The 144,179-nt window shown below is 34.8% G+C and overlaps 3 protein-coding genes across 3 annotated transcripts; all 3 read left to right on the forward strand.

Annotated features, from left to right (window-relative positions):
* The first annotated feature begins 244 nt into the window (after positions 1–244).
* On the forward strand, positions 245–28,349 carry LOC124364580 (probable ATP-dependent RNA helicase kurz). Its single transcript, XM_046820142.1, is given in 20 exon segments — positions 245–499; positions 2,176–2,361; positions 3,666–3,902; positions 6,008–6,541; positions 6,543–6,625; positions 8,877–9,066; positions 9,680–9,742; positions 9,745–9,900; positions 12,586–12,721; positions 14,099–14,300; positions 15,263–15,422; positions 16,521–16,753; positions 19,364–19,578; positions 20,806–21,033; positions 22,590–22,804; positions 22,933–23,158; positions 24,381–24,518; positions 26,764–26,932; positions 27,972–28,069; positions 28,202–28,349. Coding segments are annotated over 20 exon segments (3,621 nt in total). The 5' UTR covers positions 245–424; the 3' UTR covers positions 28,279–28,349.
* Positions 28,350–35,395: 7,046 nt separating this feature from the next.
* On the forward strand, positions 35,396–113,315 carry LOC124364583 (leucine-rich repeat and calponin homology domain-containing protein). The gene is made up of 13 exons (XM_046820144.1): positions 35,396–35,951; positions 87,024–87,168; positions 89,817–90,049; positions 90,270–90,406; positions 90,546–90,764; positions 92,263–92,369; positions 94,164–94,301; positions 97,700–97,814; positions 98,747–98,863; positions 100,014–100,232; positions 102,516–102,653; positions 103,564–103,641; positions 110,038–113,315. Exons 1-13 carry the CDS (start codon positions 35,777–35,779, stop codon positions 110,224–110,226), a joined length of 2,010 nt encoding a protein of 669 aa, XP_046676100.1. The 5' UTR covers positions 35,396–35,776; the 3' UTR covers positions 110,227–113,315.
* Positions 113,316–126,825: 13,510 nt separating this feature from the next.
* LOC124364584 (60S ribosomal protein L35) lies at positions 126,826–129,782 on the forward strand. The gene is made up of 2 exons (XM_046820145.1): positions 126,826–126,957; positions 129,603–129,782. Exons 1-2 carry the CDS (start codon positions 126,841–126,843, stop codon positions 129,750–129,752), a joined length of 267 nt encoding a protein of 88 aa, XP_046676101.1. The 5' UTR covers positions 126,826–126,840; the 3' UTR covers positions 129,753–129,782.
* Positions 129,783–144,179: the final 14,397 nt, after the last annotated feature.

Here is a 144,179-nt window from a genome sequence, read left to right on the forward strand (position 1 = left end):
GAAAATAAATATATAAATGAAAACTTTTTAAAACTGAATGAATAATTTTGCAAACACAAAGTTTATTCATTGTCGCGATTATTTTAACTTCTTACGTTTAAGTTTGATATTCAATACTTCATTACATTTTAACACAATTACTACAACCACGCATGTTGGACTTTTGTAGATTGTGGGCAATGTTTAAGTTTTCTTTGGCAACACTGGATCCAGCCTCCGAACTCTAACCCACGTGTTAATATGTCAATATGTTGCTGTGATTGTGTTGTGTTGTATTTTAGGTTAGGGTAGTAGGTTATGGTTATGGTCTTAGTTGTCGCTGACAGAACTGCCTCTTCCAGTGTTGAAAAGAGTATTTACCTCCGTAAAATAATATTGTTTATATTACTGTTAATTTATTAATTTTATAAGTTGTTTTACAGAAATGGGAAAGACACGCTTTAACTGGAAAGCTCGCCAAGTGCTGGATACCGTGGTGGAGAATGATCGAAATTCAAAGGTAACCTTAAATTCCCTATGAAGAATTATTGGTTTGGAATATTTTTATATCTTCTGAAAAATGTCAACATTCTAATTATAGTTATTTACAATTAGCTTTTGCCTGCTATTTTTATTTAAGTAATGTCTGCAAGTCGCACAAAGGCAATGGGCTGGTACACTAAGCGGCCACCCTAACAATCAAATCAGCTAACCAAATTATCGATTAAAAATATCTAAAGTATTGAATAGAACATACAAACATACACAGAGAAAACAAGGGGGAGGCTTTAATAAGTGGCTAACACTTGTTATGCAATTGTTATTATCGAACAATTGGAAATATTATGAAACTTCGATATTGCATAATAATCTTACGTAACAGTAGTTATAATACATTAAAAACATGAATAATACATTAAAATTTTAATAACACAAATTTAACAATAACATTACAAAGTAACAAAACCTACTATGGCCTACATATCAGAAAAATGTTACAATACTTACAGCTTGCCCGGATAGAAGTGAGCAACCGTTTTTGTAAATGGAGGAAAGTATTCTCCTGATGGGTAATCAGGAACCTTACCCACATGTGTATATAGAAATATCTCAGATAATTTCCTCATATTGATCATCATTTATAAATTCTACAACAATTCATCACTTGCTGTTTGTTGCTTACATTTAAAATTAATATAACTAAGTTGAAATCATGTGTTTAAGAATTGTAATACTAAATTATTCATTCGGGTAAAAACAATCAATCCATTTGATAAAAACAACTGAATGAGTGCAGTATGACATATTTATTGTTATTGTCAATACTTTGTTATTTATGGTTATCTTCATTTTATTTTTATGCTATTTATTGACATTAATCTGTTTATTGTTATTTTTAATATCTGTATTTATTCTAAATTAAACTCTGTAAAATGTAGCTTTGCCATTGAATATAAATGAAGTGGAATGAATTCAGAAATATTAACTATTATATTATTAGATTGTCAAGGTGTTTGCTTAATATACTGCAGCTGATATAATTTTTTCCTTTTTCCATGTAAAATTACTGCCGAACACAGATATGATGGTCTTTTTAATTGCTTAAAATGAATTTCTGGATACTTTACAGTACTGGATAGAAGTTGGCTACAGCGTTTGTGAAATAGAGGAAAGAATTCTTCCAAGACAGACGCAATTACCTTCGGTTCAAAAAATCACAAAGATGATCTACTAAACAATCTGCTGGTGTTTCACTCCTCAACCTCTATGACTGGTCACCAAGAACTTTCAATCTCATATTCATAGCTATTTTCAAAGAATGGTTATGTAGGTTTTTAATGATTTTAACTCTCAAGCTTTCATGATCAACCTCTATAAATTTTATATTTTACTGATGTTTTATGTAGTTTTTATAAAAACTAAATATTTTTTTAATGAATGGCTGGAAAGCTATATGTGCGCATACCTAATTTTTTAAATATCCGTATAAATTATTTCAGATGGGAGTTGTATATGCCCCAGTGGTTTTAATTGGTTTTTACAGCAACGTACACCATTGTGTTTATTATTATTCTTTAAGTTTATTCTATAAATAGGTTTTTAAATATGGGAGTTAAACTCGATAGATAAAACCAGTGCATTTACCTGAACCATTTATGTATCTATTTTTCTAATTTACTGTGTTTGTATTTTCAGGTTCAGGTTGAGCTGTCATCTAAACAAAAACAAACCTACGATGATTGTAACTCATTGGTTTTACCATCAAAGAAGAGAAAAACCCTCGTTAAAAAAAGGAATACTCTAGTTGAAACTAAAATTTTGTCCAAAACTCAAAGAAAAAAATTGGAAAAAATTATCGAACGCAGGAACAAAAAAAAGAATGTAGGTATTGTTCAGTTGTAAGTTTATTTTTATCTTCACCAGTTATTTCATGCTTTATTTAGGTATTGGTTTGGTTTTTTTGTGTGTTGAAATAAAAACTAGAGTACATTTTGTAATTCAAGTTCTTAAAGATTGGTTCATATTTGGTTTTTCTATAAATCTGTGGTTATTTCCATCCCCTAGTTGGTGGGGACTGTCAGAATGTATTGTAAATTAATAATTGAAGGTAAAGTAGGCTGATGCAATAGGCTAATGCAGAAGGTTAATACAGAAGGTTGTTGAAGTAGGCTTATGCACTGGACTAATGCAGGTTGGGTTAGCAGGATGATCCATGTTTTTTTACCATTTAGCTCTACTATATTAAATAATTAACAATCCCAATGTGCCCTTAAAGAGATTTTGAATTTTTACATTGGTTGCTTTATTCGAAAATTCACCCATAAGTACCGGTAAATTGATTTCCAATAAATGAAAAATCATGGGTGGTTCTCTCCGTTAAAAAAAAAGGCTCCGTGGTCCAATGGTGGACCTGACAACCATTGCGATCATGGTAATATTTTTGTGGTTCTTCTTTATATTACTTTTAAATATAAAAATGCTTTTAATGAACTTAACAATTGCTCACACTGTTCATCACTAAGTAAGTTCTCATTTATTGAGATAAAGTAAATGAGAATTCACGTTCATGAAGGGTCTGGTCTCTCACGTGGTGTAATATGTTTGTGGTGGGAACCCTGACTTCTGATTGTTTCCGCAAATGTTATTCTCTTTAAAAGTGGAAGAGGTCAAACTGAATATGACAGTGTAGTTAAATGAAGATCCCGAAGGTGGGCTTTGGAATTTGTTTCTTGAAGTGGGATAGCCATTTTAAAAATCTTCGTGTCTATTGTAAAATACTATAAAAGACAAAATTTTTGTTGGGTCGGCAAGCTAGTTTTTCAATAATATAAACATATCAGGTACTTTCTGGAAAGCCCCTGTGTGTGTGTGTGTGTGTGTGTGTGTGTGTGTGTGTGTGTGTGTGTGTGTGTGCGTGTGCGTGTGCGTGTGCGTGTGCGTGTGCGTGTTCGTGTGCGCGTGCGCGTGCGCGTGTGCGTGTGTGTGTGTGTAATGAACGAATAATACTTTTTGTCCAGGGGAAGGAAAATATTGTGTATTAGTTAAGTTTTCAAGGAGAAACCATTACATTTTTGAAGAATCCAAATTTAATTTTAACTTAATTCTTAATATTTCATCTTGATTCGTTTCAGTTAAGCATAAAGTAATGAAAGTCATGTATTTATTATGTATGTGTTTGTTTTCAGCGATTTACGATCCTGGAGGCTCTTGCAAAAGTTCAGGCTCCTGAAGAACTGTTACAAAAACTAACTTCAGTATCAGGTGTACAAACAAAAGGGTTGAAACGTCATCACAGTGAGGAGAAAATGAGTGTCAATGCAATTAAAGGTGCTTACAAAAAGAGAATGAAGCTATTACAGAATAGCTTTACAGTTGAAGAACAGGTTAAGAAATGCCGTGATCCCAATATTGTAGGTTTTGAGGTGAGTTGAGTGGCACAAGTTTGCTAAGCATAAGAAATATTATAATAATAATTAATAATTGGTTCTTGAAATATTATTTTACTGGTAGGTCCATTTTATCGATATTGTGTCATTATATTATGAAATAATACGTCAATTTGTTTATAGAATATTAAATTTACAATTATGGTGTTATTAATACAAGTAACTAATACAAAAATCACTATTAATAATTAAAGTAAAAATTTTAAATCTACCTTTTGTGAAACAAAGTAATGTAGTGTTCCACTGATTGGGGCAAACAAGAGGAAGCACATTCTCAAAGATAAAGCCCATGACCATATCGGGAGTTATCTGCACATACGGCAAGTATCTGACGAGGATGAGAGTGGTTGGCTTGGAGGTGGTGTCGAGAAGTTTGCGTGACATCATAGACAAGGCAGCAACTACTTTACTGTAGTCCGTCTTATGATTATAATTTTCTTAAACTTATCAGCTGCCTTTTTTTAGATTTTTCACTTTCCATAGATAAATGTTTTTCAGATGTTTATGTGGTTATTGAGTTGCTTTGCTCTATTCTATAATTTCATAATTATGTTGAGATTTTAAACTTTTGAGATAGTACAAGAATATTTTTACCTAAGTATTGAGTGCTTTACATTTTAGGTTAGAAACTGATATATTGCAATATTAGTTCAATTGTTTGAAAAATAGTCGTCTGGCTGAGTTTCAAGGATACTTAAAACCTGTAAAATTTACTGGGTATCCGAAAAGCTAATCCCTTGTTTTGAATATTTATAGTAGAATGTACATATTTCTATACTAATACATAAAATAAAATATAAAAAGGGTTTTTTTTTAACTAGTGCTTGTCAGTCTGCGATCCACTTGTAGCCAACCGGTATTCTATCTACTTCCAGGTATTAGTAACGTTAGCATGTCAGGTTACGTGACACGTAAGATCCTCTGACAAAGGTGCTCAGTGTCATTTATGTTTTTTTGTGTACTGAGTTCTTGGCGTAATCTCATAAAAAAGTCCAGTGGAGTTAGGTCTGAATTTCTTCGTGGCCATGAGATAGGGCCAACTCTATCCATCCATTTTGCTGGAAAACGGGTGTCTAAGACTGAGCGCACTTGTTCTTTGTAGTGGGACAATACCTTACTTGTAGTACGTCGATATTGCCTTTTTTTGGGAGACAGAAAACAAGAACTGTTCGTTATAATGACATGTCATTTTCACAGTAAGTAAAATAAAGTTTTTTCTTTCAAATAATGTAGTTTTTTAGGTTCTCTGTAAGAAAGACTTCCAAATATAGTGGCCTCAGGATAATATCAAAGTATAATAAGCAAGTATTAGTGTACCATTCATTCAGCAGTAACAATGGTAACTTGTCATCCAGATGAAAAACGTAACCATTCTTTTTCCTAAACCTTCATCTATTGACATTGGTTGATGGACACTTTGTTATAGGATCAAACTAATGAAGCCAAGAATCACCTGTAACTATCTACCATCTGATAAGATTCACTAATGATAAATTTATTCATTATTTCCTGACCCCATTTTACACTCACTTTTTATGCTTCAGTCAAACCGTGTGACACCTACAGAGAAGACACTATACTTTCATCAAGGTTTTCATGAAGAATAGCGAAAACACTTGATTAACAAATCCTTAAGGTTACCTCATTATTGTGGTATTTTGGTTGTGGATCTTCTTCCATCACTTGTTCGTGTTTTCTCTAGTCTCACCAGTTAGTGGTCTTCATCTGAAAACGGAAATGTGCCATATTTAACTCCTGAAACCAACAGATCACAGTAGCATGCAGAGATGCAACTTTTTACGAAGCTCCTGACTACCTAACAAAGGAAATCTCTTTATTTAAAACTATGACACAAATTATGCTATTACCTTAAAGTTTCAATCAAAGCACATAATGTATCAGGTACAAGGCCTGCCATATTCTCACCTATGTGCAGTTTTAAATGTAGCTCAGTAGCTGTACCTCAAACTTATCTAGTGACCCTGGTAGCTCTATGTACAAGTATATATTCTCTAAGTATAAACCGTTGAGAGGTCATAAAAAAAGATGTGTATCCTACTTGTAGGTTGTATATGTTTCAGTCCTCTAGTGATTCGGATTCAAGTGATGGGGAAGAGGAAAATGATGAAGATGATGAGAAAGAAAGTGAAGTAAATGTTGAAAACAGTAGTACAGACAAAAGTTCCGATATTCCGAAAAATATTCCTAATAATGTACTCAGAAACAAAACCTGTGAAGAAGACAATACAGAGAAATGCAAAGATAGAACTGAATCTAAACCTGGCATCTCAGCTGGACTGAGTACCACAGCTGGACAGAGTACCACAGCTGGACAGAGTACTGCAGCTGGACTGAGTACTACAGCTGGACTGAGTACCCCAGCCGGACAGAGTACTGCAGCTGGACTGAGTACCACAGCCGGACAGAGTACCCCAGTCGGACAGAGTACTGCAGCTGGACTGAGTACCACAGCCGATCAAGGAAAAGTACATGAAGTGGAGAGAATCCCTTCTGTGTTTGTCCCAGTTTATAGAGATAAAAAAATTCAGGAGGCCCGACTCAAACTTCCCATACTAGGAGAGGAACAAAGGGTGATGGAAGCCATAAGAGAGAATCCCTATTGTCCTGATAACCGGAGCAACAGGAAGTGGGAAAACAACTCAAGTCCCTCAGTTCCTGTATGAAGCAGGCTATGGCAGGTAATGTGCAAAGTACATTATTTTTAGTTAAAGGGAGGTAGCAGTAGATTTGAAGAACAAAATTGATCTTTTGAGCTGAATAAATTGATGTATTCCATGTTTGTTCTGTACTTTTATAAATTATAATTGCTTACAAAATAAGTTTCATTTGGTACAATAAAATGTTATAATTCAGCAATTCAGAACTTCCGTATTATCAAACATTGTAGGTTACAGCATGAATAAATATTTGTTCGTAAAACAAACCTTACACGTTCCAATAAATTTAGTTCATTTTGTTTTACATTATACTATAATATTATATTATATTAATACTATCTGTTGATTGTATCTTATAATTGGTATCTGTTATTGTCAAAATATCAATATCTGTGATTAATCGTATAAAATGACATCACAACTGGCGAGAAAATTCTATGGTACTGGTTAGCTGAACATTTCTGGATGACTAAGACTGCTCGCTGAAACTACGACTTGTTAAGATAACCCAAGATTATTGAAAAATGTTTATAAAATATAATAGTTTGAAGAAGTGCTTTCTCACTTCTGGTTTTACTATACATATTCTCCCACCTGATCTAAAACTCTCCCCTCACCACTCTCTTTTCCAAGGGATCTTCAGACCCACAAATGAAATTCTCTAAAAAGCCTCAGAAATGAATTTATACTCTTCCTTCATTAAAAATGTATGGGTTTGCTGAAAGACCTTTTGCTTCCTCTCCTACAGCATAACAGTGACACTTAAAACCATTTTGTTGTACACTTGGACAGAAAGACGTATTTATACAGCTTGAATAGGTATTGTTTTGGGATTTACATCTCCCAAGGAACAGTTATCTCAGCAATAACCAAATGGTGGATCATAGAGTTAGCACTCAAGGTCAGGTTGGAGCCAAGTAACAGTCAAGACCATCTCCGGCATCGACAATCCAATCCAAATGGTCCAATCCAGTATAGCTCAATAATAATGGAACATTCTTTGTCTTGAATTTTTACTCTCTGTCCAGGTGTAACAAATACTATAAGCTGTGCTGTCTGTAAATTCAGTTTACTTTTAGCTTTAGTAATAAAAAGACTTTCAACTTTTCTGAGGAGTACAGGAACAAGATAATCAGCATTTTCACCAATACCATGTAGATTTGAAAGCTTTGGACTATTATTTTTGGCTCTAAATTTGGGATTGATTTCAGGTTAACAATGCCACCAAAAACAACTCTATTTAGTGATAGTCAAGGCCTCTGTTGGGTTTTCTCATTCGGATCAATAGCTTTAATGATTGTTAGTTCAGAAATATTGAGATCAATTCATATTGTTATTTGTTGGCGATATTGGCTCATTTCACTTCTATGTCTTGATATATTGCTTCACAATCAAATCTTCTTTAATCCTATTAGTAGATGGACATTCATATTGAGTATCATTTAATTTTTTTAGTATTAAAATAATTATTTTTACTTATAATGTGTTACATTAGTTTTCAATAATATTTGTTTACTTAATAAATAAGTAGCCATTTACAAAAATAAATTCATGTAATTGTGATATAATTAAATTGTACAGAGAGTTTTTGCTTGCCTTGGGAGTGTTAATTAATTACAGGATTTTGTTGGACATTTGCCATCATTGTGGTTACAAAAGGTGTAAATCAATGTTTCAAGGATTGGAATGTACCCTCTTTGTCAGGTGGGAGAGGTATTAGTACCAAAAGTTGCATAGAGTGTAGTCCAGGCGTTGTCACTGCAGAAAATAAAAGTTCCAAGCACGTCACTTTAATTGGTGTAATATAATAGAAACCTCAACCAACAAAATTCGTACACACAGCATGACACTAAGGTCTAGGACCAAAACAGGGTCAGAAGCAGCTTGCTTTTACCCCTTCCTCCTCCTAACCATCGCCTTAGTGTCCCATTGTTTCAGATGACACGATGCAGGGTCAAAGAAAGAGCCAACATCGATTTTCATGTTAGTATCCCACTTTCATCCATGCTGGTGTGATGTGTGATTATTTTTTGTACTTGTTATACACAGAATGTTGCATAGAAGCAGATGAAGCTGCGGATATGTGCTAGTTTTAATAATACAAAAAGAGGTATTAGAAGTTTAATTGTAATTCACTCACAAAAACTGGATTTATATTGTAAATTTCAAGCAGTAAATAACAACGCAAAAAATAAACATTCAGTAATATTAGTTTTTTAATACTTTATTTTTGGGCAAGGTCAGATATAAAAAATGTAAATTCTTGTTTCAGTGACGGCAAATTGATTGCTGTAACAGAACCGAGAAGGGTGGCAGCCATCTCCATGTCCAAGCGAGTGGCACAGGAGATGAACTTACCTCAGAGCAAAGTATCATACGTGATCAAGTTTGAGGGAAATGTGACGCCTGAAACTCAGATAAAGTTTATGACTGATGGTGTTCTGGTGAAGGAAATAAAAACGGTAACCCTTTCAGTGCCGCATTGTCATTATTATTAACATTAACATTAATATTAATGGCTGTAGTAGGATGGTCTTGGTTTTATCCTATAAGAACAATTTTAAGCTTCAAACAGTTTTACACCTTATTTTTGGTTGTAGGATTATGGAAGATGCGTAATTTTAAAGATATGAGTAATATGTATCCAAACAATTTTCATTTTTCGTCTCGTAAAAATGTTTGAATTTGAACATTGTTCTTATGGAGCTGAAATCGAGATGTAACTTAAATCTGGGGGTCACTAAGAAGGATACTTTGTGTTATGTTAATGAGTATAAGTGTATTAGTTTCTAAATAGCATAGTGTACTCCAAAAGTTTAAACTACAAATCTGTAGATTTTTCTGATTTGTTTCAAATGATATTTTATAACGTTTGAGTCAGCATTAATATGTGCTGTCAGTATCATAACAACATTTCACTTAGGTGCCAAAATTCTTAATTTATTTTTTATTTGTAACTACTTAAGAGTTATTAATATTTGAAGTAATGCAAAAATAGAGTGTAGTGGTTTGTTTCATTAGATTCGGAAAATGTGAAAGTTTTTGAGGAACTCACAGTAATCATTGTACTTCCAGGACCCACTGCTGAAGAAGTACTCTGTGATAATACTGGACGAGGCCCACGAGCGCAGCATGTACACACGGATATCATGATAGGATACCTGTCTAGGATAGTGCCTTATCGCAACAAGAATGGCGACCATCCACTCAAGCTGATCATCATGTCTGCCACCCTGAGGGTGGACGAGTTAATCAAGAACTCCAACCTTTTCAAAGAACCTCCACCAGTGATCCAGGTTTGAACAATTTGTTTCATATTTATTTACATGATGGATTCATTAAATAAATACCTGTGTCTTTTTCAAGTTTTATTTCATTAGAACTGTTTTTGATACAAATACCCTCATATTACCTTAAGGAAGTAAGATGATCACGATATCATACCCAACATACGAGGGGGTACACAAAAAAAAACCGGAATTGTATTGCTGGCAGCCGGCAGCGTGTAGTACACATTCCTGCCGCTAGGCGTGTGTCGCGCAACCCATTGCGAGCTCAGTGACCCCAGTTCCGTTGTCCTAGTGCATTCTGTTCGTTCGTAGTGACTGTTTTCACTAACCCTGTTTTGTTCTTGTTTCGTTTTTTGTCATGTCAAGTTTAAGTGAACAACGTGCAGCTGTGAAATTTTGTTTTTTACTTGGTAAAAATGCTGCAGAAACTATTTTAATGTTGAATACAGCTTACAAAGATGATGCTATGGGGAAAACTCAGGTCTACGAGTGGTTCGCTCGATTTAAAAATGGTGACATGTCGATTGAAGACAAACCTCGTTTTGGACGTCCATCAACCTCTCGAACGGACGAAAATGTAGAGAAAATTCGTGAACTTGTGCTCACCGACCGTCGACAGACAATTGAGGAACTATCAGAGAGTAGTGGGTTAACTTGGAGCTCGGTTCAGCGAATTTTAACAGGAGATTTAGGACTGAAAAGGGTTGCTGCCAAATTTGTTCCTCGACTTCTGACTGACCATCAAAAGGCGCATCGAGTTGAAACTTGCCGCCTTCTGAAAGAACATCTCGAAAATGATCCCGATTTTCTGGAAAAGGTAATTACTGGTGATGAGTCATGGTGCTATGGTTATGACCCAGAAACGAAGCAACAGTCAAGCCAATGGAAGTCGCCATCTTCACCTCGTCCAAAAAAATGTCGGCAAGTCAAATCAAACATCAAAACCATGTTGATTTGCTTTTTTGATGCTAAAGGCATTGTTCATTCTGAGTTTGTTCCTCCAGGTCAGACTGTCAACCAAACATTTTATTTGGAGATTTTAAGAAGATTGCGCAACAGTGTTCGCCAGAAAAGACCCGATTTGTGGCAGACTGGAGACTGGTTCTTCCACCACGACAACGCACCGGCACACACAGCCATCTCAGTTAGGCAGTTTTTAGCCAAAAACGGCATGGTTCCGCTGCCCCACGCACCTTACTCGCCTGACCTCGCTCCATGCGACTTTTTTTTATTTCCACACATGAAAAGAGGCTTGAAAGGTCAACGATTTGACAGCGTTGAAGAGGTTAAGAAAAAAACGAAGCTCGAGCTTGCAGCCATTTCTAAAGATGACTACAAAAAATGTTTTGATCAATGGAAATACCGTTTTGGGACAAGTGTATTAGTTGTAATGGAGATTATTTTGAAGGAGATAAGGTCGTATTGTAAAAAAATTGATAATATATAATTTTTATAAAATAATTCCGGTTTTTTTTGGGTACCCCCTCGTATGTTCAAAAATCTATACATATCTGCAATAGCTTAATTATGTGGTACAACAAAAGAGATTGCTGAAATCAAATCTTATCACCGACTTTTAACATTAACTTTTCACTCTATTATTTTTTTTTCTGTTTGCTTACAAATTTATGTATCCTGCTATTTTTTTTTGTTACCTTCATGGTTACCCATAAGAACAATGTAACAATACCATATGCTCAGCCAAATCCTGTGTAGTGACATGCACCATCATCAGACTCAGTGTTGTCTGTATAGAAATGAAGCATCTTGTGTATAGGTAAGTTTGTTTTGAGACGGAAATGAAAGTTTTCCGAAATGAAAGTTTTCCAGCCTGTCAAGTGATAGGTTTTGCTAACAATTTCAGAGGCTTTGGACACATAAAATTAATTAATCTTTTGAATCCCCGTGCAATATTTGTTACAAAATTGATGTAAACTATTAATTAATAGCAGTACTAGAAATAGCGTAGTAATGTTAGACAATTTGAACATTTGGCAGTGTTAAGATACCATCACCTAAGAGCCTGCTGTAAACAATGAAATTCTTAATTTTGTGGGTGTTTTGGATCCTGGTTGATACTCCAATTTTTACTTCGTTTATTGTAGTAAAAAATTCTCATTATTAAGCAATTTTTTTTTTTTTTTTTTGCTTAAAACTGCTGACATCCATTTTGTTTTAAAATCTGCCTGTCGAAAAAAAGAAACTTCAGAGGTGTACAAAAATACCACCTGCCCTCATTATACTCGTACTATAGTACAAGACTTAGTGCAAACCTTGGTTGTGGCAAATAAACTGTCGTTTAATGTATTTAGGCCTGTTTGAACTTCACACAATGTTCAATGAAGATTAGGTTCATGCGATAAAACTAGTATAACTATTATTAACTGTATCTCTTTAAATGATTAATAAATAATTAAGCGTAACGGCCATGCATCACCATTACTGAGCTTTGAACAAAGAAGAATCATTACTCATTTGATAACATCACGTTTTATGTTTGTGTTCCAAAGAAAATTATGAATTAATTTTTATTTTTGCTAAGTGTGCATATGTGGAGACAATTTGAATGTGACATCGAGGGTAAATTCGTACCCAGTAATGTGTTTATACATCTGTTAAGTAACACGTTATCAGATATAGGATTTACAATAGATATATTTTGTGTTAAAACCAAATGAAATGTGGATTTAGGTGGAGACTCGTCAGTTTGAGGTGGTGGCGCACTATAACAGGCAGACTGCTGAAGACTATGTGAGAGAAGCTTACCGCAAAGCCTGCAAGATCCACACCCAACTGCCAGAGGGGGGCATTCTAATATTCCTCACAGGTATCATCTAGACTTTGTCTCTTTTTAAATAGTAAAATACTGTATGCTCAAAAAACCAAAAAGTAACTAGTAGTAGATAAACAATTTAATAAAGTAAATCTGCCAATATAGGAATGATTGTATTTTTTCTTGTAGATATAGATGCTTTAATTATTCAACAATATAAGCATTATTGTAAAGAAGATGGTAATGTTTACTTTTTTTAAATAAATTTAAAAAAGAGCAACAGAAAATTTCTGTTTTATCTTTAAAACCGTTATATTTGTTTAAAACTGATTTATAAAAACAATTGCTCTTTTTAAAATTAAATATTATGCCAATTAATTACTTAAGCAAATTAACCATAGTTAAATTGTATTAAACAACATACATAATTGTATAAATACAAACTAATTATCTGTATTGTGAAGAAAACAGGATTTTTCTGGACATTCACACTGTTCAGTAAGCCAATACAAGCAGTAACTCAATGTTTTAAGATCTGCAATCTGAACTTTCCTTCAGGTAAATAACTAAACTAATGGGCTACGACCCTAGGTTAAAGTAAACAAAACATACCAGAGCATTGTGACACGCATAAGTCAGGAGCTACACCAGCCATGTTTTGTACGATCTATTCTATGTACACTAAATCTAAAACATGCCCTAACTAAACTCTAATTATTAAAACTGAATTACAGATTATAGGTCACAGTATGTTTGCACTCACCGGCCAACTAAATAGAACTGACTAGAGGGTCAATAGTAAAAGGCCATCGTCACGTCTCTTAAAACCATACTGTGACCCCACATTGGTTAATTACAAATTCCTAATCTGTTTGATACCTTTGGTTTTCAGTGTTAGTTCATTTTTCAGAATTGGTAACCAAAGCGGCCTAATTTCAACTGAGGGCTGAATAATTTGTTGGTTTGTCAGTTTAATGTATGAAGCCTCAATTAATTTCCTTTTTAAAAAAATGAGGTTTCAGATAATATGTTAGCTTCATCCCAATTCATGTGATTGTCTTTGGACCAACAATTATTTGCAATTTGGACTTTTCTGTTAGCCTTTTTTCGTGTTTTCTTTTACCTTTATTTTACCTGTATTTTATCTTTACGTTTAATGGTGTTTTTGTTTCGCCTATGGTACGTTTTGTTTACTTTAACCTAGGTTGTAGTCGTGCATTAGTTTAGTATTCACCAGAAGAAGAGATTAGATGCAGATCTTGTAATGTAGTGTTGATTGTATTGTCTCACTAAACGATGGCAAATGGCCGGGGAAAAAAATCCTGTTTCCTTAACAATCCTTCCATTGTCAAAAACAAACTTCAAACTAAGTATCTGTATTGTTTGTAATTGCTTCTTTAACTTTGTATTCTTTCTTTATTTATTTCTTAGGAGAGAGAGAAGTGAATTTGTTAGTAAAAAAATTAAGAGATGCCTTTCCCTGGCGACCAACTAAACAAAGTGAAACTGTGAAACATGAGAGCGAAAATGAAGAAGAAGAATTGGATGATGAATTAGCAGATGTAATAAAAAAAGTGAAGAAAAATCGCAAAGCGCAAGCCTCTGCCTCCATACCAACTATTAATTTGGATGAGTGAGTAATTTGGAAGATATGGTCCATTCTGTGTTAAAAATGTTTCTAATTATTATTATCTATAGGTCAATGTAATTTTTGTATATATAAGTACCAAAATAGTATTATTACTTGAAAAATAAAATCGTGAAAATTAAAGAGAATGTTAAACTAACTCACATGTAGAGCATTCAGACTGACATAGTATATTATGACTTACATTTAATACATTAAATTAAATTATGGTATGGAATCCCTTAACCCCCATCATATTAAAATTTTTTTCAAAATCATAATTTATTTCTCTCATAAATAAATACTATTCATTTTAATTATTTGTAAAATAAAACCACAAGTATCACTAGCTATTACTTGTGGCTTTATAGATTATTTCCAATTTCCTGTTGAATAATAGAGACATCATACATATATCCTTTCTAAATGGCATAGCACCTCTAATGTAAGTTATATATATATATATATATATATATATATATATATATATATATATATATATATATATATCTACTTTGTAATCAACTTTAGAATAATTAGGCTTCAGGTTTAAATTACAGTTTTTCGGGGCCTTTAGTGAAAGTGATATTTTTAGAAACACTTAATGTAATAACTCTTAAGTTTTGTACAACATTCCATGATATTTGATTGAATAGCTCTAAATATTTCAGTAGTTCTTTAGGCTAGTGAGAATAAATCCTAAAGGTGAGTTCTTACCAAGAGCACTTACAATGTAATATGATGGAGCCCCGTTATAATGGAAGTAGACATACCTGTGCTAAATGAATAAAATCTTTTTAATTAACATATGTTTTCAGTGTTTGTGCAAAATCTTACCATTGTTGTATGTAGAATCAATTATGGGACAGAATCACTGACCTACACTGACTTGAACCGATATCCAAAGTCTTGATCACAGTGTGTGTCACAGGCTCTGTACTCATTACTGCTCATTGTTGTGTTGACAGCTACCACCTGACACCGGACGATGACACGCAAGCTGATTTACTTGACTCTGAGTCCGAGGAGGAGTGGGTGGAGGAGGAGGAGAACGGTGCACACACAACATCTCAGCCAATGTGGGTACTCCCTCTCTATTCCGTGCTGCCCAGTAGCCAACAGGCCAAGGTAGGCAGATTTGAAACTATATCTAGATAATACCCCAAATTGGCAACTATTATGTACCCAGATCACCTAGATATAAAACAAAGAGGGCCGATTGTTGATTTAGGTTTCTCATTGATCTTAGTGTTGGAATTGACTATTCTGAATTTTTCTATTGCGTTTAATTGATTCTATATTAATCCTTCAATTAACCCCTTAACTGCTTTTAACAAGAATTCAGTAGGTGTATGAAAACACAAATTGAAGCGATTATGTAATGATTTTCAATCCACCAGTTCTCAACAATGTGAAATGAAGTCTGGACATGTCTTGATTAAGAAACGGTAATGAGATTGGGAACATAGTCACTATAATCTAGGAGTAGAGAGCCAATGTCCATTGTATAAACACACAACCTAGGTTTTCATGAAAACAAGAAAGGAATTTCCCTAAGATAGAAGTTGATCTTCGGCCGCGTTGGTCCTTCAATATTATTTACTGATTTTTTTATAATCTACAAATAAAAATTTGACTATGAAACATTTTTTGGATATTTTGAACCTAGTTTACCTATTTGATTCACCTAAAAAATTCAGTTTTTAAGTGTTAAAAGCTAGGTTTTAATTTAAAAAGCTTCTGGTGGATTATATTTTGTATATAGTGCAGTGTAGTGAGAACGATGGTTAACTCAAGATAACCGAATTAAGCAATGTCAAGAGTGGCTCTTGGCTTGGGTGGGTGACCACTGAGCGATCTTGTCCTTGCAAACAGCCCGCCTGCCCGGCAATTGGTTTAGTGGTGGTTCGGAAGTCAACTTTAAGCTGTTAATCCCAAAGTTAAGTGTTAGAGAGAGCTTCTAAGTAAACCTCGTAAATTAAGACATACTTTACTAATACTCCAGTAGTTAAAATGGCTTATAATGCACGTAAATAAAAATTATATTTAATTGTGTAGTAAAAATGGTTGAAATAATCAGTCCATACAGACCTTGTTTCTATCTCTGAACTTTACTCACGGTTAGGTTAAAATACAGTTTAAAGTATATAAAGGAAGAAATTTTGTACCACATTTTCCCCTTTGGCAAATCAAAAAAATTAAGATGTAACCCATTGTAATCTGTAGGTATTCAATCCTCCGCCACCAGGCTGTCGGCTGTGTGTGGTTTCGACAAATATTGCAGAGACATCACTGACAATACCCAACATCAAGTATGTCGTGGACAGTGGTAAGGTAAAGATTCCACGTTACGACAAGCGTACCGGCGTGTCCACCTTCGACATCGTCTGGATCAGCAAAGCCTCGGCCATCCAGAGAATGGGCAGAGCCGGGCGCACCAGCGCTGGACACTGCTACAGGTAAGCTGGTGTCATTGATATTAATCAGGTGAGATGTATAAATATTTGTGAAGGTCACGTTTGTACAGATGTACAACATTAACTTAGTATAGGATTGCGTGTGAAAATTAGCAATTGAAGAATAAGTTAATTCTCCATACTTTAGTCATCTTTAACCCTTTCCACTCGGATTTTTTTCACCAGTCTGCCCCCTCAGCTCGTATTTATTTTAGCATATTTTCAGTAAAAACTCATTTTTAGCAAACTGGAAGTCAATAAAGTATATACATTATTATATTGTATAATAATTTAATTTTTCTTTCTAATTTATAGTATAGAGATATAAAATTTGATACTTACACTAATAAGTTTTATATTTTAGCACGGTATGGTATCGTTCAAAAAACTCTGCAGGATGAAGACCAGGATTTTTTGAACAGGTTTTACAATAGTAAAGTGTTTCCTTTCTTCCTCCTGGCACCTTTCTATTGCTACAAACAGCACAGTCTTTAGTTTTTTGTTGTTCGATGAGCTGCAAGAAAGTGAGGGTGTTTGTTTAGCCTTTCTTCTTTTTCTACTGATGAAAGACGATCCCGCTTCAAACTCACAGGGTTACGGACACGGCCTACAAGTTCAGTGATGAGGATTTCTCTGAAATTCCTGTGTTAATTGTTTTTCTCCATGGTTTTGTTTATTCATGTTAAACAAGAGAAAGCTATTTACTATTGCCACTTCCAACATCCAGAAAAATAGCTTTCTCCACCACTTCAGAGATTTGCGGAAAAATTTGTAGGAAGCAATATATTGGTCTGCTTGGTCCACGCCACCCATATATTTGTTATACTGACAGATAACTGTTGGCTTTTGTATGTTTATTTGATGATCCTTGCTTCTTCTTGAGATGGTGTCAGCATCATTGTTGTAGAAATTACTCAACATTACTACATCACGCTTATCCCGCCAAGCTAAAACTAAAGTGTTTGTTTGTTTGACGATAGGTCTTAGTTTCATATTTTTTCAATTTTAGTTTGCCGACCAATCGTAGTTCAGCTGTCATTTATTAGTTCCTGAGAATGCCATGCGATCGCAGCACCAATCGGAAACATCATAGGCCGGCTAAAAATAAAGTAAAGCTGACGTCATTGCAATGTCGGATGGCGTCCAACATACGAGTGGAATGGTATAATAGCAATGTCGGACAACGTCCGACTCACGAGTGGAAAGGGTTAAGTCTTCTTGTAAAAGACATGACTGGTAAACTTCACTAAATGTATTTTCAGTTAAAGAACAATATAAAATTACTGGAATATTCATACACCTATTAAAGGCTTTTGATAGTATTTCTCATGAAAAATTGCTCAATAAATTAGTCTCTAAGTATAAAACAGAATTATCTCAGTTGGTTCAGATCTTATCTTTGTAACAGACATCAATATATTGAAATTTCTAATAACAAACTTACAAAATATGCATCAAAGACAAAACAATAAAAAATTGGAGTTACACAAGGATCTATTTTGGGTCCCTTGCTGTTCACAGCTGTTTATATGCAATTGTCAAGTATTCTACAGTATATGTGCTTTTCAACAAAACAGAAATACTTCAACCTCATATTTTATAAATAACTATTTTTGAGAAACTAGAGAATACAAAACTTTTGGGTTTAAACCTCGACGTTAACCTTAGTCGGTTGACCAAATAATATGTAAAATTAATTCTGGGCTATATGCTCTAAGACATGTCATATTTTTGTGACATACCTGTTATAAAAATTATTTTTTTATGCTCATATTCAATCTCATATCTCTTATGGTGTATGTGTCTATGGAGCTACTTCTTCTCAAAATCTTAATAGGATTCTCATTTTACAAAAAAAAGCCATGAGAATAATGTTAAATTTAAAACAGGGCTCTGTAAAACAGCATTTTACAAACCACCAAATTTTTACAATTGATGGTCTATATATTTTTAAAAGTATTCTGTATGTTAAACAACAATACAGTATTTTCCAAATTATATGATAAGCCACATCCATACAATACAAGGAATAAAAATTACACAGTATTGCCTTTGACACAAACTGGAATCAGCTTTTAAGAAAAAGACCACATACCCAGGAGTAAATTTTTAAAACATATCACTACAAATATTATTGACATACAAGATAAAACAGATATAAAAAAGTTTTGAAGGACTATGTTGTTGGCAAGGCTCTGTATTCCTTGAATGAACTTTCCTATCAGTAATATTTTAGTATTTTATCTTGATGTATTTTTTATTGAGTTTTACAATTTTAATAGTTAATTACCTAAGTCAATCAATTAACACTATTCAATGTACAGAATGTGCAAACATGACTAGAGATTGTTGTCTATTGTCTATGATGTTCGTCATAGACAAATTACACTAATTACAGTGGCATATATGTGAATAAGTAATAAGAGATCTGACTGGCCAATGGAGCTAAGTAGTATTGTATCGTTTTGTGTTAATCAGCTTCTAAATGTGTCTTGCTAATAAACAATAACTTATATAATAGTTAATTCGATACTGCAGCAGCCAGTGGTTGTCGTGATATTGTACATCATGTGTATCACATGTCATCGTGATTGATATTCCATGTATTTGTAGACTCTACTCGTCGGCAGTATACAATGATTTTGTGGAGTGGTCAGAACCTTCGATACTGCAGCAGCCAGTGGATGGTTTGATATTATACTTGATGTCACTGGATCTGAAGAAAGTGACTAACTTCCCCTTCCCAACTCCTCCAGACCAGGTGCAGCTGGAGACTGCAGAGCGGAGACTCACGCTACTAGGTGCTCTCACACCCGTTAAGAAAGGAGGTACGATATTCAATATTTTCTTATTTCTATATGTGAAACTGTAGCTCATCAAGCAAAAAAAACTGTGATGTAAGAATACAAAAATATGTTTCAGACAGAAATGATTTATTTTTCTATAGAACTCATCACATAAGCAATCTTTTAAGTCTATTTAGTCCTAGTCGTATTAGTTAATTATGGGCACCACATATTTTATTAATTTTTCAAAATTAAATCAAAAAAAGGATAATTATATTTTTTAGCTAATGTAATGTAATGTATTGTAATGTAAGCTCAGAGAGTACAAATATAAAATGTGTATTTTTATAATTGAAAATGCATGATGTTATGTATACATTAATTGAAATACCCATTGTTCAAATTTTAAACTATTTTGGCCTTGCTTAGAAGAGGCATCTTAAGTCAAGTGATGAGTCCTCTTAGTTTTGATGTGACATTTGTTGCCTCTCCACAGCTATGCTGGAATATTTTAAGATTTGAATTATATCAGCAATGTTCAACACAGTTTGAACCGTAAAAGCTTGATAATAACACTTGTGTGTGTTAAGAAAGTAACGTGATTATATCATGGATGTATGATGTATGTAGAATTAACTGTGAACAAAAGCTTGTTTAAAAACCATGTTGACATCTTCAGCGTATTAATTAACTTTAGTTTTAGGTGACCATATAAACTGTGTACAGCAGTGACCATTATTGTTACCTTCTGGCTTGAAATGGTTAATCTTACTTTTATTTCAACAATCAAATTCTGCAACTTCAGAATTTTCCCCCACACATTCTTCCCTTCCTCTCAACAGTGACGGATTACTTTCTTGACATAAAATCTAAATATTTGTTGAACTAATTTCCTATGGCAAAGTTTTCAGAGAGTACATTTTTTTAACAGAATACATAGATTTTCTTAGTAAAATATATACTTATAAAATTGAGCTTGTGGTTTTGAATTTCCAAAATGTGGAGTAAAGGAACTCCTTTGAAGATATTATATAATACATTACTGTAGTTTTAAAAAACACTAATATCGATTGCTCTTTATATCTATTTACCCACATCTGTCAACGGCATAATCATAAAACCCTATGTCCAATGTGGATCTCTATTTTAGGGATGTCCCCTAAAATGGCTACATCCATAAAAGCAATGACCTTTCCCAGGTAAGTTGAATTATCAGTCACTCGATTGACAATTTTAACCATCTGAGAGTGGTTTGTAACTGTGTTTCAGTGAAAGGCGGTTTGGAGTTGACACCACTCGGACAGAGGATGTCCCACTACCCGGTCGCGCCGCGGTTCGCCAAGATGTTGTGTCTCAGCATTAACAACAGTCTGATCGAGTACACAATCGCTCTTGTAGCGGCTCTCTCTATGCAGGAGCCGCTGCTCATAAACGACAAGAAGTTCATCCATAAACGTAGAACAAGCTTTGTTGAGCCGGGCAACTCCTTGTTACTGGGTAAGCCATTATGTTTGTATATTTCGATTGTGAGGGGTCAGTTGTATATTTTGTACAGGATAGTATTACAGATGGGGCAAGGGATCTGCACACGCAGGCTGGCCAGCCGACCTGATGGGTGGACGTCTTTTCCAAGAACATTGGACTTTCTCTTAGAGCCCATCCTCTAGTATTCATGTGGCCCAAGAGACAAGAACTGGAATCTTTTTCTGATTTATTCAGTTGTCTTGTGGTTATATTCAAATAAGAGGTGTTCCGATAGTATAGTTCTTTTAAATCAATCATAGAATGAAAGCTCGTAGGTGAGTCAATGTTTCATGGATGGCTAGTAGAGCCTCGGCCATGCATTCCGATTCCCTGACCCATTTGTACACGTTACGGAAACCCTGTAATCAACTTTGAAATAGTGTGTGGATTATATTTTATAATCCAAGGCTGTATTTTTTTTTCTTCTTCTTTCCCTTGGGGCGGCCTACTGCCATGCACTTAAAAGGCTGTATTAGAAATATTACTATAAATTTCTTTTGATTTTTTTCTTTTAAAATGTAATGAATCATATATCTATCAATAATTTTTTTTGTGAACAGTGTTTGAATTAATGCAATATAAATATGTTTAATTAGTTAAGATTTTAATCTTGTAAATTATTTTAATATTTTCTTTTTTTTTAGTGTTGCACGTTATTTTAATATTTTATGTAGAATTCACTGAGGTGCCCTTGTTCAAAACTTTATTTTAGTTTGAGGATTACATTTAAAATTAGATATTTAAATAATTAGCAGATAAAGCAATAAACAGACAACTAAAAATTAGCAAACCTCTGTTTGTTTACAGCTGAGAAGTAGACGCCTGTGCATAAACACAACAAACGTTCAATGCATGAATATTGTGTATACATAGAAAATACAAACTTCAAGCAAAACATTATTTATAAAACTATGGTAATTTGTTTATCTATTTACATTTTTTCATATTCAAAGTACTAGAATAACACTTGAACGACCAGTACTGCTGATCAGCTGTTGTCCAAAAATAGACTTTACTAGAGTCAGTGGATTTGAGATTCAGCTTTTACACATCATTAGTTGTGATATTGTGAAATCGTTACCTTCAAGCACTTCTGTTTATTTTATTCATTAATTTATAATAATTTTAGTTGTAGTTGTGGCAAACGAGTGCTACCCATTTCGTAATTTCATCTTTCTTACATTGTTGATCTCACTCACTATACAATAATTCATTGTAAACACACGTATGACGTGAACAAATTAAAAACAATGTCAAGTAATGGGGTATTAGATGTCAGTCATGACAGAAAGTGAGCATTACTGAATGCCATAAAAGCGAACAGTTCCAAGAGTGAATTCCAATTATTTTTTCTTAAACTACTGTGGATTGAATCATTCATTACTGTATTAAAAGACGTATAACTATATAAAAATTATTAGTAGAGTTGAGGTAAAAATTTCCCTGGACAAAAGTGAAATAGTAACTTTTTATGTCTTAAAACTCAAAGTATGGTTATGTCATAACCTTGTTCGTTTGTTATCGTGCAGGAGACGTTATGGTGTTGCTGAGTGCAGTCGGAGGCTCTGAGGTTGCGAACGCCAACGGTGACCAGGAGAAGTTCTGCAGGAATTATGGGTTACGACTCAAGGCTGTGTTGGAATGTCGCAAGTTGCGTCGCCAACTCACTTCCAAGCTCAATGGAGAAGTGCCGGGGCTGGATGTGAAACTCGACCCCAGGATGCCTCGTCCTTCCGACCTACAGGTTAGCACTGGAATTTAATTTTTTATTTCAAACCCATGCAGACAGATTTGTAGATGAGTTTGATAACCACTTAATAAGAATTAACTCATTTCAAGATGTATGTTGTGTAACTTACATTCCTGTTGCAGGCTAAACAGTTAAGGCAGATTCTGTTGGCCGGAATGGTGGACAAGGTGGCAAGGAAGCAGGAAAACAAAGAATCGCGGGCCCAAGGACACAACAGACCTATCTACCGCACTCCTGAAATGGAGGAGGGGGTCTATCTGTCCAACAACTCAGTACTGTACCAGTCGGCCCCAGACTGGATCGTGTATCAGGAGATCTACCAGGCTGGCAAGACGATGTACTTCAGAGGTTTGTGCCTTAATAAATGTGATTAATTCAATTTTGTTGATTATTCATTGTATATGAGAATATGTAAAGTGCCGTACGCAGGTTTCATACAATCTATAGAAACTAATTTTGACTAGCATTTATTTCTTTATATTGAAGTAATTTTATTTTGTGATTATGAAAGTAACAATAAACACATGTTGCGTTCTTTAATTAGTGTCTGCAAGAACGTAGCCGGGAAAAACTTTTGGGGAGGTCAAGACAACTGATATTTTCCTGTAGTGGACAGAAAGTATTGAAATTTCAGTGAACCACTCATTTCATATTTTGTTCCGTAACAGGCTCTTGACTCATAATAATGTTAAGAACGATATTTCAGAAGTACATGTCAATAATACTGAATTATTTAAATAATGATAATAATAACCGTTTGTTAAAAACAGTAATTTAGAACAATGAAAATTTGGGGAATCCGGACCCCTTAGATCCTCTTGCTGACTGCATCCTTGAGTGTCTGGTCAAGTTTCATTAGCACCAAGTAAGCTAAGGTTTTAATCATGTCAGGTCAAATTTCAGTTTCAGTAATGTCAGTATTTGTTTACACAGCATGTTTAATTCATGCATTATTTGCCATACTGTTGGCTGTTTCTGTACCCAAGTATTCAATACAGAAGTAATGACTAACTGATGGTAAATATTAAATGCTAAATGTCAACTATAGGTCGGTAATTCGTGATGCTAGTACTTGAATCAGCAAGTTGAATTATTGGAACTACTTGACTTAGTTTCAACACCAATATCACTTGAAAATACTCGAAAGTTTTTGTGAAAATGTTAAGTAAGATCATTAAAAAAATTATTTTTCTACTTGAATACAGATTTTGTTAAATAAATGAAATACAATAATTCTAAGTAATAATAATGGTTAAAGGAAGGATATAAATCAAACAATGTTATATGTTGTATTTGAGATGTTTCAACAGTATCCAAAAATTAGTTTTAAAAATATTGGATTTGTTAATAAACGTTCAGAGATGGACTAGAATCTATCCCATTTAACACCTTCATTGCTGACGATAAGTAATCTCATAAGACAGTAATTGCACTCGTGTATCTGCCGCAGTCCACACATAACTCGGTTTACACATAATTCTGGTATTAAGGCGCTACGTTTAGTCTAGTGAAGTTGACCAGAAATGTTTGAAGGAGTTTAATTGGAACATTGTGTTGTTTGATGGTACAGATGTGACAGCGATAGAGCCAGAGTGGTTACCCAAATATGCACCGGCTCTTTGTAATCTATCCAACCCTCTGACGGAGCCACCGCCCCGGTACGACTCTGAAGTGGGTGCTCCTTTCTGTCACTTCTCTGGGACATTTGGTATGTACTTAACCTTTTCGGGACTCATTAATAAGTGCTAATTTGTCTATCTGGTTGCATTTAAATGTTCAGTTAAAGTACACTGTTGTATTTTTTAAACTAAACATTTTTTATTTTTAAAGAATACGGTAATGCATGATTTCTTTATGATTAGGCTTTAAATGTAGAGTAAAACAAGGTATTAAACATTGGTTTTTGTTGCACCATTATATTGTTATTTTATTATTTAATACTTATATATATATATATATATATATACAGGGTCTGTATAATAAGTAACCGGACTGAGCCTGCCCCGCTCCGTCAAAGCGTCTGCTAACCGGTATCTGGTGCTGTAGTGGTGGTGGGGGGTCTAGTGAAAGGGAACCGGGCTGCAGCAGTTGCCTCCAAGCGCTTGGAGAGTTAGTATCGAGCGAGAGCGGAGTGCATGTTCAGTTACCCCGTCGGAGTGAAAATGGAGAGTACGATCGAGCAACGTTTCAGCATTAAATTTTGTGTCAAACTCAAGAAAACGGCCACGGAAACTCTTCAAATGATTCAAGAGGCTTACGGTGAGGATGCTCTGTCCAGAACTCAGGTGTTGCAGTGGCACAAAAATTTCCGGGAGGGCCGCGATGACGGCCATAACAAACACCGGCGTCACCACGACCGAAAAAAGCGTGCATGAGCAAATCGAAGGTGAAGTCGATGCTCATTGCTTTCTTTGACGTGAAAGGCATTGTTCACAAAGAGTTTGTGCCACCCGGTCAAACTGTAAACGGCCAGTACTACAGAGAGGTGCTCCGTTGACTAACCGCCCGGGTTCACCGAGTCCGTCCGGAGATTGCCGATTCGTGGATTCTCCATCACGACAATGCACCGTTGCACACCTGCCTGCTCGTCACCGAACAGTTGGCAAAACAGTCGAGGGCAACATTGCCACAGCCTCCTTACAGCCCAGATATGGTACCACCGGACTTCTTTCTGTTCCCCAAGATCAAGAGACACCTTAAGGGGACGCGGTTCGGGACTCTGGAAAACGTTCAACGTGCTACGACAAGGGCTCTAGACAACATCGAGGTTGCCGACTTCCAGGGAGCGTTCAGGGATTGGAAAATACGGTATCAGCGTGTTATCGACTCCAATGGGGACTACTTTGAAGATTTCTAAAGAAAAATTGTACATATTTTGACAATAAAAAATTTCCTGAAGTCAGTCCGGTTACTTATTATACAGACCCTGTATATATATAAAAGTATATATTATATAAGTATTAAATATATACTTATATAATTTATAAGTATATATTTAATAATAGATATTTTGTAGATATTTATTAAGTAAATATTTTGTTGTTGTTATTAAACCAAAATCCCAAGTTAAATGTGTATTTTAAACCTGTTGGTTCAATATTTGTTTTATTGAATATGTGTATCTAAACTTATTTGTTTTGTTTTGTATTGTTATTTCTACTTCAATAAACTATAATAAATAAAATTTATACAAATCACTATTGTTAGGGCTATCTAGGCCTAGATCAGATGGAGGAGGCAAATCGGTCTCTTCATCACTGGATGTTAAATCGTCATCTAGTATATTACTAATGTTATTAATTTGTAATATACTAGATGTAATATACTAGATTTGTAATATCAACTTAAACTTGCAGCCATCAGAAAAATAAATAGTACTAAATGAATAATTTGCTCATAAGTTACTTATTTTCACATGAAAATGAGGTCTAAAACGGATTACATTATTTAATTACACTTTACTCTCATATTTACAATAGAGCAAACTTGTATTGGTTGTCCTGCTGTGTTAGGAATATTTGTAAGCGGTTAGCTTGTGATTGTAACGTGTACATGTTAACAAGCCAAGAAAACTTTAGACAAGTAATGTTTCCTGGCTGGTATTTTAAAATTTAACAGGTATAATTGTAAACAAGTTTTTGGAGGTTACTTTGCAAGACCATCTGCATCACAAAACTTTACCTTGGAATCTCTAAGAAAAATTATGTTTTTCTTGGTGTAAGAAAGTATTTCTTTTTCTCACATTATAATATATACATGCTAATGCAATCAACAAATAATGTAGCTATGGTGGGAAGGGTTTGATTCATTGTAAACCATTGACTGAGTTTTTTTATCGAGTTATTTGTGGATTGTTTATATGGCCATTCAGTAAAAAAGGAAATGTTTAAGCTCTAATTGTCAATTTTACATGTACTTTTGTATAAAAATGTGGTCACGTTTCAATGTCACAGGTCGCAGTGGGTGGCCTCTGCCCGTGACCGAGATGGAGTTCCCAAGAGGTCTGGAACGCTACAAGTGGTTCGCTGTATTCTTCCTGGATGGTTCTGTATGTCCTAAGCTCAAGAAGTATGTCAAGGTGTTGATGTCCACACCTCAAACAATGGTGAAGTCCTGGGCAGGGTAAGTATTTTATAGATATTACTGTGCAAAATTATTTTCACTGCTTTGCATTAAAAACTACAGATAACAGAGTTGAGCCTAATTAATAATTAACTTAACGAGCTATAACAACAATAACTGCATTTTATATAAAATTTGGTATCAAATTACCTAACTGTTTTTCTTTTGAGTAGGTATTAGTATAACAATGCACAATTAGTTGTGTTGTGAAGTTTTTATAATAATTAGTTTTACAAATTTTAGGAATTAAAATAAAAACCGTTTAATTTCTAGTACAAGTTAATTTACTAGTAATTTATTTTCAGGCTTATAATGTACTATAACTAACACCTGATTAGCTGAGCACAAAACCGCTCATTTAATAGCGGAGTGCTATTATGACAATAATACGAAATTTGCTTATAGTTTGGTGTGAGTTTTATAAACCTTTAAATTAACTCATGGTCAAACAGTTTCCATTGTGGTTTACAGAAGCTGCATGTAATCAGGCTATTACAGGGAAGCTCAATCCACAACCAGTAACAATTTGTGACCCTCAGTCTAAAGTTATATTTGAGTTTATACTTTGATTGTAACTCAATAATTCAAACTAACCCCTTCCATTCCCATTTTGTGAAATCTGTTTTGCCTTTAAGGTCCATTTAATATTGAGGAAATACAGCATGTTATACTTGTTTTCTCTAAAAAGTGAAAGGCTGATGAACTGTTATTTTCTTTTTAAAGCATTAAAGAAGTTTTTTTATTAAATTTGATTTACAAAACAAAAGGACTGAATAAGACCTTTGATATAATTGGATATAATAAGAAAAAAACAATTGTTTATATATACAAAATGAAGTGACATCCAACACTTAAACAAAAATTATATGTTAAAATAATCTAAAACAACCTTTTGTATTTTATACCAACTTACAATATAAAAATAACTACTGAATCTCTTTTTTGTGCCATTGAGAACATCTGTGATATTTTATGGGTTGTCATAAACATCTTAAATGTTCATATGTGGTTTATGTTTAATAACTGTTCTGTTTTTCAGGTTGCAACCAAGGACAGAAATCTTTCTTAAAACACTAGTCATGAGAGAGGTGGACTCCAAAGAGTCTTTGATGAAGCAGTGGAAGGAAAATTCCAAGTGTGAGTATCGTACTGTATTCCTTCATTACTGTAACACTGTACTGTACTCTATATTACTGTAAATCATCTTCAGGCTAAGTTAAAATAGTTCTTTAATAAGAATTTAAAATTTCATTCCTTTCCTTGTTTCAGACCTGTTAGATGCCTACCAGAACTGGCTGCCTGTTTCGGCTCACAACGAAGTGGCAATATTGTGGCCTCCTCTGTGATACACAAAGTTGTAAAATTGTATATTTATATCTTGTACAGTGTAAATAGTAAATAAAATTATTTAAACTCACTTTACATTTCTTTACCACAGTATTAAACCATTTGAATGTCACTCTTGCTTTATCGAATGAAACTGTCTCAGGAACAAAACTAGCAAAAGATACACTGACCTTTGCAATGTGTGGCAATGCCAGTAGTAATTAGGTGGGTTCGTTGAACTCTTTATAGTTATCATAGATTAATTTTTCAAAATACATATTGTTTCTTGTCATAAAGATGATTTACCTCCAGATGTTTGAGTAAACTATTATACATGGTTCTTTCAAAAACTCTTGAAACTGGTGATAAAATTGAAATGGGTTGATAATTTTGAATTTTTGTTGTATTTAACAGGAAATATGCCTGTATTGAGAGAAGAATTAACTAAATGCAATAATGGTTTTATTACAGAGTACTTTACAGGTTTTGTCAATTTTACTGGTACTTCATCGTATTTACCAGACGATTTATCTGTAGGGAATCAAAAATTTGTTTCAATTCAACTTCAGTCACAGGTGGACATTCTAAGTTGTTATTCTAAAAATGCAATTGTGATGGATACGAAGGAAGGTCTTTTAACAGTCCATCTGTCACATTTATAAAATAATCATTGAAGGAGTTGGCAACGATATGTGGTTCACTAATAGATGAATCTTTGGATTTTAGGACAAGATTCCCTTTACATTTACTGCCATTACTTTTAGTTTTATTATTAATAACTTGCATAAATAAATGTGGCAAGAAATATTAATAAGAATTAATATTTTCTACATGTTTGTTTGCTGAAATATTAACTTTAAAACTGTGTTTTTTTTTTTCTTTTTTTTTTGCCTTCCCACTCTATTGGTACAAGCAATGGGTCAAAGTGTTATTGTGTCAAAAGACTGTACAGAAGGAAATGTGTCAGTACATTGTTAGAGAAAACAGAAGAGGGTTTTGATCTCTTTGAAGCAATGAAAAGTCAGAACATTAAGGATACAATTTATTCAGCAGTTCAAACTTGGGAAGAGGTTAAGACAACCACTCTACAAAATTCGTGGCAGAATGTTTGTCCAAGCCTAAATTTAACATTAGTTTACATTTTTAACCCATTCAAATATGACTAAAACCTTTTGAGATATATGTGACGCCATTTTTGCAGGCCAACTTCACACTAGTAAACCTTCACAGAATTCATTGGAATATGACGCTGTCACAGACTTGACTCCTGAAATCTGAAGTTGTGTTCATCTAAATAGATCCAAAAGAACCTAATCTAGTCACGAAACACTGCACAACTAGTTCTATCTGCAATTTATTCAAAGTGATATCCAGTCTTCTGGGGTTAATGAATGGGTAGCTGATCCGGAAATAACCAGTGTTACAAATGAAGATCTTGCAGATGAGCAGATTGTTGACATCGTCATATAATGAGCTATTGCTGAAGAAGAGGAGTTAGATGAAGAAGAAAAAGAGGGAGACAAAAATATCAGCAACAACAGCCATAGATGTTACGAGGGCAAATAAGTGGTGTCACGCAGCAGCCAATTTAAGGTAAAAAATGTTAACAAAAAAATCTGATTTTTTCAAATAGAAGCATGTATTCTCTATGTATGCAGCCATAGTACAGTACACTGTATTCTTAAGTTACAGTAAAGTAATTTTGACTTAAATATATTACTGTGCCATGCCGTGGTGCAATTTTTGTGCAGCAGCTGCTGGTAACATTTTGGCGTGGTAACTTTACCTCACCCCCCCCCCCATCAACAGCCCAGATTTGGCTCCATCAGGACTTTCTTGTTTCTGTGAATGAAAGGACTATGGTTCGACTTCATCGAGGTGGTTCTAGAGGTTATGACAAAGGTTCTCAACAGTATTCCGGAAACCAACTTCCTACGGGCTTTTGAGGAGTGGCAGACGCGCCAAACTAAATGTATCGGTGTAGGAGGAATGTATTTTGAAGATTATTAAGTAACTGTAATGATACCTTCAATACATTTTGTTTTTTTAACCAGTCCTGATACTTATTGAACAGACCTTGTGTATTACGTACTCGTATATGATTTAAGAATTATGATAACTAGTAATACTCTAGATAAAAAATAGATAATTAAAAAAAGTCATAAGTAAATATTTTTTCTTAAGTAAGACAACTATTGTGAAACTTGTTTCTTCCATCTATAGTCAATAAATAATAGCAAACTAAAAAACTTCATACTCAGTAGAGGAATTTTTAAGCATTGATTTTAATTCTTAGATTTTGTATTCTTTGTACAGTCCTTTTCTGTTGATATAATTAGTGAGTAGTACAATTTTCTATTACATTTTTTTTATGTTGAAAACTTTTTGAGTAATTGAATTCTCTTGTTACATGTTTTCTGATGCTATTTTAAACTCACTAAAATATATATTTTTCTTATTAAGACTGAAACCTATGTCAAAACATTGTTTTAAAATGTAATTTTTGAGGTTTTAAACATAATTATTGAGTATTATCTTCAGAATTCAATTTTAAATAATTATTGCTTCTAAGATTTAGCATTTACATTATTATTGTAGTTTGAGAAACAATGTACATATAATATTATATTTAACATAGAATAACATTGAAGTTTACTTGTACTACTTTTGTTTTCATCAGCAATAAAGACATTTTTATTTGACAGAGATTGTACAGTTCCTGGACCTTTTTATACTTTGTTATGTCGAAGAAGATAATGTTGAGTAAAATCATTGCAGGAGATGAGGTGTAGATTATCTTCCCTGAATTCAAGGAACAGCCTGTATGGAATAACAGCACACCTCTCTTATCAGGGTGAATGTCAAAAAAATGCTGTCATAGTGCAAGATTATGAAACTAAGGGGATGTGTTTTTCTGGTAGAAAATGCCACGAGGACCGACCATCAATGCAGAAGCCTACTGTGCAAGTTGATCAAGCTTTATAGAGCCCTTCAAATTAAAGGACGCCATATTGACAAGGAAATCTTGCTCCTTCATGATAATGCAGAGCTTGACTCTGATATCCTGTCTTGGGAAATTATTTGTTGAGAAGTTTTGGATCACATGCTGTATAGCTCCAAACTTGCTATGAGTGATTTCCACATTTTCTTAGTATGTAAAACATCATATTGGCAGGAAGAACAATGACAAAAAAGTAAACAGCAGTGTATTGCTGGCAACTTTTTCAAGAGGAATTTTCATCCCTGATATAAGATATGACAAATGCCAATGTGATAAAACCAACTTTACACCAAAGAACAAATTTGGTATCATATAACAAAGATACAATTTTAATTTATATTTACCACCACTGTTGGCTGGAGTGATGTTTACGCACCAGTGGACAAATTGCATAACTATTCTAGTTTAATCGATTTTGCTTGTTGGTCTGTTACTTTATCATTCAGTGTACTTGTTCAGGTAAATGCACTAACACCTTTAAAAAAAAACTAGTTGTTATTTTTGTAATTTTTAAAGATTTAATGATGGATGCCTATGAAGAAAAACAACAGACATTTGATAGTGTGAAAAAGAACAAAGAATGGAAACTAAAACCAAACACGATATCTAAGAAATAGTCAATATAGAAATGTCAAGAGCACTCAACAAATTTTGTGTATCCTGCTCAATCCTCTTCTCGGATTATTGAATTGGTAGTGCTTTGAAAACTCCATTTGTAAATCCAAAAGGAATCGTACAAAACTGGTGGAGTTGACCAAATGCTTAAACAGCTGTATAGACATATTCATCTCATAGGTGTATGCAGGTTTCATGATTTGGAGGAGCCTGACATGCCAGGTAGGGGGATTGGGGGGTCATTCCAACAAATATAGGGGTCAGGGCTTACCCCCGGAAAATGTTAGAAAACTGTACTAAAAATTATGAATTTTGAAGCTTTTTCACAATGGTTAAAAAAAAGAAATCTTACAAATCACAGTACTATTTTGCAGTGGGCTGTACACCATTCAAGTGGTGGTGGGGAAGGGCAGTAATTTTCCCATAGTGGACAGAGAGTAAGACCCCATTTTGTTCCTGCCCCGTTTGTTTGTTCAGAACGATCTTTCAGCATTACATGTCAGTAATACTGAATTATTTAAATAATTATAACCGTTTACTAAATAAGTAATTCAAAATTTAGGAGGGCCAGACCCCCTCGCTGGCTACATCCTTGGGGCTCGCAAAGCATTATAGAATAACTTCTTCAGAGAGGAGTTGCTCAATTTCTTTGTTTATGAACTTCAAATTTCTTCAGAATAAAAGTGTGACTAAAAGATTTATGCTGACTGTGCCAATTTTGGACATCTAACTTTCTCAAACTTCTTACACAAAGACAGTGCTTTCAATGCCAAAAGTCTTGCCTCATATTAGAAGAAATTATTCCCCTAATAAATGCGTCTCAAATTAATATAACTCAGTTGAGAAGTAGTTTGTGTAAAGTTGCATGGTTTAGTTAATTCTTAGAGTGTATGTAAGTATTTATCAACTGTGTCACCTAGTTTTTAACAGAGTATTTAACTTGTGTCAGGAAAAAATTTAATGTTTTTGGCAAACATTCAAGCCTTTCAAAATAGACACGGCTCCATTAAGTGTGTTGGTAGTTTCTGATATGTGCTTGTAGATAGATAGACTCGAAAACATAAGAGTTTACTCAATCACATGTCCTTTGTGAACACGTACACAAAGCTTGTGAATGTCTGGTACCAATGCACCCACTGTTCAAATGCACTGTCATCAGGATCCACATTAGGATTTGTTTGAAAATGGTTTATCCATTTTGAAATTGTGTTTAATAAACTGACATGGAAATGAAGCAAGTAGTCAAGAACATAAAGATAGGTTTTATTAGACAGAAACTATAAACACTAAGATTTAGTATTGATATGTAAATTAATGTAAACAAAAAAAAACAAGTCCTCCTCCATAGTCTCGGCTCTCTAACTGAGAGATTGGGTTCAAATCCTGGGGAGGGCCAATAATGTATAGACACGAAACAGTGTGTGTACTTTGGAAATAAACCAGTGTCCATCGAAGCCTACATATCTGAAGCTGAGGCTTTTAAAAGAGAGGGAAAAGGAGCAACAGTAATAAATATAAGCTACTACAATGAACAGATGATGAACTTTGCTGTATATTATATCAACATGGTGTGTATTTATTAAAGGGGTCTTTGCTGTTTTATTCGTGTCTGAAGATCTGAGTAATGTCCTAATAATATATTAGAAGCACTGGATAAATTAGGCCACTGCAATAATGGATATTAATTATTTAAAAAGTCAATACAGCCTACTACACCATTTACTAGTCTAGTAGATGTATTTGATATTCCTAGAAAGAAGCGTTTAAAGCTTTTTATTCATGCTAACGCAAAGGAAAGATGACAAACGTCACCGTGGCCAGCTGAACACAATGAGTATCACGTAAGTCCGTGATTTTGAACTGGTTCTAAACGGCTGTTGGACAACTTCTTCAACAAAGGCAGATAATCTTTATGTTAATAATATCGCAATGCCGATTAGTGTGTATATCTTTTATCTATGCCTCCTAAGTCTTATTGTGTACGGTATGAAGCACCTTTTAAAATTGATTTTTATGCCAGGTTAAGTTGGCTAGCATGTAGAATTTATGTCGTGTAATTTTTATGTATCAATTTTCTATAGTGTTTACTTTGTTGTTTCAAACCAATACTTGAAATACAGAACTTTTTAAAATGTTTAGGCTAGCATGAGACGTGAGAAGTTAAAGGTGAATTTGGCATTTATCCTTCTCAATGCAGTCATTTTGATATTTTGAAGTTGGGGGTTGAACAAGAAAAGTAACAATTTTGTTGAGCGGCCTAAACAACAAATACGCCAAAGCCACCGATTAATATCGTCCTTTGGCACCCGCATGCAGGCCACAATTACCTAATCCGCGCGTCGGTCGCCGCCTATAAAACCTATCACCCTGGATAGGTAAATGCCCGTTTGTAAATCGGAGTCTACATAATACGTGCTATGCATCAGGTTGTATTAAGTTTTGAGGCTGTATGCGATTTTTCGAGAGCATTCTGGTAGTGTATTTTTACAACATCCTGTCCAGATGAGCATGGAGGGACATAGACCATCACCGCACTCAATTTTGTTATTCAGAAATTACGTTTCACGCAAAATTGCGAGTTTTTAGCTCAGTTTGTTCTCAGGATATTCATCGAGCGAGAAATATAATTCATTGGCTTTTAATCCCATGGAGGGCGACGCATTGGAATCAAACTAAATCTTGTCTGTATAGAAACGAAGTTTAAGAAAATATTCATCAAGTCTATAGCTGAACTCGTTCTTGAGAAAACCTGGATCGTATAGGCAAAATATGAACACAATCAAACTCGATGTTCAACCCCCTAGGTGATACTTCGCAAACGCTCAGCCAATAAAATAGATTATGTTTTCTTTTTTTTAAGTTTTTTATTGGCGATAGATGATTTGAAAGGACAGTAGGTTTTTTTGGACATTTGCTATCGTTATACGTCACAAAAATAGAACATTACGATTCGAGAATAATTGGAATATCTCCTTTTCATCCGATGTCACCTTTAAGGCTCAAAGCTCTTTAAACATTGACTAAAATTATAAGTTTTTAAAGATTCAAAGACGATGAACTTAGCAATTTATGGATAACAGCAAACAGTTGTACCGCACGTTAAAATTTCAAACACAATTGAGGGTGCAAGGAGACTGGAACAAGAACCATGCTACTATACACAACAAGCCCACTAAATTACAATAAAATCAAATAAGCCCCCTTTTATAATACAGTATGTATTGAAATATCTTCATTAGTTAGCGATTGAAGCTATTAAAATAAACAATTATTTTTTGAACTCTAAACTGTACAATGGAAGATTTTATAATTCTCGTTCTATTTTGGAATTATATCACTCAATATTATGTGCTTTTCCAGTTTATTATATAATCTATATAGAATAGTCAGCTTAGTACATCCATGTCTACGCTGTGTTTTGTGAGTTGTTACGTTGTCAGCACTGATATTCATTTCACTGGCTTTAGTTGAATTGGAGATAGAGTTTGTTCAGTTGTTTAACTTGTCTTAGTTCATTCTGACTGTTCTGTTGTCATCTGCATCTGATACAAGATTGAAGTGAAGATCTGGATGTTCGCGTACTGTGGGTCTGTCAACGCCGTCGTTCGTTGTGTCAAGTTGTGATCTGATTGTTATTGTTGTGTTCTTATCATGAAAATAGTGGATTTTATTGCCTTGTTATCCCAACTCAATTAGTAACAGTAACGTAAATGTTTCGTTGAAATTCGTTGGTTTGTTCGGAGTGAGTGTTCAGCCTGAAAGGTGAATTCTGGTTTCTACAACTATCTTCTTTCATGGGTCGATTACAAGGAATTTGCCTGATATTAAATGCACCTAACATGTTTACCAGTCAACAAATCTTTAAAAATTGACATTTTTATAACAATAATGAGAAATGGGATATGGCGAAGGTTGTGTCAAATATGAGCTGTCAGTTATCAAACCAGTTTACCCGGTCCTTAGAAAAAATACTAGAAGAAGCACACCTAAGTGGAGAACTAAGACTAAGTGGAAGAAAGTTAAAAGATTTTCCTAGAACTGGTGGAAAATATGATCTCTCAGATACAGTTATTGCAGGTAAGATAAACTCATTGTTTATTTTAATTGTAACTGTTTTGTTATACTGATTTAATAGGATGATTTTAATCATTGCAATGTTGTCCTCATACTGCCAGAAAGATTTTTCAGGAAATTCTATAGGCTTGGTGTAATGATCCATTTTGATTACTTGCTGTGGCAGCCACAGGATGTCAGTGTTTCACTAATAGTACAAGGTATGAACCCATTAGTTTACTTAGAAGCTGGGCTCTGTGATGATATCAGGTTTCCCATTCTTATAATCATAGTCACTTAGTGTCTAATACTTTTAACAGAAACTTTGAATTACACACTATAATAACACATCTTTATTTTCAAGGGATATATTTCCAATTTTTACAATATTGATAGTTGACCCACAGCAATAAATATGCAATAAACTGAAGTTAAATAATAACTATACAATTAAATACATAACTAAAAATTGTCAGTAAAAAGACTCATACAAGATGTAAACAAATTAATAACAAATATTAGTAACGTAGCATCAGTAACGTAGCAATGGGTAAAAAAAGAAAATAACAGGAAAACAATTGAATTATTAACAATCAACAACATTACAATAAAATTTCTTTAGACTAGAGAATAAAAAAAAAGATAACCCAGGTATATAAATGTCACTCCTACTACAACAGAGTGTACCCAATACAGATTTTAAACTGCTTTGGGGAACAGGAGAAAAAAGTCTAGGTGATCAGAGATGAGGTTGCCCAGCCTTGTACCCACTCCATCTTGTCAGTTATTTTGAAGACTATAATACTCTAGACCGCTAGGCAGTGAAAGTCTTCTAGTAACTTGTATATATTGGAAATGGAAACAGAACATATTATTTCATTATAGGCTATATACTTTTAGTATTGTAACTACATACAAAGTTTCACTTGTAATTTTTGGTGGCTTTAATTTTATAAACTTGTTGAAATCTATAATATTTTATATGACAAAGTTTATACAAAAACTTTTAAGACAAGTAATTTTTAACTTATCTATAATATTTTTAGATATGTATATAATATCAGAAAATAAAAACCACCTGCAATACAAAAAGAACTCATTAACGAATAAGGTAATTAATAGGCTACTACGATTCACCTGTCACCCACAATTATATTGATGTGTTACTCAGTGCATTTCTAAAGATAAAGAAACTAAAAAGTTGGAAGGTTGAGATATTTTTAGATATTGATGATAATCCGGTAATTCTAAGCAATATATGGGTCAACCTCGATTTTTCTCATATTACAATATAATGTTCCAATAGTCAATTAGAAAAGGAAATGACTAGAATTTCTTGCCGGAAAGCAGTTATAGGGAGCAGGCAACCGCCAGATGGTCATATATTGCTTAGAATTACCTATTAGTGATCAGGGGCACTGACGTGATCTGGGCTTCAAATTTGGAACTACTCGAGTTAATTTTTTTTCCAAAAGAGCAAGCAGCGCAAAGCGCTGCGCAGCGGGCAGGCATCGTGCGTGATCTGGGTATATCTAAACCATTGTGCAGTATCTAAGCAATATATGACCGTCTGGCGGTTGCCTGCTCCCTATAACTGCTTTCCAGCAAGAAATTCTAGTCATTTCCTTTTCTAATTGACTATTGGAACATTATATTGTAATATGAGAAAAATCGAGGTTGACCCATATATTGCTTAGAATTACCGATAATCCTATATGTCAGAGAATAATAAGGTGCTGAGCCAGTCTTGGTAGCCAGATTGTCTAGATTATTTCAAATGTGAATGTGTATTATTTTTAGCCCTCAGGTGTTAGTAATTATACCCTCAAGGATTTTGATGTTTAACTGGTTGTAGGTTACTATCTCAAGGGATGTTTTCGTTTGTTTACTTATTAACATCAACCCGTTTAACTAATAATTCCTTTCACAAATAGAAAATGCTTGAAGTATAAAATCTCTTAAAGGAAGCATTTGTTCAATGGTAGGGGGCTGATAGCGATGAATCAAAGACATCCCTTCAGATAGTTCCTATTAGGCTAGCAAAATATCAAAATTCTAGAGTCTGATCACAAACCCAAATGCTGTAAAGTTAAAAAAACAGTAGAAGATAATCTAATTCAAAGCAAATACTCGGTCAACTTTTTAGTATGATGATCACACAGTCCTTAGAAAGAAAAAGAAGACATTAAAATGAAGTGTCTGAAAGTGATTGTTACTTTGCCAAGCAATAACAAGGTTCAGAGTCTGTACATTATAATTGGCTTGTGGAGAACAATCAGATTGGTCTGTAACAGTGCATTTAACACATATATGCAATATATAAGTTATATACCATTGCGATAAAATATGGTTTTGCTGAACGTTGGATTTTACAGAAAACAAGTCTAGCCTGAAGGCAGCTGTAGAAAATGGTTCCTAGACCATATGTTTTGACATTAAACCCTATAATTTAAATCACATTAAAGTAGATTACAAAACTTTATATTCAAGTTTACGGAGTAATTTCACATGGAAATAGTAAAAAGAATATTGACTTTTCCACAAGTACCAACTTTTCATGAATACATATTTATATTTTTATTTAATACAAAACAAAATATAAATGTGTATCAAACAAGAAATATTTCCTTATAGCCTAATGAATTAAGGGCCCTATGAAAATAAACTAATATTTATTAACCATATTGGAACTTTATAAAGAAAATTAGGTTGTTGAAAATTAAAAATAAGGTTGAACAATTTTTATCAATACATTTGTCGCTTTATATATAATAAATAAGCGATTTAAATGATATCAAAATTTTTATTTTACATTACACTAACGTTTAACCTGATTTTCAGTGATTCAGAAAATATATGTTTTTTATAATACAGCTACTAAGGGCACATAATAATTAAATCTGAAACTCTGCACTTTAGTTAAATTTAATTAGGACCTGAGGCAACATCAGTGCTATTATAAGTAGGTGTGCCAATCGGTTAAACCCTTGATTGCCTTGGAGCCTTATCAGGTAACTTGTATCATTACCTTTGACAACCTAAATGTTAAATACGAAAATTCCGAGAACCAGAAAATTCCGAGAACCAGCAATGCGATTTAGGGAATATCTGGCCTTGCTAGTCAGTAACCAAAATATCAACCAGATCCATCATGGAACCCATGACATTAGGTTTAAGTGTGAACTTACCTTTGATCATCATGAGGAGAGGATTAAAATAAGATTTTACTTTATACCCTATCTCTTTATCTGAATTTGGGTATTGCAAGCCTTATCCTTTGCAATATACTATTGGCTAAATATACCTAAGTAATGCTCTAGGAATGTGCAAGTTTTAAAACTATACAACACACATTTTCGACATTTTTACCTTCCTTTTTAATAAGGTTTATTCCATTTCTGACATCTGCAATGAAAATATTGTTCCATTAAGGATTCAATCAAAATACTGAGGAGGCTTTCCAGATCTAAATTGTTCATTGGATTGTAAACTATGATGTTCAAGTATTATTCATAAACTTTGTTTCATTATAAAGTCAAGTGAATACTACTGTACATTATTACCATCCTTTAACAAGATTTATTCTATTTGAGATATCTGCAACAAAAATATCCGTCCATTAAGAATTCAATCAGAGTACTGGTTTTTAGCAGATTCTAAATTCTTGATAGAATGTTAAAGTATGATATTAAACTATTTTAATAAATTTTGTTTAATTTTAAAGGAAAGTGAATACTAAATATTTTTAACTTCCTGGTTGGTAAAGGTGAAATGTAGTGAAGATGTAATAAAAGTATAACATACCATCATACATACAACATATTGTCCAAACCAAAGACTGGTCATATCAAGTCTACAGTCCGAATCTAATAAATAATTTACTTCAACTTTTTTTTAAATTATCAAGCATGATAACAGGGAATTAGGGTTTTTAATGAAATCTTTTAATGAAGATCTGTTTCAGCAATTAATAAGTCACTTATTATCGCCTTGGCGTATAAACTATTCAGTAAAAATCGTATTTTTCTCAATTGGTTTCATACACTGGTCATGTTAGCTTATTTATTACAATTCTAACCAAAATTTAAAAAAAGTTGGGACTTATTTGATGAAAGTTAAAAAAATTTTTTAAATTACATTTTAAAATTTAAACTAATGTATTTTTATGGGCTATTTTGACTCTAGTAAAGTATTTAAATTAACAGAAATTGGTATACAATTGCTATTAATATTAAGAAATATAATATTTTTTGCAAACTTTGAGAAAATAGTTTCAATAGAAATCTGGGCACGTACTTATAACATTGGCTCGAACCTGTGATGAAACACTGATGAGTTTTATTCCATAAGAATAATGTTAAATATGTGACTAATTTTAAAGAAATAATTATTGCGGATCGTAAAGCTTTTAGCTTTTCATGTAATATACTTTTAAATGTTCAAGTATTGATGTACAAAAAAACCGGTACTTTGGTATTATTCGAAGGCGACTATTTTTTAGAGTGTTTCTTACCCGTGACTTAAAATAAAAATTACATTATCAGAAAGAACAGACTCTATTTGACTTAGTGTGAAAATTACACGTCATTATGACGATCGATTTTTGTTTTCTGTCTCCAACAAGGAAGCGAAGTCGGCGGAAAGAGGACATTCGATCCCTGTCAACTGTTTGTTGTTAGGCTATACAGGGTGATTCATGAAGTTCTCCCCCCACTTCTACAGGCACATTGTACTAGGTAAAAATAATGAAAAAATGTTATATAAACATAGGTCCGAAAACGCTTCGTTAGCGAGTTACAGCTAGCGAAAGATTTCGCCTGAATTCCAGGGTAAAGAGTAAAATAAAGCCATACTGAACTTTTGGAAAGGTTAATTAAGTAAGAAATATCATGGATTCTTATGTATTTTTACCTGATAAAGCTAATAAAATAGGTTTCAGAACTGTACCTGTAGTAGTTTTTTGAGGGATTCAGGGTTAAATGCAAAAAATTTGGGGCACGAAACAATGTTTTTTTTAAGTTTTGATGTACAATAACTTTGTTAAATTGGTAATAAATACATAAAATCAACAAAACATTAATTTTAGAGAAATTTAATTCTGAGAAAATTGATATAATCAAAGTCTAAAATAAAACAGAAATAAGTACCAAAAAATCGATTTTATTCAGTATAATACATTACTAGTTTTAAGCAAAATTAATCAGGCTGGGCCAACCGTACGCACCTTTTTATAATAGATGTTCGAAAATGAGGCCATCATTATCAATACATTTTGCAGCACGTTTGTGTATTGCTTTTGTTGCGTTTCTTAATTTTTCAGGACTTCCCTGTATCTGCACAGCCGAATCCATAATACGAGCAATTAATTCATCACGAGGAATTCACTTTTGTCTTGTTATACAATGTCTTTCATCCATCCCCAGATGCAATAATCCAATGGAGAGATAGATCTGGTGATCTTGGTGGCCAAGGGTGAGGCCCTCCACGACCAATCCAGTGTCCAGGAAATTGATGATTTAAGTAAGCAGAAACGGCACGTGAAAAGTGGGGAGGTGCTCCGTCATGCTGGAAGTACAAATTTTGTCTGAGATGTAAAGGAACATTCTCTAACAGCTGCGGCAACTCTTCTTGAAGGAAATGCAAAATAGAACTCAGCATTTAGGCGTCCAGGTTTTATATGAAAGGTCCAATCAGCCGATTGTGCAAAAGGCCACACCAGACATTGACGCTAAATCGGTGTTGAAAAGTTCTGTTCCACTACCTCATGTGGATTTTCTTCTGCCCACGAGTGTTCATTGTGCAAGTTATTGACACCATCCCGAGTGAATTGTGCCTCATCCGTAAACAAAATACGCTTGTTAGAGTTGATTATTAATATTCAAAAAGTTGCAAAACTCCAAGCGAAGCGGACCATCCCCTAGCTGTAGATGTTGAACCTTTTGTTTATGAAACGGATATAAAATTTGTTTCGATTAAGTGACCTCCACACCGTTGACTGCGAAACTCCTATCCGCCTAGAAATACGTCGTGTACTTACACCTGGACTGCGATGAACAGCATTAATAAACAATATCATCATCAAGTTGGACAGCTCGTTCATAATTGGTTCTAGTACTTGATAGTGATCCTGTTTCCCAAAGAGTGCTAAAAGTTCCTGAAATTGTTTTGGTATCTGGAATCCTCCTATTAGGGTAACGTAGTTCATATTCTTCTACAGCAGCTCTAGCATTACCATTACAGTAACCCAAAATAAAAAACCATATCAGCGTATTCCTCTGATGTAAATAAGTAAGGCATTTTTTCGCTGAATAAGCAATCGAATTATAACTCACAGAAAAATTGCATTTAATAACACGATTCACAGAACCCGATCTCCTGCTGTACCTTGCAAAAACACCACTAATACACAGTTCTAACGTAACAGTACAGAATACCACTGTTGATCAGCTGTTATTCGTGCGTTACCAACTTAGAAATTAATAAAACAAAAACTGCATTTCGATGATTAGTAAAACAATAATGGGAAAATGTTTGCTTCATTTATGTTCAAACATTTGATGTAAATTTTTATTAAAAAAAAAATACAACGTAATTAAAAAACATGATATTTTTATTTACAAAACAAATTTATTTAACAGTTAATCTTGTTTTCTCAATTTATCTCATCATTAAGGAACAAACATTTTGTTTTTGTTTTATTTTAACTAAATACCGTAAGTATTTCTTTACAGCTAGTAATTGTATTATTACTGAATAAAATCGATTTTTTGGTACTTATTTCTGTTTTATTTTAGACTTTGATTATATCAATTTTCTCAGAATTAAATTTTCTACAATTAATGTTTGTTGATTTTATGTATTTATTACCAATTTAACAAAAGTTATTGTACATCAAACTTAAAAAAACATTGTTTCGTGCCCCAATTTTTTGCATTTAACCCTTGAATCCCTCAAAAACTACTACAGGTACAGTTCTGAAAACCTATTTTATTAGCTTTATCAGGTAAAAAATACATAAGAATCCACGATATTTTCTTACTTAATTAACCTTTCCAAAAGTTCAGTATGGCTTTATTTTACTCTTTACCCTGGAATTCAGGCGAAATATTTCGCTAGCTGTAACTCGCTAACGAAAGCGTTTTCGGACCTATGTTTATATAACATTTTTTCATTATTTTTACTAGTACAATGTGCTGTAGAAGTGGGGGGAGAACTTCATGAATCACCCTGTATAAGTGTTGTGGCTATAAGTGTAAGTGTTGTTATTATATAGATGTACGTACGTATATCACGTATATCTATATAACTAGAAAAGTTCACAGCGCTCACGTGATCTGAGCTTGAATTTAGGGTCTATCTCGAGAGATGTTTTTCATATTTCGCAGGAAGTGAGGAGCCACCGAAGCCAGCACTGAAGGTCAGGAGCATTTCCGACCAGTATTTCCCCGTTCGGCGATCAAATCAAGTCCCATATCGTTCAACTATTCCTACGTCGGACACGTTGGAAGATCTGGCACGTGTTTTGAGGTCGGGAAATTACCGATCGGAAATGCCCCTGACCATCATTGTTGGTTTATGTGGGTTTTTTTTAGTTTTGAGGAACAACATTGTTGCTAACTTCTATTTAAGGCATTAAATTACAGTATCCATGTTTGCTCAACCTCAACAATTTATCGAGAAGTGAATAAAGCTGAAAAATTAAAATACTCATTTCATATCTCTATCTTCCCATTGAGAATTTTCCCGGCGCACTTCACTATGTGATATGGGAGTTACACTTTATTGGTCTATTTACTGTAGACATAATTTTAATTATTGACAAAACATTCCTTTATTTCAAGTTTCGTTGTTATATCCAACTCGAGATTTTGACAAGAGAGATAGTTGAGTCCCGGCCCACAAGGTGAGGTGGTGTTATCACCAAAACCTAAAGGTGCTAGAAAACGATTCTAAGAAACGGAAAGGATGGTTAAAACAGTCCTGCACATAATGTATTTACAAGTCCGTATGAGTGTAGTGTGGCTATATTTTATTGGCTGTAAACTGAAAATGAGTTTCTCTAGTTATATCATTTACCACAAATATACGATGGTTGAGAAGCAACATTGTGAGTTTCGCAAACCGAGCCAATAATTCTGTAGTATATACATAGTGAACCGGCAGTAAGGAGGGGGTGCAGGCAGACAGAAGACATCCTAACCTACCCGAGGGTGTGTATCGATCGGGGCGGGGCGGCTTTAACCTTTCAGGGGCGGTTGCGGCGTGGCGAACCCTCCGATGTTCCCGTTTTAGAGCAGAACGTGCCAAAATATCACCTGGAGTAACGACCCCCCCGTCAAACCCTCTGGTGAAGTATTGGTGATAAAATCATCCCCTTACAAAACACTCAACCGACTTCATTATGTGCTGGTCTTAGTAACTTGATCTTTTCTTGTTGCGCATTCTTCCATGTCGAAAGAACAGAAACAGACTACTCATTATTGGTTATCTGTATATTAAACAGTTCAGAATTAATTTTGTTGCAATTTTTAGCTGTTATTAATTTCATCAGCTGTTGCCCCAACAAATCGAGGACCTTTATGGTCGTGGAAGAGGATACATTACGTTACTATCTAAGGTGTATTAATCATTAGAAAACTTCATTAGTAAATAGCTCAGGGAAAATAGTATGCAATTTATTCACTAACCACTTACATTCTCAGTGTGTTACATCGGCTCATAATGATTGTATTGACTGATACTAAATCTCTCAGTGTTCACGATGACTTATGTCGAGTCTCTCGATGTTCACGATGACTTATGTCGAGTCTCTCGATGTTCACGATGACTGATATCGCGTCTCTCGATGTTCACGATGACTGATACCGAGTCTCTCGATGTTCACGATGACTGATACCGAGTCTCTCGATGTTCACGATGACTGATACCGAGTCTCTCGATGTTCACGATGACTGATACCGAGTCTCTCGATGTTCACGATGACTGATACCGAGTCTCTCGATGTTCACGATGACTGATACCGAGTCTCTCGATGTTCACGATGACTGATACCGAGTCTCTCGATGTTCACGATGACTGATATCGCGTCTCTCGATGTTCACGATGACTGATACCGAGTCTCTCGATGTTCATGATGACTGATATCGAGTCTCTCGATGTTCACGATGACTGATACCGAGTCTCTCGATGTTCATGATGACTGATATCGCGTCTCTCGATGTTCACGATGACTGATACCGAGTCTCTCGATGTTCACGATGACTGATATCGAGTCTCTCTCGATGTTCACGATGACTGATATCGAGTCTCTCGATGTTCACGGATGACTGATATCGCGTCTCTCGATGTTCACGATGACTGATACCGAGTCTCTCGATGTTCACGATGACTGATATCGAGTCTCTCGATGTTCACGGTGACTGATATCGCGTCTCTCGATGTTCACGATGACTGATATCGGTTCTCTCATTGTTCACTATGACTGACACCGAGTCTGTTGATGTTCATGATGACTGATATCGTGTCTCTGTCTTCACGATGACTGATAATGTCTCTCAATGTTCATGATGTCTGAGGCCAAGTGATAACGTCTAGTTCGTCAAATAATAGCAGCCTTCAGTCAGCTCTGCTGTGGCGGTAACGGGTCGTGGGAGTTCAGCTAGATTTGATAAAATTATCGTGCCAAATCTGACAGATACTTCGTAGGCTTAATTGTATTACAGTGCTCTTCGCAAATCTGTAGTTCTCTCTTCGTTGTCTTTCTATCCGGTAGTGGGTGATTTCATGATCAAAACGTTTACTGGTGTGCTGATTTTATTCCGCCAATACGAGTAAGGAAGTTAGAGAATAGTTTTGGAACGGACACGATCATAATGGTGTTTTGATGACTAATATGTATTCTGTATTTCTTATCAGTGGTAACGGTGCGAAGGTCAGTGACATTGACAAGATAGAGTCAACGTGTTCTTCCGTAGTCTGCGTTGTGTAATACTGAATTCTCCAATATTATAGGCAGTTAAGGATCACCTTTAAATGCACAATTTCAAGCAATAAAATAAATTCTGATGGGATTTCGATGTCTATGATTCGGTTTAATCGGTCATATTCCGTTGTTTCTGTGGTACAAACGCCACACTATAGTAGTTATTATTATTTCAATAAGATTTGGTCTATTTTTAGTTTCCGTACGGTCTGACACTAATGCCTCCGCCAGCCATCATGTCCTAAGGCCATCAGATGCGGCAGCCCCGCACTGAAAACTGCGAACGCACACCGTCCTTCGAGATTGTGCTCATCACGTAAAAGATCAAAATTCTATAAGGTCTGAACAGGAATGTCTGAGCGGGCTAACGTATTATACAAATTCAGCTAATCATTAATTAGTAGAAAAATTCTAAATGTTACAAACAGATAACCGATTAATGTACCATTCACAAATGTTCTCTTTTCATTTTAAAATTTAAGGCTAGGAACCGATGACTTTTTATCCTATTTGTAGTAGAATATAAAGGATGTGTACTCTCGCCTCCGTCGTATAATTAATTGTTAGATCATTGTTAGCTTCTTCAACCAAAAGGTCACAGATTTTATTTCAGAGAAAAGGTTAGCACCAAAGAGAATGTCTACTAAATAATGCAGGCTTAGGGTGGAAAGCGTTTCTCAATTAACTTGTTACACAAATTAGACACTAATATTCAAAAAATATGTCGCGGATGAAACACAGGGATTTTTATATCCAACAAGAAAATTGAAGACGCCAGCTGTCTCTAGAGGATAATTCACTGTTGTCATCAAAGTGTCTGTCGTAATAGCGGAGTATAATGTTGCATCTGACGTCTGTAAATCCTGTATAAACAGATAACAAGAGTTAGTCCACCGTCGCGTCGCTTTGCTACACGTGCTAGTGCTGGCGGTAGCGCAGCAGGCGTGACACCCTGTAAATTATTCGTCTCCATAGAGACATTCCCCCATTCCCCACACCTGGTCGGCCGGAGTCTGTGTGTCCACCCACTACAATATTCATGCTTGTGTACAGCGCTAAGTGCCTTATTAGTACAACCGTGTTAATAGTCCGCCCCACACTCCTCTATCTCTCCCCTGTTTTAAGTATGAAATACTCGAGTGGTTAGCAGTTATTAGTAAATAATGAGGTGTACAGAATCGATTATGGAAAATTTGACACATAGGTACTGAGTAGTAATTCGAGAAAAGTAAAATGTATACCTATTTAAGACATAGCATTTGAAAGTGTTATCTCTCTTAGACGAGGACACAACATTTGTGTAATTCGGCGACAACGAAGGCCTAATCCACCCCAACTACTAGACGTGGCAAACGTACTGCTATTTGCATTTGACATGTAATGTGCTCCCTTCAATGGCAATACGCCAAATGGTCGCTTTTATTGCGTAAATTCATATTGTGGGTCCATTTGTATACGTTCGGCAGGAAATTTAAAGTGCAAGGCCCGCGGGGTTGGGGGGGAGGGTGGTTTGGTGCAGTGCAGAGCTGGCTTGATAAACAAGCAGACGGACGGACTGTACGTGATCAATCAATAGAGGGGTTATCAGCGGTGTGTGGGGTCGTCCGTAGACGTACAGTACGCAGTTCCCCCACTGATAACGTACAACACTACTCTCAATCACCCCGGGCCATTCATCAGTTGATGGGTGACGTTTCAGTTGACCGGCCGCTCAACAATGGTCGAACGAAATTAAACAATTATTGAAGAGCATTTGTGGTGATGGTATCAGTAAATCCTTAAACTACTTTGTATATACACACAAACATATGTATTGTTATAGTAAATACCCCAGCTTCTATCTGGTCTATTTTGTTATCTGACTCAAACCTTGCAAAGTCATATATTAAACCATTACACTGAAATCGTCATTAACCCACATTAACCTACTGGTACCTCTATACAGGATACCGTGGCATTGTTTATCAACTGCCTATATAGTCATCATGGTAGAAATACTGTATAGGCAGATGTGAATTTATTTAGTTAGTTTAGTTTAGTTTCACGAGAATGGGATCGGGTAACGTTGCTATCTTATCTAATCTACTAATGCCTCCGGTTATCAGAGCGGAATGCGGCATCACCGATGGCACTGATGGCAAAGAAAGAAAACGTCACCCGAAATAGTATCACGTAACAGAATAATGTTCTGGAAGGTCTGATCACAAACACCCGACAGACCAATCAAATATTAGAACGTATACATTTACAAACCTATAGAACGGTTTTACTGTCTTGGTGTGGACTAACAAATAATAAACACCTTGTCTTTCTCCTGTAACGATCGATAGGGATTAGAATGTTTGGTTACGTTTTAGCAAGCTTAAGTTTGTACGATGAACGTAACACAATGGTCTCATGGAGTGTTGCACCATGACTTCATTATGACAACACACTAACTAGTACAAACGACGTTGTTGTTAATACTTTATTAGCCGTAACACGATGTTGTCAGTTTATTGCACCGGTGTCTGTAGTTTATACACTAAAATATGAATGTAGGACTCTTATCACAGTTGATTGTGTTTTCAAGAGTTATAATTGAAATGGTAATTGTTAGTTTTACCAGCACAACTCAACAAATCATTTTCGTTCTTGACAGTGTGTTTGTATCAGGAGCAATTACCAGAAGGTTTGATTTCAGCCTAGTTATTTTTATGGAACTAATGTGGTTGCTTCAGATTCCTCTTCCACATCCAATCGGAATCGAACTAGTTTTTAAAAAGTTGCTGTTAGTCGTTTGTCAACAGATGTCGAAAGATGTTGATTCAATTTACAACATCAAGGAGGAAACTTGTTTGTCGTATTGTTTTGTTCTTTTACACCAACTGCTCGAGTGGAGAACAGGTTGAAGGGCCCACGCACGCGATGCGGAGCGTCCGTCACGACAGGAAGGGCGGCGCGATCTCTGAAAGTGTATAAGTTACCGTTGTGTAACATCTGATTAGAGACAGAGAGTGAGAGTGACTGTCACGCCATCTGTGTGCGACCTCTGAAGTAACAGGACTTCAGGATGGCGGCTAACCTTTGCGTACTACTGCACTGTTGTTCTTATAGAGCAACTATTCAAGTGGAGAAGAACAGATTAAAGGGCCCACGCACGCAACGTAAAGTTTCTGACACGACAGGAAGGGCAGCGATATCTATAGAGTTTATAAGTTACCATTGGTGTTGGGTAACATCTGATTAGTGACAGAGAGTGAGAGTGACTGTCACGCCATCTGTGTGCGACCTCTGAAGTAACAGGGAAACAGGCATACGTAACAGGACGCCAGGATGGCTGTTGACCTTTACGTACTACTATACTGTGCCACTATGTAAAATTATGCAGCTTTTAAAGGCCTCCTAATACGTGTCCACTCTTAAGTTTAATCATACCACATGGGTCCTATTGTTATTTATGTATTTACTAGGACTTTTAAGAGGCGAAAGATAATTCTCGTGAAGAACAAAACATATCTATTTTAATTGTTTATAATTCATAAAAAACATTATTCTGTCTCGGAATTGTTGACCTACATTGTAAATATTTCAAACTTTAAACTAGCATAAAATTTTAAAGAGTGAACCCTTTGAAGCCGGATTTGCGGCATTGTGCACTACTAATAAAGATCTTTAATTTTATGTACTTCTCGACCTATGCTCCCATTTAAGATTTCCTTCTGACTCCTTGCGGGCTATCCCCCTGACATGACAAAAAATTGTAGTTACTTCAAAAAGTACATTTATAGGTGCCGTAATGGTGTACCAAGTTTTATTGCTTTACCTGTAATCATTCGGGAATTATCAAGCCCGTGCGGGACCTTTTTCAAACCCTGTATAAATATATGTTTAAAAATATTCTTCTAACGAGTTGCTTGTGAGAGCTTGCGTGCGCACGCGTGTTATTCAAATGTCACAAATAACGAATGGCTGAAGACCGCAGGCCGTGTGTGAGTGCAGGTCTGACTAATGAACTCAATTGGTCGACTAAATTAGCACAATTATCCCACTCAATTAATGTAGTTATAGTGACAGACGAGTAAATGTCTACGATACAGTGACATGGCGTGACCAGCGTCTTTGTAAATTCGGTTACTTTGTTGTTATGATTATAAGGTCAGCGAGACTCGAGTACAGTGTTTTAGTCCAGAGGTCGACAGCCAATTTGCACCGTATAACTTGTATAGACACCCAACCTGGGTTTCCTTGCAATCGAACAAGGAAGTTTTCCTCACAAAGGAATAGAACGTAAGCCGCAATAGTTGTGGTGGACGTCGAAATAGGATGTATCAAATGGGTTAAAACATAGGTATAAAAGTAGTCATACCACCTGCAGATACTAGATAGACTGGTATTTCGTCAATTTAAGGATCTGTATGTGGTAAGCTGAAGCTAATTTAATATTTTAATTTAGTTTTGTGTCTGACGACTGGTTTGAAGTGTGTCAAGCGAAGGAAACAATTATCTAAAAAATATTTAATATTTTTTTAAACCATTTTGATACCATTGTAGTTCGACCTCCACCGAAATTAGTGCGGCTCACGATCGATTCCCTCCGGAAAATGTGTATCGAATCAGGAAACACCGGATTGTGTGCTGATACAATGCAAGTTGCCCATCGTGTCCTGGGCTATTTATTTACATTTTGGCTCCATCGACGACCGGTTGAACTTCACCATATAAGAACCTCTTAACAGAAAAAGTGTGTGAGAACAACCGTAAATAAACATTGTGAGTGTTTCCAAAAATAATCACCCGACTTTAAATGGATTTATTGATGTTTACATGCACATTAAAGTTGAGTTTTTTGTGTGCGATGTTTATATTTCATGATTAAACAACTAACTTTAAAATTTCCATTACAATGTTTACAACGGATGTCTTAAAAGTCCCACCTCCCCATCCCATATTAACTTTCTAATGAATAGAGACAGAGTGATTTACTTTAGGGGATGTTTATATGACCAAATGAGGAGTTTTTTTGGGTGTATTTTTACCCCCCCCCCTCCAAATGGGGTGTTTTGGGGGCAAGTAAAATTATTTAATTAGGAACCCGTACAAGTGGCACATAATTTTTAATGTATTAAAAGAAGAAGCATGGCACAACCTAGATGTCTCTAATTTTACTCTATCCAATTCGGTAACCAATTAAAGTTTGAATTGTTTAAAAAAAACCTCAGTTTAAGGTAAATTTAAAGTTATTATAAGGCAGATGAAACATTCACTCACTAGTTATTTTGAGAACTTACGACGCCAAATCATAAAACAAGTTGTTACAAGAATCAACAAACAAACAACCACGAATAACATAGCATTTATTAGGTTTTGTTTTGTTTGACCGAAGCCGAGTAGGAAGTCCTGGGAATACCAATGGCTGGTTTTGCCATGTCATCTCTGAGTGGTTACACAGTAACTGGACTGAACGTGTCTCACATACTAACTGGTATCACTTGGTAGGGGTTCCTAAACATTTTGACTTATCCCCAAAATATCCAACTTTGGGGGGGGGGATTGTCAACATACAAACAACCCCGAGAGTAAATCACTCCACCTCTACTTATAAGACAGTTAATACTGGGGGTGTGGGGGGTGGAGGGGTTTACTATTTGAGTTGTGAGACATACATGAAACTCGACAGACCGAAACTATGATTTGGTTTATTATTGTAAACACGGTGTAAAGTCCTTTATAACCGTCTTATGAGATTTTTAGATCCATTGTACTATTCTCAATGTGTCCTTTGTATTTGTTAGAAATAAAAATACAACAGTTAAATCCATAATACATTGAACATAATTCATTACAGTTGGTCATACAAACAACCCCCAAAGTAAAGCACTCCATCTCTACTCATAAGAAAATTAATGGGGGGGGATTCTATTTGAGGCGTGAGACACATGAAACTCGACAGACCGAAACTACGACTTGGTTTATTATTGTAAACACGGTGTAAAGTCCTTTATAACCGTCTTATGATATTTTTAGATTCAATATAGGGTACTGTTCACAATGTTTCCTTTGTATTTGTTAGCAATAAAAATACAACAGTTAAATCCAAAATACATTTAACATATTTCAGTACTTATACATTATTCTGGCAACGTTTTATTGGTTGTACGAAGATACGATATTAGGAGAAAGTTATGGTTAGGTGGGTTTATTTGTTTGTTCTCTAAAGTTGTTTTTCCCAGCACATACTGGTGGGCAGAGACATTCATGATTCCTTCTAGACTTTTGGGAATCAAATAAACATAAAATATATAATAATATAAATTAATATTATAAGTGAAAAACTAACATGAACATAACTTCCGTAAGTGTGCTATTTTTTTTTATTTATTATTGTTCAATATATGTTTATTTATTTTCCTGCCGAAAACTTACAATTTTCACCACTGTTGTAAGAACACATACATGTAGTGTGGTCTATATAATACACAAGTACATATTCTTTGTAATAATTTATTTACCTGAAGAAGAGATCAGATTGCAGATCTCGAAACTAGTGTTACTGATTGTTTTGTTTCACTGAACGATAGCAAATGTCCGGAAAATCCTGTTTCCTTCACAAGTACATATATTTCTCCAGTAATTATGGTATATATGCTGACTAATAATGTACTTTACGAGCCGTTTTATCGGCGGAGACTCAACTATCATTCTCTCCTCTCTCATGTTATTAACGAACTTGTTTTCCGAGTTGTCAAACAAGATAAAACCTACCAGCATTCTATTAAGGAGGTTCGTTAACAACCAAGATTCCTAGATGAATTAGAAATGTGAAGCCATGGAAGGATAAGAGTGTACTTTTTCACTCATCAGTTAGAGTTGGAGTCAATAACAAAGTTGCTCCAGGAATATCCGGTCGATTGAGTCATCCATTCCTCCAGTCAACATCTGCCTTCCTGTATATAATCGTGACTCATTAATCCCGAGGAGGTAGAGCTCGCGCCCAGGAAGGCAATGTGTTAAATTGTAAGTCCAGAGTGAGAGAGGAAGATGAATAGTTTTTTGTCGCCGACGCTGAAATCCCAATTTGGTCTGTGGAAGGTTGTGTTTGAAACAGTGGTGTGTACGATGTGTTGTATAGCTGGCCAAATAACGAGAAGATAGACATTGACCTTTATTCGGTCTCAAATGCAATGTTCAAACCAACATTTTCATTACCGCCCAGCAAGGTAGGCTTGTTGTAGTATGGTGGTTTGTGATAAACTTGCGTCTTACGTCTCTCCGAAATAGTCAATGAGACCTGATCACCAGATTTGCGGGTCCAGGCAAATTATGCTCAAGAAAGTTTGACTGAATCCATTATAATTGGATAACGAATTCAAAAGCAGTGTGTTATATGCATACGTCGCGACAGGGCTTGTAAGCTTCAGAATTGGAAGATTGTGCTGAAGGTAAAGTTAGATTGAGTCTACTATAATCATCGTATCAACCTAAGTGGGTGTGTTCTATACTTGACCTCTTGGCTTGTAAGCTTCAGTGTTGGTAAGTGCTGAATGTAAAGTTAGATTGGGTCCACTATAGTAGGATCATATCAACCAAGTTGTATTCTAACATGACCTCGGGATTTGTAAGCTTCAGTTTTGGGAAGTTGTGCTGATGGTAAAGTTAGATATGGTCCACTAAGGTCGGGTCAAATACCCACGTTGGTGTGTTCTATACTTGACCTCGAAATTTGCAGCCTCCAGTGTTGCCAAATCTTGCTCCAGATGATGTTTGAAGCGCGCACAGGACTGTGATTGTCTGGACAACAGCTGGCCTTGTCCGAAGATTGATTGCTTGTCCATTTGGAACGGCGACGTTCCGGGACAACTAACAATAAAAAGACGGTCATAATGAAGCAATATTGTTATATTCCCATTAAAACTACTCACGAGAGAAAGAACTTGCGCTGTGAATAGCTTAAGTGGTCGTTAAACCGCAGTAAATATTTCCGTTATTGGTGTCTTAATTTTGTTTTCAACTAGCATGTCGATATCGGATACATCTGGATATCACGTCACAGCACGTGTTGTTGTTACGACACAATACAAGTAGCATTATTTTCTGCCACTATATTTTGTGTGAAGAATGTGAAAAATCCAGCGATTCTGTTCTCGCTGGAAAAAAACATACAGTTCATATTCTACCTCAGAGCCGAGTTATGTGAATCTTGTATGAGTTGGGTAAACGAGTATTTAAAAAACGAAACGAACAAAAATATCACAGCTAACATTAACACACTAATTTTAATAGGATGATTATTCCTAAATGTAACGAGAAATTGATTTTACGATGGCGACCGTATTGAGTCGAGGATATCCAGAATTGACACAGGGACGTAATTATCCACTCGTGATCTTCAATTAGGGAATCCGAATAGTCGAGCGGAACACTTATCTCAGATCCCATCATCTTGGTCTCTTATTTTGCACTGCACTTTGTTTATTTCATTTTGATTCTTAACACAAATTTGCTGGTCGGTCATTCAGGTTGTATGGCGCGTTCCTATTTCAACTGACCATTTATGTGGGCAGAACATAAGTAAAACAACGCGATTTTTCCGATATTTATTACCTTTTTATTTAGTAAGACACACTTTAATTTGGCTGCTCCAGATATTTGCCAGGAACATTTTGCCGGCTGCATTCTTTAGTATGTACCTTCATCTGCATATGCACAATGGACAAGTCCTGTCTCAAAACAGCGATCGTCCTCAGTTCTTTGATTGTCGTTGAGTTTTGAAATCAATACGAATCTCAAACTCTTGTGAAACACGATAGTTATCTGGCGTCCTAGCAGTAATTCTAAAACATACATGGTTTAAATGAAGTCCTGATACGCCTAGTTATATTCCAATCGGATATATATATATATATATATATATATATATATATATATATCGGTGTACAATCTTCACCATATCTATTAAAATACTTTATTGGGATTTTTGAAGGATACAACATTTTCCCACCCCCTTTTCAAAGGGGTGTCGAGGGTGAAGATTTTCAATTGTGTTTCCATTGAATAGACCTTTAATATGGCATGCCACAACATAGACGTTGCAGTTTGAAATTTAAAGTTTCAAATACCCTTCTACCCTTTTTTACCCTAAAAAAATCCAAAAAAGTATTTTAATAAGTACAGTGGAGGTTGTACATTGATACCTATCTCAATCCGATTGGAATATATCCAGGTGTATCAGGACTTAATTTACACCCTTAAATGTAAGGGTTTGTTTGCCCATAACTTTCGCTAGGATTGTCGTAGAAATGTTTTGTTAATGCCATTGTGGTTATTTTGAATTTATCTTTCAAATGACATGTCACAAAATAGAGGTTGCAATTTGAAAATTTAAAGTGACCTCCCTTAAAAAGTCGGCGAAGTATTTTTACCCTCAAAAAAGTCATAAAATAATAATAATAAACTTTATTGCGAACAGACAGTGCACATATTGTATCACAATCGTCCTACCTAACCTAGTCATTCATTCTGACAATATTGTATCACAATCGTCCTACCTCACCTAGTCATTCATTCTGACAATATTGTATCACAATCGTCCTACCTCACCTAGTCATTCATTCTGACAATATTGTATCACAATCGTCCTACCTCACCTAGTCATTCATTCTGACAATATTGTATCACAATCGTCCTACCTCACCTAGTCATTCATTCTGACAATATTGTATCACAATCGTCCTACCTCACCTAGTCATTCATTCTGACAATATTGTATCACAATCGTCCTACCTCACCTAGTCATTCATTCTGACAATATTGTATCACAATCGTCCTACCTCACCTAGTCATTCATTCTGACAATATTGTATCACAATCGTCCTACCTCACCTAGTCATTTATTCTGACAATATTGTATCACAATCGTCCCACCTCACCTAGTCATTCATTCTGACAATACACCATTCAGACACTGCCTCACTCACGCCTCTTTCACACAATTTACAGGCCCGGCAAATTTATTTGTTGTGCTGGTCTTTGAGAATTTTTGGTTTCAATCATCCCAGCGACCTATCATAAACTCGCCAACTGAGTAAAATGCTTGCGAAATCATAAGAGTTTTCAACTGAGTTTTGAATTGTTTTCCATTTTGTTGTTTGATGTGTTCAGGGAGACTATTGATCAATCTGACACCGATTTGGGATGGTAAGTTTCTGAACGCATTTGTCCTGTGTTGTTGGACGCGAAAGTTGTCCCTGCCTCTCGTCCCGTGTTGGTGAACATCCCCTCTCCGAACCAAAGCACACCTCGACATGGAGTAGAGGATCACCTCGAGAATGTAGAGACAGCAGAGTCAGAAGTCCCAGCTCCTTAAACGCGTTTCTACATGACTCTCTAGTGTCAGAATTAGTCTTGCGGCTTTTTTGGAGCCTGAAGACTCGCTCCAGCTTGTGCTGTGCACAACTGCCCCAGAGTCTGATTCCATATCCCAAGTGGGGATAAATTAAGACAAGTATTTTAATAGGTGTGATGAAGATTTTTACATCGATATCTCAATCCGTTTGTAATATATCCAGGCGTATTAGGACTAAATTTACGCAACGCACAATACACATACTCCAAGCCCGTGGCTTAACTATGTAATCTTATACAGTCAGACTGTGCACAAAGCCTGTGGAAGGCGAGTTCAAGAAACTGTAGAGAGAACGGAAACCCGAGTAGAGCCAAAGCTAAGTAGAGTGCGACCTACAAGTGGTTGCTAGAGCGGTCCGCGTGTTTAGTTAGAGCTTGTTATAGTCTTGCTCCCCCGCACTCCCATATTGATCCATCATCTCTCTCACTCCCTCTCCATTATTCCTACCATTAATTATCCAATCCCCTCTTTTATTCCGCCTTACATGCTTTACGGAGCGTTTCAAAAGAACATTGTGTTCCGTGGCGAGGTAACTTACAGAAACAGTTTACGTTTACGGCGACTAACGAAGTTTCCTGTAGAGCTATGTTCCATATCAGTGTTGTTCAGATGTGGAAATCCAGGGACGACGTACATTAATGTGGGATATCGGGATAAGGTCCGTAATGTATTTATTGACACGACACCACATAATACAGTAGTTAACTGTCATGATAGACTATTGAGAATATAATCGAGTTCTCTAATAGATATATTATCTACTCCATTTTAACACACATTACTTCATTTGGTGAAGTTACCTGTATGTATAACCCTTACACTGCTACGTCTGATAGTAGTGGCAGACTTAACCGGACTTAGTAGTACCGGTATTGCCTCGAACATGCGATTAATAGAACCGGACATATTGGCATTGAAAGGGTTAAGAAATTGATTCAGCATATTCTTTAAAATTATGAGGATCTCACGATTGATTTAGCATATTCTTTAAAATTATGAGGCTCACAATTAATTTATCATATTCTTTAAAATCATGAGGCACTCACGATTGATTCAATATATTCTTTAAAACCATGAAGCTTTCACGATTCATTCAGCATATTCTTTAAAATTAGGAGGCTCTCACGATTGATTCAACATATTCTTTAAAATTATGAGGCTCTCAGGATTGATTCAACATATTCTTTAAAATTATGAGGCTCTCACGATTGATTCAATATATTCTTTAAAACCATGAAGCTTTCACGATTCATTCAGCATATTCTTTAAAATTAGGAGGCTCTCACGATTGATTCAATATATTTTTTAAGAATTATGTGGCTCTCACGATTTTAACGTTTTATGGTAGAGCGGTTAACAATTCAGATCAAAGTTACGGAGTGATTTTCAGAAAGGGAAATACTCAATTGTTGTCATGCCTCCGAATTGAAATCCAGACACAACGTGGGTTTCACTAAATCCAAGACCGGTTTCATTATCGGATTAAATCTAAGTTCAATGAAATCCAGACTGGTTACTAATTAAATCCACAATTACTGCGGATGGAAATATGGAATGTTTTAAAAATCACACATTATATTGAATAAATAAGCAGGGACAAAGGTTTCACATACAGATAAGCATATTCACTCTGTACTGTTCTCTCAAACATAAGCTATGGTACGGTATCGAAAATAGCAGTGTATGTTTATAAGTAGATGATGCATTTGATTCTTAGTATAATTCTTAGCTAAGAGAGGATTTTGTAAAGTTCAACTCACTTAAGATGTGTTTGGGCTGTGTGATTATGTAGATATAACAGGTCATTTGTGCAGACAATAAGATCGTAACATACGCGAGCAGTCTCCGAGGTCTGCCTCTGAAGTTCATAACTTTGGGGGTTTCTACGTTAAAGTTAAACTAAATTATGAAGTGATTTAGGAATCAAGGTACCAAGAAACTATGAGAGCTTGTTGGAAGGCTTTAAGTCTGAGTGTTGGGCCACTAAGTAAATCAATGTGTTCCAGTCTTTAGTACCTCCTTTTGTTATTTCATCCTGCATTGAAAGTTCGTCGTCAAGGAGTGGACTCATTTATAATTTGCCAGTTAGGTTGGTTTAGGTTTAGAACAATGCGGCCTTCCTCTGGCCTCGTCTGAGAGACGCGTATTTGGCTAAGACTGTTTAAACATTGGAGCTAAGGTTAAACGATTATTTAGTTATGAAAGACTTTTAATTTTAGAGTTGTTAGTTGTTAGAACTTTTGCTATCTGTTTCAGAAAATGTATACAAAAATAAATTTCCAGTGTTCCACAACACCATTCCAGTATTCTTACCGATCATCTACAACGCCATGAATCTCAGTTTTCTGACCATCATCCACAACACCGTGAACCCTAGTGTTCTCACCCCATCATCCACAACACCGTGAACCCCAGTGTTCTCACCCCATCATCCACAACACCGTGAACCCCAGTGTTCTGACCCATCATCCACAACACCTTGAACCATGGTGTTCTGACCCCATCATCCACAACGCCATGAATCTGTTTTCTGATCCATCGTCCACAACACCGTGAACCCTAGTGTTCTCACCCCATCATCCACAATACTGTGAACCCCAGTGTTCTGACCCATCATCCACAACACTTTGAACCACAGTGTTCTGACCCCATCATCCGCAAAACCATGAACATCGGTTCTCTGGCCAATCATACACAACACCATGAACCCCATCATTCACAACACCATGAACCCCAATGTTCTGCGCCTTCATCCACAACACCATCCCAGTGTTCTAACCCATCATCCACAACACCATGAACCCCATCATCCACAGCACGATGGACCCCAGAAGCCATCCTTTTACAGTAGCCTAAACGCTCCGAGAGCACAACAATGCCGACTTTCATTGTTACTGTTACACATTACAAAGTGAAGATGTCCGATATAACGTTGTTATATTTACAAGGATATGTTGTGGTTGAACTCGTATCTGTTGACCAGTCTTGGTGACGCTTTCCGCGGCCAAAATACCAATAAGAATTCTGTATTAAATTTCAATTTAATCTCAAAAGAACCCATTATTAATTTTAATTGCTAACGGATTCGACTATGAAGCGTTTTTTCGAGTGTTACTTCTTCATGAGCGCACTCCGTGGCGAATGGCTCTTGATGATGTCCTCCTTCACGCCTCCACGGCTGGTTGCGTGTGTGTGTCTGTGTCAGCCAGTACAATGGGGGACCGGAAGCACCTCACCTGTCGGCGCGTCGCTCCGGCGTCTACCACCTGTCTCGCTGCCCGCGCAACCGCCGTGGACCGGTTACTTTGACTACTGTTTGTGTATCGCGCCAGAGCATCGCCATGAACCGGTTACTCACTTGTGACTGCTGTTTGTGTATGGCATCATAGCATCGCCATGAACAGGTTACTCACTTGTGACTGCTCTGCTGTTTGTGTATGGCATCATAGCATCGCCATGAACAGGTTACTCACTTGTGACTGCTGTTTGTGTATGGCATCATAGCATCGCCATGAACAGGTTACTCACTTGTGACTGCTGTTTGTGTATGGCATCATAGCATCGCCATGAACAGGTTACTTACTTGTGACTGCTGTTTGTATATGGCATCATAGCATCGCCATGAACAGGTTACTCACTTGTGACTGCTGTTTGTGTATGGCATCATAGCATCGCCATGAACAGGTTACTTACTTGTGACTGCTGTTTGTGTATGGCATCATAGCATCGCCATGAACAGGTTACTTACTTGTGACTGCTGTTTGTATATGGCATCATAGCATCGCCATGAACAGGTTACTTACTTGTGACTGCTGTTTGTGTATGGCATCATAGCATCGCCATGAACCGGTTACTCACTTGTGACTGCTGTTTGTATATGGTATCATAGCATCGTCATGAACAGGTTACTCACATGTACTGTAACTGATATTTGTGTATGGCATCATAGCATATCCATGAACCGGTTAATCACTTGCGAAGTGGAAGCGTTTAAAATATTGGCAGTCAATACAGATAATAAGCGTGTCAATTGGCGGAGAGGTCGGGGGTGAACTCTATCATCTTTGGACTTACAATGTGCATATAGATAAGTACAATATAATGACCGCCAGTAACAGCTTGCATCCTGATTTCCTTTTGTAGAGGCTAGAAATGAAGAAGTTGAAGAAATGAAGTATTGTTTTATTTCTGTATCTTTCTCTTAAATGTTTCGTGTTCCTGTTCAAACACAAGAGTGATCAACGTAGAGTTCGCATCTTTCAGTAAATGTCGGTCTTGGTAACAGCAATTAAAATGCAAATTAAATTTTATGAATATTATTGGGCAAGTAGCAACTAAAACGAGAGTATCACGGATTTGTTTAGCAAGTTAGTTGTTCGTCGAAACCGGAGCGATTATGGAGCGAGAGTTGCGAGCTTTCGTAAGAAATGTTCTAACTAGAGTCAAGCCTTTAGGGGTTCCAGGTTAGGTGTACTTCCTGTCCAATCGGCCGAGACATTACCACATTGAGTTTTACTGCATGTCTGTAAAGCAAACTTATGAGTAAAATCACGATACCATTCTTGTCCTTGAATGGCAAACAATAATTCATCCCTACAGTTTAGTTGTAGCGCTTAACGTTTACAATAAAACATATCTTTATGTTTATAGTAAACATGTTAGAAATAAAGTAACCTCCTTTGGTGCACGTTAACACAAAGTCCGGAAGGTTGCCATTGCTATTTTAAGATCGATATTGTGTAAATTAATGAATATGCAGTCATTGCGAGTTTACACGTTTAGTCTTACTACTCGTATCAATTCTGTTATCCCAGTTTCAATACATGTGAGGTGTCGACTGAGATGAAGCAGTGTCGCTGTATCCGAGTCAGATTGACCTTACTCACGGAGCAACAGGAAGTGTCACGTTCCATACTGACTAGTCAGCTGTCAGCTGGACTAGTTCTGTGAACCGAGTGTCACGTCGCGGATCGGGTCTCTCGCTGACTCACAGTTCATTCTCACAACTCTCAATTTACCTTTTACTCTCTACACACCCTTCTGCGGTACCCGGGACTCCTGAGATCCTCGTTCTGTACGGAGAGCCAAGCGCGGTGTTGTGGGAATGTCTTACTATGTCATATGATAAGATAAGATTTTTATTGATAATTAGACATTACATGCAATATATCACGTCAGAATACTTATACTGACAAAAAATATAATATCAAAACAATTAAATTATACAGTCATCGATAGAAGACGCAATAGTCTTCATGCAAAAGTATATTATAATAATACAATATGTTAGTGAGACAAAGTGTACTATTTTAGCACAACAATACACTAAAAACTATCCCAATAATGGCCAATAATAAAATGGCCTTTTTACCAGCCACTTATAAATAAACGTTTTAAATTTACTTAATGTAACACTCTGAGCATCCAAAGGTAGTTTATTGAATAGATTTATTATTCTAACGGTCACTTATGAACTTTGAATTTTAGAACGTCTTGTGAAAGGTTTGCTGATCAGGTTAGCGCCCCGGGAATATGTGAATATGAATGTTCTTATTTAGTGTCAGGTTTTGAAAATTATTTTTTGGCATGGATCAAGCAGTAAGAATTGTAAAGATTGATAACAGTTAAATGGCTTCTTTAAAAAAAATCTGCTTACAGTGAGCTTTGAAATTAGCACCCGCTTTAAATTCTCATGGGTTTTATCTGAGACATAAAAATTTTATCAATACCAGATCATTACCCCACAAGAGCAGACGATAACTAACGATGCTCTGAAACAGTGCAAAGTAAATCATACTTCGCGTATCTTTGGAAACATAAAGTTTTAGTTTTCGCAATAAATATACCACTCTGCTCACTATTTTATGAACATAATGAACATGTATATGCCAAGGCAGCGTTGGATCTAGAAAAAATCCTAATAATTTCACACTCTCAATTGTTGTTTCTTTCAAAATTGCTCTGTTCAGAGTAAATACCAAGTGTTGGGTCTTCTCTGAGTTTATAAATAACATATTAGCTGTACACATACACACATTCTATGCGCACCTGCGCTACAGGTTGCCGATAAATCTTTTGAAAGCGATCAACTATACCTGAACAATGTGAATGTTGAGGCTCCATTTTACCTTTCGCTTAGTGCAGCATCTATGTGTACGTTGTTGTGTATGTTGTTGTGTACGTTGGACATCTTTGTCTCCGAATTTTTAAGATCTCTTCAGCCAGACGTGGACTCCAGATTCCAAGGTCAATCTGAGACAGTCTGAGATTTCAGAAGCTCCGCTAAGCGGAAGGTGAAATGGAGCTTAACTGAACATTTGCATTGAATCAGCTCTTCCCACCATAGCTGCGTTGTGTGGATACCAGAGCAATTCTGAGTTTATCTCTAGAGATATCACTAGTGAGCAACGTTCACAAATCTATATCTGCCAATAGATTTTAAAGCACTGGAAAATACGTTTGAAATTGGAGAGATGACGAATACATTCTGTGATGTTAACCTACTTCTAATCAGCGGAATCTGCCTAGGAAGACCTACTCCAGAAGAACGAATTAAATTAAGAGAATGTATTCTTCAACACCTTTGAAGAACTCTGAATTTCGTGCTAGCTGGGAAAATTTAATTCAAAACATGAACTCATATTTTAAAGCTAGAGGTTTTTGCTTTAAATTAATTGTGAATAATACTATAGGTGTATTTCATAACTGTAGACTGGTCAAATCGATTGACGAGTTCAGTATACCCCATTAGATATTCACGCCATTCCGATGTCGGAAACTGGGGCGCCCCATTACCGTATTGGACTTGGAAGTTCGACATTGGCAAAGTTAGGTACTTGGCCAAACGCATCGTTCCAATTCTGGTTTATGAGTTTTCTTCTTAAAGATTGTGTTTTGTGAAGCTCAAGTAATCTGTTAAAATGAGCTTCTCATAGAAAAATGTGTTGTCTTTGAATGTAATGAATTTGTCGATATTTTAAGTGAATAAAAACATTTTTACCTACGTAAAAGTCACGAAAACAGTGATTCCGATTTTTTTATTACATGGTAACTTAACAAGCCAAGACTAAAAACGTGGCATGTGTTTTTTTTTAAATATATATTTACCCAAACATACAGATAATGTAGATTTGTTGGGAAGGGTTGATTCAATGCAAATTTTTTAGTTCAGCATCAGCAGAAACACGCAGGATATTTATTTCTAATAAATAGAAAGCTTATAGTTAGTTCACTTACGTACATTATATACACTTGCATGTACTGGGTGAGGCAAAAGTCTGGATAAACTCTTATACTTGGATTACTGGTAGATTCAAAGTTGAATTGGAAATCTCATATAGCTGAAGTTAAGTCTAAACTAGTGAAGTATGTTAGACTTTTTTATTCTATTAGAACGGTATGCTATACAGGATTGCTTAAACAAGTTTATTTTGCTTTTATAAATTCTAAAATTGAATACGGTTTAGAAATTTGGGGAGGAACTTATATTACAACCCTCAAACCAATTATTACTCTGCAAAGACATTTCATAAGAATAATAAAATTTAAGAATAAATGGAGAGTTCAGCTCCAATTTTTAGAGATTTAAATGTGTTACCGATAAAAAATCTGTATATCTATAAAGTATTAAAATCATTTTATAATCAAAGCAGCAGTTTTTACAATGCAAATTCACATTATAGTCAGAGAAGAATAAACGTTCAAGTTCCGAGACCCCATCTAACCTTGTTTAAAAAATTCTATCTTTTTTTAGGACCAAAGTTTTTTAATTGTTTACCAGAATATTTAAGAAAATGTAAAATCAAAAATAAGTTTGTTAAAATGCTTCGGCATTTTTTGTTATTAGAAGAAGATGTAGACAGGTTTTACAACACTATAGTATGATCAGTACACTTTTAAATTGTAACTTTATATTATAATTTACCTGAAAATCTGATCAACATTTCACGTATATTCCGTTTTATGTTACTTTTTTTAGAAGTTAATCTAGTTATAGTTGTTTCAGAGTGTATCATTACGAGGATCTGGTAGGGCAGTCCTTTTTTTGAGTTGCTGTTTCTTTCTGTGTACTAGTGTAATTCCCGAACAGGTATTTTGTTACCTCGGGCTTTATTGTTGATTTTAGTTTAAGATGTACTGTATGTAAAATGTACAACTGACAACAATAAAGAAATTTTTCATTCATTCATACTCGTACAAGTCGAACGGTATGAGCAATCGCAATGGCGTCTGGTGTTTGTTATCTTTATGTGAGATACATTAAATATACGGAGGCAGTAACGGCCATCTTGGTATGGTTTCCAATTGGGAAGGGGGCCATTTTTATCGACCACATTACCAGGTCAACAAATATGAAATCTGTTGTAAGATATCGATATTTGTGTAGGAGTTGCGGTCTTTCAAAGTTTAACCAGCAGTCTGTACATTACGGATTATAACTCCCACACAAATAATGATGTCTTGAAACAGATGTCACGTTTGTACTCGTGAGAATGAGTCAGTTCAGTACGATGACTTTCAAACATTATCAAATCCGAGATGGCTGAATTTAAGATGGATTAGGGTTTATGACTGAAGTCGCCATAGATATATACTAAAGATTGCGCTTCTACCTGCAGGCATCACATATTAGACACCAGTAGTTTTACTTTTTTCTCCGTTGGACTTATTTCGTTCTAGAGGGGTGTATTAAAATGTATTCCTCGCCCTGTAGTGTAGACCTCAATACCAACCAGATATTTTAGTTACTTGTCCCAATATATGACAAATTTCCTTTGTAACCCATAAGAGATCTGGTCTTTTGAAACCTCTGGGTACAACCACAGGACATCCCTAGACATCCTTATTGTCGGTGTAGTGGCTATGGTAGAAACTACTATCTCCGTATCCCATCCCATTTTGTTGCTTCCGTCTCGGAAGTTCCCGGCCTTCAATCAGGGTGTCTCCCGGTAGTTTTTCGTCTTAGTGTATTCAGTAACATCTTAGACGTATGATACCCTCCTATGACAATGTCAGTGTATTATACGTCGTTTATTATAATTTTTCGCATTTGTGTGTTTACTGTATACGATTCACTTTACGATAACATTACAAATTTTCATTTGACTGATGAGTAATAGAGCTTGCATGCGGCCAGTCCTAGTCCCCTGAGTTGTGTATATGAGGTCTGCGTGTATGTGGGTGTGACTACCTGCACTCAGCCTCATTTCCTATTTGCTAATGCTCGTTTGCGTGGGAGAAGCTCGCAGTCAGATACCGAGTATACTACGGTATAAAGACATATCATGTATGTGACTTTTCGTTATTCCATGAAACACGGAGTTCAAATTCAAATTATTCATTCCTGAGTACAGATACAATGTTTACATGTAAATGTCAGACGTCAGCTGTAAAACTATGATACAAACTAAGTATCTGTCTTAATACAATAATTCAAACAGCTAGTGCTTAATAAAATATAAACCTATGTGGTGCTTTTAAGAGTTCTTCCAAAGATAAAACTCTCTGTCTACAAGGTAGTTTTTAATGTGCTTTGAAATGATTTACCTTAGCATGTGTTTACTTCAGAAGTGACCTATTAAACAAGAAAAATCCCGCATGAGACACCTGACGCTCGGAGAGGGTAAGACTATGTCTGGAAATAAGGAGATCACTGCCGTGCCTGGTTGTAAACCTGTGATCCGCATTAACTTTCTGGAGGTTTCGAGAGTGAGCAGTTCAGCGTGTGTTGTAACAATAGTAATCCGATCTTCCAGGAGAGAACACTTGGCAACAGCGCGATTGATCTCTCTGCCCGCCCACAGTCACGGCGGTGCAGTAGGGTGTATACTGCCACTGCTATTGCCATTGAGCTGAGAGTGAGCAGTTCAGCGTGTGTTGTAACAATAGTAATCCGATCTTCCAGGAGAGAACACTTGGCAACAGCGCGATTCGTCTCTCTGCCCGCCCACAGTCACGGCGGTGCAGTAGGTTGTATACTGCCACTGCTATTGCCATTGAGCTGAAAGTGAGCAGTTCAGCGTGTGTCGTGACAATAGTAATCTGATCTTCCAGGAGAGAACACTTGGCAACAGCGCGTTTCGTCTCTCTGCCCGCCCACAGTCACGGCGGTGCAGTAGGGTTTATACTGCCACTGCTATTGCCATTGAGCTGAAAGTGAGCAGTTCAGCGTGTGTCGTGACAATAGTAATCCGATTCTCCAGGAGAGAACACTTGGCAACAGCGCGTTTCGTCTCTCTGCCCGCCCACAGTCACGGCGGTGCAGTAGGTTGTATACTGCCACTGCTATTGCCATTGAGCTGAGAGTGAGCAGTTCAGCGTGTGTTGTAACAATAGTAATCCGATCTTCCAGGAGAGAACACTTGGCAACAGCGCGTTTGGTCTCTCTGCCCGCCCACAGTCACGGCGGTGCAGTAGGGTTTATACTGCCACTGCTATTACCATTGAGCTGAAAGTGAGCAGTTCAGCGTGTGTTGTAACAATAGTAATCCGATCTTTCCAGGAGGGAATCATTTGGCAACAGCGCGTTTGGTCTCTCTGCCCGCCCACAGTCACGGCGGTGCAGTAGGGTGTATACTGCCATTGAGCTGAGAGTGAGCAGTTCAGCGTAGGGTGTATGGCAACAGCGCGTTTCGTCTCTCTGCCCGCCACGGTGCAGTACGGTATTGCCATTGAGCTGAGAGTGGCAGTTCTGAGCCCAAAGGTCATCAAATATTGACGCCGTCCGCTCTAATCCGCTGTATTGCCTCTCCGAGGACAAATTGACGTGACGCCCTCCCAGCGCCGCCACGCCTCGGTACGTGGTGACTCATGGTCTGCTATTATAAGAACTGTTTTTGTGCTTTGATCACTTCTTTATGGACAAAACCTACTGATCTTGATTGATCCATCAGTAATGTAGTACTGAGTCCTCGGGAACTCCTTGTGTAGAATTTGTTAGTATGATTCTCCTTGAAAGTTTATAATCGTACGTTGTACTGCAGTAATTTGGCGTAAATATTGTAATCTAACGTGCTGCTAAGGGTGGAACTGGGTAGAAAAGTATTTGTTTACATTTTTAGTGAGTACATTCTCAAAGGAATAACCACTATTTTTAACACCGTTCTAGAATTTCAGCGATTAGGTAAGTACTCACTCCATCTACCTTAGAACATATCCTAAAACATAATAAGGTCAGAATTTGACTCCGATGACTCCCTTTGGAGCAGTCGGTAAGAACTATGCTGGATGAAAGTTCGCTGGACTGTGCTTTTGATATAATGTACAAAATCCAGCTTTAAATGTTCTAAAATATTGATAATATTTTCAGTTATAAACAAAAAAACGTGTAGTAACAAAACATTACTTTTAACTGTAAATTTGTATCAGATATGAAGTATTAGATCCAAAAGACAATATTACTATCTAACTTTTAACGAAAATTTAAATACTGGTATAAAACCCATCTTAGTTCACATTTGACAGAAGTTGGCTTCTCTGATCTGTGATCAATATTTTTTTGATCGGGAAGCAAGGCAGAATCAAGTATGTAACCAAAACATACTGAGAAAAAAGTAAATTATAATGGCCATAATATTCACTTTTGGAGGTATTTTCTTGATCGTGACAAGGCACACTCAACATTGCCGTCGGAAATATAATTCACTCGAACCAGCAGTGATCATACACGTGCAATACCTACTAAATTGCATGCAAAGCACCGGGCAACTGCTAGCAGTACAGATCTAAGTAACAATGTAGTCCAACTTTTAATTGACATTTAAAAACTTTTATGAAACCTGAATTAGTTGTATCTTGAAAAAATAGGCTTTTCAGAGCTGCGTAATTTATGTTTATACATTTTCTTGTTCGGGACAGAGACAAAATCAATTATGGGTCGATAACTATTAAGATCGGAGTAAATTACAATGGCCATAAATATACACTTTTTAACATATTCTCTTGGTCGTGGCAACAAGGCAAACTCAACATTGGCGTCGGAAATATAATTCACTCAAACCAGAAGTGTACATATATGTGAAACACGTATAAAATCGCGTGCGAAGTCGCGGGTAACTGCTAGTATTCCTGACTTGAAATCTCGTATACAATCTGTGTTAGATAAGAAGAAAGAGTAGCGTTTTACTTGATAGACCTTTACACCGTTAGAATGCGGCTGTATCAAAACAGTTTTCAGTTTTTCCCCCAAAGAACATTGTTAAATCTTAAGCACTTTAAGACCCTATTTTTAGTCGTTGTTCTATGGGAGATGCTTCATTTAAAAGATATTATCAATAAACAACGAAACGCTTTTTTAGTTTGTTTTGGGTATTAATTAATTGTATGGGTTGTTTAGAAAAACTTCTCAAACATCTCATCATTTAAATACTAAAAAAAGACAAGTTTACAAGAAAAATTGAAAAGGGTTTTTATTCGTATACTCTTTTTAAAATGAGATATATCCTGTTACGCTACTATAAAGTATACGATCGTAGTACTAAACATTTATTATTACCTTATTTAATGTATTACCAATATATATTTATATTCATTTAATTACATTTTCACAATAACATGTTTGCACGTGTTGGTGTACCCGTGCAATTGGTGGATCAGTTTAATTTATATATATTTTCGAAATTTCAGATGTTTCTTTCTGTTCGTACCATCTTGTCTTGAGTAAATACAAAATCACACCCTCCCCTTCGCCGTTCGTACCGAGTTCCCTTCATAATCAACAGTCCCCCTTGGTGGGGGGAAGGAGACATTTCGTTACCATGTATCTTTTCGCCGCGTTCATTAGTTGTATGTACCACACCCTAGCTAGTATATGCTAAAGTACTTTTACTTATTTTTTTATGTTTGTCTGTGTGTCTGCCAGCAGGACATCCCAAGAATAAAATGAGCTATAGAGTTGACATTTTGCATGCACCATCAGTGAAGCATGTTACGACACGTAGTGTGGTGCACTACTACATTGTACTTTATTGTTACAGGAGACAGTCGTGTAAAAGTAAACAATTTCTTCATGCGTTTGCATTTATACTAATTACTCTCCCGACTACACTGATTGTATTAAGTGCACATGGAAGGAAGAAAACGTGTTCGGTAGAAGCGAATTAAACTCGAGGCCGGCCCGTAATCCAATTAATGGAATTGAACTGTACGTTCCGCTGAGTAAACGAAAAAGTAATTATAATTGGATGAAATCCACTAATTATTCAGTAATTTTAACTTCGCGGCGCCTTGCGCATGACCGGTAATTACCGCTCGCTGTAACGGTAGTGACAAATGAGGCGGAGCCAGAAATGGTAGCAGTTACCATCGACCGTCCCCGTGACCTCTTCTACGTCTGACCTTTGCTTTCTCGTAACGATCGTTATAATGGCGCTTGGTTTGGAACTGCTGCATCCTCTGGTGCGATTATCTCTATATATGTATACACATGTACCTACCACTAGATCTCCAGTGGTGTCCGCATTTCAATTGAGAGAATTGTGATCTCGAGTCATCGTCTAATTACCGCGCGCTGTAACGGTAGCAGTTACCAACGACCGTCTCCGTGACCTCTTCTACGTCTGACCTTTGCTTTCTCGTAACGATCGTTATAACGGCGCTTGGTTTGGAACTGCTGCATCCTCTGGTGCGATTATCTCTGTATATGTATACACATGTACCTACCACTAGATCTCCAGTGGTGTCCGCATTTACAATTGAGAGAATTGTGATCTTGAGTCATCGTCTAATTACCGCGCGCTGTAACGGTAGCAGTTACCAACGACCGTCTCCGTGACCTCTTCTACGTCTGACCTTTGCTTTCTCGTAACGATCGTTATAACGGCGCTTGGTTTGGAACTGCTGCATCCTCTGGTGCGATTATCTCTGTATATGTATACACATGTACCTACCACTAGATCTCCAGTGGTGTCCGCATTTACAATTGAGAGAATTGTGATCTTGAGTCATCGTCTAATTACCGCGCGCTGTAACGGTAGCAGTTACCATCGACCGTCCCCGTGACCTCTTCAACGTCTGACCTTTGCTTTCTCGTGACGATCGTTTTACTGCGCTTGGTGTGGAACTGCTGCATTATCTAACTGTGCGACTATCTCTGTATATGTATACACATATACCTACCACTAGCTGTCTCGTAAACTGTGTCCACATTTACGAGAGCTTTGCTTCCTTTTATCGCAGCGTCTGGTATCTGAGGCTGTCACATACTTGACTCCTGGAATCCAGAGTCATGTTAGTCTGAAGAGAACCGGCAACGAAGAAGCTCAAAACGAATATTCCCATCGTTTCGACATCAGAAACACCTATAAATAGATGAAATGGCAGTCTTATTGAAGTCTCATCAGGTGCACAAATTTAGTGCACTACTACATTTCTGACACGACCTCTGCCACTTCACCTATTTATAGGTGTCTCTGACGTCGAAATGATGTAAAGGTTCGTTTTGTGCTTCTTCGTTTCCGACTTTCTTCGGATCTCTACATACAAACATGACTCCAGATTCCATGAGTCAAGTCAGTGACAGCGTCAGATACCAGACGCTGCAATAAAAGAAAGGTAAATTGTAGCAAAATTCAACATTCAAATTGAATCAACCCTTCCTACCTTAGCTACGTTATGTGTATAGTTCCTGTGTTATTGTCGTTATAACGCTGAGTGACTTTACGAGCAATACCTTGTGCTCCTGTTACTGTTGTATTGACTTGTAAATTGTAGTTTATTGTTCCTCAGATCCAATAAAAGTTATATTAGCTGTATAGACAGTAACTAGCAGTAATACAGCCTTGTGTTATCATCGCAGGAAATCAGTGCACGACCACGCGCCGTGACGAACTACCCAAACCTAGAGTAAACACAATGGTGGGCCGTATTACGTCATTAGTGGAGTCGGGTGGCGTGGCGGCCGCGGCATGGCGGGAATGGCATGATTGACAGCTATAACTAGGCTGGGGTAATGGCAGGGGCCTTGGGCGTCTACCGGGGCCCATTATAACTGCTGTCCGCGTCACCCAGTACCGATAACGTTGTCAACTCCGACCTGGGTATCTGTCACCCGGCTGCTTCTGGGTAGCATCTAACAGATGTCTCATCAGCTGGATGGAAAGTTGTTTCTTTAGATGCCTTCTGGGAGTTCATAAGGTCCGGAGTGAACGAGGGGACAAAAGACGTCCAGTTTCCGTACCGACAATCGGTGGGGATTGGCCGCAACCCTGAAGTACGTGGGGCAGCTGCGACGCTATTTCAGCTATTTATACAGTTGTTTCCTTTTTTAATTTCAATTGGATCCGAGAGAAGTCGGGCCTGTTGTTGGTTTGTTTATACTACAGTTTATTTGTAAGACAAGGCGTACAACACATCATGTAGTACGTTGGTAGTTATCTCGCTACGTTATCGAATTGTGTTCTACCACAGTTGTGTTCACCACGCATATAATACAATTGTCACGTGTGTAACACATGTGTGTAACAATTGTGTGTAACATAAATAGCACAACACAAAATGGACACACCGCAAACACTACTTCACTTCTCCTTAAAGAAAAGTGGAAGTCCACTCAGGGGAGGAGTTTTTTTAAATGGTACGAGCCGTTCTTTCCTCTCTACTTCTGGATAGCATCCAACTAAGATGCCAACTGTTTGAAAGATCTTGCCTCGGGCTATGGAAACAATGGTTTCTTTCCTCTACACTCGTTTGTTTACGGAACTACAAGTGAAGTTCGCTAAGGCCAACACATATTCGCAGTGGTGACAATGCCTGGCTATCATCAGTGGAAGTGCGGTCGCGCGCTACCTTGCCGTTGTCAACTTTAGCCTGTGTTTTGTCGCCTGGCTACTTCTGGATAGTATCTAACTGAGATGCTATCGGTTGGAGATATCTTGCCACCGGCTATGGAAACAATGGGCTCTAGAAAAAACATTCTAGAGACGTCTCTGTTTCTCATATCAAAATGCAATCACATAAATCATATCATAGAGGCAGGGACAACTACCGAACTGGGAGACACAGGACGGTAGTACATGAGCGTTTGCCTTCTCAGGCAGGAGCTCAGTTTGTCAACAAAATGCCAAATTTCATAAAAAGTGCCGCAATGCCTAAGGCATTTAAAACTCGTCTGAAAACTGCATTGCTCTCAGAAGCTTTTTACAGTACAGACGAGTTCATGTCACATGTTTGGATGACCACATGATTGGCTGACTGACGCTGGTGCTAGAGTGGGAAATTCGAATGAATGAGCATTAGGATGGATGGAACAAATTGTATGTATGAAATTAACCTAGATGTCATGTACGAATCCAAAGATTTTAGCCTATTTCCTTCCTTGACAATTGCTATAACATGTGCATGTCCGAAAGCAATAACATTATTATTATTATTATTATGGGTTCTATCCTGTACACTCGTTTGTTTGGAACTACAAGTGAACATCGCTACGGCCAGCGTACATTCGCAGTGGTGCCAATGTCTGGCTATCGCCAGTGGAAGTGCGGTTGCGCTATCGGAGTGCGGCGTGTGCGGCTTCCGCCGGCGGCTGCAGCCGGGCAGGCCTCCCTGCATTATTCATCAGCAGTCAGTCGTTCTCGGACATGTTCGTTATACTGTATTATACAATAAGGCGAGGACACTGCAGCAATCAACTTCACTGGAGACAAGTCAACGAAATCGATCAACTTTTTCTTCTCTCCGGATGTTTCCAGGAAGACTTATGAATCGATTAAGATTTATCTCACATTGTCGATACTAAAAGAGTTTCTGGAATAAATTGCACTACTGTAAAATTTAAATTTATTATCACTAATTTCTAATCAGTTAATAATAATAATCTTTATTGCGTCAACAATTACAAGATTGCATGCATGCGTCTGGTACATTCATCATGAAAAATTCTTTAAAATTCTTTTATTTCAGACACGTGTTTCGGTAAATTTGAAATTTATAGAAAAACAACCCAAACAGATCTTCTAATACCATCATCCTCTAACCATCCTTGGAAACACAAATTAGCAGCATTTCACTCAGTGATAAACAGAATGTTAAATATACCAATGAGTGATGAAAATAAAACTAAAGAAATGAAAATCATAAAATATCTAGCTGTCAAAAATGGATATCAACCCTATATTGTAGACAAAATGATTCAGAAGAAAACAAGAAAAATCAATAAAACCAACACAATACGGCCTAATCCTAATAATAATGAAATTCAGAAATATATATGTGTACCTTTCAATACTAAAATAAAGCAAAGCTGTTCGAAAAACCTTTCAAAATTCAAAATTTTCCATCAGTTACCAAACAAGAAATAATACGTTTAAACTAATTGAAAACAAAGTGAAACAAAAAGATGACAAACAAGATTTATACAAACAATGTGGAGTATACAAAATTAACTGTAGTGACTGTGAAAGTTATTATATTGGACAAACTGGCAGAAATTTTAATAAAAGGTTTAAAGAACATATTCAAGCTTTGAAAAACAAATAACATGTCTACAATAAAATCAAATTTCGCTCAACATTTATTAGAAACTGGACATAACTACCAAAATATTGAAAAGAACATGGAAATTTTGGATATCGAAAGGAAAGGAGAAAAATTAAACACGAAAGAAGAATTACATATTTATCTAAATTATAAAAAAGATCCTCACAACATATTAAATAGCAATTTAAAAAATAAAACAAATCCTATCTTTGAAAAAATATTAAACGCAGAATCTTAATCAAAATTACAACTGTGTCATATAAATTTAACATCTGTTTAAATAGTCGACAGGTGTATATTTATTTGTTTTGTTTATTATTTAGTTAGAGGTTAATGTTCACACTGAAGATGGTTTATACCGAAACACTTGTCTGAAATAAAAGAATTTTAAAAGGGTTTTAGTTTACGATTTATTATTCTAACATAAAGATAACCCTATAATGTGGAGTTCACAACGTAATGTATATATATATATATATATATATATATATATATATATATTTTGCATTGATTCTATTGCAGTTATAGCTATCCAATTGTATAACAGAACTGGTCTAAAAAATGTTATTCTTGTTTTCAATAGTTTTCAATAATTTTCATCCCATCAACTCAACATGAACCTTCAACGGAGTAAAACGCCTTTGACACCAGGAGGTGTTTTAATCGAGATTTGAATAGTTTAGAATCACTGAGATGTTTAAATCCTTCAGGCAGCTTGTTTTATCAGTTTCACACCAACTTGGAACGGCAAGTGTTCAAATGCCGCTGTTCTATGTTGTACAGTCCGAAAGTTGTCCCTGCCTCTTGTCTCGTATTAGTGGACGTCACTGCCTTGGACCAACTCGCATTTGTGTAACAGTATAGAACGACGTCGAGAAAATAGAGGCAGGGTAAGTTAACAATCCAAGCTCTGTGAAAGCATATTTGCCCGACTCTCTGAAATTCGATTTGTAAAGAATTCTGACAGCTTTCTTTTGAGCTCTACTTAGAATTTGTACTTAGAAGAGTTAGGTAGATACCTGGATAAAAATACATCCACGCGCTCTTCCTCTTCTAAAACACCCTCTCCCCAAGGAGGGTCTTATGTTATTACGGGAACAAGCCAGAGTTATATGTATGTATTTATAGATGTTGGCGAGAATACAACATTGTTGTGTTGTTATATTGTAATCGTCTCGTAGTTAGTGATGTCTAAAACGGGATGTTGTGTTTTGCGCTCTTAAAGTAAATGGAATAAAGTTTTCATATTGAATAAGAAGTTGCCTTTAGTAAAATAACGTTAACTTTGAATATGGCCTGCCTCATCAGCATTTCCTGTCCAGTGTAAAGAAGACAGCAGGAGTGGGGAGGGGTGTATTTACTCCGAGTTCGGTCTAACTCTGAACCGTCTCCTTATCTCAAAGGACACTTTTTAATCAACGTAATGCATCGTAAACGTCTAAACTTTAGGATTAATTAAAAGAAGATGACCAAATATAAATGTATTATGTATTTTATTTTTCAAGATTATACCGTTTCATTTCTCGTTTACATTTCAAGATCCATTTATATATTTATATCAAGGTCTCGTGGAATTATCTAGTTGAGTGGCTACACTGTTTCGACCTCGTGATGTTCTTTGAAAACAAAGTAAAATTATTATTCTAAAGGAATAGAGGTGCATAAAAACAGGTTACCTGGTTTAAAATTATAAATTGACTATCGTCATAACTAGGTTTTTATAGAATATCGTTTGTGTGTTCTAATGATAAAAACCCTAAAGGATACGCAGAAAAACAAAATCACGCGGCCGCGTGGCATGGGTTCCGGGGTGTTTTGTACACAAAAAGCGGATAAGGTGAGTTTTACAGTGAAAGTGCAGTAGCACATTAGAGCAGAATGTGCAATATCGGTGGGCCGCGCGGCATGGGTTCCGGGGTGTTTTGTACACAAAAAGCGGATAAGGTGAGTTTTACAGTGAAAGTGCAGTAGCACAGTAGAGCAGAATGTGCAATATCGGTGGGCCGCGCGGCATGGGTTCCGGGGTGTTTTGTACACAAAAAGCGGATAAGGTGAGTTTTACAGTGAAAGTGCAGTAGCACAGTAGAGCAGAATGTGCAATATCGGTGGGCCGCGCGGCATGGGTTCCGGGGTGTTTTGTAAACAAAAAGCGGATAAGGCGAGTTTTACAGGTGAAAGTGCAGTAGTAGCACAGTAGAGCAGAATGTGCAATATCGGTGGGCCGCGCGGCATGGGTTCCGGGGTGTTTTGTACACAAAAAGCGGATAAGGCGAGTTATACAGGGAAAGTGCAGTAGCACAGTAGAGCAGAATGTGCAATATCGGTGGGCCGCGCGGCATGGGTTCCGGGGTGTTTTGTACACAAAAAGCGGATAAGGCGAGTTATACAGGGAAAGTGCAGTAGCACAGTAGAGCAGAATGTGCAATATCGGTGGGCCGCGCGGCATGGGTTCCGGGGTGTTTTGTACACAAAAAGCGGATAAGGCGAGTTATACAGGTGAAAGTGCAGTAGCACAGTAGAGCAGAATGTGCAATATCGGTGGGCCGCGCGGCATGGGTTCCGGGGTGTTTTGTACACAAAAAGCGGATAAGGCGAGTTTTACAGGGAAAGTGCAGTAGCACAGTAGAGCAGAATGTGCAATATCGGTAGGCCGCGCGGCATGGGTTCCGGGGTGTTTTGTACACAAAAAGCGGATAAGGCGAGTTTTACAGTGAAAGTGCAGTAGCACAGTAGAGCAGAATGTGCAATATCGGTGGGCCGCGCGGCATGGGTTCCGGGGTGTTTTGTACACAAAAAGCGGATAAGGCGAGTTATACAGGGAAAGTGCAGTAGCACAGTAGAGCAGAATGTGCAATATCGGTGGGCCGCGCGGCATGGGTTCCGGGGTGTTTTGTACACAAAAAGCGGATAAGGCGAGTTTATACAGTGAAAGTGCAGTAGCACAGTAGAGCAGAATGTGCAATATCGGTGGGCCGCGCGGCATGGGTTCCGGGGTGTTTTGTACACAAAAAGCGGATAAGGCGAGTTATACAGGGAAAGTGCAGTAGCACAGTAGAGCAGAATGTGCAATATCGGTGGGCCGCGCGGCATGGGTTCCGGGGTGTTTTGTAAACAAAAAGCGGATAAGGCGAGTTTTACAGTGAAAGTGCAGTAGCACAGTAGAGCAGAATGTGCAATATCGGTGGGCCGCGCGGCATGGGTTCCCGGGTTATTTTCGGGTCGCAATGAATGAAGTATGCGCGGCCTGTCGACCCTCTCCCCCTCAGCCGCCGTGCCGCATCGGTAAACCAACATTTTGTATGCTGAACACGTCACCTTCTCTCGCCTTGAGGCAAATAGCAACCAGGGATTGTGTTTACTAAAGTCTGAAAAATGGGTTCTCGTTGTTTGGCGCCAGCTGTTTCTATTTTAAAGAGTGTTCTGCAGAAAGACATCTAAAACTGAATACCTAGCTGCAGGAGCCAATGTCCACTCAACGTTAATATGTCTTGACTTATATAATACAATACCTGAGTAAATAAAAAAATCAAGTGTACGCTCTCAACTTGACTCAAAATTCTTATGTATCTGCAAACCCTCAAATAACGTCGAAAGACGATCACTGATCACAAATAATATAAAACAAACAAAATAGTATTTTTGGCTTATTAAATCCATACATTTTTAATGTATTATAAACTAATACAAATTTAAATAAATCAACTGATGTATGTCACTAGAACAACTAAAGCACAATTCTTAAACTAAATATAAGAATATTTAAACTGTAACACCTTTCATTCATGCCTTGTTCTCCAATTCTAGTAAGAAGGAACTCCATGACATTTCTAGAAAACAGTTCATATTGCTTCCACAGTTACTCGCTCCTGGCAAGTTTTACTTTTGATTAGGTTTTATAAACTGATGTTTTGTGAATAATATGTGCCCTTTCTCTTCACTGTGACTGGGATCTTATTATCTTCCTGATGTTTACATGGGCGGAAATTCTATTCGCTGCTTTAAAATTTGCGTACCTGAAGAACTAGTTGTTTTCTTTTAAGTACCTCTGTGTTTTATACTGTGTCTCGTAACTCTCTGGACAAAGGTATAGCAAGTTGTTGCTCAGGTCTAGACACACATATTTCACTATATGAGCTATGCTTAGCTTCCCATCTGTCTGTCTGTATGTGTTGTTTATAACAAAATTAATATGTTAAATAAAAGCTAATAAATTAAATTATACCAAATTTGGCTCAAATGTCTATGATATAAAAAACTAGTTACTGAAAAGAATATAATGAAATTAACTTTAGTATTTTCAAAATGGCGGCCATTAAAACTTTAAAACTTGGAATATCTTAAAAACTAGTATTTTTTCTCAAGCATTGTAAGAATAACAGTTTTTAGAGGATTTTATCACAAATCTAATGACACCAAAATGATTTAAATCAAATAATAAACATATTGAGGTTCTCAGCGAATACCGAACAATACAAAAACGTGAATAAACTGTAGCACTCAATGTGGGCCATGTCTTGTCACAGTAAATCTGCTCTAAATCAGTTATTTATTATTTACCTGATGAGGCAATGAGATTGCACTACATCTCTTCACCTAGTGTACACTATATCTTTATATTTTGTAGTCCAGGTGTATCGTCTTTTTTTTGGTTCCTGATTCCAGAAGTAAAATCTGTGACATCGTCAGATTGCAAATTAGGGGAAAGTGAATTGAAGCCAACTCAACATTCGCATTGAATCAACCCTTCCCGCCATAGCTACGTTACTTGTTAATGAAGCCTTATGCAAATGAGAACATGCAGCTTATATTTCCAATATAATTATTTCCTGTATTATTTTGAGCGTTGGGAAAATACAACGTACAACAATGTGATAAAGGAGAGCTCTAGCAAATTGATATTAGGCATTACAGTGTATTATTCGTGAGTACCTACTCCAACCTTCTTTTACATGAGTTGCAAAAGGGTATCTAACCTTTTTTTTCAATAATAAAAATAAATCCAAAACCTGTAAGATGTTTTCATTCAGTTTGGTTTTGTTAATTTTTTATATTGCCCAGTTTCCAAAAGCTAGATTGGGGGAAACCCACATTTACTAAAGGAAATTCGAGCCATTAAATGAAATCTGTACCTAACTGAGTTTACGGCAGTATTATCTTGTCTATATACAAAGTGACGGCCGTTTAAAGTCTAACATTTCTAATTTCGTTTTAAATAATATACATCGTCCAGCAAATGTTCAACTATTGGAATTCGAATCACTGGAAATCATCGCTGGTTAAATTGAAGATTATTCTTTACATTAAATGTCCCTTTTCCAAAAAAGGATAACCTTTTAATCTTCAAACCCAAAACAAGTAATTTACCAGATGAATCCGCCCTTAAGTATTTATTAATACAAGAAACCGTATATTATTGCTTTCGGTTACGTTTTTATAGGCTTTTTTTTACATCATATATGGGGAAAACTTCAAAAGTACTAAATGGGGGAGTACTAAATGTCAAAAGGCTGAGTTTCAACATTCTGCGAACTCAAACATTTTGTTTAATTTATATTATTTTAAGGGTATAAAGTAGCTTTATGTGTTAATTTGACGTACAAAACGAACTAAACCCAAAGGTTTCGATCGCTTACAATTTGCAGAGGTGACAAATAAAACATTTCGAACACTAGGATTTTAATTTTGTGCTCTTTGATGATACATATAAAATAGATTTTACCATTTAAGATTTAAAGATTTTGCATTTGATTTTTGTGTTGTATAAATATTCCCGATTGTGTATCCGGGCTGAAGCTGTGGATCGTCTACACAAATATTCCTATGTTTGAGAGAACAGTTGGATCAAACAAATGAATTCCTAAAAGTAAACTGCAAGTAATCAGTTTAATAATATTTACAGCAATGTTTTATTTCATTTACGTTATTAAAAGTCAAAGTAAAGGTTACTTTATTTCCATACGGTATAAAAATAAAAATAACATACAATGAGGATATATGATTTTCCCAAAAATATTTCTTAAGCGTTTTAGCTTATTCAGAAAGTCAACTCTAGACATTTTATTACACATTTGGATATTACATGTTTTTAGCTTTAGTCAAGTAAGACAGTAGTAATGTACTAATCCTAATAACATAATAAATGCGAAAATGCTTTTGTTTGTTTGTTTTTAGACACGTAAACAGTTCAACGGACTGTACTGACTTTTTACGTGGATACATTATTATTAGGGCGCTGGGATGAATATAGGCCTATTCTTATTTCGAATATCTCTCAGTGCTACGCCCCAGTGGTCTATAAAGTTACAAAAAATCGCATCTTGGTCTCTAAAATTAAGAAATTTTAATTCAAAGAACCTGTTGAATGTAATCAACTGTTCTGTGTAAACATTATTCTGTGACAGCACAACCGTATGTTTAACTAACTACGATTTCAATTTGTTTACACTATAGTGTGTAAATTCTGTAAGTAGTTACCATTCGTTTTCACGCCGGTTTTAGATTTCAGCGATTAGGTAAGTACTCATCTACCTTGAGAAATATCTTAAAGTATAAGATGGTCAGAATTTGAATCCGAAGACTCCTTTTGAAGCATTCGGGAAGAACTATACAAGATACTAAGAACGAAGTAAATTACAATTGCCATAAATATACACTTTTTGACGTATTTTCTTGGTTGTGAGAACAAGGTAAACTTAACATTGGCGTCGGAAATAGAATTCACTCGAATCAGACGTACTTTTACATGTGCAAAACCTACGAAACTGCGTGCGAAACCGTGGATAACTTTTAGTATGATATAAGTTTATAAGGTATAGGAAAAATCATGCAACCTTAGCATAGCTACAATAACTGAAGGATAGGTGGTCAGTTAACATTACAGTGTCTCCTTCAAAGTGTAGAAAGGTCTTTCGGACAGATAATTTCTTAACAATTGAAATATTAGCAGCGTGTTTTGTATTAGGTGAAGTGCTGTACAACTTGGGTCCTTGATAAAAATAGTTAATGGAGAGAGAAGTTTCGAAATGATTAGAGACAATCTTATGTGTCATGTATAGTTATAGATCGAGTTTTAAAAATCATTTCGGTTTTTATCAATATAAGATACAAATGATAATAATAGGTGAATGAAGTCAGCAATTAACTTGATTGATTAGATGTTAAAACTGTGACACAGGCCCGCCTGTCCTCTGTCACAAGCAGCGTATCTGTCCCTGTCACATCTTATCAGCAGACTTCTCTAACAACCTGGAACGCAATTATGTGTCGGCTTCCCTTTGTAGCGTGAAAACTGCGCTGCGCTATTGTCCCATCTGTCTAGAGACCGTGTGTGACAGCTTTGTCTCGACGATGTTATTATTATACGTGCATTATTTGTCATCAGTGCGAAGGGGATGTTTTACTTATAAATATCATTGTGTAGATGCAGCATAGATGGAAGAACACGATGAAAGAGGGGTAAAGGATTAAATCTTACTCATTAGATGTAATCAAAGATATATCAGATATAGCGGCATCCATTCTTGTTGAATTTAATCAATACAGATTTAGCGGCAGTCATGCTTGTTGTATTTAATCAATGCAGATACATCGGCAGTCATTCTTGTTGAATTTAATCAATGCAGACATAGCGGCAGTCATTCTTGTTGAATTCGATGAATGCAGACAAAGCGGTTGCAATTCTTGCTGAATTTAATCAATGCAGATACAGCGGCAGTCATTGTTGTTGAATTTAATCAATACAGACATAGCGGCAGTCATTTTATCTGAATTCGATCAATGCAGATATAGCGGCAGTCGTTCTTGTTGAATTCGATGAATGCAGACATAGCGGTTGCAATTCTTGCTGAATTTAATCAATGCAGATACAGCGGCAGTCATTGTTGTTGAATTTAATCAATGTAGGTACAGCGGCAGTCATTTTATTTGAATTCGACCAATGCAGATATAGCGGCAGTCGTTCTTGTTGAACTTAATCAATGCAGACATAGCGGTGCGAATTCTTGTTGACTTTAATCAATGTACTGTGGGTACAGCGGCAGTCATTTTATTTGAATTCGATCAATGCAGATATAGCGGCAGCCGTACTTGTTGAATTTAATCAGTGTAGGTACAGCGGCAGTCATTTTATTTGAATTCGACCAATGCAGATATAGCGGCAGTCGTTCTTGTTGAACTTAATCAATGCAGACATAGCGGTGCGAATTCTTGTTGACTTTAATCAATGTACTGTGGGTACAGCGGCAGTCATTTTATTTGAATTCGATCAATGCAGATATAGCGGCAGCCGTACTTGTTGAATTTAATCAGTGTAGGTACAGCGGCAGTCATTTTATTTGAATTCGACCAATGCAGATATAGCGGCAGTCGTTCTTGTTGAACTTAATCAATGCAGACATAGCGGTGCGAATTCTTGTTGACTTTAATCAATGCAGATATAGCGGCAGTCGTTCTTGTTGAACTTAATCAATGCAGACATAGCGGTGCGAATTCTTGTTGACTTTAATCAATGCAGATATAGCGGCAGTCGTTCTTGTTGAACTTAATCAATGCAGACATAGCGGTGCGAATTCTTGTTGACTTTAATCAATGTACTGTGGGTACAGCGGCAGTCATTTTATTTGAATTCGATCAATGCAGATATAGCGGCAGCCGTACTTGTTGAATTTAATCAGTGTAGGTACAGCGGCAGTCATTTTATTTGAATTCGACCAATGCAGATATAGCGGCAGTCGTTCTTGTTGAACTTAATCAATGCAGACATAGCGGTGCGAATTCTTGTTGACTTTAATCAATGTACTGTAGGTACAGCGGCAGTCATTTTATTTGAATTCGATCAATGCAGATATAGCGGCAGCCGTACTTGTTGAATTTAATCAGTGTAGGTACAGCGGCAGTCATTTTATTTGAATTCGATCAATGCAGATATAGCAGCAGCCATTCTTGTTGAACTTAATCAATGCAGACATAGCGGTACGAATTCTTGTTGACTTTAATCAATGCAGATATAGCGGCAGTCATTCATTGTGGAGTCCAGATATCGTGAAATGTTTGATATATTCCCTTTCACGGTTTTCATGGTCAGCTACATACGTTTTAAATACAAAGTAATGATATCCCCAGAATAACTGCTTTCACTGAAGTCGTTCAAATTATTGTGCACATAACGTAGCTGTGGTGGGAAGGGTTTTATTCTATGTGAATGTTGAGTTCACCTCCATTTCACCTTCCGGCGTCCGTGTGCTTCCAAACTGTTTTTGGATCTCTTCAGACGAAAGTGCACTCTAGATTCCAGGAGTGAAGTCTGTGACTAGGATTTCTGACGCTGCAACGAGCGGAAAGTGAAATCAAGCTAAATTCAACATTCGAAAACAAATGCAGTGATGTTTTGTTACTCATCCTGCATAGAAGAAGATATGGTTACGCTGAATGTTGACCGTCCAGTGACCGATGCACCTGCACCAGTCCAGACGTACCTGTACCAGTACAGGTACCGTGTAAACACAAGAACGCCTAGACAGCCAGACAGAAAACTGGTCCGCCCAAACAGATCGTTATCTGAAGGCGCGCCAGTCGACACCCCCTCCACCCTTAGCCCCCCTCCACCCTTCCACCAATCCACCCCCGCACCCTGCCGGTAACTGTATTCATTACTACAAGTGAATACACAAACGCACCGCCTGCATGAGGTCGTAGTAACGTATATATACAGTAACGGTAAACTAAGTATAGCGATTGCGGTTATCAGTGTTGTTGGTTCCACCTTATCTTATCGTCGTGTTGCCTGACAGTTGCTTTATTTTTTTGTTTACAACCCTCGTTCAGCATTGGAAGGCCTAATTGTTAGGTATAAACTAAATTTAGCGCTTCAGGATAATATTGATTTCCTACATTATCGGCCTTCTACGTACTAATTAATAATATTCAACACTAAACAGCGCCACACAAGTAACAGTTACGCCGTTGTGTTTCGATGTTGTTGATCATTTTGCAACACTGGTTCAAAAAAACCTGTTTCGCCTGAACTTGACAGGTTATAAGAGAACCTCCTGCAGAGCCTCCGGATGTGGTGACCAACCACACTGCCGGATATGGCTGCTTTCTTCGCGTGAGTGAAATATGAAGTAGAGTTGCGCGGAACGTTAAATTCTAATCTGTTGCAGGCATTAGACATAGAATGTTTATAGGTATGCTTTATTGCGATTCGCGTGTACATTAAGGGTCGTTGAGCAATATACTCAGTCGTTTGGTCAAACTGGATTGTTGATTTAGTGGCTGCCTTCTTGATTGTAGCAATGTTAACCCTTATCCACTCTTACGACCTTGCTTTTAGTCGTAGAATTGCGGTTAATATATAATTTTAAAGATCTAATTAATACAAATTGTACCGCCTTTTAATTTTTTTTCGACTGGTAATTCTTAAAATCTCAAATTTCTTTCCTCACTATTTAAATTTCTAAACCTTTCATGAAAAACTAAAAAGTGTTTGGATGCGTATTAAAACAAGATTTTTAAATGAGAAGTCTCCTATAAAGCTATGAAACAAATAAAAATAAGGGTGTCAAAATGCATAAGTTCTGATATTATTCTTGTGTAGAAAAACTCAAGGACCTTCAATACAATCTACTCGAAGTCGCGGTGTAGATAATTCTGTTTGTTGTAGTACAGGTGACCGCATTGAATATACCCTTATCTCAAGTTCGCGGTGAATTATGACTTCCCGGACTTGAACGTCTTGTATTGATTTGCTCATTTTCTGTACAATACACAAAGATCAATGAAGCGAATGAGTGAATTACGCAATTGATAAATAGTATGTACATTTATGTCCATAAAATAATGTTAATTATTTATACCTCTGTGTATAATGCACTAATATAACATTTTAAATTGATGTGTAATGTAGTGTGAAACTGATTCGATTAGCCTTGAGTCGCAAGTTCCCAAGATACGACTGTTGGTTACTACTGCCAATGGGGAATTATTATTGATTAATTGATTTGAATTATTAGGTAGTTGGTGTCTTATTGTATAAACACATAAAAAATTAAACTCTTTAACATTGTAGGCAACTGAATTTTTTTCTGTTCATTCACGTATAAATATGGCGTAATTTTCTTACGAAACTATAAACATGTTCTTCATTGTTAAAAGGTTTGTGTAAATGGACAGAAATTCGACTTCAACATCTGAATTTGTTATTAGTTTTTAAATTCAAACACTAAATTTTACTTTATTGTGCAGTGCCAATAACAAAGACCTAAACATGTACAGAATATTATAATTGCAAATAAACCCAGACTATACGTAGAATTACTTTATAAATGCATAACGATGTGAAACTATTCGGTGACTGGACTGTGCTGGGTGTCTCAGAGTGTCTCAGAGTGTTATATAGGTTATTTGATTGAAAATTGAATGTATATTTATTAGTTATCGATGAATGAAACTGTTTAGTTTGAAGCTAGTGAACTATTTGTATAGATTAAATAGTTTTGTCGTGTGTTGATAAGAGAGTATCAAGACGAGTGTTATCCAAGCAAACGTCAAGTAATTGACGTTTAAGAGAATTTCAAGACGGGTTTTATTCTAACAAACGTCAAGTATTGATGTTGATAAGGGAGTTTCGAGGCGGATTTTATACAAGCAAAAAAGTATTGATGTTTAAGAGAGTTTCGAGGCAGATTTTATTCAAATAAACGTCAAGTATTGAGGTTAATAAGAGAGTTTCAAGACTGATTTTATTCAAACATCAAGTATTGATGTGGATAAGAGAGTTTCTAGATGGATTTTATTCAAACAAACGTCGATTATTGATGGTTGATGAGTATTGAACTGATTTTACAACTTGACATTTTCATTTGTCCAATTTTTATAGGAATTAGTATTAAACATTTTGATCAGTTGTTGGTGTAGCCGAACTACACTTGCTGTATTTGCAGCACCTGTTGCTGGCTCGGCCACGAGATAGCGTGATGTGTACCATTTCATTACGCCGCCGAGTTAACAGTTAACAGCAGGTCTGGAGAGTTTATTGTAACGCGGGCACAGCACGGCAAGGCCGTGTACTCCACAGTGATTGAGATCGTGACCGTTATCTGCGAATCTAGTGTTTAGTCAGTGACGGCGTGATTATTGGAGGGGGGGGGGGTCAACATCATAACCTCTCTATCATCCAGTTCCGGTCGACTCTTGACTCTCTTATCAGGATGTTTACTTCCGGCCTCCGCCACACCAGCTCCTCTGTGAGCGCTGTCTGGCGGCACCGCGCGCAACGACTCTGGGCCCACAACGGCTTTTTTGTGTCGCGCGTTTCCGGTTCCCTCTTTATGGCTGACCACAGTTTGTGCCTTGAATGCAGAATAGACTAATATACTCGACCCTAGCTTTGTCTTTATTTATGAACTTCCAAGTCTAAAGATAGACTGCCAGGTTTGTGTTTTCTCAAAATGTAAAAAGTCCTGATTATAAAATATCGGTTGGATATTTCGAACTTTGCCACTGTATTTGTGTGCCCAATCAAAGCAGGAAACTTTGCAAAAAATGATGTTTCATGAATGTTAAAGATGGAGCTTGAATTGGCTATTCTTAATTTATTGACTTCCTTGAGAACACACCAACCAATGGTACTAAAACCTTTTTATTTTTGTGAGGCATTTCGATAGCAAGCCGATCTTCATCAGACACATAACAAAATTAAATTTGTTTTTAATAATCTATAGTTAGAAATATGTGATTTTAATATTAATTTGTCCTGTGTGGTGTAGTGTGTAAAATAAAATAAATCGTTGGAATTATACTACATAAATTTAAATGTAATTTTTAATCTTCGTAAAACTAACATTGAATTCTGTACAACAATAACTTTCAAAATTTATATAGTATAATTCTTTTGAAGATAGATTAAGATCTTCTGATGAAGATAGCATTGCTATCGAAAGGCCTCACAAAAATAAAAAGTTATTAGTATTGGTTGGTGTGTTCTTAATGCAGTGCAATGTCAATTTATTCTAAAAGATTTACCTTCTAGATGTACTTTCACGTTTTACTTCATAGAGTGTTTTATATGTTGAATATTTCACTAACTTTATAATAGTTTTAATTTCATGGTGTGTCAGACTTCATCAGTGGGTCAATTTCGTATGAAAAATGCTCAATACTCCTGGTCTGCAAGGAAAAGTGAAGGCGAGAAAATAAACAAATTCTGTTGAAGGTGTAAAATGAAACTCCCCATATTTTGTAACATTTCGTGTTTCAGATCTGTCCAAGAACCGATTCTGGGAGTTGCCTGTGGAGGTGACCAAGTTCTGGTCGCTGGAGAAACTCCAGTGTTACCACAACGCGATCCGTTCAGTGCCTGAGTCCGTTGTCTTCCTGCAGTCCCTCGTCTACCTGGATCTCAGGTAACACACAGACACTAGTAACATATCATTCTTATTCCATGTGCCTATGTCATATGAAACGTAATATTTGAAACATGCATAAGACGCCAGACTTTGATTCTGGGTTAGAGGTGATAGACCTGGTTCAGTCATTATAATGACCAGAACACTTATCAGTTCTGTTATCCTCATATGTACCAATATTACAAGTCAATAACAAATTTTTTTGTTCTGTGATGAGTGTTTTGTATATTTTATACATGCAAAATATGTGTTTTTATCATATATTTACATACAATCGTCATTAAGTTGATTGCGTAAACACATATGAGTTGAACTTAAAGAGTGATTAAAATAGCAATTGTTTGTTTGGCAAAACATTCTGGCCTTTTAATAAACACCAGTAGTGAGTGGAGTCAGATCCAACTTTGTGATAACCGTAATTGTATAGAAAAATGAAAAATATAAAAAATGAATTCTTGGCTTGTATTAAAATTAGCACTGTTTTTAAAAACCATTACAGAAACAAATGCAAATTAATATACTTAACGTTCAACTAGTTAGCCTTTGTTATGTATCTTTTAAAATCTGTTAATAAGCGGTTATCAGATATATATCTGCTTAGTAACATATTTTAAAAGATGTATAACATAGGCTAACTAGTTGGATATTAAATTTATTAATTTGCATTTGTTTTTTCAATGGTTTTTAAAAAACAGTGCAATTATTTATATAAGCCACAAATAAACTTTTTACATAAAATTACAGTTGTATATATATGTAAAATATGTTATGTCATAAATAAGAAAGAATTGCATTTTATCAAGTAATTGTTCAAAGCTTTGGGGCACAGATTCTGTGCTCAGTCTCATTCCTTGATGAGAATTCCTCTCATTTGTTAATTATAACAAAATGAAGTTTAGTGTGCTGTAGAAGATTGCCATCTCATTAAGTGCATATAATGACAGCAGAGAAATGTGGAGCGGCCACATCTCTGAAATGATATAACTGTGCCCTTGTGGATTCTAGCAGTTGGCACAGCGACAACATTGTAGCTGTCAAAACACAAGCTCTCCTCTCTGGCCAGATCCCTTGGCCTTCAATTAGGCATACTTTTACAAATAGACTCAATTATGGATCAGTCAGTGTTCAAATTAACTAAAGTATTTTTTATTTTGTGTGGAACTTCGATTATGACAAGTATTTACATTTTAAAAGTGTTTTGTTTTCAGAATTTTAAAGTTAGGATGAAAAATTATCAAATAGATGAAGTAATTTACATTATGGCATTACTTAAATTGATTACATTAGGTCAAATGGTTGAACCAAAAAAAATTAATATTGAGATATATGACTCAGTTGTACTTGTTCGGCTAGTAATAATTATAATCAACTGATTCATTTTAATACCTGGAAGAATTCAGGTACTGAGCATGTAAATTCAGGATTATGTTTTATTGGAGCCTTTTGTAAGGACAGTTGGAAGTGTTTGTCATGATTACCAACCCAGAATGTGGAGGAGAGAAGTAGGCGTTAAGGAATTTTTTAAACAAATTTATAATGTTATTTTTAAGATACTACATAGTATCTGTAAAACATGATTTATAAACTGATTGAATGTTTAATTTAAAACCTCTCATGAGTAAAACTAATACATTTAGAACATTAAATTCTTTATTGCCATCAATTTTTCCTCTATTGCCATCAATTTTTCCTCGAGTAAATGTTAAAATATATAACCTAGATATATACTAAAACATTGATTTCAAAATAACATTTGTCTCTTGGGAAAGAAATTGGCTGTAATAAATTCTACTTTCCTTATGCCTAATCAAGATGAGTTGTTCTCTAAATGTGCCTGATTTCCCAAGTTTTGTTACAGAGTTAAATAAATTGTCATAAACCTCTATTTAATGTAATCTGACATAAAAATTATTAAAGAAACTGGTGTTTTCAAAATAAAAAATATGTCCATCCCTCCGATCATATTTCACATACAGTACTTATTGTAAAAACTTGAAATCCTCGACATCAGACGTTTGCTATTGGGCCGTATTGTTATTATTATAAATTAATTTTTGGAATTTGTTAAAAAAGATTAACAATAAAATTGTTCATAATGTGTTGTATTACTGTAATTAAGACTTGTTATATTTCTAATTTCACTGTTTTATTTCAAGTATTAGTGCCTCAGATGAAAAAGAATTATTATGAAGTTAGTTAGTTTTTATGTTTTTCTTGTTATTAATAATTTTCTTTCAACAGTGCAGATTATATTTCAGCAACTTTGTATCACTTATAAAATTGCACTGAACCGAAAAGACCTGCAGTTTTTTCCTGTAATTAATGTTGGACTATAAACTATTGCCTTCAGCATTCTTTTATCATACAATTTTACAATATGGATCATTTTAAAATTCTCATTTGCGTTGAGTGGTAAATATGGAGTTGATATTTGTATTTTATTTCAATCACTACATTGAAAATCACAAGAACCAACTTTTTGTTTTGAGAGGCTTTTCAATTGCTAGGATATCTTTTTCAGGATTTGATGTATTTACATTGTAAAAAGTGTAGAGTTGTCTTTGGAAAGTTACAGTTGAAAAAAGATTTGACATGGTTAAAGACACGCTTTAAGAGCTGTACTCACACAAAGTTTGGTGTTACAGCCGAAATCACCTGAGTAGCTTGCCAGCGGCTCTGTGTCAGCTGCCGCTGGAGATCCTGCTGGTGTCCAACAATAGACTGACAGCGTTGCCCGAGGACATCGGCCGCTGCAAGAGCCTCATGGAGTTTGATGTTAGTTGTAACCAGATCACACATTTGCCTCCTCAGCTGGGACAGTTGTCGCGCCTGAGGGTCCTCAACGTGAGGAACAACCTCGTCTTAGAGTTACCCATAGGTAAGTGTGTCTAACGTTTACCCTTCAATAAATCTGAGTATCAGTTCCGCTTTGTTGCTCTGTGTGTTAGGTTTAGGCTTCTTGTAGCTTTCCTTTCCTACGTGACTCACACTTACTCCTGTACATTCTATCTGAAAACTTGAATGTATAAAAATACTGCTGCTGTTTAATTGTATGATCATACCTTCAGTGACTGACCATGACTAATTACTGTCAACAGAAGTAACGTACCTGAAGCTAATCCAAATGGATCTCAGTGAAAATCGGATAGCAACTCTACCGCTGGAACTGCGCAACATGAGCTCCCTGGTCAGCCTAGAGCTCGCCCACAACCCCCTCGTCTCGCCCCCTGCCAGCGTGAGTACAATATACTTGGCAATTGATAATGAATTGAAAGGCACAGGAATGTTTTAATTTTAAATAACTTAAAACTAATCTAAAACGTAGTTGATCGTTATGTGAGTTTAAATTTATTTTGTGTGACGTTTGTGAGCAGATTTGTGTGCGAGGGAGGATACACGTTTTTAAGTACCTTGAGCTTCGGTCGGCGAAGGAGGACAAGGTGCGGTGGCGTGGTGAGGACAAGCGAGTGGGGCGCAAACTGAGCGAGCTGCGAGCCCGCCAACGACAGGAGCGGGAGAGGCGACACAATGGTGGTACCTCTACTCCCTCCACCATCAGCCCCGGAGACTCCAGCATCAACAACTCTGACGAGGTGAGCTGTGTACTGTTATTGTTTATACCTCTCAAACCATCCAGCATATTGGTGTGAGTGGAGCTAGTTTGAATGAATAGAAAAATTAATTTATATGAAACGGCTCAAACTACAATCAGAGCTTAGGTGGTAATGTGGTGGTGAGCCGAACACTGACTGAACAGAAGTACAATTTGGTCAACCTACTGGAATTGTGTGGTGTGATGTGTGTGGACCAATCAGATCTATTAGTTCAGTTATATTATATGTAATATAACTGAACACACAATATATTCACTATAACAGAAAAAATTATTATGAACTTAAGTGTCTATCATATATGAAATATAATCATACTAAACTGATTATTCATTGCTTAATACATTTAGGGTCTTATCATCATGGCCTATTTCAGTTTGTATTACCTGTAATGTGTTCTTCATTTATAAAATTCTCCAGCTTCTTTGTTTCATCCACCACATCCATTTCTATTATATTTGAGAATTCTTTTCTTACCTTATTTAAATTTCAGAGTCTACTTAGGAATGAAACAGGTTGTTGCCAAACGATTGAAGATGATAAGCACTTGACCTGGGTTCAGAACTGCCCCTTCCCCTTTACTTCCCTTATCAAATTTCATCCACAAAGCTTTAGTTTCATTTCATGAAAAATGAAATGTCTCCTATCGAGATCCATGAGGAAGAATTAGGGCATTACATTTCAAAGTCATGTCTCGCCAGAAGAAGGGGAGGCCAGCTCTGAACCAGCCTCTCCAGTCAAAGTAGGCAGGGGTGGCACACCCTTGTTGAGGCTAGCGAGAACCTCTGAGGTTAGGGAACGAACCCCACCAACTCCAACAGTTATCTCCCACAGTAGACTAGATCTATCGAATTGGCCATGAACCCCAGAATTTCGACATTTGCGGTTAGTGATGTGCCGCTCCTGGACATCCATTAGGTTGCCCAGATTTAAGTGACATATCAGTTTTTGCTGTGCCCAGTGGTGGGTTCAACTGGAAGGTATAAACCAGCCAGAAGTGATCCCTGCTGGCTTCACAATTAGACTGAAAAGAGAACATTTACATTGAAAACATTTTGTTTCCCTGTTATATTGTTTATGTACATCCATTTTCGTTTTGTGATTTTGCTATTGTTATTTTCTTTCTTTTCATATGATAAAATCTTTTTGCATACATATGTAATAAGTCTTTGTTATTAAGAAAGTTATGCACATTACACCATGTAAATTTGTTGTTTGTGTTTGGCAGTCAGTGAAAATATTAACAATGAAATATATGGAGTAGGATACATCATTTAAATGATATAAATTTAATTTTTTTCCATTCCTTGAAGAGTAATATGGTAGTTTTGTTGAAGAGAAGAAAAAAATTAACATGCAGAAATTTTGTAGCTTAATATTTTTAAATTGAGATAATATTTGATTAAAAAATTGAAATCTGCCACTTTGTGTTCTATGTTGATGACAATGAAATCACCAATAAATCAAACTTCTGTTCTAGACATTGAATGAGCTCGGGAAGAAGAGGTTAGAAAGGTCAAGTTCCGAGCGAGAAGTCAGTCGGCAGAACAGCTCCGAGAGTGGGATAAAATCTCTGTCCAGCTCAAGGTGAGTTACTATGAGTTAATTTCTCATTACTAGACCAATTGTGAGTATTGTCAATATTAGTGACATTTTATTTTGTTTGTGGTAGTAGCGCACTAGGCCAGGCATGTATGTAGGTCGTTTACACTGTTTGGCCATCTGTGGGGAGAGGAGGTAAACACTGCAGGGGAAGTATTTATACACTGGGTGCAGCAGGCCTAGGAGTGTAGTTTTTGTCTGTGTTGCTGCAGTAGCTGGAGAGGTAGTTACCAGTTTCATTAAGGTACAATGTTCCTTGATAATTTAATTTGTATTTCTTAGTTTTGTATACAATATATGATCCAGATGAATTAGGGTCCAATAAATGAACTGGAAATAATTTATGTCAATGTAAGTTTCACAGTTTTCACCAAGCTTTGGCTTTTTTACTAGTTTGAAAATAAATTTGGACAAAACTACATTTACATTAAATTTCTAAAAACAACTTGTACTTAGAAATGTTTTTTAAACAATCTCATAGCTTGGTAATATTTCAAACTTACAATATACTGTGTTTCAAATCTTTTTATGAAGAAATATATTTTATACATGGTTTTGTTATCTATTTGTTCCATATAACAGAATCATTGTTTTTAATAAGCATCACAAACATTTAAATATTATTGAAAAGTATGTGAATTTTGTAATAAGTTTATACTGTTGATGGTTAGGATTAAAAAATAAACTTAATTTAATTTAAAATTGTTGTCATTAATTTTTAAGTGCATAATAATTTATTACTCACTGTCTAGAAATTAAGATTTTAAAGCAAGAACAAATATCGGTTTTGATACAAAAAATTGGGCTAAACTACTTGTGAACATCGCTATAAGTTGTACCGTTAGTTAGTTCCATTTTATATAATGTAACATTTCACATTAGCCTAGTTAGCCAGTACAACTTAATATTATTTTTTATCCAATATCCTGGATAGTTCTTGTACTCTAATTGGCAGCAACGTGGCAAGGCATACATTTAATTTACCAACTAAAAGTGGTACTTGTAAGTTTCTTTAATTAAATTGAACTTATAAGTAAACTTTGTAATTCGAGTATTTATTACTACGACCTCAGAAGTCACCACCCCCATGTGTTATCGTCATTCGGTACAAAGTCTAAGATCACATTCTGAAACGTATGTAACAGATCTAGTTCATTAAACCACCGTTAACGTACAAAATGTTATTAACATGAGGAGTTATGTGGCTATTATAATATAACAATACACAAGTCATGTTCTGATCTAGTTTTGTTTATATTTACTATGCAGGGTCAATTTAGTTTAAAACATTTTATAATTTTAGCATTAATATTTACAATTTTCTAAATAATTCTTTAATAAGTTTTTAAAGACTTTCAAATGTAAAATGTTGATTAACCGTTTGTGCTTGGAAGGGTATTTTAGGAATGTTCTCTCAGATTGTGTGGCCAACACTGAAAGCCTTCACAAAGTCATCATTAATTAAAATGTACATTTTTTAACCTCCAAATAAACAGACAACTTAAATTGTTAAATATTTCCAAACAGGCAATGCTAGCCATCCGATTTCAAAAGGTTAAGTATGCAAATATTATTGCTGTTTAATTTCAAGAGTTAACTATAGGTTCTGTTTTTAAAATCACTCAATGTCGACAGTTCTGACAGTTGTGTTTTTAACCAGTAAACTTTGGTATTTAGGGTTAAGTATTTAGAACAGCTAATAAACATACACGGAACACTGTAGATTCTGTTGACGTGTACATACAAGCTGTATCTGTACCATACTCTGTCTGCACACAGCCTGGGGTCGAGGTTCAGCAAGAGTGGTCAGTCTGTGAACGGGTTGGGCACGGCTCTGTCACCTGCTGTAGAGCCGACTCCTACTGGTAACGGCCTGGACATGGACACAAGACCCTTCCAGCACGTCCAGTCCTACAAGTGGGTAACAGTTGGACATTTTATAGTTTGAGTAACAGAGGTCTTTTTTTTTTTGTAAATTTCAACTGTAAAGGTCTAGACGAATTAACTTGAGTTACTAGAGTCGCATTTCCATAATTATTTACTCGTAGACAGAATTTATATCCTTATTTTATCCTACTACTTTTTCATATCATGAGATACAATGACAAACTATGGGCTAAATAAAAGAGTAAATTTTTTTGAGGGAACATTAAAAATATATTTCAGCCATGATGTTATTCTTCTGGTTAATCTAATAATGTGTTCTAATAGTGATATGTTTTTGGAGCTCAGCAAGGAACATTGTCCTTGGCAAAAATTGTAGTTATTTCAATCATTGTAATCTATATGTATATATAAAAATGAATGTTTGTGTGTTTGTCCTTATGGAATCGTACACTATTTGACCGATCATTATGAAAATTTGAATGTATGTGTACTTTTCGACGGAGAAGGTTTATATGCTATACTCATTTATAAGACTCACCACGAGGTGGCGCTGCAAAATATAAAAGTTTTCAAAGCGCCAGCACATTATAAACTGCAATTACGAAACAGTTACGTGTATTAATTTGCCAAAGACTATTTGAAGGCACTAAGTTAGGATATATGTTTGTCTTTATGATAAATATATGGTTGAACTTAAAGCTTGACTGTTAGACCGCTTTATAATAAAATACATGTACGTGCATGAACCAGAAGTGCAAATACACAGGCAAAGTTTAGGTAAAGCGTGCGAAGCCGCGGGAAACAACTAGTATTTTATGAACAAACATTATATTTTACAGTTCCGATGACTTGAGTGATTAAATGATAGTTTTCACATGATAGTTTATGTAATAGCCCTTGTGATATGAAAATGTTCATCTATAATTAATTACCCAGTTACCCATAATTTACTATTTTTTATAATTTTTTCCTAAAATGTCCTATTGTTATTAGTTATTACAGTTTGAACATTTTGTTTAACCAACATTTTGAAACCTGAAAATCCTGCCTTATTTTTTTGATTTTTTAAAATAATTAAATAAGCTTTAGCACAAGTTTCTAGCATAATATATAGTACTTTTTGGTATGTTTAGAGTTTTAGCCCCTGCTGCAAAAAGACAAAACCAACTGTGGTTAACAGTTCTTTGAATTATCCTATAAACATGTATAAAATGTGTGGAGATATTTTAGTTAAAAAAAAAAAACTACTGCTCGTTTAGTTTGTTTGACCATATATGAATTTTATTTTTTTAAATCATACCTTAACCCTGGAAGTGTCTATTAGAATTTCTGAAACGTCGGCACTTTACATGCAATTTGCAGGCTCTTACGGTAAAATTCATAAAAAAATGTTTTTTTTATTTAAGTATAAAGTGTTATACATCAATGTTTTTGTTATAATTATAGAGAATAAAGCTAAATAAGTTTTAATAGGAAATTTTAAAAAATTATGTCATGTATTGTGACTATAATTTTATGTGTGAAAAAATTATGTTACATAAAACTATCCTCATCTTACAAAAATTTAAGATGAATAGAACATGTAGGATTTCCAAATTGTAGCAAATTTAGTTATAAACACAAAAATATATAGTTTTTTGGTTAAAAAATAAAAAAGTGATAACAATTATGTTTATACAGAAAAGTGCAAATTTGCCATTTTTCAGTTGCTAGGCAACACAATGAAATAAGTACTATCAAACAAAATTATTCAATATGTTTCTTACCTTTTTTTATGTTTGATGATTAGAGCAATATATATATATATATATATAACAGTTTTTAACATTTTATAATTGAAGAAAAAAAAAACAAAATATATTTACACAGCCGATTTTTGGAAGTACTTGCGACATTTTCCACTTCAGATTCAATGTAATCACTCACATCAGATTCCATGAGAATATTATAAATATCACTAGATCCACATGGATCAGCCATTACTAGTTTTAAAATTAAACTAATTATATTAAAACTGGACACAAATCACGTATACGCACTCCCAAACAAACAAGAAATGATTTTTTCACAACCGGCAATCACCGCTACACAGATACGATCGAGCACAATGACAGCTTATAAAGTTAAGCTGATTGCCATCTAGATACAGCACAAAAGATAATCAAAGACCACTAAACATTAAAAGCAACTCATAAGCAGTAGATTGTTATATAATTTAAAGGTCTGTGACCGGTAATATGCATTTTATCGGTATATTACGAATCGACCCCGTTAGTGTCGCTGCATTTTAGAAGTGACCTCATCGACACCAAATGGGTCGATCGACACTTCCAGGGTTAAAAATGGTTCTATTTAATAATTTCAAACTTAGCATATATTTTAAGCTCATTAAAGGGACATTAACAAAAAATTCAGTAAATAGTATCACTTTTAGTTTCAAAATGGTGGCCTTTAACTGTCTTCAAAATTAAATATGTAGAATTTTATTAGTACAATAATTTTGAAAAAATAATATTTTGTTGTAATTATAATAGAGAATCCAATGGTATCATATTTGTTGAAAGTGGTCGGAAAATTGTATATAAAAATTAAACTTCCCTGAGGATAGAAGTTTTCTATTTTAATTAAAATCAGCTGATATTATAAAAATAGTACTAAATGTTAATAAAACAATACTTTTCCAAATAGTTTTTTTTTTTTGATGAGGCCTTTTGAAACCAAAGGTTTCATCATCAGGCGACTCAACAAATAAATATTTACACATCATTACAATTACAATTAAAATACCATAAATAATAATACCGTAAATATGTAAATATAACAATTTTGGAAATATTTCAGCTAGTATGAAATATTATATATGAATACAGTTACATTTTTTAATAAATTGAGAAGGAAGAAGATTGGAATTTTCAATAGGACCTTCTTCATTATTTATGAGTATTTCTTTATTTCTGTTTATGTGTAGTGTTTTTCAAACATTTAATTTCATTGGTTTTGTTACTTCTTTTATTTCAACCCAAAGAAAGCCCATATATAAATCATTATTCTTGCAAAACTGTTAAAGAAATAACAGTTTTCAAGATATTTAATTCTGAGAACTTATAATTTCTGCCATTTTGAAATATTGTTGGATAATTTATTTATTGTTAGATAAGTTTCAATGTAATCAAATAAACTATTTTTGAGATGTCATTCTTTAACCCTTTGGGTGCCAGGCCGATGATCCGTTATCAACATCTAACTGTACTGAAAGTGCCAATCCCTTGTAAAACACTTTTTATTCGTAAAAATGTAATTATACTTTTTCAAGATCAGAGCAGTAGTATAGTTAGAAGAAAGTCGTGTTGAAGAATTAACCAATCTTTGTATACCAAACTATGTCCCTGTATAGTCTTGAAATTAATAGAATGTTGGCACTTATCTAGGGAATACAAGGAAGCTCTACGGCAGCAGCGAGTCCAGGACAACGTGTACAAGAGCAGGCAGAGTTCTGACGAGCATACTCCCTCGCCCCCTTCGTACAACAACAACCACATCAACGTGAGTACACTGTTAGATTATATACTGTGAATATGTGAACTCACTAGTCAATACGCAATTGTATTTTAATACTAATTTTCAACAAAGGTGTATATCTTGTTGATAAAATATGCTACAGAATGAGTTCAGCACCGTTTGCTCTTAGGAGGATGTCGCATGTGTGTGACATATATGTTTTTAAAACAATTTATTTTGCTCTCATACAACATCATCTGTTACGAAATAGAGGTGTATAGAAGTGCATCAAAATCAAAATTGGATTCAGTGCAGTTGTAAAAAAGTGCTATTAGGAATAACTTGACATAAAACATCCTTGTAAGACACATTTTATTGAGTTAGGATTTTTAACTGTTTACTCCATGTTTATATATATATATATATATATATATATATATATATATTTATTTATTTATTTAAATTTTTTTTAAATAACTTAGATTTTTTTGACAAACCAAAAGACATTCATAATTATAGTACAAAAGGAAAAGTTATCCCTATAGTCCAATCATATAATAAAAGAGTTAAAAAAACCAACTGTATAGGTTTGAAATCTTATAACCACTTACCTCCTAATTTAAAAAAGAGCAAACTATGAATAAATGTAATACATACATAATAATAAATTATGTAATATATTTATTTTATCATTGTTAATCGCTTTGACACTATTTGATGTTGCAATCTTGTATATTCTATAAATAAAGAGGTTTTCAATTCAATTCAATTAATGCCTTATTTTTGCTTAGTTCTGTAATAACTTTTTTCTCTTTGTGCGCCAAGTTGTTATTTTTCAGTTATTGATATCAGTATTTACCTCACAGGGAATATAATTGAATCTAAAACAAATGCAAGAAAATTATTTCAGTGTTTGTTGTTATTTTTAGTGAGAGTTGAAGTTTTTAAACTCATACTTACTATGAAATGTTTTACAGGAGGCTGACTCTAAGAGTGATACGAGTCCAAGTCCCTGTCAGGATAAGAGGCCAGTGCAGAAGGTCATTCCCTCTCGTAACCTCAACTACACCCCTCCTCCTCCCCCGACCACACAAGTCAGTATTCCAACAGTCATGTTGTTAAGGACGTAGCCAGCGAGGGGTCCAAAGGGTCCAGACACCCCCCAGTTTTCAATTACTTGTTTAGGAAAAGATTATTATTATTTAAATAATTCAGTATTATTGACATGTAATGCTGAAAGATCGTTTTCAATAAAGAAGAAACGGGTCAAAAACTTTTTAAGGAACAAAATGGGGCCTTACTCTTTGTCCACTATAGGAAAATATCATATGTCTGGATCTCCCCCTCCGAAATTTTTTCCTGGGTACGTTCTTGCATGTGTTATAGCTTTAACTCAACACTAGATATTTGTCCAAAGAATATCTGAAGAATCAGAAAACTGTTAGAAAATTACGTGGAAAATATTTGAAATTCTAAGAAATTTGGTTTTATCCAAAGAATGATGAATTTTACACTTTTGAAAGAAATTATATTCTATTTATAATATTTATATTCTCTTTATTTTGATAGTTTTTCATTGTGTTTTATTTATTAATTTCAAAATATTTAATTTTAGATAAATCTTTAAGAAAGTTAATAATAATAAAATAATAAAGTATCTTGGAGCATTGGAAAAAGTTTAAGTTAATATTACTAATAAATGAATACACATTTCCAACATTAGTTTTAATACTAATGAGTTGGATGTGTATTAATATTAATACATATTTTAATTACTAAAATTAATATTGGAAAATGTGTACTCATTTACTAGAGACATGAAATTACTAGAATAACTTTTAACTACTGGTTTTCCATGAACAACATAATTCTCTGCTTACAATTCTTTGTTTAACTTCATTACTGAACATTTGAAAAGTTAACAGGATTATGGATTTGTATGTTTTAAGGACATCCAAGGAAGAGAACAAACTCCATTCCTTCAAAACATTGTGTTTCTTTTATTGTAACACTTAACAATTATCCCTCCACTTACAAACATTACACATTCGATATCTAAACATTTACTGATTTAAGCTCTGAAATAAATGTTTGAAGAAAGATTGCTGCAGTTTCAACTTGCCAATCCCAAAGAATCTATTAATTCTATGACATAAATTCCAACAAAAGTTGGAAATTACACTTACGTTTTGGTAAACATCCTGTCTGGACCGATGTTACATGAGGTGGTCTTGTGTTAAACAGGACAGTTCTACGACGGTGAATGGTTGCACTACGACGTACGTGAAGCCACCTGCGCCTCAGCTGTTGACAACAAGCCTGGGCTACGTGGGGAGCAACACGGCACCACCTCGACCGATGGCCTGGAACCGCAACGTGCCGCCTGACAAGCTCAGCTTCACCATGCGTCGGGAGTTCGAGAAAGCCAAGGAAGAGGCTGAGCTTATACAGCAACTTCGAACGGTAACTACCATTATATACTTTACGTGAATAGTAACAATAGTAATGTTCACACGTATTATTACTTTGTCTGTGTTTTTTTAGTACTAATTCAAGATTTTTTCTTTGTCTTTAAACATATATAAATGAAATTGACATCATTAGAAAATTCATAATATTAGTAAAACTAGCCAATACCAAATTCTTTAATTTTGTATATACATAATTGTTCAATAAGCCTTTAATTAAATAAATAAATGATTTAAAACTAATGTACAACTACAATAAATAAGTTCATAACATAACAACAACAAATAAAAAATATGAGAAGTAAAACAAATAACAACTCAATAAATTTGTAACGGTGGCCTCAAAATTGATACAGGACAAATGCTCATCAAAAGGCTTTGTGCAATGAGAAATAATAAATAAATTTTAAAAGAAACAACAAATATAAAAACAGTAGACTAAAATTTTATTTCACTAGTTACACAGGACAAATACTCGGCAATTTAATAAAAGGCTTTGTCCTTCAACCAAATACTAATACAGCTTTTAAACTTAACAATACTAACTGTCCATGCGTTATCAGGCGAATGATTGAAAAGTTTGATTTCCATACATAAATAACTTTTCTTAATTTTTTCTAGTCTAACATTTACTATATTTAGCTTGCCTTTGTTTCTTGTATTATAAATATGTGTATTTTGCCTCAGATGATATGTTTCTAAATTTTCTGTACATTTTAATAAACATGAATATATATATACTGTACATACTTGGCAGAGTCATAATTTGTAATTCTTTGAAAAGGGGCTTGCAAGAAGTTCTGTCAGGTAAACCTTTAATAACTATTAATGCATTTTTTTGCAAAAGCTTTTTTAAATTGAATTTTTAAAACTGTGTTACATTTAAAATTAGACCTGATCATCTGATGATTTGTTTTTATTAAATCTTATCAAAACCCGATCGATTTTATGTTAGCCAATCAATTTTCTTCAAATATTTTAATCAATTTTGTTCATAAGTAAATAAGTTTTCTACTAGTTTGCATAGTCTTTTGTTGCAGTCTTTTAAAAAGTAGGTTGGTAAAAATTGAATAATGGCAATAAGATAACTGACTACGACAGTGGCGGTAAGCTGACTTGTGCAGCAGGCTGTAGGTGAACTTGCAAAACCCCAACTTAAAGGCTAAAGAGTTAACAAGTTACAGATCATTTAATAGAAATGGAAGACCGTTAATTATTAATTGATTGCTAGTTTTTAACACCATACATTTTTAAACAGGAAAAGAGACTCACAAATAATACATGAATACTATTTTTCTGTGTGAGTACTATATTGCTACCGGTAGTATAAATTTTAATCTTGAGAATGCACTCTTTTTTTAAAGGCTTTTGTAAAAGTGGCCGAAAGCTTTTTAATTAAAATTTTTTCAGATCAGAATCTCAAAAGGGAAAGGATAATAACAAGTCTAAATTTTCCAAAATCTACTTTTTACAAAATATTATAATATAGACTCAGATACATTTAGAGCAATATAATAGTGAATTTCAATTAAAACACTACCCTTGTACACACTTATGCAATGTTAACTTTGACAGCAAGTGCTAGAAATCATCACTTGATTTTAAGAAATTTAAGAATTCAATCAAATGGACTCTTATTCTTATTTAATATACGTACTGAATCGAACCAAGCCAAAATAGTTCATCCAAACATTTTTGTTTTGTTCTCCTAGGACAAGAAGCTTAGAAATTGCACTTAGTCCTATAAGGACCTTAGTGCTGCTTCCGGAGTGACAGTATATTCTAGATTGGAAAGATTGGGGGTAGGGGCCGCCTCCTGTAAAGATCCATGAGGAAGAATTTAGGGTACTAATCTCAAATTATGTCTTGGAAGTAGGGAAGGCCAGCTCTGAACCAGCCTCTCCAGTCAAAGTCGGCAGGGGGTAGCACACCTTTATGTCTAGGCTGGCAAGAACCTTTGAGACTTAGGGAACGGATCCCACCAACTCCAACAGTCCCCTACTGCAGTAGACTAGATCTATCGAATTACCCTTGGATCCAGAATATTTTCATTTGCAGTTAGTGATGTGCCACTCTTGGACATCAATAAGGTTGCCCAGATTTAAGTGATACATTGGTTTTAGCTGTTCCCAATGTGGGTTCAACTGACAGGTATAAACCAGCCAGAAGTGACCTCTGTTGGGTTCAACCAAACATTATCAAGAATATATTGATGTTGCTTGGAATCAGTAATCTAGATATATCCAGGTACAACTTAACTGGTACTTTGTTGTTACAGAATATTGAGACCAGACTGAAGATGTCGCTGCCAGCGGACCTGGCCCCAGCTCTGAGTGACGGGGTGGTTTTGTGTCATCTGGCAAACCACGTCAGGCCTCGCTCTGTCGCTAGCATCCATGTCCCCTCTCCTGCTGTTGTAAGTTATCGTCTTATGCAGGACAAATTAGATTCTACTTTTATAGAGACAAGTTTGGATGTACTGTCCACTTCTAAACCCAATGTTGTTCATGAGGTAAAAATCTACTATGTCAGCCACAATCGAATTTCTTAATGAGATAATGAAAAGACTAATAAATGGTGATTATGTTTGTGGTTGTTTTTCAACTTACAAAGAACTTTTGACTATGTGAATATAGATGTTTTACTTGATAAATTATAAAAGTGTGGAATAAGAGACACCTCATGATTTTCAGAAATCTTCCTTAGTCCGTAGAAACAGTTTGTTACTAAAAAGTTTATCAGAATGAAGTCGCATCTGAAAGAGCAGATATTGACATTGGTTTGCCCCATTCGTTCTTGGTCCATTAATATTCTAATAAGTAATCCGAACCAAACAAATGTATATGCAGAAGACACCTCTCTACTTTACAAAGACAACACTTTGGAAAATTTTGAAATCATATGAAATGTTCAAATTAATAATATAGTGTAATACTTAAATAACAACGTTCTAACGGTAAATGTAAAAAAAAGATTGCTGTAAATTTTACTTCAAATAAAAAACTTACTTGAAAAATGGACAACGATTTAAAACATCAACAAATGTAAACAAGTAGTTGAACATAAAAAACTATTAGTAAATCACGACAAAAACAAGATGGCGGCAAATCAGGAAACCGAGGGTTTAGTAACGTCCAACCACTGAATACTGACCAGCCAAATAAAAAACTAACTGTTAAGATGAACTCTCAGGTTATTTATCTACATAATCACCATTTAAATTATGACATTTATCATAACGTGGTACAAGCTTTACAATACCCTCTCTGTAGAAATCTACCGGCTGCGAGTACAACCAGTTAACTAAATTGTATTAACTGTTGCAGCCTAAACTGACAACACCGAGGTGCCGACGGAATGTTGACAACTTTCTTGAGGCCTGTCGTAGGATAGGAGTTGAAGAGGTAAGTAAATAATTTTATTCATTTCTGTTTTTATTTATTATGTTTTAGCTTTGATTACTAGTCACAAAAGAGATAACCCCGTCCAACAGGCATCTCCTCAGACAGCTTTCTGTGTTGTGGCAAGTGGTACTGTAGTGATCTTATCATCTCACTCGCTCTGTTGATGGAGTAGCAAGCCTCTGATCAGGTTGGCTCCCTAGAGTTGCAACTATAGTAAGAGTTGTAACTTGTAATCAGTCCTAGACCTACATCACGTAACAAGCGTGTGTCTCACAATCAGTCTCAGACACAGGACATTACATAACAAATGTGTGTGTCTTACAATCAGTCTCAGACAGACATCACGTAACAAATGTATGTGTCTCACAATCAGTCTCAGACAGGAATCACGGAACGATTGTATGTATCTCACAATCAGTCCCAGACAAGTATCAAGGAACAAACGTATGTGTCTCGCAGTCAGTCTCAGACAGGCATCATGTCACAAATGTATGTGTCTCACAATCAGTCTCAGACAGACATCACGTAACAAATGTATGTGTCTCACAATCAGTCTCAGACAGGAATCACAGAACGATCGTATGTATCTCACAATCAGTCTCAGACAAGTATCAAGGAACAAACGTATGTGTCTCGCAGTCAGTCTCAGTGCTCTTACACACGATCCGGCACACGCCGCGCGCCGCTCGCCTGGGAAGCTGAATGTTTTCACACGAGGTCGGTTTCGTCCGGCGCGTGCCGTGCGGCGCTCCCATGTTTTGACTGTTCAGTACATGCTCAACTATTGAAATGTTAACAACGCGGAAGAATAAAGTGCTAGCCATGTACTTAATGTGGAGACGGCGAAGAAGAAGAAATAGGCGGTATTGGATTCACCCATTGCTTCAAAATCGACATACTTCTGGGTCCTTCAAAGTTTTATTCAATTCATTACTTTCGTATGTCAATCAAATCGTATGATGAACTTTATGACTTTTTCCATGTCAATATCTTCATCAGTCGACTGCCACTACCTCTTATGTTTCACTCATTTTTACTTAAAAAAAAAAAACAAAACAGTTGAACAAAAACAATACCGAAGTATACGTACGTCTTCACTCTCCAGTGGCAAACCCAAGACTAGAGGTTGGGCCGTGCGGCGCGCGCCGGACCGTGTGAAACCCCCAATATGATACAATAGCCCTTCGCAGAGTAGTCCGGCGTGGACGCCGCGTGTCAGGCGTAGGGGAGTCCGGCGGGAATTTGTGCGCCGCGCGGCGTCTGCGCCGTACGGCGAGCGCCTGATGTCGTGTGGAAATACTCATCTACTCCCATAGCCCAACGCCGCATCAGGCTCGCGCCGCACGGCGCTCGCCGGATCGTGTGAAAGAGCACTCAGACAGGCATCATGTCACAAATGTATGTGTCTCACAATCAGTCTCAGACAGACATCACGTAACAAATGTATGTGTCTCACAATCAGTCTCAGACAAGTATCAAGGAACAAACGTATGTGTCTCGCAGTCAGTCTCAGACAGGCATCACGTCACAAACGTATGTGTCTCGCATTCAGTCTCAGACAGGCATCACGGAACAAACGTATGTGTCTCACAATCAGTCTCAGACAAGTATCAAGGAACAAACGTATGTGTCTCGCAGTTAGTCTCAGACAGGCATCACGTCACAAACGTGTGTGTGTCTTACAATCAGTCTCAGACAGACATAAATAAATATATATATGATATATAAAAAAATATCAATAAATAAAATACAAACTGGAAGCAAAATTTTAATAAAAATTTAATATTATTTGTTAATTTGGTTATTTATCTACACTTGTTTACACACAAAGTATGACAAAAACACATTTAACAAACAGCAATTTAATTTGCGTATTATCAGACAGGTGTTGTCCATGAATAAAGTCAAAAGTCAAAATTTCTTTATATATATATATATATATATATATATATAATATATATATATATATATATATATATATATATATATATATATATATATATATACACACACACACATTGTACAATTTCATTGTGTCATTATTGCCTAATTTTAAGTTAACCTTAAAATTATGTACATTTTATTATGTATTTTATATTACCATTTTTTGTTCTGTTTTTTTTTTACAAAAACCTTGGATTATTTTTAAGATTAAAATCTTAGATCTTAAAGCACAGCAGACCCACAGCATGCACAAGCATAATACAGAAAATATGAATTGCAAGAAAATTAGGTTATTTACGTATAGTTTTTCAACACAAAGAATAATAAATACGTTTTAGCGATTGATAGCCTGCATAATGACGATCAGACGATAATTAGTAATGTGGTGAATCACGGCAGACTCTTTTACTGCAATTGATTGTCAAATTTGAATCATAATTGAAAATTTGGTGGATTTGAGATTCATTACTCTCCCGCATCGTAGATAGGAGTTTAAATGCCTAGTTAGTAAATTTGCAGGACAAAACATGATAAAAACTTGAGTTTACTTATAAAGTTATCCAATTATAATGTCAGTACGGGTCATATCAGTAGGGAAGCAGTATAATTGTATCACTGTAATATCAAGTTAGCTTTTTATCCAGTACATATTCTATAACAATGTTCTGTCCTTGAACTCTTCCAACCTGCTATTTTAATATCTTAAAGTTTCTTTTACTATATTTTTAATGTTGATAAAAACAATTGTAACATATTTTTGTAATTTGAAGCAAGTGCATTCTTATTGTTTTGCAGTCATACTTGATTAGTTCCTTCAAACAATATTCTTGTTATTTAATGTTGTATTATTATAATTTTAATTTCTATTATCTGTTAATACTTCCCTACGGATATAAATCATTCAGTCAATTAGATTTTAGTGTACTATGATGTATGAAATGTACGAACTAGATTTTATATGTAATACTAGGGCTGTTTTTTTTTCCAACCTCTGATGCGTTATAAAAATAAAACTAAACTAAAGCATAATGAAATAAGGTTATTGTTGAAAGTTGCATATATTCATGGTTGCTTTTCAATATAATCACCATTAAAATCTAAACATTTGTCATACTGGGGTGCAAGCTTTCCAATACCCTCTTCAATGTTGCCTGCCGCCAGTGACTTTAGATGTGTTTCCGTAGCGTTTTGGAGTGTGTCCTCTGATCGGAAGTTCTGCTCTCCTAGCCACTTCTACCATTCAGGGAGCAGTTGAAAGTCACTTGATGCTAAGTCAGGACTATAGGCTGGATGGTCAAAACCCAATGAAATCTGTCAAGAAGACATTTTCGTGTGTGCAGCATCATGAGGACGAGCATTGTCATGAATAGGAGCAATTCCAGAAGTGAACAGTTTCTCTTTTATTGTTCTGAATGGCTCTCTGTAACCGTCATATTGTTCCACAGTAGCCTTCTGCGTTTATCGTGGTTCCTGGCTGTAAAAGTTCCACAAGCAGAACTCAAAACACAGGAGCTACGATCTCTTGTTGAAGGTTTTTGAATTTGTTGGGGGAATTCAAATGGATCCCTTGTTATAACTGTTGTTTATGTAGTTTCTGAAGTGTCATACAAAACCTATGTTTCCTTTTTTCTGCCACAAAAACAAACAAAAAATCTATCATGGTTAAGACACGATAATGCTGCTGCCATTCGTTGAGTCTTGTGGTCTTTTTGGGACTCATCAAGCTTAATGTTTTTTGACGTAGGTGTTATAATAGTGTAGAAAGCTGATCAGGAAATTGATTTGAAAACTCAACTCCAACTGCCTTTAACTGTTTAATTAGTTTGTTCAATGAGGTCTTCTTTTGTGATAGACTTGGCCTTCTTCATCATGAACACAAACTCGTTCATCTTTAAATTTTGTGCACCACTCACACACTACATCATAATTTTTCAATCATATATTGTGACATCCTTCAGTGAATTTCTCTTAGATTTAGTCCTTTAGCTTGCAAGAATTAAATAACGCTTCACACTAGATCTAGAATCAATGTTTCTTGGTGATTAGCGGGCGTCAAGACACTTGTCAATGTGTGAGGTGTTACCAGAAGAGGTGTGCAGTAGACTACTAAACAATTTTTTCACCATACTGTTTGGCTGGCTTTTTTAAAGAATTATTGCGGGTTGAAAAAAAAACAGCCTTTGTATAGATGGATATTAGTGTAATAATATATAAGGTGTAGCTGAAGTCTTGAGATTATGATTCAAACAGACTAAAACATTAATTTAGTTGATTAACCAAAATTGTTTAATAATATTGTTCATGCAATTAAAAATAGTAATCTTTAAGATTTTAGAATGTAGTAAAATGTGCAAGCTTATGGTCACAATGGTGTTAGTTGTCTTTAGTTATTTTCAGTTTATTTGAAGAGCTGTCATTAATCAAATCAAATATTTCTTATTTATGAAATGTTTATTAAAAGATCGAATATCGTCAAGAACATGATACTTGGAGAGAATTTAGGATGAGCTTGTTTAACACATTGGAAATCAATTATGTTAAAGTAACAAGTGATGCATTAAAAAATTTCTTTCAATACATGAATCACTTCCAATTCTAATTAAAGCAGATCAGGACCTTGGTGAAATGGTTACCTCACATTAATAAATAGTAAGAAAATATTAAATGTGTGTGTGTGTGTTTTATTAATAGATTTTACTTTGTGTACATTTATATCAGAAAGATTGAACTCTTTCCTGAAAAAATTGGAAGTGGTATTTTGAATTTATAAAGTTCTAACAATAACAGTCTTCTGTTGGTGTCTGTCACAGAACTTTATGCGATGTATTACAATAATTTTGATTCATTGTTTTGATCAAGCATGAGTTAAATTACTGTTTATCGTATGTTTATTTGGATTTATTATGAGTGAACTGGTTTGAATATGATTTAAATTGAATAATGTCTATTGTATAAATACTTCTTGATGTGGACTACTTATTTACAAATTTATGCAAACAAGACATGATTATTGTTTTAGCCTTTTTCAATATAAGTTTACAAGAGTAATTAACTTTTCTTTTTTTATTGACAGGCGATGTGATATATAATGTTTTTCATAACAAAGTAGTAATAATTTCAAAATATTATACCAAATTAAATGTGGACTAATATTTTGAAATTATTACTACTTTGTTATGAAAAACATTATATCACATCACCTATCAATAAAAAAAAGAAAAGTTAATTACTCTTGTCTCTTGTTTTGGTTATCTTTTGGAACATTAAGTGTTACATATTTTAGTTTTATTTGGTCATAGAGTATGTTTTTAATATTTAACACATATTATTTGTAAAGATTTGTGTATTTAAAGAAACCATATGTTTGAAAATGGTCCTGTATTTTAAAGTTATTTTATTTGTAGGTTAAGATTAAGTATTTAATTAATTCATCAAATACTGTGCAGAAAGGTAATTTCTAAATTATAAAAAGAATCATTAATCAATATTGTTTGTAATTTTTTTAAATACTTAAAACACCTAAAAACAGTTTAATGGCTATAAAATGCATAGTTCTGACTAAAGTGCTCACTTGAGAATCATACAATTTGATACTAGTTTCAGAAAAAATCTTGTTTTCATTACTCTGTGTATTAAAAACAATTATTGCACTACAATGTTTTCACTATAAAATCCTGTTTCTTTCCTTGTAAGCCTATAAAAAATAATTCATTATTTTTGTAAATGAAATACAACATATATTTGCTTTATACTAGCAAGAAATATTTATAAATGTATAGAAGTTTTTACCATATTATCATGGTATAGCTTTATATTATTGGCTTTAATACCAAACTTGATGTGTATTATAACACAAACAAGTAAAGTATCACTGATTTATTAACTCATTAAGTTTTATTGAAATGAATTTTGATAAGTCAAATGTATTGAAGATATGATTTGAGAAAAATTTCCACAAACTAGGTAGTATTGTAATATTTACTGTAAGTACAAACTTATATTTCAAATTTTATTCTTAAGTAGTTAAGACCACAACAGCTTTAAACAACCCTCTGGTTGTTTTCTGCCAAAGGAGAAAATTCTTCGTAGTCTTAAGGGAGTTAAAGAATTAATATGTACAGCAACCAAGTAAATAATTACAAACTTTTAATGATATAGTAATAAAACTTAAGTTTCATATAGTTAATTTATTTAAATTGTCATTATCTTCTTAGATCGTTTTAGTTGGTTGTTTAATGTTTGTGTAGCAGAGATATTTTCTTAGATCTTTTTAGTTGATTGTTTAATGTCGATGTAGCAGAGATATAGTCTTTTATCGTTTTAGTTTATTGTTTAATGTTGTGTAGCAGAGATATTTTATAAGATCGCTTTTAGTTCATTGTTTAATGTTGATGTAGCAGAGACGGAGTGGTGGAGAGGTGGTGTACTAACGGGTGGTGTGGTTGGTTGCAGGCGGCGCTGTGCGACCGCGAGCACATCGTAGAGGGCGGGGGGATGTTAGAGTTGTCCCGCACCGTGCGCTGCCTGTTACAAGTGGCTGATGCGCCCCCGCCCACCCCCACCACCCTCTCCACCGCTCTCTGTGCTGCTCTCTTGCTCCTCACACTGCTCCTTCTGTACGTCTTCCCGCCGCCCGATTGAGATCAGTCAGAGAGATGCCTTCATCGATTCCGATTGTCCGCTATTTTTACATCATAAGTAGATGTAGAAGGTTTCATCACTTCTCGAATATTGTTGATCAATGCACCATTTGCTTCAAAATGTACTCAGATCTAATAGACGGTAGTAAACCTTTAATGTAGCGGACCATAAAAATGTTAGTTTCAGTTTCTGTGTTGGTATTGATTTATAAAATGTTATTGTAATTGTAATCACATTTAATCACAGTAATCACAAGCTGTAACAGTGTAAACTTCATTGTTTGTTTAATCTATAACGATTTTGATTTTGTGAATCATTGTTAAAACATTCCTTGTGCATTTGTAGACGTTTTTTCAAGTCTGATTTGGCATTTTGAACAAAACTATGTCTTTATTATGTAGTATGTTTGTTTACATAAGTTTTTGTGATGTTATAATTAAAAATTATTGTTGGAACAAATTTAAAGTTTCAAGTATTCTTTAATTTTTTAACTGTCACACAGAATGCCTTTACTTTATTTAGAGGCTAGTTTTGATCAGATATAATTATCCACAAATATTTATAGAAAGTAGATAATGTTCTTCAAACTTCTTATTGTATAATGTTTGTTCATGGAAAAATATTAAATGAAAACAATAAGATTAATTTTCATGCTCAAGATTTTTGAAAAGACCGATTTTACACAGTCTTAATATATTGCAATATAGTCATTATAGATATTCATTAATCAATTTAGTAACTAGTAAAGACATAAAAATATAAACTGGATTTTTTTTTATTGATGTACTGAATAAATTAGTCAAAAGTGGGTTAGTGGGGGGAAGGTTGGATATAATACTGTTAATTAGATTCCTGTTGTGTGTATGACAGGGGTTCCCAAAAGTTGTGCACAGTGCATCATAATTGTCTCACTTGGTTTTCACTAAATAGGCTACTTATTTTGGCATGAGATGCTATTGCCTGTTGGGGTTGAAATCACTTCAGCAGCTCATGACAAATATATTTTATAGATTGTTCCTTTTCATTTGCCAAAATCCATGGAAATCAACTTGTTTAAATTTTGAATGAACTAAAATTATCAGTTATAACAGGCAAGTGCATGCTGTGATAGTAAGTTCATAACTGGTATGCTGTATATTATATTCAATCAGGTTATGAACCGCTGGAGTCTGTTTAACTCAACGTTAGATGTGTATTGTCCACATGTTTAGTCCAATCATACTCTTATCATACCATCTTGTTTGAACATTAAGCATGTATTAATGAGTATTTCATTGGATTTACGACTCCATTGTCCGTCAAAAACTTGACAACTACGCTCTGTACATACACTTGTCTAATTCTACCAAGACCCCCTTCCTACCCACATACTCACACTAATGTTCCTTCTTGGTTAATTGCTTCATTCAGTATATCAATCATAGGCACAACTATCTGGCTTATTTTGAAATTACATCAAGCAGAATTTTATTTTGCAATATTTAATTTTTTTCTCTACCACATCACTAGGTGTAGGTAGTGTCTTTAATTTTCCAGGAGTGTTTGTATAGAAAGACCAGTTTTTGGGACCAATTTTCAGTTACGTATGTAATTATTAATTTTTTTGTATTTTAAGTGAATCTACTTTTGAAGTCGAGATTTAAAATGTTTATTAAATTGTGGTTGTTTTTTTAATATTTTTAAGTTCAGTTTAGATTTTAAATTTTTGTGATGTGAAGATAAGATAACATCACTGAAAGGCTGTTTTTATCACATGAGTGTATGTAACATTTGGATTTTGTAATAGGTAGAGAGCAGTGTCTAGCATAGTTTTTTTGTAATGGTTCGGTAATAATGATCGAGCATTGTAACATGTACGACTAGGGAGTAACATATATCTCATACTTCCATTAAGATTGTTATGTGGTTTTGAAGCTTTTGATTGTGTAGTTTCATATCACACAAATTATGTTTTACGTAAATTGTAATTAATTTGATTGATACACTTTAACCCACATTCCATAAATTTACAGATGAAATTCACTGTTATGATTTTAAACCTTAATTACAAGAATCATCCTATTTGCCAAAGTGTACATCGTATTATTGATTATATACTGTGGTATTGAATAAGATTTCTGTAATCTACGAATAATTAATTAGAATTACTATACAAATTTTCTTAGGACTATTTTTGTTTCGATCAAAAATGCTGTTACTTTATTCAGTATTGCTTCATAGATTATTGTTAGAATATTTTCAACAGCTTCTTTCTACTTTATAATTTGTTAACTTGGAATAAGTCTTAGAATTCTCTTCAAGATTGTGCTTTACTAATACTTTCAACTTCAGTCTTTTACTTCTAAAGTATGACACAATTTGTAGACACTTTTTATCATATTTTAATTTTAATTTCTGAAAAATTAGACACTTTTTAATTTTAGGGTTTTTTTAATTGTTAACGTACATTTTTAGTAACTTAGGAATCATAATTTTTATAGGAAATGAATGATTCTTGTCTGATTAATGTTGAAAATGAAAGAATATTATGTACCGTAAGTTAACTTTTAGTAAACAACTAAGGAGTTTTAAGAAATACTTTGTTTCCATTATTCTTACTTGTACATATTGTGATTTTGTGTTCTATGCTGTGTTCATCTTCTCCAAAAATTAGAACTAAGGTGTATGTCAGGTCATAACCAGACATCTGGCATTGTACAGTATTGTGTCTAGTGGCCTTGAACAAAGATCAGGTAGATTACCAAGAGTTGATGTCAGTGAATCTTACAATAGGATGAGTTTGCATCTTCTTCATAGTTAAATGTAATATAGTTTACACAGGCCTAAATCCTTCCGTATTCTTTATTTACTATTAGATAAAATTAACATGTGAGCCTATACAAGATAATATTGTGTTAATTTCCTATATGCTGATTTGATACCAAACATGTTGGGAGAAGTAAAACCTTTTATTGGTACTTTGATCTGATAGAGTATTCTGTGGTTAATATATTAATTTAATATCAGTACTTAAATTCATGCAAATAAAAATTTCAGTATGTTGTGTAAGATTTTATTATAATTAAATATATTTAGTCAAATTTTAAACTGTAAAACTTTTGATTCACATAAAATATCAAACCTATGATTATAAAATTATGAAATAGTAATTTAACCCTTCAACGCACTATTTAATTTGAACTGAACACCCCCTAAGTGGTCCACTTAATTTCTTGTTTTTCACAGTTTTGTGAAAACATTACCTATACATACATTAAATGATTTTCTGTTAAGCCTATACTTGTAAAAGTGATTGTATTGCTAAAATATAAGTATACCCATCATAACTTATGAAATAAAGTAATAAAACAGGCCTAGTTCTAAACAATAACCCAAACCAATTTTAAAAACTAAATCTAAAACTTTCACTTCACTTATGCACATACGAGTATAAACTCACAATCAGATTTGTCCTAAACCACAGTGAAAATCACTTTCAAACAACATAATTGCTAAAATTACACTCAAAAGTAACATTATGAAATAGTATGTAAATATAACCAAACAAATAAACAGCTAAAGACAAACAATAACATCGTCATGCCAGCAGACAAAGTCGTGACACCTTGATCGATGTTTTTCGTCTACTATAAACTACATGTTGAACGGCTTTCGATACATAGGTATCGATAAACCGATAGTTCATTTCATGTTCTTTCCAACGATGTATAACTCTAATGTATTACACCGAAAATAACCTAAATATATTCGTTATAAGATCGGACTGCGCGATGCGTACAGCGTACGTCGCGGGCCGAGTTCAGCGGTAAACGCTAGACGTACGGCGTACGTCGCGGTCCGTCGAAGGGTTAAACAAATACAGTGTTAAGCTGTTGACGAGTGTAGCAAAAGATAGCCAAACAAGGAAGCAAGCATTTGCCATTTGGTCCTATTTGAAGAGCATTTGCTTTTGTCGTAAGCAAACACTGAAACAAACCAACGATTGTAACATCTAGCAGGGTCACTGTCCGTAAGGTAACGGTACCTAGTGGCAATGTATAGAACTACTTTATGTGTATTTGTGTAACAAAACCTGTCCACTGTTCTTTTACCGGCCAAATGCATTCTTAGGCAAATCAGTCATAATGCGTGGTATAATATATGAAGTGTGTAATAAACAAAATTATTTATGCAACCAAACATTAATTTATCAAATTATTGACGATCTGTTAAAGTATTACTAAAGTAATTCACATTTTTATACTAATAATAAAAAATTAATGCTTTCAATCTTGTACTTGAAATGTCAATTAATAATTCAGTACCAGCAGTTTAGTTCTGTCGCAGACATTGTAAAGACATTTATCAGTATATTATGTTTTAAACATAAATAAATATAAAAATAATGTACAAGGAGTATTAACCCTTTGGAGTCTAACCAAAGATTAGACTTACTAGTCAAAAAGAGCGGACTTTTGTACAGTACCAATATGATTGTAAGCTTGTAATACTGATAGCCGGAATAATAGTTTTGTTGTTAATTTATTTGCTATAACACCCTCTTTTATGTCATATAAGTAAAACAATGTTTATAAACTTTTTAAAATTTTATTTTACTTAAAATTTATAGTTAATTTAATCTGTTTGTCTACTATTTGGCTATATTATTTCAAAATGTCTGTCCAATATTTAAATTTTGGTAGCATTCATGAATTTTTTAAACAAATTTACCTAGGCAGTAAAATTACAGACTGTACCAAAAAATATATTTTTCTTTATTTTTGTATGTCATTATGCTTAAATTTGTTTTCATATAAATATTGTGTTCTTTAATTCTTTGCTTCAGAATATTTAGGTTTTTCAAATTGGCAGCGTAATTTGTAGACTACTCAAAGTTTGCTTACTCGTCGTAAAGCAAAACACACAATTGTATCAGCACTAGAACACAACCAAACAAACAAAAAAACAATGTAAAAAGTATAAACAACCTTCATCGGCTACCGGAACAGAACAAGTCATACACAAACAGCGTTTGTTGACAGCAGTATTACGAGTAAAGTTATTTATGTACAGTTATTAATAAATAATGCAAGTACACAATATGATACTAAAATTATTATTATATTATTATTTAAATGTAAATTTTTTACAAGAATTCGGAGTTAAACATCCGACAGATCAAACGTTGGTCTCCAGAGGGTTAAATTGTTATGAATAGTTATTTTTGCTGAAAACCAGCTCTATAATAGTTGATTTTCTTTTAAAAATTGTTTGGTATAAGTTTGGTACTTTTAATGTATTTTATAAAAATTAAATTTGTTTAAACTAGAAACTACAATACACATCACAGATCTAATCTCAAGAAGAGAATCTCAGAACTTTCACATCAAATACTGTAAGGTTGTGTTTAACTATGTAGCAGCTACGTGTTTATTTTTACTGTTGTGTGTTTTAAATATTATACTATTTTTAACTGCGTAAAACCGAAGTATGTGTAATCAATATCTAGTCAACTATCCTAAAGATATAAAATATTCTTTGAAGTATTTCTTACTTTTTATTTTATATTGTGTAAAGAGATAAACAGAGCTGTCTAACACAAGATTGTTTTGTTTGTTACTGTATATTTTAGTTTATTGTATTTTACACTAAGTGTATATTATTTTAAAAGGGATTTAATCATTTTAAAGTGAAACACAACTTTAAGTTCATTTACCAACAGTCAATTATATCGATGATACAATGCAACCTTGTTAAGTTGGACTAGCCAGGTCCACGGCCGATTTGACGACGAAAATCCAGGGTAAAGGGAGAATGTTGAAAAAATAAAGAACAACGTGTACAAACAATACAATATTTGTTTATTTGAAAAAAAAAACACTTAAAATTCACATTACGATAAAGTATATTACAGTATATAGAATTATCTGTAATATACTTTATACAGATAATTCTATATTTAGAATTATATAATTTCTATATATAATTCTAAATATAGAATTATTTAGAAACCAAGAACTGTCATCATATTTAACATCTACAAAGGTTCTTACCTCTGCTTAATATTATTTTTATTCTTTAAATAAAATGTTGGTAAGTGAACTTTTTAACCTTTGTTTCGCATTGATGCGATTATAAATTAACTCCAATGAATAAATTGTAAGTAAAGAATTATCGTGTTATCAACTGTGTATGTTAACTCTGAACAATTATGTTTTATCTTTCCCAGCTTGAATCTCGATTACACTAATATATTTAAGTAGTGTTTACTTTTGTATGAAGTTTGATTTATTAAACTAACACTATGTATATTTATGATTATATCTTATGTAAATGTTGTTGTTAGTGAGTAGAGTTAATTGCTTGCGTATGAGCAGAGTTGTGGGATCGCGCAAACTACAGTAGTTATCTACGTTGCGTCGTGCAGGTGCTGGTAGTGTAGGTATGAGCGGTGCTAAGCCATGATTGATGATAAATGTAAGGTTGAAGCGATGAACATTCACAATTTTGTTTCCTGTATTTTTCGTTTTAAGTTCTATTATATTTTATGGGTGCTAAATCACTTAACATATATATGGTTGTGTTTTTATTAAATAATTATTATGGCAATGAATTAACTTGGTTTTGGTGTGCCATATTATTTGTGAAGATTTCGGCTGTTTGGACTAATAGATGTTATGTCTATCAATTTAATAAATGTATACTTATTATTATTTATTCAGGAAAGAAAACTGGATTTGTAATGCATACAAACTATGATGATTTTTAGTTGAAAAAAGTTTTGTTGTTTGCAACAATAATCTTGTAATATCTTGTTAATGTATAATAATAGTTAATTTATTTCTATTTAGATTTTTGTATAAATGACACGAAGTTACACAGAATGAATGAACAGTGATTTTATTATTCTCTGCTTGTAGTGAAAGAACACCACAATAAACAGGCATCTACTTGAAAAACAGACCAACTAGATAACTGATTTGCGAAGAGCATATAGTTTGATAAGTGCCTTGTAAATGAGCTCAGTTTTTTGCAAAACATGAAATTTAATAAATTGATCACATTGTCTCTTAAGTGCCTTCATATGTACAATAAAATTTTTATACAGATTTTATTAGTTGATGTAATATTGTTATTTTTTATATTACAGTTATAAAAATTTTCAAGAATCGTAGTTAGTATGACTTCATGATTGATGGTCTGAATAAATTTTTGAACATTTATAAGATTTATTATTGTATGCAAAGCTAAAATATCAAACCTTTTTAAATAGTAAAAATAGCAAACATAATATAAGTTATTAATGAACGTGTGAAACACATACAATAGTCATGTTCTTGTTTAACTAACATTTAGTTTTCAGGTTCAAACCGCATTCCACAATTACATTCTTGAAATATTTCGGCCTCACTGTTGAAAGCTATCTTCAATTTACTGATGTTAAACTGAAACTGCTAATAATAAGCATTCTTCTGTATAGACAAGTTTAAAGGGGCGGAGCTTTGTTATAATTGGCTGAAGCTTCACCAACCAGTGACCAACTCTGATCAATATGGCTTCTTTGTCACAGGCTGTCATCTTTTTCAACAAAATTCTCGAAAATCTGGAAGTCTAATAAAGTTGTTGGTCGGTTAAGCTTCAGCCAATTATAATAAAGCTCTGTCTCTTGTAACTATACAGAAGAATGCTTATTATTAGCAGTTTCAGTTTAACATCTGTTGAATGAGAGGCCAAAATGTTTCAAGAATGTATGAATGGGTTTAAGCTGATAAACTTAGGTGTTACGTATGGCACCGGCCGTGTAAGCCTAAGAACTTGATAAAATATTTGTGATTTTTTTTTTGCTTTTTTTGGGTAGTTGATCTGTTTGTTTACTCTGCTAGGAGTCTCAGTTACAAGGCTGTTCTTTTCACGACAACAGTTTTAGATCAAAAAGCTAGGGCTATTAATTTAAAGGTTGTTGTGTTTGAAAAATAAAACTATTCCCTTGGTGGGGCCAATTTTAAGTTAGAAAGTGAAAGCTGTTTTTTTAGCGAGAGCTATTTTAGAAGCGTAGGCAGTTTGTTTAGTGAGAACAGTTTTATACCAAAAAGCTAGATTTGTTCGTTTAGCACATCGTTGGTGAAGTCACACTGATTTAACTTATGTATTGTAAACTCATATATACTAAAACACATAAGTGAATGTGTTACTTTGGTATTATCCGGAGGCCACTCTGTTCCTATCTACCGCTTGTTATTATGCGATATAAGTAGGTTTTTAGAAGTAAGTTATCACAAACATGTTACTAGTAGTACCACGTTTACGAGTGCTCACGTGATCTGAGCTTGAATTTGGGTGTTTTTTCCCACTAGAAGTGTGAGGTCACCAAAACACGCAGTGATGGCTAGAGGTACTTCTGATCAGTTATTTCCTGACCTCATCCAACTTGTACAGTGTCAGATGAGATCAGAAGTCAGGTTTTGGTGGCGCTTCAGATGCCACCCAGCACTTATGGTTAAAAATAGAATAATATCCCTCAAGATAGTATCTAAATTTAAGTTCAGAGCACATTAACACTCGTAAATGTTAACTTTAACGTTTTCTATTTTCTAATAAGTACGTATTTATTTACGTACTTATATCACGTAATAACAAATAGTAGGCAAGAACAGAGTGGCCTCCAAATAGTACCAAAGTACCGTGAATGTTTACTGCCAATTGATTGAAAACATTTTTTTATCCTGTATCGCTATATTTAGTACTCTGAAGCATGAGAAATGAATATAGCATGTCAGAAATGTTTCACTCCGTTGTGTTCAGATTCAGGAGTAAAATGTTAAAGTTTGGATTAAAACGGATTAGTTCTGATCAGGTGTAATTTTTAGTAGAGTAAACAAACAGATTTAATCATAGTGAGGGTGAGAAAGTTGTGATTATGTTGTGGAATAAATAGCCTGGCTATGGTATGGTTGAGTGAGTGAATGAAAGGTGGTTTTCTTTTTATTCAATACAGTGATTAATTAATAAAAAAGGGCAAGCAGGTATGGGGGATGAGATTTATTGTTAGGCAAGGAATGTAGATGTGTGCCATAAATTACAATGTATTCTTCAAATCTGAAAGGGATTTACATTTGTATTTAGTAAATTGTAATTAAGCAAAAAATAAATTAACTAACAAAAACTGCATTTTACATATTTACATAAAAGGAACAAATCCAGTTTTCTTTCTAATGTTTATGTTTGTTGCATTTATCACTTTCCTGTACTGTTTCTAACTTATGTTTCAATAAGAAGTTCTGTTTTATCACAATGTTGAGTTTTAACCAAGATATGACTGAGTATTGTATTTATATTTTTTTTTTAGTTTTGCATTCCCTGTTACAAGCTTAGCTGTTAATCACCCTGATATAAATTGGGTTGTTCATACTGATAACAAAACTGATTTGTATATGCCATTAACAAAGCATTATATAGTATTATTATTTCCAAAGAGTTGTTATCAGTTAGTACAAAACAATATTTTAGTGCCTATTTATTTATTTTAGTATTATCACCGATTGCTTTGTACTTAAAAAACATATCCTTATCATTAGTGTTGGTTATTTATGTGAATTGTTCAGTGGAACCTCGATAAGGAAAATTGTCGAGGAGTTTGTAAGAGGTTTGTATTGTTGATGTTAATATTACAAGGCGTCATGGAATTGAGATTGATATAGCAACACATGAGAGTATTGAGTTAATATGACAACACATGATGGTGTTGAGGTTAATATGGCATCACATGATAGTATTGAGGTTAATGTAGCAACATGTGATAGTACTGAGGTTATTATGGCAGCACATGATTGTATTGAGGTTAATATGACAACACATGATAGTATTGAGGTAAGATAAAATACCATGACATTAAGGTGTCTGTGTACAGATTGACATTGATGAAGGGTAGAAACACAAAATTCAAATGACCTGCGTATGAAGTGTTATTTTTTTTATTATGAACTTATTGAAAACTCTACTGGGTTATAGACCTTATTATGTTTGAGTGTTATGTGTTATAGAAATTCAAAGGGATTGAAAATTTGTGTAATATTGAGGAATCAATGTATTGAGTCACATGCTATCGAGGTTCCACAGTATTTTAAATTCACAAATATACATACCATTGAATGATGTAGAATAAGTTAAAACTGTAATTTGTAGGCCTATCTCTTTGTAAGCTTTATATCGTACAATGTTCTAAGTCCTATCTCAGTGAACTTCAAACTGTTGAATAGTTCCTTGTAGTTTCCAGCTCTGTTCTGTGTACCTACGCTTCCAGTTGTTTGTGTTAGCACTATCCTTGCCTTAAAGTATTACTATATATATTAAAGTACAAGTATTTTATCTAATTTGTTATGATCTGGTTTAACTTATAAGATATTTATTTATATAAGCGGAAATTCGTGTCATGGTGTTTTGTCACTTTCTTTTCCTAGGGCTTTATTTTTAAGCTTTAATAAAAATTTGGTTAAAGAAATCCAGTTTGTTTATTTTGTGACACTGAGTCCTCTTCTCTGACCATTAACTACTGCGTGAGAATCATCTGTAGTGTGGATATAAAACCGTAAATGTTTTAAAGAAATTAAAATGACCATTTGAAAATTAGATTGTTTCATTCATGAATTAATTAATTTTTAGGGTGCTATCACTATCTTCAACCGGTGATGTCGCGGTTGTATCTGAATTTTTATTGTGCTATCACAATCTACAACAGGTGGTATCACAGTTGTTTTTGAATTTTTACGGTGCTATCACTATCTACAACAGGTGGTATTGCAGTTGCACTCAATTATTTTGGAATGTGGCATATCAGGCGTGAAAATAAGCCTCTTCTATCTGTCCTAATCTCCCAGATATCCTCTCTTTTGTGTTTGAAGATGAATCATAAATACTTTGATAGGTTTTCAATTGATCATGTTCTAAAACTTCGTATCAAAGAAGATGAAAACTTTTGATGTATACATCAAGGACTCTTTCAACCATGAAGCACTCCTGGGTCTGCCGAGTGTTGGCGTTCACTCAGTTCATGCACACCGAATTTGCAACTTTGCACTTCCAGTTACAGGTGAAAGTAGTCTCGGCCAGTTAGGAACTGGGTGTAGTAAAAATATACTTCCTCGGTTGAGTGTTGTCTTAAATCTCTAACAAGAGTCGTTTGCCAATCGACCCTTTGTGACACTGCTCAACATGGCTGCCCGGGAGCCCTTGTTTTATGTATGGGCAATATGGGAAACTTTTGGAGTTATATTTTACATGATTACCTTAGATTTATTTCTCATTTCCTAATATACAAGAATTGTTCATCATAAGATGAGATCAAATTGTAAATTTTCATTGAAAAAATATACGTGGAATGTAAAAATCATAGCATTTTGTAACTCATTTGCAGGAATTGTTAGTTGTGTCACTTTTCAAAACCCCCAAGTTGGAACTACATGTAAAAAGTGTTATGATACATTAGGCAATTTTGTTAACTTAATGAATGGCTATCGAATATTGAGCTGTGTTAATGGAAACAATGGCAAGTGTGTAGGAAAAAATAGTTTCTATTGTAATAGTAAAATAAAACCTAATATTAGTAGTGAACATTGATTCCTGTCTTTACAAGAATCGTTTAGAGATAGATTTGTATCATATCTCAGGTAAATAAGGTAGAAACCAAAATTTGTGTTGCTGTTAGTGGCTGTCTGAATTTTAAAATGGCATTACCTGAACTCCATCGCTTTTACTCACTGGAATTTAAACATGATTGTTGAACACCCAATCTTTACTAGCTTTAAAGTTATATCTTTATTTACTATTCTTCTTTTATAACATTACCAAGTGATGTGTAATTTATTGAGAAATAGGTTTGCTACTTTATTACCCAAATTGTTTAAAAGTGTTTTTATTTTTTCTTTAATACTCACTGTAAAGGGTTGTTCTCAATAAGGTTCATGCTATAATGAACTTAAATTTTGTATTGTAAAACTGTTATTTATTGTTTAACAATATCTCCCAGCCTCCCCCACATATGAGAAGATTCATCCTCAATTAGGATCCTTAAAATCATAAAAATGTAAATGGATAACTTTACATAGTTTGATGAATGACAGTGTACATAAGTTACACTGACTGTGATAATAAAACAACTGTAAACAATGTGAACTCTGATATGTGATGCAAATAGTGAAATATCAATTTAGTTTCTTGTTTGTCCGAGACATTACACCAGTTACCTGCCATGTCTGGTTAAACGGGTCTTATATAATGAGGGTTATATATAACAAATCTAACGAATTGTTAAGTTCCACAATATAGTATGCCACTGTGGCTGGATGAGCTGCCAGCGCTGATGTGATGATAATCCTCTGAACAGTCCTCCCGAGCTCAGAATACAATTGTATATGTGAAACACTGAGCTCTTAGGGTTACTGATGTTGTCAGTTAATGTCCTTTAGGTTCATTTCCACAATACCTCTGATTCAGTATTTTGTGCTCTGATGCATGCATCTTGCCCCTGGCAACGAGTGACTTGCAGCTTGTCCAAGTACTTTTTTTGTTTCCTTAGGGCAAGAAGCTATTATAAATTGCACTTAGTCCTTTAATGACCTTAGCACTGCTCCCGGATTGATAGGATATTCAGGGTGGGTAAGATTTCGGGTAAGAGCCGCGTCCTATCGAGAACCATGAGGAAAAATTAGGGCACTAATCTCAAAGTCCCCAGAAGAAGGGGAGGCTCTGAACCAGCCTCTTCAGTCAAAGCAGGCAGGGGGTGGTATAGCCTTGTCTATGCTAACAAGAACCTTTGATTTTTAGGGGCTCCACAAACTACAACAGTCATCTTCCGCAGTAGACTAAACCTATTGAATTACCCTTGCACCACAGAACCTCGGTTAGTGATGTGCTGCTCCTGGACATCTATAAGGTTGCCCAGATTTAAGTGACACATAGGTTTTTGATGTACCCAATGTAGGTTCAACTAGAAGGTATAAACCAGCCAGAAGTGATCCCTGCTGGGTGAAGAAGTCCAAGCGCATTGCCTGTGTGTGACAAGTGATTGACAAACAATGAATGTAATGCTAAATGAGAAATCAAAAACCTACTTGAATTGCAAGAGAGATACTCGAAAGAATCATAGTGTAAACGAAACTGTCTAGAGAAACATTGTGTAACTATATATTCTGTGTAATAAGCTAATTATTTGAGGCATGGATTTATAAAATGTGCACTGTAATGTCCAGTATCTTACCATCATTCTTGTAGTTTTAAAATGAGGGTTTTAAAATTTTAATTAAGTTAAGAAACTACATTTTCATGCTACACCATTATAGATATTAAGATTATAATATAACTCTTTTCCAATTACAATTTTGTAATGGTCTTTCAAATAATTATTTGAGGAAGTATATACATTGAGATTGTCTATGAAAAATTTGTAATACATACAATTATGTGTAATAAGGATCACTAGTAATCCAACAAATATATTGATTTTAATTAAATTCATTGTGCAGAGCAATTAGTTACCCAAATGATATTTTTGCTAATACCTTTTAGTCAGTATAATGTAAGTATCTAAAATGTTACTCCAATAATTTTGATCATATATGTTTTCTGCATGTTACAAAATAGCAATTTGAGGTTAAGATTAAACCATGTTATTGGTCAAATAGGTTGTCTAATGTATATAATTTTTTTTATTGTGTTACTCTCCATCGTATTTTGGTTATTTCAAATGTGATTTTTTTTTGGAAATTCAAATTTTGGAATTGTGGTTATAATATTAGAGTTTTCGTACTTCCAGCCCATTGTTTCATTCATAAAATACAGCAAACTGCATTTCTGGAGAAACTAAGATCAAAAGTTGTAACAGATTAAATGATAAAAGCTTCAGTCCAATCTGCATACAAACCTGTTGTAATGAAGTGTAGTGGGACATTATTGTTTTACAAAGCTTTCTTCATATTTTGAATAGTGCATTAACACTGGCAGTATAGAGGGATGAGCTTTATAACATTTTTAGAGTAATTGCACAAACATTGAAATTTTGACAATGTCAAAATTCAAACAGATAACCGGACGGACAAACGGAAATTTTCTCTCTACTATCTGCATGGTAACTGATTTTGTGTAATCCTCTCCCAGTCGAATTACCCCAACACGTTTCTGGTGCTACCTGGCTAAATTTATTGTGCTGCTCTGTTGTAGGGGAACACACTCGTTTTATTATTTTAACAACTCTATTCACCTAAAAATGTTAAATACATCTTTGGTGATATTTGAAAAATGATTAAGCATATAAGGTAAACTAAATCAAAATGAATACTCATTTCTACAAGAATTTTTTTTTGTATTGTTATATTATAATATGACTACATGTCTTGTACAAAGGACTGTAAAAACAACAACAATACAGTAGTAGACCCTCTATAATCAATCAGGCACTCCAGTAATCTGGTATATTTTGACGGGTGTGGAGTGGAGGATTCAAGTTGAGACATACAGGTATTACTGAAAACTGTGTTAACAAACAACCTACGATCGCTCAGTTGTCTCGTGGTTTACCCACTATTCACGTTAACAGTGCCAGTGTTATTGCTAGTACGATAGCGTTGTAGTTTCAGCTTAATTTATATTTCAAGACAGTAAATGAAAAATGTCTCAATGTAAATGAAAACATAGAACCTTAACTCTGCTTCAGAAGAACGAGATCTTAGAGACTTGAGGCGATAAGCTTGCTAACCTTGCAAATGAATATGGTGTCAGTCGTGCAACGATACAAGACATATGGAGGAAAGCAGTGAAAAGATTAAGTTTTTTTTTCAAAAAGCAGTGACGATGTGAAAAGTGCCAGTAGAAAAAATGGTGAATTTCCACAGGATGAAGATAGCCTATATGCTTGGTTTCTTTAAGAACAAAACAGGCATACACCAATTTCAGGGGAGAGACTTAAAGAAAAGGCAAAGGTATTCTATGAGAAAATAATGGAGAAAAAATATTTCAAAGCTATTGCAAGATGGTTAGAAAAATTTAAAAAGCATTTAGGAATTTGGTTGTTAAGTACGACAGGTGAAAAATTATCATGTGATGTTACTGCAGTCGAACTATTCAAGGAAAAGTTTAAGCAAATCATTGAGGAACTAGACATAAATTCCGATCAAGTCCGTAACACAAATGAGAGTGGTTTATTTTAACGGCTTTTGCTCAATGCTGCGATGAATGCCTTTGCAACTTTTGTGAAATGGGTAGGAGAAAATGACTTCCCCCCCCCCCCACCCCCCCCCCCCCCCACCCCCCCCCCCCCCCACCCCCCCCCCCCCCCACCCCCCCCCCCCCCCACCCCCCCCCCCCCCCACCCCCCACTGTAGATAAGCCAGTGTTGAAAATCCAGACTCACAAAGGTCTGTAGTGAAAATTACACCAACAACTTTACAGCTTCCTAAGCAACTTGCAGATGTTTTGAAATTCCTCTATTGCTTGAGAATCACGTTTTAATAATTTTCTGTTCCTGAATGTGGTCAGAAAATACATTGATTTTAAATGGACCTCTTGTCAATTTATGTTGCTAGCTCTCTGTCCTAATATCTGGAAAATACTGTCCAATTTAATACTTTTTTTAAGTTATAACCAAAAAGCTGTGATACCAGATCTTTAAATTCGTTGATTGATTTCAGCGGTAGATGTATTTTCAATAGCTTTCTTGTATCCTCAATAGCTTTCTTGTTTACCATTCGAAAACTTCCAAATAGAGGTGGGTTAAAAATGTCCAGGCCACATGGCATTATCAGTTTTTGTCAATGAAAATGAATCCATATTTAATATAATCATCACTATTCAGTATTTTCTTTAGCAATGATTAGGCCATTTTTAGGCCTACTGCAACAACATACAACTTGTCTGTCCCTCTTTTTATGTTTACTGGTCCAACAAACCATGTGTCGCACAAACGAACTTACATTAAACCATTACGAGAATTACTTGCAAGCTGTGTTTCCCAACACTTTTCTTTTATTCTGATACACTGAACCTCTCTTGAAAATCTTCTACACCTGCCCAGGGGGGACACATCCCTCAGGTTGAGAACCGCTGATATAACAGAATAAAAGAAAGTAGAAAATTTTGTGGTTATGGCTGCCAAAGGGTGTAATTACAGGTCATTTTCTCATTACTTTGGGTAACTAATCCTTCCCTCTAAGATTTTCATGATACTTAATTTGATAGTTAGGCTTGTGTAAGTTAAAAACCAAGGTTGGTATAGTGGTTTTACATTCCAAGAGAGTTAAGATGTAAAACATATGGGCTTGGAGTGCACTTAATCATGATTGTGAGGAACAAGTATTTAACACACACATGTTGTGATGCACCCTAATCATATGCTATATCAGGGAGCATCACCAGAAGGGGGGGGGGGGTGTGGTTTATCTACGCTGAAAAATCCTCTAAATTTTCCTTAAACCCATTTCTTATTAAATCTATAATGACAATTGAAGTTGCACACATACAAATTTACGCAGAATATACATATCTTTATGTTCTCGTGATCTACGGAAATCACGAAATTGTAGATATACTGCAATAATGGTAAATATGAAACATTCATATTAAAAAAATCTTGTGTGTGTAAGTTCTATTATGATATTTATTTTACTTTGCTTTCTTTGTTGCAGCCGAGTCGTAAGAAAGGCCATAGCTAGGGTGTACATAGTGATGCACCAAAAGCAAAAGGAAAATTTAAGAAAATTATTCAAGGTGAGTTGTTAATATGTAGTTTTAATATCAGGCTTTTGCAATATTAATGAGGTATTTGCCTTGCTTCTGCTGAACCAGTAGTGAGTTGGAACAGATCTATTCATGCATTCATGTTAGCAGGCAATTAAGGCCCTGATAACTTGGTCAGATCATTTACCTTTGAAACAACTCAAAAATACACAATATATACTTAGACATGGAAATTAATGTTGCTATCTACAGAGATTCAAATGCATCTGTAAATATTTCATTTGGCATCTTTTGGCCAAAATTGTTGTATTTTCTGAGGCCAAATGTAGCCTAGACAGCAACACAAAGTAGTCTGATAAATCAGTATAAATGAATACACTACCTTGTATGATATGAAATGTTTGAATATATTAACAGGCTCTATACTAGTATAGTATGTGTCAATGCCACGAGATAAGCTAATACTGCTAATGTATTGTGAATTGCCTTTTTGCCTGCAATTTTGTTGCATTTTCTTTATTTAACCCTTTGGAGACTGTAATATTTGAATACCAATAAAATAATTTTTTTATAAAAACTAGTCTTTATGTGTATAATTAACCATTTTACCTAAATGTAGCATTACTTTAAAAACCCTCCATCGGGCGCTTAAAATTAGAAACACCATCAGGCGCTCACGGAGGTTTCCTCCATTGTGGCGAATAATGGATATCATAATCGTTTAAACTGTTTTTTATTTGTTTAAATTGATTCATACTGATTTAATTACAATGTAATATATTTATTTTAATCAAAAAGGTAAATTTAATAAAAATTACACTCTTATGTAATCGAATTTTCCTAATAAAGAAATTCAAAATCTTAAAAAATGTAGGATTTATTGTATAATAACAACATGATTAATTTTTAAGTAAGGACAAACAATGCAATTAATTGTAAAAATGTTTTACAAACTTCCAGCAATTTCTGTAAATATGTATGGAAATTAACTTAGTTTTTAACTTTCTTACAAAAACAACTTACTTCAATTTCCTTGAGATATTATACAATTGTAATATGTCAATTATTGCTCTGAAATAAAAATTTATTCTTTACTAAAAATTTTTTTACACCTGCACAAAATTTCAAAACATTTTCCTTTTTATTGGTTGTTATAGCGACAATGTTTCAAAGCGACGCGCCATAATCATATACTGAAATGTTCCCTAGCACACTGGTACTGTACTAACAAGTCTCTCGTCTTCATTCTCCATTTCAGTAGAACAAAATACAAATAAAATTATAGTATTAATAAATTTAAAAAGAAACCATCACAGGTCACACATTTTAGGCGCACGTTTACTCGATTTTATTACAACATAAAAACTAAACGACAAATACAGGGCGCTCACGGTGATTTCGTCCAAGCACTACAAACACACCATCGGGGCGCTCACGGTAGGAATCGTCCAGTCACGCACGGAAGTAGAACTCATACTGACACATTTTTGATAAATAAAAGTGGGAGGTTATTGTTTCGTTTTTCCCCCCGAAAGATGCTCGTGAAGTACACTGCGGGAAACGACTGCCGACATCAGAAAAGTAGTACTATCCGGTAGTATCGGACGTTTTAATAATAAAACATACACGGAGGAAAACTCCGTTTAGCGCCCGATGGCTAAAAGGGTTATATAACCTCATTATAAGCTGATTAGAAGTGCAAATGCAGACTGACTGCGCGTTCCTTGTTATTCTCCAGTTGAAGGTGACGATTGTTTGGCTTGTTATAGCTTTTTTTTTGTTTGTTTTGTTATTTTTTAGTACTGATACAATTATGTTTTATTTTATGAGTAGACAAATTTTAAGTGATCTAAAATGTATATCAACAGCGTTTTTCTACATGAACCTAAGTACTTACAATTAAAGAACACTTATCTTTTTATAAAAACAAAATTTTAACGCATAATAACAATAACAAATAAAGAATAAAATCAATTTCTTACAGTAAATTGAATTAAAAAAAAGTGTGTAAACATTTTGGAATTATAAGACAGAGAGTATGTTATGAAGAATAACAATGAAATAATTATTTCAGCGATAAATATTCCAACCAAATATTGGTAAAACTATACGAAATGCCTCAAATAAGTCAACTAGTTTTTTTTCTAGTAAATATAATTTTGGGACTGTCACTAAAGGGCTAAAAATATAAATATATTTGTAATAAAAAAAAATTTTTTTCTTATAAAGGGACGATGTGAGAAATTGCCTCTAATTACTATTAATAATTAATCAATTAATACTCAAGTAATAAATAATTCTTCAATAGCCAACACAAGGTTTTCATTGACATTAGGGATTTTCAGTAATGATCCAGAACTTACGTGGTACTTCTGGAGTAGAACAAAAATTTAAACACCATTTTTAGTAGTTTAACGCATTAAATAATGGAATATTCTACAGCATGAAAATTAATGCCTTGTACAAAAATACAAGACGTTGTATTCATGTCACTAATAAAATTGTTTGCCTACTGTCCACGAATCTATTACAGGTACATAGAATTATTATAATGTGATTTAAAGTATTTTAAAATCAGGTGATCCTAGGGCAAAGAAATTGTTTTATATAGGATTTGTACATACTATGCATGGGTGTAGATATGTATAATATGTAACAAATATGTGTTTTTACAGAATAAGAAGTATAAGCCATTGGACTTGCGCCCCAAGAAGACAAGGGCAATGAGAAGGGCACTCACAAGTCACGAGAAGAATCTGAAAACTATGAAGACTATCAGGAAGCGACAGGCTTTCCCTCCCAGAAAGTTCGCTGTCAAAGCTTAGTATGCTAAATAAATTTTTGTTTTAAATACACCTGGTGTTTTAGTTAAATACACAATTCCACCAATCATAATAATAGGGGTACCCACAAGAAACTAGAATGTTTGGAAACGTACACCTCTTTTATAAAACAATTTTACCCCCTTCTAAATACTTTGTGCTACATTTGTCAGGTCAATGATTTCATTGGTTGAAACATTTTAATATTCATCGGGCAGTAATGATCTTGGTTGTTTTCTTTTTACTTCCTCATTGTTTTATACCTCTCTTGGTATGAGGAAATGCAAGTAAATTATATGAAGCTAGGTCAGTTGTGTGAGAGAGCAGAAGTAACACGACATATTTGGTGAAAAATGTCTCAAAGATGGCTTTGTGTTCATGGTGGTGAAGGAAGTTTGCCACAACAATGGGTATTTTTTATGAACAATGTTGTACAATCTTAGAACTTCAATATAACCAGTTATAACCAATAAAATCAATAGATTATAGAGAATTAAACACAGATTTTTAATATGCAATTGATTTAACTTGGAAAATAGATACTTAAAAAAAAAATTCCCACAAAATTGTTAACTATCATTGAAGTTACAAATTCACACCACATTGAAGTATTGTTAACACAAATAATATCTTATATCAGCCCTGTTAAATAATCATCTCAGTCAACAGTGATGTTGAACAAAAATGGACTGATTAAAAAAATCTACTGAAGATAGCTCTTAACAGCGATGTCAAAGAAAATATTTTTATGTTGCAATCATATTGAAAATTTTTCAACTCATTGTGATTTAAGTCAACAGGCACTATAAGCCAGAAAGAGTTTCTTCATGTGATTTTTTAATAAAACGAACCTTACTTTCCTTTTATTTGTGGGTAAAAATTGTGTTCAATTTGCTCATACTCAGACAGTTTCTAAACAAGAATTTGGAGGACAAGAGAAAGGTTACATTCGGATGTCATGTTTTCAGGCTATTAGAACATTGTAATGTGAACAACCTGATAAGTTGTTCTCAGCATGGTTTCATCAAAGGCAAGTCTACTATAACAGCAATGATTGACTTAGTGGAATCAGTAACTGATGGCATAGCAAAAGGAAACCTGACTACAGCTGTCTTTCTGGACTTAAGCAAAGCTTTCGACTGTCTGGGACGTGACCTCATACAGAAGAAACTAAAAGAATTGGGTGTAACAGCAACAGCCCTGAAATGGTTTGAAAGCTACTGGTCGAATGCTTTACTGAAATCAAGCAGTATGCTGGTTGCTATTTGGCCATGTTCCAGTTTATCAATAATGCTTTCAACAAGTTGTGCTACCGCTGTTGTTGTTGACCTGTTCTTTATGAATCCATGTTGTCCTACCTTCTGACTACTAGACAACATGGATTCATAAAGAACAGGGTCAACAACAACAGCGGTAGCACAACTTGTTGAAAGCATTATTGATAAACTGGAACATGGCCAAATAGCAACCAGCATACTGCTTGATTTCAGTAAAGCATTCGACTGCATTGATCATAAACTTATTTTAGAAAAACTTAATATCCTTGGTATAACAGGAAAAGAAGCAAAATGGTTTAAAAGCTACCTGAGTGACAGGAAACAACTAGTAGAGCTCACCTGTAAGGTAAACAACAAAATACAGAGAGTAAAATCTGAAGCTTTATCAATGTGCAGAGGCGTTCCTCAGGGATCTGTACTTGGACCAGTGCTTTACATACTTCCAGCTAATGACTTCCCAAAATACCTAGAGGAATATTGTGAAGCAGTGATGTTTGCTGATGACACTGCCCTAATTATCGCCAACAAAAAAAATGGAAGACCTTGAAGTAAGCAGTTATATTGCTTTCAATATGGCAAAACAGTACTGCTACAAAAATGACCTAGTGCTTAATGAGACAAAAACTAATCAACTCATATTCACAACAGTTTCAAATAATTATTGTGGACTACCAGAACTAGAAACTGTGTCATCAAATAAGTACTTAGGCATCATATTGGATAACACCCTTTCCTGGACCTTAACATGTGGACCATCTATGTCAAAAACTAAACTGCGGGCTATATGCTGTGCGAAGACTAGTGCAGATAAGTGACAAAGAAACAGCGCTGACTGCCTATTACTCGTTGTATGAAGCACACCTAAGATATGGGCTCGTAGTATGGGGAGGCACAAGCGCAACAAATCTGCAAAGGGTGTTAGTAATACAAAAAAGAGCAATATGAACATTAAAAGGACTAAAACCACAAGACTCCTGCAGGGAAGCTTTTAAAGATTTCAAGATTTTGACAATAACCTCACTATACATACGTGAAGTTATAATATATGCGTTAAGATCAGACCAAGCCAGATTGGTGGATCAACATAACTACAACAACACCCGAAACAGACACAACTTTCAACTACAGGCACATCCACTCAGCTTGTATGAAAAGAAGCCTTCTTATCGAGGTGCTGCCTTCTTTAACCGGCTACCAAAAGACCTACAGAAACTACAGGATAAACAGTTCAAGAAAGCACTCTCAGACTGGCTCTTAGACCGATCCATATACACCATACAGGAGTTTCAGGACTGGAGGAGTCTATAGAACTGAAACTACTCTCATTAATTATTGTTATGACGCAACACTGTACTCAATGTATATGTGAATAAAGATGGATTTGATTTGTTTTGCTACCTCAAAGACCGAAGTCAAATAGTTGAACTAAAATCAAATGAAAAAGGACTAACCAAAGCAATTCGATCTCAACCTCAGCCTATACAAACAGTTGTGCCACACGGATCTGTGCTGGGCCCAGTGCTGTTCATTCTCTTTACTAATAATGACCTTTCAGAATACTTACATTAATCCTCTAAAACTTTGATGTATGCTGACGATACAACTTTAATCCTTGACAACAATACACCTGAAAATCTCAGTCTGAATGCTTTCATTGCTGTCAACATGGCATATCAATATTGTGATGGCAATGACTTAGTGGTTAACCCCTCTAAAACTAACCAACTAGGGTTTGGGAGAAGAGCAGGACAAATTAACTGTCTACCAGATGTCAACTTGGTTAAATCATAACTGACTCAAGCTTATCCTGGACTCCTCACATTGTAATAGGCTAAACTGGAGCCGATATGCACTCAAGCAGTTTAAAACAATCGGTGACTTGACGACAGCACGTACTGCCTATTTTGCTCTATTTGAGACACCTAAGATACAGTCTAGCTGTTTGGGGAGGGACATCAAATGCTAATATGACCAGAATTCTAACACTTCCAAAAAAAGGCAATTAGAATTCTTGCAAATCTCCATTCCCAGAGGAGCTGCAGAGAGGCCTTTGCAACATTAAAGATCTTGACCGTAACAGCTCTCTACATCCAAGAAGTTGTCCTGTACGTTGATAGAGAAAACCTATCAAGACTCGAAGACCTACACTACTACAATACCCACAACTCAACGATGTATCCACATCCCTCTCATCACTTAGCACAGTGCAAGAAAAAACTATCCTACATGGGAAGAAAGCTGAGCAACTGTCTGCCAACGGAAATAAGAACGAAGAGAGGGAAACAGCTCAAGTTCGAATTCCGAAAACTGCTCTCACGCCAGACCATCTACACGCTCGAAGAGTTCTACCAACTGACCAATCGTGGACTTTAATGCTCTATGCAAAACGTTTCAAATTGCTAATTAATTTAACTACCTTTTGACAATATCTCTGTACTTGATGTATATGAATAAAGAAAACTTTGACTTTGACTATGTCCAGTGCAAAGATGATTGCCTGGTTGGTTGTGATAAAGCAATACCACCAAGTTCTAATGAGTGTCATTGACACTTATATACAATGTAACATTGTCTTCTTGTCATTCACCATCTCTTGTTTACAGAGTTTTAGGTGATTTTCGGCTTTACTTCCCGACTGATTAGACTGGTGTCCTCTGCGGCAGCCAATGTACTTTTGTCATTGTAAAGAAATTAAAGTAAACATTGATGTTTGAAAAAACACTCATAAAACTGCGATATTTTGAAAATTACATAAAAAAGCAGTTAATTTGTTCTCTCTAATTCAAATGAGTAAAAATATCCCAATTGATGAATTACATTCTGGACAACCAGCTACCTTTAGTACAAACTAAAAATTAACTTATATAACAACAAAAAAGTGATGACTGCTAAAAAGCTGTTCTTGCCCTTGGTTCTTAACGTGGCAAAGTATTTTTTCTGAATGAGTATGGAGTTGTTTAAAATAAGTAAAATTTGTTTATGCAAATATATTGAAAAAAGAATCTTAACACTCACTGCCAACGTCCATTTGAAATCGCACATGGAATTCTATAGACTGCAGACGTCTTTTGACAGTGCCGACTTTTACAGTAATCAAGTTGCACTTAAACGTATTTGGACTTCAACATTGATAGTCATTCACTATCTCCATGTATTTATTTCATATTTTATGGATATCTATGAAGTGTAGGCAGTCATCTGGAATATTGTAAAAAAGTGTTTTGTCTATGAACTCGTACTTTGTTAACATTCTGCTAATTCGTCATCTGCATTGTTATTTTTTGCTTGCTATTACTTAAGTTTACAAAGATTGTTTTGTAAGCAAAAACAATGGATCGTGACAGTATTGAAGACAATCAAGTGCTAGAAGAGTTACTCAGATTTTCAAGTGACAGTAAAAGTGATGATTTATTCCAAGATCACACAGCTGACGATCCTGATTTTATTACTGATGGACTTCTTGGAGATGCAAGTAATTTGTTAACATTTTTTTTTTTTCTTTACTCAAATAACAAATGCAAGCAAAATAATAATAAAAACTTCTCTTATGCTCTTTGATAATAAAAAAAATTATTAGGCAAGGCTGCAAGAAGAGACACTAGCGAGTGCAAAATTGCCATGTGCAAAGAACCGTTTCAAAAACTTTCCACACTAAGAAAATATTTAATCAAAAACTTTCCACACTAAGAAAATATTTAAACATAGGTGGATTTCAATTGTAAATATGTTTAGCTACGGTGACAGTAATAACAATGCTGAATACAACAAATAATAATGAGAAATACATTGTGTTATAGACATGTTGATGTGTTTGGTAAACTTTTTTTACAAAAAACAATATTGTTTAATTTTAAAACAAAATGTTCTGTTTAAAAATATTTATGCATGAGCATTTGTGTAGAAAGAGGAAGAACTCAGCTTTAAAAAAAGGTAAGTCGCATAGTTTTCTTATAATTAGCTAAAAAAATTATATTTATTTAAAAAAAAAATTAAAACCGGTGGCAGTGTAAAAAACTTGTCAAAAACAGGAGGCGGCAGTGAAAGTGCTAAGAGAAAACTTGAAGTGTATCGTTTTTAAAGTAAATCATATTTAGTATGTATTGCATTTGACTAATTTATTGTTTAGTGATATGAAGGAATCGAAAATAAGTTAAATTTGTTAATGCTGGCTGTCAACTTTTTTTAATAAAAAGCTGCTTTGTTTGTTAATATTAAAAACACAATTTCTAACAAAAATCTAAATACTTTGGCCTCACTGATGAAAACAATCTAACGTCAACAGGTGTAAAACCAAACTTAAGGACGCTAGTGTACTAACAACACATATCTACAGGTTATTGAAAGAGGAAGGAGCAATAACATGATTAGCCATGATTAGCTGGAGCTATACCAATTGGTCATTAAATAAGCTGATCTCAACATTAATCATATTATTATGACTTCTTTCCTAGTACATGTAAACATTTTATAATCTATAGCCTGTTTTCTTCGTTGGAATTACTAATACAATTTCCAACAAAAATTAGGTATCACTTGATAATCATAATTTTGGGTGGCAGTCCTTATCGTATTCTTTACACCCGAGGAAGAGAGTAGGTTTCAATACTTGAAACGCATTATATTTTATGTACATTTCTGAAATCCTATTATCCTTTCAGTTAACAGTGATGTTATGTAAAACTGACAGGACGAATAATCCACATCCAGAGATGAAATAGGAGAGAGGAGAAATACGGGGAATGATTGCAACTCAACTAGTTAGTGAAAGGGCTACTTTCTTAGGCACAAGCTGTCAAATTTTTTAAAGTATTAAGGTGTTTTCTTTTTTGGAAATATTAACACAATTTTTAACTAAGATCTAGAGATGTTTTGGCCTTGCTGTGGAGAGACATCTATAGTCAACAGATGTTAAACTAAGCTCAAAAGACTAACAACAAGGTGAGTGAAAAGGGAGGAACAATACTGTGATTGCCTGGAGTTCAATGATTAACTAACAACTTTGAAACAGGCTATCAAATGTGTTATAATCTACAGCTGTTTGTGTTGTTGGATTAATCAACACAAATTCTAACAAAAAACTTGAAACGTTTCGAGTCATCCACAGTCAAGATGTGTGTGTAACCTAACTCTCAGTTATAGTTCCAATAATCAGCGATCAGTATGACTTTTGTTATATTAATGACTGATTGTTTTACACAATTTTTAACAAAGATTTATAGACATTTCAGACTCGCCATGTAACACCTAATCTCAACGTGATTGTTTCAAGTGAATACCTTAGAATAGCATATTTGGTCTCTCTGAGGCATATTTGAGCTATGGCTTGCTTTTATGGGGACATTCCTCTTTAGTCAGTAACATTTCATTGATAAAAATAGTCATTTCTACAATGTATGGCCTTGTGAAACATTGTCGCCCCTTGTTCATTAAACTTAGTGTTAACTGTGGTGAACCTTTGTATTTTCGGTACATTGGTGTACATAAAAAACAAAATAGATAAAAATATATTTATTCATTATAGGCAACTCGTGGGATAAGCTAACTTGATATACAAATACATATTTAAAAAGAGACTGTCCTATCACACTGTATGGTGAAAAATATCCTTTCCTGGCAATTCGTGGGTATTGTTTTTCAAACGTTATACCATAACTCTAGCATAGTTTGTTTTGAATCCAGCTTAAATGAAATATTTGGATACTAACCAGTTGTTCATGCTCTTCAAAATTTAGATGCATTTCTTTGTGACATTGATTTGATACCCACATTAAGTTGACATCGTTGAATGGAGATATTCATAAAAATACACTTAGTTTGGAAAGACATAACAAAAACACATCATTAAGCTCATCTTCTACATTCAAATCACTATCTTCATTAAACTGTTTTTCAAGGCGGAAAATCTAGTGTAACCACTCTTAGCCATGACAGCTTTCCACAAATCGAGTTATTTTTTTAAAACCTTCAACTTTATCTGACAGTTGAACAAGAAACACAAAAATCAAATACAATTAAAAACCAATACAAAATGTAAAAAATAATATAAATATTTAAAATATATAAATCAGGTGGTTAAATTTTAAAATTTCCTACAGAACAAAAGTTAAAACTTATCAAGATAAAATTAAAAACTTAAGGAACTAATATCACAGGCCAAATACTCATTCATTGAGTCAAATGTTTTTTCTTTAAGCAATTTGCTTACAACTCTTTTAAACCTATTTATATTTACAATCCAACCTTTTGAATAATTTATTCAATAGTTTTATTTCCTTATAGGTATGCTGTAGATACCTTATAGGTATGACTACCTTTTGTTTTTTCAAGCCTTGTCCTTGGCAGCTGTAACATGTACTTTTTTCCAGTTTTATAAGTCTGTATGGTTTCTGTAACAGTATAATTTTGCAGATTTGCTTTCACATCCAGTAAACAATATACAGGGTGAGTCTAAAAGGACTTTACAACTTTGAAATTATATAGATATTTATTGACTTTATTTACAGACTTGATATATATGTGTCATTTTGTAGCAAATTACTTCAAGTTTGATTCCCGTAGTGCTGTAGTACCAAGTTTCGCAACTGCGAGCGCCAGCTTCGTCTGTACTAAAATGGCTACTCTCACTGGTGCGGAGCGTGCTCGCTGTGTGTTATTGTTTCATGAAACAAACTCTGCTACAAGTGTTCAGCGTAGATATCGCACAGAATACGGAAGATACCCTCCAATCAGGCCTTCTATTTACATTTGGCACAAGAATTTGTTCGAGACAGGTTGTGTGTTCGTCATGAGAAATCGCCAGGTCGCCCACAGGTAGTGATGCTACTGTCGAACAGGTCAGGGAAACCTTTGCCCGTAGTCCTAAAAAATCAACGGGGCGTGCAGCTGTGGAGACTGGAATTTCACAAAAGACAGTTTGGCGAGTGCTACGGAGACGTTTTCACTTAAAACCATACAGACTTACGATGGTACAACATATCACTGATTTAGATAAAGCTGCTCCTGGAGAATTCTGTGCTGTAATGTGGGATCGAATGGGGGAAGATAAGACATTCCTGAACTCAATAATCTTCAGTGATGAGAGTACCTTTCATATCAGTGGTAGAGTGAACACCTATAACTGCAGAATCTGGGGGAACGAAAACCTTGAACGAGTTCGGGACAGTCCAAAAGTGAATGTGTTTTGTGCGATGAGTAAATTTGAAGTGTACGGGCCATTTTTCTTCATGGAGAGAACTGTCACTGGTATCATTTACCTTGATATGTTGCAGAATTTTTTGATTCCTCAAATTGATGAAGATGAACAACAGGATGCTCTTTTCTACTACTAGCAAGACGGAGCACCACTTCACTACCTAACAGATGTTAGGGATTTCCTAAACGGTCGTTTTCCAGGTCGCTGGATTGGGCGTTCAGGACCAATTGCATGGCCACCTCGTTCCCCCGATTTGACTCCTATGAATTTTTTTCTATGGGGTTTTATTAAAGATAAAGTGTATGTTCCACCTCTACCAGCCAGTCTTGCAGATCTAAGAAGAAGAATCACAGCTGCGGTTGCTGAAGTTACGCCAGATTTGCTAGAACGGGTGTGGCGAGAAATTGATTACCGGTGGGATGTTTGCCGTATCACTAATGGAAGTCACATCGAACTGAAATAAGAATGTGGCAATAAACTTGAAGTAATTTGCTACAAAATGACACATATATCAAGTCCGTAAGTAAAGTCAATAAATATATATATATATATATATATATATAATTTCAAAGTTGTTAAGTCCTTTTAGACTCACCCTGTATATATATACAAACATGGCAATGTCACGATATTTAAAATTTTGCAGGCAATATTACGCAGTAGGAAAATTACTCTTGCTAATTTTTGCCAAGAGATAACCAACAAGAACTACTGTAGAATAAAACACGAGTGGTCAGTCCCATGTTCTTGCTCATTTGTTTAAAAAAATCTTACTTTTTTAGGAATGTTCTTAATGTTGTTGATTGCAGCGATACCAATGTAAAGTATATTGTTCCTTACTGATATATGTTCAGCGGCTAATGCTTCTTTATGTATTATGCAATGGGTCCAAATCGCACTAGGTGCTTTTGCTTGAACGGAGCTTGAAGCCCCTTTGTTTGAACTGCCACTATCAGTAGGCCATATATTCCAACATATTTTTGCCAGTCAATTTCATGCTTATTGTTTGTCTGGATGGAGTAATGTGTAGAGGGTCCTGTTGTCAAGGCAACACGTTCCAAGAAATAGTGGTGAGTGCGCCTGTGACCTCTCGACAGAACTCTCTTCATGCATTGACTTTGCAATCTTTTGTTTATGCTGAATTGTTTTAATATAAAAATATTTTTTTTTATAACTTGTGGAGCTATAAGTATATAAATGATAATTAAATAATATACGTTATTTCAATATGATATAACCTAGTCTAGCGTAAAGGTAATAATGATTTTTTGTACACAATACATTATTTTCTTAATCACTGTTGCTCAACCACAGCACCACTGTGCGCCTTGGCGCACACTTTGCACTAATCTACTTGTAGCAGAACCCACCCCTCCTGTTTTGCACATGTCCAGAATCTTTATTCTACTCAAGGCCTGTTGATGGTATAGGTATATGGTAATGACACAGGTAATAATTTGGTCCAATACTGTGAAGTAGTTTTTATTACAAATATTGTAAGGGTTACAGATAAAGATTTACAGATTTGAGACTTGCAGAGCACCATTTATGTTAATGAATCAACATAAACAATACAACTATCCAGTATAAATGATAATAAAAACTCAACGGGTTAACTATGTATAAACTGAATATGGTTTGAGGGCCAAACCTAACTAAAGATAAACAGTGACATACTACTGTATGTAACTAAGTACTGAAGGATTACAAATTAAAAGTCAACTCTGTTTTTGAGATCACAATCGTTTAAATTGTAACAAATTGACTAAATATTAAAATAAAAAGTTGGTTAAATGTATTGAGGTTATTCTTAAACTAAGATACGATTACTTATAATGGCAATGTATTAAAATAAACTCTATAGGTCGCTGTACACACAATTTAATTAACACAAATATTCTATAAACTCAAGGGGTTTTATAACTCCTGAACTAAAAACTGAAACATGACTAGAAAAAAATCGAACCCGCTTCAGCAGTTGTTGCACTAAAGACTAATAAAAAATTTTAAAGTAAATAAATCAAACAGTTCATTTTTGAACAATAAGTCTATTGGCCTATTTCTCAACTAAAGATTTATTTAGAGCCACTGATAAATAATATGGGCTACAAAACTGGATAATTTTAGATGACCAGTATCAAGGGTTCAGATTCAGTTATTATTGTATTCAGCAGATGATAAAATTAAAAGTTACATGGTGAAAGCAATTAATACTTCATAGTTAAAATGGACATAGAAAAATTAAGTAAATGATCGCCAAGTCGATACGAAACTTTGTTTTCATTGAACTAAGTACAACTAGTCTGTACAGTAATTTTAGCATAAAAAGTAGCTGTAGTACAAACTAAAACATACAAGTGCATGTAAATTGTATACCCAATCAAACTTCAATACCACCAATTCTGTGGTAATCAATTTGTAATGTTCAAAGTAAAAAAAATTACTGTTTGTGGTAACAACAGTACATAAGCCTAGTTTAACTGGTATGTAGAGATAGTGTCAGAGACTGAGTGAAGCGTTGTAATATTTGAATGAGTTTGTTACAACTTTTGAGGCAGTGCATTTCATTTTTTAAATAATTTGATTACAGTAACCATGTAATATAACTCAAAACATGTTTAAATCGTGATTAAAATGCATTTGCATTTTTAAGTTGCTGTAGCAAGGAATTTAGTTCTTAGTCTTACGCTTTGATTGTCATAAGTAACACTCAAGTTTTTCAGTTCAAAACATTGCTTACACAGTTACATTTTTGAAATATTTCAGCCTTACTGGGAAAGAGCCATCTTCATCAAATAAATAAGTGTCACTCAAATCCTTTATTGATTCATGAAAAGTAAAAATATGGAAACCCAGATTATTTATACATACTAGATCAAACTTTCTATTTGAGATTAGTTGTCTAAAAATCTATTTGCACATATTCACGAAACCAATGTAAACACAAACATAAATAACTCATCTGTAGTATTTTTTCCACGCTTTTTGAGAATAGTTTCAGAGACACGTCAGTGAAGATAATTGAAGCTACCAAAGCACAACAGTAGTGAGTGGCATATTGTTATGTCAAGTTACACTGAAACTGGACCTACACCAGTTAAAACTAGGCTTTAATCATATGCTACACTGAAACTTGACCGTAAGTCAGTCTTCAGTTTTCAAACATTACAGTAAATTCGTATTTTATGAAAGTGTAGTAATTATTTGGTTTACTATTTTTTATTTCCCCATGATATTTAACAATTTGTATGTATTCCATGCTCTTTAATAATTTTACAATTCACTAAAATACTAAAATTCATTACAACAAAATTGCACCCAGATCGCAGATTTATCTGTTTTTAAACATATTTAAAACCTACTATTAATGTTTGCATTGATGTTTTATTTAAAGTACTGTAATTGATTATAAAGTATATTTTTTACACATATCCTCCAAATAAACTTACGTAAAATAATTATTAATTATAAAATCAGTAGGAAAACAGTGATAGTTTTCTATTTGCAGTTAGTTCCCAAACATAATATTTACTCGTAACTTTCATACAGCTAGTGTTAGTGAAAAATGGGTATGCACTTCTCTGTGAATGGGATTCATAACATTTTGTTCTTTGCTGGACGTGAATAAACTTGAGCACACAGAATCAGAAACCAAAAACATGAAAATCGTGTGAAAATATTTTGCTCACCAACTATGTAGGAACGTACGTACCTCATGTACACCTTTTTACTAATCAAAAAATAAACATTCAAATCATAAAACGCCACTTAACAATTTGGTTATGATAATATATTATGCTCTTAATAAATCTAGAAAGAATGCCATTACAGCAGAAGTATACATCATGTGTGTCACGTAGCACAAGTTACATATCTCACATGTACAGTGTTTGTATCAGACGTGAATTTCACTTTCAATAGACAATAAAAGTTAATAATAAGATTATCTTAATTTATAGGTTATAACAAGAAGAAAAGGCGGGGACATCTTAGTTTCAATACAATCACAATAGAATTAACTTGTACAACTGAGGTGTATCAGGAACTTTGTGTGAAACTTCACTATGTGCTGTAAAGCAATGTACTAGATCACTTATTTTAATTGTTATTAAGTGGCTCAATTCAATTTTTTTTTTCTTAACAATTTTAACACAGAAAGATTATGCATATTACGAAAGTTCTAAAATACCATCACTACACTATGAAATACAAACTATTTTTCTGCAATTTTATACAAACATATTAATTTAGATTTTATCTCTCCACCGAATACAGTCTACTTTATCTATTTTCTGTTAATTAATTGACAAACTTATTTTAATCCAACTTACTTTTAACATAATTATTTTCACTTAACGCAAAAATTCCGTCATTTGCTTAAATTAGGCTTTGTTCACAACAGCAAATCTAGGCACTACAAGTTGATTAATAAAGAAAATTAAGGATAACGTTATATGTTTATGTAGTTTTACTCAATTATACACTTTATACTGAGCGACTGGTGGGAAGGAAGGAAAGCACAATAAACAAGAAATAACGATTAAAATATATATCATCTGAAGCTTGCACTCGTAATTGTAAAATAAAACACAAATTAGCACAGTTTTGTCATGCTAAATTAGTTAATTACAAGATAACTTACAGTTTCTAACTTAAGATATGATCATTGGTTAACTGGCAGTTCATTTACAGTTCACAATGTGTAATTTCGCTCAACACCACTGACAAGGTAAAAACAATATCGCTACAATCACAGAATGTAAAATAAGTTGCAAAACAACACTTTTGAGCAACTTTATAATATAATATAATAACAAACATTTATTTAGTGTGTATGGACGATAAGGTGGATGACCTTCCTCGATTCTTAAACCTACATTCTTTGTTATTCACAACAATACAAGGATTCGTAGTGTTACTTCGTTGCGGCCGTTTCTCTTTTGTACAAACATACTATTACAAAAACTACTACAGTATAATCAGCTGTAATTAATTACAGTAATTGTACAAAAATTATAGTTTATTATATTACATATTTTGTTCATACATTAAAACCTATCCTAAAAACCATAGTTGTCGAGTGGTTCCGACAGAACTTCACGGACGAACGGTTTCCATTTTATAAAAAAATTGTACGAGTTCCAATCTAAAGTTTGTGAAATATTGCAATTATGAGGAATCTAACTCTAACTAAAATAACAACATTATATACTGTTGGCTGTAACTGAATATAGTAATACTGTTAATATATATAAAATAAATATCAGGTGTAAATGAAAATACATATAACTAAGCAAAAATTGTTCATATAAGCTCTTGTTCTTGTCACCAACTGTAAAAAGTTGTAGTTTCTGTTTTTTCTATATTTATGACAGTGTGAATTGTGTAAATATTATATAAGATTCAATTAATTACACAAGTTTACAGTTATACTTAACTAAGAGATAATATACTTAGATAAGATCTTAGAATTACCAGATCAGTCTCGATAAAATCTTTATTTATAATAATTTTGTTTTCTTTCAATTTGCCCATGTCAACAGCTTTAGCCAAGTTTGGCAATTCAATTCTATGTCATGGCTGTGCAAACTAACCAATAAAAGATCATTTAGTTTTGAAACTTAGGCTAATGCTACTTCAGAATTTTTTCTTGTTTTCTTTTATTTATTGTATTCATACATACCGTTGACAAGATCCGTCACGCAACAATGACCCGTTTTATTTTGATCTTTGACGGGTGGTGATTCGACTAGTGGTGAAATAATTCTTATTTCACTCTTTTGCCGCTAGATGGCATGGGCATACTGATTGGCTTACTTTGAAATGTGTAGTTTGCTCGAACAAAACATGCGCCAAGAGTCTCGTTACCAGTGCAATGCTTGTAATGTAGGTTTGCACGCGGCTCCTTGCTTAAATCAGCAATCATAAACAAATAAATATGTGCAAATAATGTACATAATG

Source organism: Homalodisca vitripennis, chromosome 6 (assembly GCF_021130785.1).
Source record: "Homalodisca vitripennis isolate AUS2020 chromosome 6, UT_GWSS_2.1, whole genome shotgun sequence".
NCBI lineage: Eukaryota > Metazoa > Arthropoda > Insecta > Hemiptera > Cicadellidae > Homalodisca > Homalodisca vitripennis.

Bases quoted from the DNA above. Each gene is read 5' to 3' on its own strand.
- LOC124364583 (XM_046820144.1), top strand. From the start codon at position 35,777: ATGGCGAAGGTTGTGTCAAATATGAGCTGTCAGTTATCAAACCAGTTT. The intron at 102,654-103,563 runs GTAAGTTATCGT...TAACTGTTGCAG, and splicing joins ATGTCCCCTCTCCTGCTGTT to CCTAAACTGACAACACCGAG. The intron at 103,642-110,037 runs GTAAGTAAATAA...GGTTGGTTGCAG, and splicing joins GTAGGATAGGAGTTGAAGAG to GCGGCGCTGTGCGACCGCGA.
- LOC124364584 (XM_046820145.1), top strand. From the start codon at position 126,841: ATGATATTTATTTTACTTTGCTTTCTTTGTTGCAGCCGAGTCGTAAGA. The intron at 126,958-129,602 runs GTGAGTTGTTAA...GTGTTTTTACAG, and splicing joins ATTTAAGAAAATTATTCAAG to AATAAGAAGTATAAGCCATT.